This window comes from Syngnathus floridae, chromosome 21 (genome assembly GCF_059516105.1).
Source record: "Syngnathus floridae isolate MCC-2025c chromosome 21, RoL_Sflo_1.0, whole genome shotgun sequence".
Classification (NCBI taxonomy): domain Eukaryota; kingdom Metazoa; phylum Chordata; class Actinopteri; order Syngnathiformes; family Syngnathidae; genus Syngnathus; species Syngnathus floridae.
The window spans coordinates 9,983,501-10,123,567 of record NC_142433.1 but is presented as its reverse complement, the minus strand read 5'-3'; the positions used below and the strand labels follow the sequence as shown (position 1 = coordinate 10,123,567).

The 140,067-nt window shown below is 45.5% G+C and overlaps 11 protein-coding genes and 1 long non-coding RNA gene across 42 annotated transcripts; all 12 read left to right on the top strand.

Annotated features, from left to right (window-relative positions):
* The first annotated feature begins 873 nt into the window (after positions 1-873).
* Positions 874-17,099, top strand: LOC148380552 (janus kinase and microtubule-interacting protein 3-like). 6 transcript variants are annotated; one of them, XR_015855218.1, is made up of 9 exons: positions 874-888; positions 6,617-6,705; positions 10,339-10,368; positions 10,560-10,727; positions 10,840-10,916; positions 11,380-11,556; positions 16,629-16,699; positions 16,836-16,940; positions 17,085-17,099. XR_015855218.1 is itself a non-coding variant. In XM_088366111.1 (7 exons), the coding sequence occupies exons 4-7, from the start codon at positions 11,431-11,433 to the stop codon at positions 14,770-14,772; spliced, it is 594 nt and encodes a 197-aa protein (XP_088222237.1). In that variant the 5' UTR covers positions 6,637-6,705; positions 10,560-10,727; positions 10,840-10,916; positions 11,380-11,430; the 3' UTR covers positions 14,773-14,787. The 6 variants fall into 6 exon arrangements, 3 of the variants coding, with proteins under 3 accessions (XP_088222237.1, XP_088222235.1, XP_088222236.1); XR_015855217.1 differs by lacking the exons at positions 16,629-16,699; positions 16,836-16,940; positions 17,085-17,099 and adding an exon at positions 11,684-11,981; XM_088366111.1 differs by lacking the exons at positions 874-888; positions 10,339-10,368; positions 16,629-16,699; positions 16,836-16,940; positions 17,085-17,099 and adding exons at positions 13,901-14,143; positions 14,290-14,506; positions 14,765-14,787 and having other exon boundaries at positions 6,637-6,705.
* A 546-nt stretch (positions 17,100-17,645) lies between these two features.
* On the top strand, positions 17,646-19,815 carry LOC148380551 (janus kinase and microtubule-interacting protein 3-like). 2 transcript variants are annotated; one of them, XM_088365519.1, is made up of 8 exons: positions 17,646-17,867; positions 17,953-18,186; positions 18,307-18,372; positions 18,434-18,502; positions 18,579-18,656; positions 18,713-18,946; positions 19,026-19,151; positions 19,521-19,815. In XM_088365519.1, exons 1-7 carry the CDS (start codon positions 17,778-17,780, stop codon positions 19,140-19,142), a joined length of 888 nt encoding a protein of 295 aa, XP_088221645.1. In that variant the 5' UTR covers positions 17,646-17,777; the 3' UTR covers positions 19,143-19,151; positions 19,521-19,815. The 2 variants fall into 2 exon arrangements, with proteins under 2 accessions (XP_088221645.1, XP_088221644.1); XM_088365518.1 differs by lacking the exon at positions 19,521-19,815 and having other exon boundaries at positions 19,026-19,466.
* Positions 19,816-31,769: 11,954 nt separating this feature from the next.
* Positions 31,770-38,349, top strand: LOC148380550 (janus kinase and microtubule-interacting protein 3-like). Of its 3 annotated transcripts, none has more exons than XM_088366104.1 (6): positions 31,770-31,975; positions 32,088-32,164; positions 32,632-32,808; positions 35,151-35,393; positions 35,540-35,756; positions 36,015-36,037. In XM_088366104.1, the coding sequence occupies exons 3-6, from the start codon at positions 32,683-32,685 to the stop codon at positions 36,020-36,022; spliced, it is 594 nt and encodes a 197-aa protein (XP_088222230.1). In that variant the 5' UTR covers positions 31,770-31,975; positions 32,088-32,164; positions 32,632-32,682; the 3' UTR covers positions 36,023-36,037. The 3 variants fall into 3 exon arrangements, 1 of the variants encoding a protein (XP_088222230.1); XR_015855209.1 differs by lacking the exons at positions 35,151-35,393; positions 35,540-35,756; positions 36,015-36,037 and adding exons at positions 37,879-37,949; positions 38,086-38,190; positions 38,335-38,349 and having other exon boundaries at positions 31,775-31,975; XR_015855208.1 differs by lacking the exons at positions 35,151-35,393; positions 35,540-35,756; positions 36,015-36,037 and adding an exon at positions 32,936-34,001 and having other exon boundaries at positions 31,782-31,975.
* Positions 38,350-38,894: 545 nt separating this feature from the next.
* Positions 38,895-41,102, top strand: LOC148380549 (janus kinase and microtubule-interacting protein 3-like). 2 transcript variants are annotated; one of them, XM_088366046.1, is made up of 8 exons: positions 38,895-39,116; positions 39,202-39,435; positions 39,556-39,621; positions 39,683-39,751; positions 39,828-39,905; positions 39,962-40,195; positions 40,275-40,400; positions 40,770-41,102. In XM_088366046.1, the coding sequence occupies exons 1-7, from the start codon at positions 39,027-39,029 to the stop codon at positions 40,389-40,391; spliced, it is 888 nt and encodes a 295-aa protein (XP_088222172.1). In that variant the 5' UTR covers positions 38,895-39,026; the 3' UTR covers positions 40,392-40,400; positions 40,770-41,102. The 2 variants fall into 2 exon arrangements, with proteins under 2 accessions (XP_088222172.1, XP_088222171.1); XM_088366045.1 differs by lacking the exon at positions 40,770-41,102 and having other exon boundaries at positions 40,275-40,715.
* A 13,814-nt stretch (positions 41,103-54,916) lies between these two features.
* Positions 54,917-61,496, top strand: LOC148380548 (janus kinase and microtubule-interacting protein 3-like). Of its 3 annotated transcripts, none has more exons than XM_088366047.1 (6): positions 54,917-55,122; positions 55,235-55,311; positions 55,779-55,955; positions 58,298-58,540; positions 58,687-58,903; positions 59,162-59,184. In XM_088366047.1, exons 3-6 carry the CDS (start codon positions 55,830-55,832, stop codon positions 59,167-59,169), a joined length of 594 nt encoding a protein of 197 aa, XP_088222173.1. In that variant the 5' UTR covers positions 54,917-55,122; positions 55,235-55,311; positions 55,779-55,829; the 3' UTR covers positions 59,170-59,184. The 3 variants fall into 3 exon arrangements, 1 of the variants encoding a protein (XP_088222173.1); XR_015855191.1 differs by lacking the exons at positions 58,298-58,540; positions 58,687-58,903; positions 59,162-59,184 and adding exons at positions 61,026-61,096; positions 61,233-61,337; positions 61,482-61,496 and having other exon boundaries at positions 54,922-55,122; XR_015855190.1 differs by lacking the exons at positions 58,298-58,540; positions 58,687-58,903; positions 59,162-59,184 and adding an exon at positions 56,083-57,148 and having other exon boundaries at positions 54,929-55,122.
* Positions 61,497-62,041: 545 nt separating this feature from the next.
* On the top strand, positions 62,042-64,249 carry LOC148380547 (janus kinase and microtubule-interacting protein 3-like). 2 transcript variants are annotated; one of them, XM_088365517.1, is made up of 8 exons: positions 62,042-62,263; positions 62,349-62,582; positions 62,703-62,768; positions 62,830-62,898; positions 62,975-63,052; positions 63,109-63,342; positions 63,422-63,547; positions 63,917-64,249. In XM_088365517.1, the coding sequence occupies exons 1-7, from the start codon at positions 62,174-62,176 to the stop codon at positions 63,536-63,538; spliced, it is 888 nt and encodes a 295-aa protein (XP_088221643.1). In that variant the 5' UTR covers positions 62,042-62,173; the 3' UTR covers positions 63,539-63,547; positions 63,917-64,249. The 2 variants fall into 2 exon arrangements, with proteins under 2 accessions (XP_088221643.1, XP_088221642.1); XM_088365516.1 differs by lacking the exon at positions 63,917-64,249 and having other exon boundaries at positions 63,422-63,862.
* A 13,780-nt stretch (positions 64,250-78,029) lies between these two features.
* LOC148380546 (janus kinase and microtubule-interacting protein 3-like) lies at positions 78,030-84,609 on the top strand. Of its 3 annotated transcripts, none has more exons than XM_088366101.1 (6): positions 78,030-78,235; positions 78,348-78,424; positions 78,892-79,068; positions 81,411-81,653; positions 81,800-82,016; positions 82,275-82,297. In XM_088366101.1, exons 3-6 carry the CDS (start codon positions 78,943-78,945, stop codon positions 82,280-82,282), a joined length of 594 nt encoding a protein of 197 aa, XP_088222227.1. In that variant the 5' UTR covers positions 78,030-78,235; positions 78,348-78,424; positions 78,892-78,942; the 3' UTR covers positions 82,283-82,297. The 3 variants fall into 3 exon arrangements, 1 of the variants encoding a protein (XP_088222227.1); XR_015855206.1 differs by lacking the exons at positions 81,411-81,653; positions 81,800-82,016; positions 82,275-82,297 and adding exons at positions 84,139-84,209; positions 84,346-84,450; positions 84,595-84,609 and having other exon boundaries at positions 78,035-78,235; XR_015855205.1 differs by lacking the exons at positions 81,411-81,653; positions 81,800-82,016; positions 82,275-82,297 and adding an exon at positions 79,196-80,261 and having other exon boundaries at positions 78,042-78,235.
* A 545-nt stretch (positions 84,610-85,154) lies between these two features.
* On the top strand, positions 85,155-87,362 carry LOC148380545 (janus kinase and microtubule-interacting protein 3-like). 2 transcript variants are annotated; one of them, XM_088365983.1, is made up of 8 exons: positions 85,155-85,376; positions 85,462-85,695; positions 85,816-85,881; positions 85,943-86,011; positions 86,088-86,165; positions 86,222-86,455; positions 86,535-86,660; positions 87,030-87,362. In XM_088365983.1, exons 1-7 carry the CDS (start codon positions 85,287-85,289, stop codon positions 86,649-86,651), a joined length of 888 nt encoding a protein of 295 aa, XP_088222109.1. In that variant the 5' UTR covers positions 85,155-85,286; the 3' UTR covers positions 86,652-86,660; positions 87,030-87,362. The 2 variants fall into 2 exon arrangements, with proteins under 2 accessions (XP_088222109.1, XP_088222108.1); XM_088365982.1 differs by lacking the exon at positions 87,030-87,362 and having other exon boundaries at positions 86,535-86,975.
* A 13,701-nt stretch (positions 87,363-101,063) lies between these two features.
* Positions 101,064-107,650, top strand: LOC148380544 (janus kinase and microtubule-interacting protein 3-like). 6 transcript variants are annotated; one of them, XR_015855164.1, is made up of 11 exons: positions 101,064-101,288; positions 101,401-101,477; positions 101,945-102,121; positions 104,463-104,700; positions 104,847-105,063; positions 105,322-105,515; positions 105,640-105,753; positions 105,985-107,095; positions 107,180-107,250; positions 107,387-107,491; positions 107,636-107,650. XR_015855164.1 is itself a non-coding variant. In XM_088365986.1 (6 exons), exons 3-6 carry the CDS (start codon positions 101,996-101,998, stop codon positions 105,327-105,329), a joined length of 594 nt encoding a protein of 197 aa, XP_088222112.1. In that variant the 5' UTR covers positions 101,083-101,288; positions 101,401-101,477; positions 101,945-101,995; the 3' UTR covers positions 105,330-105,344. The 6 variants fall into 6 exon arrangements, 2 of the variants coding, with proteins under 2 accessions (XP_088222112.1, XP_088222110.1); XM_088365986.1 differs by lacking the exons at positions 105,640-105,753; positions 105,985-107,095; positions 107,180-107,250; positions 107,387-107,491; positions 107,636-107,650 and having other exon boundaries at positions 101,083-101,288; positions 104,458-104,700; positions 105,322-105,344; XR_015855165.1 differs by lacking the exons at positions 104,463-104,700; positions 104,847-105,063; positions 105,322-105,515; positions 105,640-105,753; positions 105,985-107,095 and having other exon boundaries at positions 101,088-101,288.
* Positions 107,651-107,792: 142 nt separating this feature from the next.
* On the top strand, positions 107,793-110,292 carry LOC148380543 (janus kinase and microtubule-interacting protein 3-like). The gene is made up of 10 exons (XM_088365981.1): positions 107,793-107,946; positions 108,162-108,224; positions 108,311-108,409; positions 108,495-108,728; positions 108,849-108,914; positions 108,976-109,044; positions 109,121-109,198; positions 109,255-109,488; positions 109,568-109,693; positions 110,063-110,292. The coding sequence occupies exons 1-9, from the start codon at positions 107,878-107,880 to the stop codon at positions 109,682-109,684; spliced, it is 1,029 nt and encodes a 342-aa protein (XP_088222107.1). The 5' UTR covers positions 107,793-107,877; the 3' UTR covers positions 109,685-109,693; positions 110,063-110,292.
* Positions 110,293-113,517: 3,225 nt separating this feature from the next.
* LOC148380542 (uncharacterized) lies at positions 113,518-120,201 on the top strand. Of its 2 annotated transcripts, XR_015855006.1 has the most exons (6): positions 113,518-113,688; positions 113,812-113,889; positions 115,762-115,850; positions 119,621-119,650; positions 119,842-120,009; positions 120,122-120,201. It is a non-coding gene; the product is annotated as an uncharacterized LOC148380542 (long non-coding RNA). The 2 variants fall into 2 exon arrangements; XR_015855007.1 differs by lacking the exons at positions 115,762-115,850; positions 119,621-119,650 and having other exon boundaries at positions 113,526-113,688.
* A 462-nt stretch (positions 120,202-120,663) lies between these two features.
* LOC148380541 (janus kinase and microtubule-interacting protein 3-like) lies at positions 120,664-135,284 on the top strand. 10 transcript variants are annotated; one of them, XM_088365045.1, is made up of 17 exons: positions 120,664-120,838; positions 129,330-129,930; positions 130,189-130,382; positions 130,507-130,620; positions 130,852-131,962; positions 132,047-132,117; positions 132,254-132,358; positions 132,503-132,813; positions 133,029-133,091; positions 133,178-133,276; positions 133,362-133,595; positions 133,716-133,781; positions 133,843-133,911; positions 133,988-134,065; positions 134,122-134,355; positions 134,435-134,560; positions 134,930-135,284. In XM_088365045.1, exons 8-16 carry the CDS (start codon positions 132,745-132,747, stop codon positions 134,549-134,551), a joined length of 1,029 nt encoding a protein of 342 aa, XP_088221171.1. In that variant the 5' UTR covers positions 120,664-120,838; positions 129,330-129,930; positions 130,189-130,382; positions 130,507-130,620; positions 130,852-131,962; positions 132,047-132,117; positions 132,254-132,358; positions 132,503-132,744; the 3' UTR covers positions 134,552-134,560; positions 134,930-135,284. The 10 variants fall into 10 exon arrangements, 7 of the variants coding, with proteins under 7 accessions (XP_088221171.1, XP_088221169.1, XP_088221170.1 ...); XM_088365043.1 differs by having other exon boundaries at positions 129,325-129,930; XM_088365047.1 differs by lacking the exon at positions 120,664-120,838 and having other exon boundaries at positions 129,474-129,567; positions 129,714-129,930.
* The last annotated feature ends 4,783 nt before the right edge of the window (positions 135,285-140,067 follow it).

Sequence of the window (140,067 nt, the reverse complement as noted above, 5' to 3'; positions counted from 1 at the left end):
AACTTTCGCCGGAATTCAAATCCGCGGGGAGAGTTAACTTGTTTAAAAGAGAGTGGGCAGAAGAATTATTTAATTTATTTAAATCTATTTGGTGTGTGCGCCATTATGTCAATGCATAACAACTGTAAGTCTACTAAACAAAACAGCGGTTGCTATATGACGTCTGCCACGTCGTGGTCACGTGACGCGGACGTGACGTCGACGCCTACTTTACATCCCACCGATCACAGGACCCCTCGGCTGCATAACCGTGCACCCTTCCCAACCAATCGGATTTGCTATACGCGAAAACGACGCCAATGGAAAGAGCTTCCGCCCAAATTTAAATCCGTGGGCGTGGCTCGCAGCAGGAAGTAGGAAAATGGCGGCGATGTTGACAAAGACACGGCGGATGGTAACATACGACTAACAAGAGAAATATTTTTATTTTCTGCTTGCAACTGGACCGTCCAGAGCGTACACGGTAAGTACAACTCATCGTTTTTAAAAAGAAGTACTTTTGTTGCCCTGAAAAGCGAGTGAGCGTGGCGTTTGTGGGGGACGTCGAATTTCGACGATTCTTTCTGGTCAACGGTTGTAAATGATTGTGTTGATTAAAAAAGAAAACTTGATGTAACTCTACTTTTAACTGCCGTTTCAGATAGATTTGGAATTGCATCACATCCAATTTTGCCTAGAGCGTACACGGTAAGTAACACTCGTTGTGTTTAAGGAGATTTACGTTTGTAATAGCAGAAGTGTAGCCGCGTTGCGTTGTACGTGTGAATGTTGGTCCGGGCGAAATGTTAATGTTTAATTTCATTCCTTTAGGTTCCACGGTGTTTGTTGGCTGCAAGTTTTCCACTGCAAGAAGAGGCTCATATCATTGACCAGGAGCGAGCTACAATGGTGAGTAGCCATAACATTTATGTTAAACACTTCCTATTTCATGTCTAACAGTACTTGATTTAACAAATAACCATAAATAAATACAGTGTGGGCACTGAAGTTAACATATGTGATTATACTGCCTAATCTGTCACCGAGTAGATTGTTGCAAAGTAATATAAGATCCAAAGTTGTAATTCAGAATAGTTTTCAAAAGAAGGCCATTAGAATTATATACAAGTCTGATTACCCTGAACAAGCTATTAATTAAATCACAAATTCTTCAATTCAAAGATTTGGTAGATTATCAGACAAATAATGTCTAACAGTAATTGATTTAACACATCACGATAAGTAGATTGAGTGTGGGCACTCTCAAGTTAACATATGTGATTATACTGCCTAATCTGTTACAGAGTATGTTGTTGCCAAGTAATGTAGAATAGATCCAAAGTAGTAATCCAGAATAGTTTTGAAGAGGCCATTAGAATGATAAACAAATCTGATTACCTTGAACATGATAACAAGCTAAGTGTTTAATATGTCCTATGAAGTCAAAATTGGGCACCATCATGTGGTGAAATTTGGAATTGCATCACATCCAATTTTGCCTGGGAACAAACAGATTAAATAAATCTTAGTTTTGAATAAGCCACTCCTTCTCAAACAAGTAAACTCTGCCCATTTCGCGCAGTAGATGTTCTGTTAATATCTAGTATTTATACAAAGTCATAATTTAAATTGCTTTCAACCTTCATTCATCGGTTCAACCAACATTACTCGCTCTTATTACCAACTTGTATTGATTTAACTAAGCGTTTAATACTTCCTATCAGGTCTCAAGGCAAGATTTGGCAAAATACAATTTCAGCAAATCCAATTTTGCCAGGGAACAAAAATAGATTAAATAAACTAAATAAGTCTTCTTCCCATTAAATAAATCAGAAAAGTCTGTCTTGTAACCAGTCCTCTTCAAACAAGTAAAGTCTGCCCATTTTGTGCCGTAGATTTTGTGTCTATGCCTAGTATTTAAACAAAATCATAATTTAAACGACTTCTTTCCTTCATTCACTTTGGAAATTTGGAATTGCAGCAAATCGAATTTTGGCAGGGAACAAAAATAGATCAATTAAACTAAATAAGTCTTCTTCCCATTAAATAAATTAAAAAAGTCTGTCTTGTAACCAGTCCTTTTCAAACAAGTAAAGTCTGCCCATTTTGTGCCGTCGATTTTGTGTTAATGCCTAGTATTTATACAAAATCATAATTTAAAGGACTTCATTCCTTCATTCACTTTGGAAATTTGGAATTGCAGCACATCAAATTTTGCCTGGGAAGAAAAGTAGATTAAATAAATTTAATAAGTCTTACTACTTCCCATTAAATAAATTAAATACGTCTTACTTGTTCCCACTCCTTTTCAAAACAGTAGTTTAAAACGAGGGCCCTTCACTCAATCTTTAACCTCAACCCCGCACGTTGTGTTGTATCTGTGAATGTTGGTTGTGGCCAAATGATAGTTTTCTTTCATTCGTTTAGGTTCCAAGAAAACTTGATGTAACTCTACTTTTAACTGCCGTTTCAGATAAGCGGGTATTACGTCGCAGTCATGTGCCGCGGATATGACGTAATTGCCCGAACCTCCGATTCAAATCTGTTGGCGCGATGGCCGTGAGCCACTGAGCAGCGACGATTATCAACAGAAATATCTTTATTTTCTGCTTGCAACTGGACCGTCTAGAGCGTACACGGTAAGTAACACTCATTGTGTTTAAGGAGATTTACGTTTGTAATAGCAGAAGTGTAGCCGCGTTGCGTTGTACGTGTGAAAATTGGTCGAGGCGAAATGTTAATGTTTAATTTCATTCCTTTAGGTTCCACGGTGTTTGTTGGCTGCAAGTTTTCCACTGCAAGAAGAGGCTCGTATCATTGACCAGGAGCGAGCTACAATGGTGAGTAGCCATAACATTTATGTTAAACACTTCCTATTTCATGTCTAACAGTACTTGATTTAACAAATAACCATAAATAAATACAGTGTGGGCACTGAAGTTAACATATGTGATTATACTGCCTAATCTGTCACGGAGTAGATTGTTGCAAAGTAATATAAGATCCAAAGTTGTAATTCAGAATAGTTTTCAAAAGAAGGCCATTAGAATTATATACAAGTCTGATTACCCTTAACATAACAACAAGCTATTAATTAAATCACAAATTCTTCAATTCAAAGATTTGGTAGATTATCAGACAAATAATGTCTAACAGTAATTGATTTAACACATCACGATAAGTAGATTGAGTGTGGGCACTCTCAAGTTAACAGATATGATTATACTGCCTAATCTGTTACAGAGTATGTTGTTGCCAAGTAATGTAGAATAGATCCAAAGTAGTAATCCAGAATAGTTTTGAAGAGGCCATTAGAATAATAAACAAATCTGATTACCTTGAACATAATAACAAGCTAAGTGTTTAATATGTCCTATGAAGTCAAAATTGGGCACCATCATGTGGTGAAGTTTGGAATTGCATCACATCCAATTTTGCCTGGGAACAAACAGATTAAATAAATCTTAGTTTTGAATAAGCCACTCCTTCTCAAACAAGTAAACTCTGCCCATTTCGCGCAGTAGATGTTCTGTTAATATCTAGTATTTATACAAAGTCATAATTTAAATTGCTTTCAACCTTCATTCATCGGTTCAACCAACATTACTCGCTCTTATTACCAACTTGTATTGATTTAACTAAGCGTTTAATACTTCCTATCAGGTCTCAAGGCAAGATTTGGCAAAATACAATTTCAGCAAATCCAATTTTGCCAGGGAACAAAAATAGATTAAATAAACTAAATAAGTCTTCTTCCCATTAAATAAATCAGAAAAGTCTGTCTTGTAACCAGTCCTCTTCAAACAAGTAAAGTCTGCCCATTTTGTGCCGTAGATTTTGTGTCTATGCCTAGTATTTAAACAAAATCATAATTTAAACGACTTCTTTCCTTCATTCACTTTGGAAATTTGGAATTGCAGCAAATCGAATTTTGGCAGGGAACAAAAATAGATCAATTAAACTAAATAAGTCTTCTTCCCATTAAATAAATTAAAAAAGTCTGTCTTGTAACCAGTCCTTTTCAAACAAGTAAAGTCTGCCCATTTTGTGCCGTCGATTTTGTGTTAATGCCTAGTATTTATACAAAATCATAATTTAAAGGACTTCATTCCTTCATTCACTTTGGAAATTTGGAATTGCAGCACATCAAATTTTGCCTGGGAAGAAAAGTAGATTAAATAAATTTAATAAGTCTTACTACTTCCCATTAAATAAATTAAATACGTCTTACTTGTTCCCACTCCTTTTCAAAACAGTAGTTTAAAACGAGGGCCCTTCACTCAATCTTTAACCTCAACCCCGCACGTTGTGTTGTATCTGTGAATGTTGGTTGTGGCCAAATGATAGTTTTCTTTCATTCGTTTAGGTTCCAAGAAAACTTGATGTAACTCTACTTTTAACTGCCGTTTCAGATAAGCGGGTATTACGTCGCAGTCATGTGCCGCGGATATGACGTAATTGCCCGAACCTCCGATTCAAATCTGTTGGCGCGATGGCCGTGAGCCACTGAGCAGCGACGATTATCAACAGAAATATCTTTATTTTCTGCTTGCAACTGGACCGTCTAGAGCGTACACGGTAAGTAACACTCATTGTGTTTAAGGAGATTTACGTTTGTAATAGCAGAAGTGTAGCCGCGTTGCGTTGTACGTGTGAAAATTGGTCGAGGCGAAATGTTAATGTTTAATTTCATTCCTTTAGGTTCCACGGTGTTTGTTGGCTGCAAGTTTTCCACTGCAAGAAGAGGCTCGTATCATTGACCAGGAGCGAGCTACAATGGTGAGTAGCCATAACATTTATGTTAAACACTTCCTATTTCATGTCTAACAGTACTTGATTTAACAAATAACCATAAATAAATACAGTGTGGGCACTGAAGTTAACATATGTGATTATACTGCCTAATCTGTCACGGAGTAGATTGTTGCAAAGTAATATAAGATCCAAAGTTGTAATTCAGAATAGTTTTCAAAAGAAGGCCATTAGAATTATATACAAGTCTGATTACCCTTAACATAACAACAAGCTATTAATTAAATCACAAATTCTTCAATTCAAAGATTTGGTAGATTATCAGACAAATAATGTCTAACAGTAATTGATTTAACACATCACGATAAGTAGATTGAGTGTGGGCACTCTCAAGTTAACAGATATGATTATACTGCCTAATCTGTTACAGAGTATGTTGTTGCCAAGTAATGTAGAATAGATCCAAAGTAGTAATCCAGAATAGTTTTGAAGAGGCCATTAGAATAATAAACAAATCTGATTACCTTGAACATAATAACAAGCTAAGTGTTTAATATGTCCTATGAAGTCAAAATTGGGCACCATCATGTGGTGAAATTTGGAATTGCATCACATCCAATTTTGCCTGGGAACAAACAGATTAAATAAATCTTAGTTTTGAATAAGCCACTCCTTCTCAAACAAGTAAACTCTGCCCATTTTGCGCAGTAGATGTTCTGTTAATATCTAGTATTTATACAAAGTCATAATTTAAATTGCTTTCAACCTTCATTCATCGGTTCAACCAACATTACTCGCTCTTATTACCAACTTGTATTGATTTAACTAAGCGTTTAATACTTCCTATCAGGTCTCAAGGCAAGATTTGGCAAAATACAATTTCAGCAAATCCAATTTTGCCAGGGAACAAAAATAGATTAAATAAACTAAATAAGTCTTCTTCCCATTAAATAAATCAGAAAAGTCTGTCTTGTAACCAGTCCTCTTCAAACAAGTAAAGTCTGCCCATTTTGTGCCGTAGATTTTGTGTCTATGCCTAGTATTTAAACAAAATCATAATTTAAACGACTTCTTTCCTTCATTCACTTTGGAAATTTGGAATTGCAGCAAATCGAATTTTGCCAGGGAACAAAAATAGATCAATTAAACTAAATAAGTCTTCTTCCCATTAAATAAATTAAAAAAGTCTGTCTTGTAACCAGTCCTTTTCAAACAAGTAAAGTCTGCCCATTTTGTGCCGTCGATTTTGTGTTAATGCCTAGTGTTTATACAAAATCATAATTTAAAGGACTTCATTCCTTCATTCACTTTGGAAATTTGGAATTGCAGCACATCAAATTTTGCCTGGGAAGAAAAGTAGATTAAATAAATTTAATAAGTCTTACTACTTCCCATTAAATAAATTAAATACGTCTTACTTGTTCCCACTCCTTTTCAAAAAAGTAGTTTAAAACGAGGTCCCTTCACTCAACCTTTAACCCTATTTATTCACCTTCTAGGCTAAGTGTTAAAGGCTAAGTGTTAAAGGCTAAGTGTTAAAGGCTAAGTGTTAAAGGCTAAGTGTTAGAGGCTAAGTGCCAGAGGCTAGGCGCCAGAGGCGAGTTTTTGTGGGCTGAAGTTTTAGTGGGGTTAGTGTGAATACAATCCAAAAGAATACAACAGAATACAATACAATAGAATATAATACATAGATTAAATTATATAGCTCTTACTACTTCCCATTAAATAAATTAAATACGTCTTACTTGTTCCCAATCCTTTTCAAAAAAGTAGTTTAAAACGAGGGCCCTTCACTCAACCTTTAACCTCAACCCCGCACGTCACATTGTGTTGTATCTGTGAATGTTGGTTGTGGCCAAATGATAGTTTTCTTTCATTCGTTTAGGTTCCACGGTGTTTGTTGGCTATGTTTTCCACTGTCAGAAGGATGAAAATACAAAGTACAACGCTTGGACGTGGGCGAAGGCGTCACCGGTGAGTCCTTCCTTCCTATTTATTTACCTTCTAGATGCTAGAGGCTAAGTGTTAGAGGCTAAGTGTTAGAGGCTAAGTGTTAAACACAATAAGAACAACACAACGATACTGCACTGAACAACACGATACCGCACTGAGAAACACGATACCGCACTGAACAACACGATACCGCACTGAACAACACCATGCCGCACTGAACACCATGCCACACTGAACAACACCATCCCGCACTGAACAACACCATCCCGCACTGAACAACACCATGCCGCACTAAACAACACCATGCCGCACTGAACAACACCATGCCTCACTGAACGACACCATGCCGCACTGAAAGACACCATGCCGCACTGAACGACACCATGCCGCACTGAAAGACACCATGCCGCACTGAAAGACACCATCCCGCACTGAACAACACCATCCTGCACTGAACAACACCATCCCGCACTGAACAACACCATGCCGCACTGAACAACATTATGCCGCACTGAACATTATGCCGCACTGAACAACACCATGCCGCACTGAACAACACCATGCCGCACTGAACAACATTATGCCGCACTGAACAACACCATGCCGCACTGAACAACACCATGCCGCACTGAACAACACCATGCCGCACTGAACAACACCATGCCGCACTGAACAACATTATGCCGCACTGAACAACACCATGCCGCACTGAACAACACCATCCTGCACTGAACAACACCATTCCGCATTGAACACCATGCCGCACTGAACAACACCATCCCGCACTGAACAACACCATCCCGCACTGAACAACACCATGCCGCACTGAACAACATTATGCCGCACTGAACAACATTATGCCGCACTGAACAACACCATGCCGCACTGAACAACACCATGCCGCACTGAACAACACCATGCCGCACTGAACAACATTATAACGCACTGAACAACACCATCCCGCACTGAACAACACCATGCCGCACTAAACAACATTATGCCGCACTGAACAACATTATGCCGAAATGAACAACACCATGCCGCACTGAACAACACCATGCCGCACTGAACAACACCATGCCGCACTGAACAACACCATGCCGCATTGAACAACACCATGCCGCACTGAACAACACCATGCCGCACTGAACAACACCATGCCGCACTGAACAACACCATGCCGCACTGAACAACACCATGCCGCACTGAACAACACCATTCCGCACTGAACAACACCATGCCGCACTGAACAACATTATGCTGCACTGAACAACACCATCCTGCACTGAACAACACCATCCCGCACTGAACAACACCATGCCGCATTGAACAACACCATCCTGCACTGAACAACACCATCCTGCACTGAACAACACCATGCCGCACTGAACAACACCATGCCGCACTGAACAACACCATGCCGCACTGAACAACACCATGCCGCACTGAACAACATTATGCCGCACTGAACAACATTATGTCGCACTGAACAACACCATGCCGCACTGAACAACACCATGCCGCACTGAACAACATTATGCCGCACTGAAAAACACCATGCCGCACTGAACAACACCATCCCGCACTGAACAACACCATCCCGCATTGAACAACACCATCCTGCACTGAACAACACCATGCTGCACTGAACAACATTATGCTGCACTGAACAACACGATCCTGCATTGAACAACACCATGCCGCACTGAACAACACCATCCTGCACTGAACAACACCATCCCGCACTGAACAACACCATCCCGCATTGAACAACACCATCCTGCACTGAACAACACCATGCCGCACTGAACAACACCATCCTGCACTGAACAACACCATCCCGCACTGAACAACACCATGCCGCACTGAACAACACCATGCCGCATTGAACAACACCATCCTGCACTGAACAACACCATGCCGCACTGAACAACACCATGCCGCACTGAACAACACCATGCCGCACTGAACAACACCATGCCGCACTGAACAACATTATGCCGCACTGAACAACATTATGTCGCACTGAACAACACCATGCCGCACTGAACAACACCATGCCGCACTGAACAACATTATGCCGCACTGAAAAACACCATGCCGCACTGAACAACACCATCCCGCACTGAACAACACCATGCCGCATTGAACAACACCATGCCGCACTGAACAACACCATGCTGCACTGAACAACATTATGCTGCACTGAACAACACGATCCTGCATTGAACAACACCATGCCGGACTGAACAACACCATCCTGCACTGAACAACACCATCCCGCACTGAACAACACCACCCCGCACTGAACAACACGATCCCGCATTGAACAACACCATCCCGCACTGAACAACACCATGCCGCACTGAACAACACCATTCCGCACTGAACAACACCATGCCGCACTGAACAACACCATGCCGCACTGAACAACACCATGCCGCACTGAACAACACCATGCCGCACTGAACAACATTATGCCGCACTGAACAACACCATGCCGCACTGAACAACACCATCCCGCACTGAACAACACCATGCCGCATTGAACAACACCATGCCGCACTGAACAACACCATCCTGCACTGAACAACACCATGCCGCACTGAACAACACCATGCCGCACTGAACAACACCATGCCGCACTGAACAACACCATGCCGCACTGAACAACATTATGCCGCACTGAACAACACCATGCCGCACTGAACAACATTATGTCGCACTGAACAACACCATGCCGCAATGAACAACACCATCCCGCACTGAACAACACCATGCCGCATTGAACAACACCATGCCGCACTGAACAACACCATCCCGCACTGAACAACACCACCCCGCACTGAACAACACGATCCCGCATTGAACAACACCATCCCGGACTGAACAACACCATGCCGCACTGAACAACACCATTCCGCACTGGACAACACCATGCCGCACTGAACAACACCATGCCGCACTGAACAACACCATGCCGCACTGAACAACACCATGCCGCACTGAACAACATTATGCCGCACTGAACAACACCATGCCGCACTGAACAACACCATCCCGCACTGAACAACACCATGCCGCATTGAACAACACCATGCCGCACTGAACAACACCATCCTGCACTGAACAACACCATCCCGCACTGAACAACACCATGCCGCATTGAACAACACCATGCCGCACTGAACAACACCATCCTGCACTGAACAACACCATCCCGCACTGAACAACACCATGCCGCACTGAACAACATTATGGCGCACTGAACAACATTATGCCGCACTGAACAACACCATGCCGCACTGAACAACACCATGCCGCACTGAACAACACCATGCCGCACTGAACAACACCATGCCGCACTGAACAACACGACGTCGCACTGAACAACACGACGCCGCACAGAACAACACGACGCCGCACAGAATAACACAATACCGCACAGAACAACACAATACCGCACAAACAGTTTTAGATAATATTACGTCGCAGTCATGTGACGCGGACATGACGTCAATAGGCGGAACTCACGGCAAAATTATAATCCGTGGGCGTGGCTTGCAACAGGAAGTAGGAAAGCGGCAATTATGGCAAACAAGACACAGCGGTTAGTAACACGATGACTAACAAGGCAAATATTTTTGTTTTCAGCTTGCAACTTGACCGTCTAGAGCGTACAAGGTAATTACAACTGTTTTTTTTTTAGCCCTGAAAAGCGAGGGAGTGTGGCGTTTGGGAGGAATGTCGAACTCGGCGTCTGCTTCCAGCCACAGACGCCAAATTTCGACGATTATTTCGACTGGTCAACGGTTGTAAATTATTGCGTTGACTAAAAACTTTATTTAACGCTACTCTTAACTTTGCCGTTTCAGATATGCGGGTATTACACCGCGGAAATGACGTCAATAGGCTGAACTCTCGCCAAAATTCAAATCTGTGGGCGCAATGGCCTTGAGCGAGACACCGGATACAAACACGACGATTATCAACAGAAATATCTTTATTTTCTGCTTGCAAGTGGACCGTCTAGAGCGTACACGGTAAGTACAACTCATTGTGTTTAAAAAGATTTACGTTTGTGTAGTTTGCGTTGCGTTGTATCTGTGAATGTTGGTTGAGGCTAAATGTTAATGTTTAATTTCATTCCTTTAGGTTCCACGGTGTTTGTTGGCTGTATGTTTTCCACTGCAAGAAGAGGCTCGTATCATTGACCAGCAGGAGCTACAATGGTGAGTACCCCTTTCGTCTTCCATTTATGTTAAACACTTCCTATTTCATGTCTAACAGTACTCGATTTAACAAATAACCATAAATAAATACAGTGTGGACAGTCACGTTAACATATGTGATTATCCTGCCTAATATGTTTATCACAAATATGTCACTAATCACTAATATGTTTATTTGTTTATCACAACACCTTTGGACCTTCAGCAATCGATTATTTCCCTTCATCTACATAGAGACAGAACGATGGTGTCTTAAACATCTCATTTCACCAAATAACTTCACGCAGGTGGATAACGGCCGTCTCGGTCACGCTATGTTGCGTGATGCAGTTTTGAAGAACCAAATGCATTTATTCAATGAATAAGTCAAGCTAGTTCTATGTTTATGATGTTGTAAGTTACGGTACCGATTGAAGTTGAGTTCGAAGCCAGTGGAAAACAGCGCTGCGTTTGTGCTCTCCAGGTACAAATGTTGTGATCTCTGACTGACGACCGGGCGAGACTCGAGTAAGAGATGTCCAAACGAGCTCCGGCAGGGCGGGCCAAGGCGGAGCGAACGGACGCCCTTCAGGCCGCCAATGACGAGCTGAGAACCAAACTGATGGACGTCCAGTTAGAACTTCAGCAGGAGAAGAACAAGGTGAAAACCTCAACAGACAGACACTGCCTGCCTCCCTGCCTGCCTCCCTGCCTGCCTCCCTGCCTGCCTCCCTCCCTCCCAGTTTTCCCGATGTAGATTAGACATGCGTGTGCCATGACTGTGTCAGCCTACATCAACAAATGCACCGAGGACGTCAGCACCACTAAGAATATCATCACCCGGGGCAACCAACGACCCTGGATGACTGAGGAGGTACGTCAAACGCTACGAGCGCGGAACTCTGCCTTCAAGTCTGGCGACAAGGAGACACTGAGGACAGCGAGAGCCAACTTGAACCGTGCCATCAGGATAGCGAAGCGAGACCGCAGTCGAAAATTTCAGGATCGTTTCCACGACGTCAAAAACATCAGGAGTATGTGGCAAGGCATACGGGCGATTACAGACTACAACTCACCCTCCCCCCCCCCCCGGTGGGTGTAGTTGATGTTGACTTTCTAAATGGTCTAAATAACTTCTTTGGGAGGTTCGAGGCACTAAACGGCACTCCAGCAGTTAAAACTGTCCCCCATCAGGAAGAGGAGGTACTCTGCCTTGACTCCGCCGATGTGTTGAAGACCCTGAGGAGAGTCAACCCCTGTAAGGCCCCTGGCCCCGACAACATTCCTGGGCGTGTGTTCAGGGAATGTGCAAGTCATCTGGCTGGGGTCATCACAGACATTTTTAACACCTCGCTGGGCCAAGCCACAGTGCCGGCGTGCTTTAAGACTGCCTCCATCATTCCGGTGCCGAAGAAACCTCAAATCACCTCATTTAATGATTACCGGCCTGTTGCACTGACTCCGGTTATGATGAAGTGCTTCGAAAGGCTGCTTAAAGGTCACATCGTTTCCAGACTCCCCCTATTATTTGACCCGTTCCAGTTTGCCGACCGGCAAAACCGCTCCACTCAGGACGCCATCTCCTCCGTTCTTCACCTGAGCCTGGCTCACCTGGAGGAGAAGAACACCCATGTGCGGAGGCTGTTCCTGGACTTCAGCTCAGCGTTTAACACCATCATCCCACAGCATCTGGTAGGAAAATTGGAACACCTGGGCTTCAACACCCCCCTTCGCAACTGGCTGCTAGACTTCCTCACCAACAGACCTCAGTCAGTCCGGGTCGGACAGAACACCTCTGATGTCATCACCCTCAGCACAGGCTCCCTTCAGGGCTGCGTCCTGAGCCCCCTGCTGTGCACCCTGATGACACACGACTGCGTCCTCAGGTTCACCACCAATCACATCGTGAAGTCAGCAGACGACACAACGGTGGTGGGGCTCATCAGAGACAACAACGACCTGGACTACAGAGAGGAGGTGGAGCAGCTGGTGGCCTGGTGCAGAGAAAACAGCCTGATCCTGAATGAGGAGAAGATGAAGGAGATCATCGTCGACTTCAGGAAAAAACAGCCTCACCACGCTCCACTGATCATCAACAGCTCAGCTGTGGAGGTGGTCAGCACCACCAAATTCCTGGGGGTCCACATCACAGAAGACCTCACCTGGACTATGAACACTACGGCACTGGTCAAGAGGGCACAGAAGCGCTTGTACTTCCTGCGGAGGATGAGGAGAGCCCACCTGCCCCCACCCATCATGAGGACGTTCTACAGGAGCACCATAGAGAGCATTCTGACAAGCTGTCTCTCTGTGTGGTGTGGAGGCTGCACCGCCTCCGATTGGAAGAACGTGAGGAGAGTGGTGAGGACAGCAGAGAGGATCATAGGGGCTCCTCTTCCCTCCATTCAGGACATTTCATCTCAGCGCTGCATGTCCCGTGCCCGTAACATCATCAATGACCCATCACACCCCCACCATGGACTGTTCTCCCTGCTGCCCTCTGGGAAGAGGTTTGCAGCATCCGCTGCAGGTCCACCAGGTTCTGCAACAGCTTTTTCCCTGCTGTCATCAGACTGTTGAACACTAGAACTGTTGAGCTCTAAACTGAACTCTGCATCACACATTCACAGAACTGTACTTTATGACACTACGGACCTCTATCTTGCACTATCTCGCACTACCAACTTTACTGAACTTGTATAAACCCTTTAAATAGAAGTTTAATACATGGTTTAGCATTCCTCTGCACACTCTTGAATACTGTTTTGCCTACTTGCACTATTGCATAATTATCACTGCTGCACTTATTTTTAATATATATATATATATATATATATATAGTATATATGTATATATATATATATTCATAGGATATGTTACTTCTATTCAACTGCAATATCACTACTTTGTTGTAAGACGTATGCAACGGAATTTCGTTTTGTATGCACCATGTGCAGACAAGATGACAATAAAGTTTGTCTAAGTCTAAGTCTAAGTCATGTCAGGTCAGCTGTCTGGAGAGAGAGAGAAGTCAGGACCTGCGGGCGGAGCACCACCGTGCCACCGCCGCCATGACGGAACTCAAAAGCAAACTCCATGAGGAGAAGCAGAAAGAGTTAGCCATTACCAGGGAGACATTACTGCGGCAGCATGAAATGGAGCTGATGAGAGTGATCAAAATCAAAGATGGAGAGATCCAGCGACTGAATGCCTTGGTCCTCAGCCTGAGGGACGGCTCCATGGACAAGGTGATCCGCTCTATCCGTGTCTGACTATCCGCACGCCACGTCGGGCTTCGATGCGGCCGCTACCGTATTGTGTAGCTTGTCCCCAGTAAGCGTCGCGGCGCTCCGTTGCGGTCTCAACGGCCCGGTGTGGCGCAATGTCTGCTCAGGTGAGGAGGGGGGGCGCTTTGCTGGCGGAGGTGGAGGAGACGCGGCGGTGTCGGGAGACCGAGCGGTGTCGCCTCCACCAGGAGCGCGGAAGAAGCCCTGGCAGCGGCCCAGCAGGCCTGGCAGTCCCGAGCGGCCGAGCTCCGATCGGCTCATCACCAGCATCGGGAGGAGCTGAGCCGAACCAAGAGAGACTGCGAGAGGGAGATCCGCCGACTGGTAGGACTGATCAGATGCGCGGTGCGTGGCTATGTTCCCAATTTCGTTGTATACCTGCAGTGCAATGACACCTAAGGCATTCTATTCTATTCTATTTCACAAGAAGAAAATGTCCGGTTGCTCGCTTCGCTTTTGTCACAGCAAAGGTGTTCTAGTCGATTCAAGAAAAAAATTGGCCGGTTGCTCTCTTTGTTTTTGTCACAATTCTGGCAAATGAGTTTGCCCGCCTGCCTGAGCGCTCCCCGTTTGTACATCCAGACGGATGAGATCAAGCTGAAAGACAGAGCGGTTAGTGTTTTGGATGAAGCCCTGGGGCCGGCCACGTCCACCGCCTTCAGCTGCAGACTCAGGCTGCCGAGCAGCAGATCGCTGCCCTGAGGGATTCCCAAAGGGCGGGCCTAAACTACCCTGGAAGTGGGGTCAACGCCGCTACTAGCAATCCTCTTTATTGCGTAAGCCACCTCATCACACACTTGCAGTACGCATGACTTAGTTCGTTGCTGGAGGAAGGTAGCACAAAAACAGTTTTGAACTTTGAACGAGTGCTTGTGTGTGTGTGTTGCGGGGCGTTTTCAGTCTCAGGAGGATCGGGACACGCGACGGTTTCATCTGAAAATCGCTGAGCTCAGCGCAGTCATCAGGAAACTGGAGGATCGAAACGCCCTGCTTTCTGAAGAGCGCAATGAACTGGTAATTTATTGACGGCACGCTTGAAGGTTTGCGCTACGTTTGATGCGCGCCATCCAGCGAGGCACCCATTGCGCTTGCTTATTAGTTGAGCGGCGCGGCGAGTCGGTTGCCTGGTAGATGTCTTTTATTGGGAGCCAAAGCCACGATTCCGTTCAAACCGATGCAAAAGGAATGGATACGTTCTGGCCCGCGTGTTGTGCGTCTTTCACATCCCGCACTTCATGCTTGCAGCTAAAGCGACTGAGAGAAACAGAAAGCCAGTTTCTGCCACTCCTGTACAAAAACAAACGCCTGAGCAGGAAGAATGAAGAACTCTCGCTGGTGCTGTGTCGCCTTGAAAACAAAGTGCGCTTTGTCACCCAGGAGAACGAGGAGATGGCAAGCTTGGTAAGTCGACGCGGACAACGGCGGCGTGCCAACAGAGTCCACTGCATTTGTGTTCCACAGAGAAGGCCTAGTTCGCTCAATGACCTGGACCGCGGTTGCGGCCAGCAGGACGGTGAAATGGAGTTCCTTCAAGTTGTGGAGCAGCGGCACATCATCGACGACTTGTCCAAGGTCTTCAGGCAGGCGACTCGGTGCACGTACGGCAGCGCCGCGCTCGCTCGCTGTCGCCAGGAAACCTTTTCCGTCCAAAGCTTGGCCGGCGGCCGCCATCCAAAAAATTGGCCCCTTAAATTCCGACCTTTCAAGCAGGAGCATTGTGCGCACGCGTTTGAACACGCTTTAGACTTGTTTTGCCGTTTTCAGCAGCTCAAAGCTCCCGTTTTGTCAGCGCCTTTGCCACTCGCTGTGCGCTGAAAACGACGGACTTGCCCGGCTGCTCAGCCCGTCAACCATGAGCCGCGAGCGCGACGTCATTGTCCGTAGGCAGCTAGTGGCAAAATGCACCCTGTTAGAGTTGCGCTCGCTCCAACTTATTTTGCAAGAACCACACGGGAGACAAGTAAGTTCTTTTGGACACCTGCAGGTGGAGAGTCCATCCGTTGTACGAATGAAGTCTGACTCTCGGCTCCTGCACGAGCATTTTAATTAAGAGAAACAGGGTGGGTGTAAGAGTGGATTGAATAGAGGAAGCCCTTGACCTCTAGTCAAAACATAGCAAGGGGTGTTTTACAACTTTGTGTAGGAAGGGATAAGCGATAGGGATAAATAGGGGATAAATAATATTATTTATTACAGGTCGCAGTCAAAGTCAAAGCAACACAATGATACGATAAAGATAATCTGGAAAACCCTGACACACCCTGTAGTTGTCACTTTTGGAAAAGACGAGCGTCCCTCCAATCATCGCCGGTGATGTGTTTTTCAGGCTCTGGAGACAGGAGCTCATGTCAGAAATGTCATTGTGAGTCGCGTTTGTTTCTGCGCCGGAGCCGTTCGTTCCCTTTGCATCCAAAGAATCTCAAAGGCGGATTATTTGTGTCGACAGGAGAGAGATTTGCTGCTACGATACCGACGTCGAGAATCTCTGAGGAGGAACAAAGCGTGAGGTCCTGCAAGGTGAGTCTGTTTGTTTGCGGCTGCTTGGTGTTGCGCAAGATGAAATGGCCTTTTTCTCGCTATCGTTCCTCTCGTCGATTCATCGTGAGGTGTCGCTTCAGTTTGTTCAGAGAGATGTTTGCTTCCGCGCCCGCAGGTCATCGAAACATTTTACGGCTACGACGAAGACGTGTTGGTGGACTCGGACGGATCGTCCTTGTCTTTTCACACCGACAGAACCCCCGACACGGAACCCGAAGAGGTAGCCCGCCATTTCTGCCAGCGTATTGGCACCAAACATTCCTCTTCAGCCTGGAATCGGACTCGTCTTTGCGTCGCGGGTGCTTTGTCGCCGGTCTGACTGATTCTGGTACTAGTGCTGTGTTGCATTGGTGTGTGCATGAAGAGGCGGAGCTTCGCTACCGCCAGCTGACGCAAGAATATCAAGCGCTGCAACGAGCCTACGCTCTGCTAGCCCAGACCAGCGAAGGGGACTACGACGCCGAGAAGGAGATCAAGGTGGCGCCCCTTCCCGCAACCCCCGGCCGGGTCGCAGCCTCCCCGTTCTCACCCAGCCTCGGGTGTTCTCTGGTCTGAAAGGAGGAGGAGGAGCCTCCCTCCTCCTCCTTTCAGACCAGAGAAAAGCTGATGGTAGAAATGGGTCACTATCAAAGCAGAGTAGCAGATCTGGAGTCAGCGCTGAAGCAACAAGGACAGGTAAGCTCATCAATGAGCACACCTTTTTCTCAGACAAAATAGCTACATTCTTCAGTCACTCATCCGTCTGGCATTACTGGACCAACCCCCCCCCCCCCCACCCCCCCCCGAACGTGGCTGGGAAAATGCGGAGAAAAGCAAATGTCATTTTCCAGTCAACCAAAGAATTTGTGGATGAAAATGACACAACATTCCAAAGCTGTCCACGCGTTTGTCTCTTCTAGAATGTCAAGTGGGTGGAGGAGAAGCAGCTGCTGCGTCAGAGCAATCAGCAGTTGGCGGAAAAGGTGACGGAAAGAAAGGCGCTGGGCGGAGTCGCTTGGCGTCACACCTGTCGGGAAGCCCCGCAGATGAGGTCTGACTGTCTTTTCAGGTCAGGCGGATGGAGGCGGAAGAAGCGCGTCTGAAAGAGCACATCCAGGATATCCGAGACCAAAACGAACTGCTTGAGTTCCGCATCCTGGAGCTGGAGGTGGGAAGACTCGCACAAGCGTGTTGAGGCCAGAGATGTGACGGACGGACGGACGGACGGACGGATGCATGCCTCTGCCTTTCAGGAGAGGGAGTGGCGCTCCCCCGTCTTGAAGTGTCTGCAAGTCCGTTTCCCAGACGGCCTCAGCCCTTTGCAGATCTACTGCGAGGCCGAGGGCGTGAGCGTACGTAAGCCGTCCCTCGCAACCCTAACCTTAACCCGAGGTCCCAGAACACCTTACATTGCTCCTTGCGCCTTTCCCCCGGACATCGTCATCAGTGATCTGATGAAGAAGCTGGACATCCTGGGCTATAACGCCGTAAGTGTATGTCGAACTCCTTATGTTCGCACTCCACGAGACTCGGCGGCTCAAATGTGACTTTTGGAAGGCTTTGCGCTGAAAGAAGCTTGTTGACGCTGTGCCTTTGGGCTCTTGCAGAATCTCACCAACGAGGAGCAGGTGGTCGTGATTCACGCCAGGACCCTTCTCACCCTAGCCGAGAAGGTAACGCGCACGTCCACGCACGCTCTCGCATTCTGCTTATGTGACAGCAGCCTTTCCTCAGTGGTTAGAATACATCAAAGTGACCAAGTCAGCACTTCAACAGAAGATGTTGGACATTGAAAGTGAGAAGGTAGACAGACACGCGACATCAGCCAAGGGGAACTCCGGCAATGTGCCCCAACAATTCTGACCTTGAGCTGTGCTAGGATATGTTCTGCAAGCAGAAGGGCTACCTGGATGAAGAGTTGGACTTCAGGAAGTGTTCCATGGACCAGGCTCATAAGGTAAGCCGCCCTCAAATCTCCCGCCGGACCACTGATGGACGAGGATTGCGGCCCAGAGGATCCTGGAGCTGGAGGCCATGTTGTACGAGGCGCTACCGCAGCGGGACTGCCCCGCCACGGACGGCGAAAAAGCCAGCCACGCTGGCGTGAATGACGTGCTGACGGCGGATCAGAGAGAAGAGCTTAGGAGCGCCGTGGACCAATGGAAGCGAGCCCTGATGTGCGAGTTGAGGGAGCGCGACGCTTGCATCCTCCAAGAGAGAATGGATCTGCTGCACAGCGCGCAACAGGTAAGGGCCCAAAGCCAGCCCGGCACTTACTTGCACGCTTACTGGCTTTTGAATGCCACTTTCCATTTGTCCGTCCTAGAGGAACAAAGAGCTGAAAGAATTCATCGAAGCTCAGAAGAGACAAATCAAACAATTGGAGGAGAAGTTTCTGTTTCTCTTTATATTCTTCTCCTTGGCCTTCATTCTGTGGCCCTAACACCAGCTGGTGAGTGAGCTCCAGCGGCACCGCACTCGACACCTCCGATACACTGCCAGCCGGTCTCAGACGTTGGCAGACGCTCCGATGCCAACGTATACCCCCCGCCACGGTGACAGAGGCACCGCGTCACACCGGCGCTCATCCAATCAGAAGGCAGGAAAAGCAAATTCACATGCAGGGCACTTTTGAACCAGAAGAGAGCGCCACAAAAAACGGTTGTTGCCCCAAACGCGCACTAAAAAGGGTCAGAATAACAAGAGTCCCACTGGCCAGCCGGGGCCACCCGTCCAGCTGTTTCTTCAGGGGGGAAAAAATTTGGAGTCACCGGTGAGTACATTTTGCATTTAGCTCTGATTTTCTGCTTCTGTCTTCAAGTGTGTGGCATCCTGCGATCAAAGATTCAGCCAACCCCAAAGCGGTTGACCTCAACGTCCCACCACCATGCCTACCAGAGCAGGTGACGTGATGCTTTGGACATCCTTCCGTCTCAGATGCCCAAAAGTACTCTTTGCCACATCTGCGGCAATACGGTGTCTTTTCAAAGGTGCAAATAAATCCAGCGTGGGCGGAACACGCACGTCTTCGGTTTTTCCCGCTTTGTTTGTGTGACAGCTGTTGTGAAAATTTTATACAAATAAAGTTGTATAGTACAGGTTTGGCCAAGCCGCAACTCCCGAACCGCATGCGGCTCTTTTATGTTCATATCAACATTTGTGTGTGTGTGTGGGGGGGGGGGGGGGGGGTTGTGCGTGTTGGCTTCACTTGAGTTCAATTTGGTATTTTGGTCAAAAGCGCATGTGGTGAAATTCCACAAAGTAGGATGGGCAAACACATTTCTTTAAACTATGAGTGTCAATTGGGCTCTCGAAATGGCAGGGAAAAGATGCACAGCAAAACGAAAATACGTAGATGAACACAGGACGTTTTAATCAGAGTGGGAAAGTTTCTATTTTTTGTTGAACGTGATGGCAAACCATTCTGCCTGATATGTCAGACCTCAGCGCATTTCAAAGATTCAAATCTTCAGCGCCATGCACTTCAGCTCACTCCATGCTAACATTGATCAGGCGTCGAACCCGCATCATCATGCTTAAGAGGTGGCCATGCTAACCAGTGCGCCATTATGTCAACGCATAATAACTAAGTCTACTGGTCAAAACAGCGGTTACTATATGACGTCGCTACGTCGTGGTCACGTGACGCAGACAAGACGTCAATGGACGTGGGCAGAGTTAACTTGTTTAAAAGGGAGTAGGCAGAAGAAATATTTAATTTATTTAAATCTATTTTGAGTGCACACCATTATGCCAATGCATAACAACTGTAAATCTACTAAACAAAACAGCGGTTGCTATATGACATCTGCCACGTCGTGGTCACGTGACATACGTGACGTCGATGGGCGTAACTTTCGCCGGAATTCAAATCCGCGGGGAGAGTTAACTTGTTTAAAAGAGAGTGGGCAGAAGAATTATTTAATTTATTTAAATCTATTTGGTGTGTGCGCCATTATGTCAATGCATAACAACTGTAAGTCTACTAAACAAAACAGCGGTTGCTATATGACGTCTGCCACGTCGTGGTCACGTGACGCGGACGTGACGTCGACGCCTACTTTACATCCCACCGATCACAGGACCCCTCGGCTGCATAACCGTGCACCCTTCCCAACCAATCGGATTTGCTATACGCGAAAACGACGCCAATGGAAAGAGCTTCCGCCCAAATTTAAATCCGTGGGCGTGGCTCGCAGCAGGAAGTAGGAAAATGGCGGCGATGTTGACAAAGACACGGCGGATGGTAACATACGACTAACAAGAGAAATATTTTTATTTTCTGCTTGCAACTGGACCGTCCAGAGCGTACACGGTAAGTACAACTCATCGTTTTTAAAAAGAAGTACTTTTGTTGCCCTGAAAAGCGAGTGAGCGTGGCGTTTGTGGGGGACGTCGAATTTCGACGATTCTTTCTGGTCAACGGTTGTAAATGATTGTGTTGATTAAAAAAGAAAACTTGATGTAACTCTACTTTTAACTGCCGTTTCAGATAGATTTGGAATTGCATCACATCCAATTTTGCCTAGAGCGTACACGGTAAGTAACACTCGTTGTGTTTAAGGAGATTTACGTTTGTAATAGCAGAAGTGTAGCCGCGTTGCGTTGTACGTGTGAATGTTGGTCCGGGCGAAATGTTAATGTTTAATTTCATTCCTTTAGGTTCCACGGTGTTTGTTGGCTGCAAGTTTTCCACTGCAAGAAGAGGCTCATATCATTGACCAGGAGCGAGCTACAATGGTGAGTAGCCATAACATTTATGTTAAACACTTCCTATTTCATGTCTAACAGTACTTGATTTAACAAATAACCATAAATAAATACAGTGTGGGCACTGAAGTTAACATATGTGATTATACTGCCTAATCTGTCACCGAGTAGATTGTTGCAAAGTAATATAAGATCCAAAGTTGTAATTCAGAATAGTTTTCAAAAGAAGGCCATTAGAATTATATACAAGTCTGATTACCCTGAACAAGCTATTAATTAAATCACAAATTCTTCAATTCAAAGATTTGGTAGATTATCAGACAAATAATGTCTAACAGTAATTGATTTAACACATCACGATAAGTAGATTGAGTGTGGGCACTCTCAAGTTAACATATGTGATTATACTGCCTAATCTGTTACAGAGTATGTTGTTGCCAAGTAATGTAGAATAGATCCAAAGTAGTAATCCAGAATAGTTTTGAAGAGGCCATTAGAATGATAAACAAATCTGATTACCTTGAACATGATAACAAGCTAAGTGTTTAATATGTCCTATGAAGTCAAAATTGGGCACCATCATGTGGTGAAATTTGGAATTGCATCACATCCAATTTTGCCTGGGAACAAACAGATTAAATAAATCTTAGTTTTGAATAAGCCACTCCTTCTCAAACAAGTAAACTCTGCCCATTTCGCGCAGTAGATGTTCTGTTAATATCTAGTATTTATACAAAGTCATAATTTAAATTGCTTTCAACCTTCATTCATCGGTTCAACCAACATTACTCGCTCTTATTACCAACTTGTATTGATTTAACTAAGCGTTTAATACTTCCTATCAGGTCTCAAGGCAAGATTTGGCAAAATACAATTTCAGCAAATCCAATTTTGCCAGGGAACAAAAATAGATTAAATAAACTAAATAAGTCTTCTTCCCATTAAATAAATCAGAAAAGTCTGTCTTGTAACCAGTCCTCTTCAAACAAGTAAAGTCTGCCCATTTTGTGCCGTAGATTTTGTGTCTATGCCTAGTATTTAAACAAAATCATAATTTAAACGACTTCTTTCCTTCATTCACTTTGGAAATTTGGAATTGCAGCAAATCGAATTTTGGCAGGGAACAAAAATAGATCAATTAAACTAAATAAGTCTTCTTCCCATTAAATAAATTAAAAAAGTCTGTCTTGTAACCAGTCCTTTTCAAACAAGTAAAGTCTGCCCATTTTGTGCCGTCGATTTTGTGTTAATGCCTAGTATTTATACAAAATCATAATTTAAAGGACTTCATTCCTTCATTCACTTTGGAAATTTGGAATTGCAGCACATCAAATTTTGCCTGGGAAGAAAAGTAGATTAAATAAATTTAATAAGTCTTACTACTTCCCATTAAATAAATTAAATACGTCTTACTTGTTCCCACTCCTTTTCAAAACAGTAGTTTAAAACGAGGGCCCTTCACTCAATCTTTAACCTCAACCCCGCACGTTGTGTTGTATCTGTGAATGTTGGTTGTGGCCAAATGATAGTTTTCTTTCATTCGTTTAGGTTCCAAGAAAACTTGATGTAACTCTACTTTTAACTGCCGTTTCAGATAAGCGGGTATTACGTCGCAGTCATGTGCCGCGGATATGACGTAATTGCCCGAACCTCCGATTCAAATCTGTTGGCGCGATGGCCGTGAGCCACTGAGCAGCGACGATTATCAACAGAAATATCTTTATTTTCTGCTTGCAACTGGACCGTCTAGAGCGTACACGGTAAGTAACACTCATTGTGTTTAAGGAGATTTACGTTTGTAATAGCAGAAGTGTAGCCGCGTTGCGTTGTACGTGTGAAAATTGGTCGAGGCGAAATGTTAATGTTTAATTTCATTCCTTTAGGTTCCACGGTGTTTGTTGGCTGCAAGTTTTCCACTGCAAGAAGAGGCTCGTATCATTGACCAGGAGCGAGCTACAATGGTGAGTAGCCATAACATTTATGTTAAACACTTCCTATTTCATGTCTAACAGTACTTGATTTAACAAATAACCATAAATAAATACAGTGTGGGCACTGAAGTTAACATATGTGATTATACTGCCTAATCTGTCACGGAGTAGATTGTTGCAAAGTAATATAAGATCCAAAGTTGTAATTCAGAATAGTTTTCAAAAGAAGGCCATTAGAATTATATACAAGTCTGATTACCCTTAACATAACAACAAGCTATTAATTAAATCACAAATTCTTCAATTCAAAGATTTGGTAGATTATCAGACAAATAATGTCTAACAGTAATTGATTTAACACATCACGATAAGTAGATTGAGTGTGGGCACTCTCAAGTTAACAGATATGATTATACTGCCTAATCTGTTACAGAGTATGTTGTTGCCAAGTAATGTAGAATAGATCCAAAGTAGTAATCCAGAATAGTTTTGAAGAGGCCATTAGAATAATAAACAAATCTGATTACCTTGAACATAATAACAAGCTAAGTGTTTAATATGTCCTATGAAGTCAAAATTGGGCACCATCATGTGGTGAAGTTTGGAATTGCATCACATCCAATTTTGCCTGGGAACAAACAGATTAAATAAATCTTAGTTTTGAATAAGCCACTCCTTCTCAAACAAGTAAACTCTGCCCATTTCGCGCAGTAGATGTTCTGTTAATATCTAGTATTTATACAAAGTCATAATTTAAATTGCTTTCAACCTTCATTCATCGGTTCAACCAACATTACTCGCTCTTATTACCAACTTGTATTGATTTAACTAAGCGTTTAATACTTCCTATCAGGTCTCAAGGCAAGATTTGGCAAAATACAATTTCAGCAAATCCAATTTTGCCAGGGAACAAAAATAGATTAAATAAACTAAATAAGTCTTCTTCCCATTAAATAAATCAGAAAAGTCTGTCTTGTAACCAGTCCTCTTCAAACAAGTAAAGTCTGCCCATTTTGTGCCGTAGATTTTGTGTCTATGCCTAGTATTTAAACAAAATCATAATTTAAACGACTTCTTTCCTTCATTCACTTTGGAAATTTGGAATTGCAGCAAATCGAATTTTGGCAGGGAACAAAAATAGATCAATTAAACTAAATAAGTCTTCTTCCCATTAAATAAATTAAAAAAGTCTGTCTTGTAACCAGTCCTTTTCAAACAAGTAAAGTCTGCCCATTTTGTGCCGTCGATTTTGTGTTAATGCCTAGTATTTATACAAAATCATAATTTAAAGGACTTCATTCCTTCATTCACTTTGGAAATTTGGAATTGCAGCACATCAAATTTTGCCTGGGAAGAAAAGTAGATTAAATAAATTTAATAAGTCTTACTACTTCCCATTAAATAAATTAAATACGTCTTACTTGTTCCCACTCCTTTTCAAAACAGTAGTTTAAAACGAGGGCCCTTCACTCAATCTTTAACCTCAACCCCGCACGTTGTGTTGTATCTGTGAATGTTGGTTGTGGCCAAATGATAGTTTTCTTTCATTCGTTTAGGTTCCAAGAAAACTTGATGTAACTCTACTTTTAACTGCCGTTTCAGATAAGCGGGTATTACGTCGCAGTCATGTGCCGCGGATATGACGTAATTGCCCGAACCTCCGATTCAAATCTGTTGGCGCGATGGCCGTGAGCCACTGAGCAGCGACGATTATCAACAGAAATATCTTTATTTTCTGCTTGCAACTGGACCGTCTAGAGCGTACACGGTAAGTAACACTCATTGTGTTTAAGGAGATTTACGTTTGTAATAGCAGAAGTGTAGCCGCGTTGCGTTGTACGTGTGAAAATTGGTCGAGGCGAAATGTTAATGTTTAATTTCATTCCTTTAGGTTCCACGGTGTTTGTTGGCTGCAAGTTTTCCACTGCAAGAAGAGGCTCGTATCATTGACCAGGAGCGAGCTACAATGGTGAGTAGCCATAACATTTATGTTAAACACTTCCTATTTCATGTCTAACAGTACTTGATTTAACAAATAACCATAAATAAATACAGTGTGGGCACTGAAGTTAACATATGTGATTATACTGCCTAATCTGTCACGGAGTAGATTGTTGCAAAGTAATATAAGATCCAAAGTTGTAATTCAGAATAGTTTTCAAAAGAAGGCCATTAGAATTATATACAAGTCTGATTACCCTTAACATAACAACAAGCTATTAATTAAATCACAAATTCTTCAATTCAAAGATTTGGTAGATTATCAGACAAATAATGTCTAACAGTAATTGATTTAACACATCACGATAAGTAGATTGAGTGTGGGCACTCTCAAGTTAACAGATATGATTATACTGCCTAATCTGTTACAGAGTATGTTGTTGCCAAGTAATGTAGAATAGATCCAAAGTAGTAATCCAGAATAGTTTTGAAGAGGCCATTAGAATAATAAACAAATCTGATTACCTTGAACATAATAACAAGCTAAGTGTTTAATATGTCCTATGAAGTCAAAATTGGGCACCATCATGTGGTGAAATTTGGAATTGCATCACATCCAATTTTGCCTGGGAACAAACAGATTAAATAAATCTTAGTTTTGAATAAGCCACTCCTTCTCAAACAAGTAAACTCTGCCCATTTTGCGCAGTAGATGTTCTGTTAATATCTAGTATTTATACAAAGTCATAATTTAAATTGCTTTCAACCTTCATTCATCGGTTCAACCAACATTACTCGCTCTTATTACCAACTTGTATTGATTTAACTAAGCGTTTAATACTTCCTATCAGGTCTCAAGGCAAGATTTGGCAAAATACAATTTCAGCAAATCCAATTTTGCCAGGGAACAAAAATAGATTAAATAAACTAAATAAGTCTTCTTCCCATTAAATAAATCAGAAAAGTCTGTCTTGTAACCAGTCCTCTTCAAACAAGTAAAGTCTGCCCATTTTGTGCCGTAGATTTTGTGTCTATGCCTAGTATTTAAACAAAATCATAATTTAAACGACTTCTTTCCTTCATTCACTTTGGAAATTTGGAATTGCAGCAAATCGAATTTTGCCAGGGAACAAAAATAGATCAATTAAACTAAATAAGTCTTCTTCCCATTAAATAAATTAAAAAAGTCTGTCTTGTAACCAGTCCTTTTCAAACAAGTAAAGTCTGCCCATTTTGTGCCGTCGATTTTGTGTTAATGCCTAGTGTTTATACAAAATCATAATTTAAAGGACTTCATTCCTTCATTCACTTTGGAAATTTGGAATTGCAGCACATCAAATTTTGCCTGGGAAGAAAAGTAGATTAAATAAATTTAATAAGTCTTACTACTTCCCATTAAATAAATTAAATACGTCTTACTTGTTCCCACTCCTTTTCAAAAAAGTAGTTTAAAACGAGGTCCCTTCACTCAACCTTTAACCCTATTTATTCACCTTCTAGGCTAAGTGTTAAAGGCTAAGTGTTAAAGGCTAAGTGTTAAAGGCTAAGTGTTAAAGGCTAAGTGTTAGAGGCTAAGTGCCAGAGGCTAGGCGCCAGAGGCGAGTTTTTGTGGGCTGAAGTTTTAGTGGGGTTAGTGTGAATACAATCCAAAAGAATACAACAGAATACAATACAATAGAATATAATACATAGATTAAATTATATAGCTCTTACTACTTCCCATTAAATAAATTAAATACGTCTTACTTGTTCCCAATCCTTTTCAAAAAAGTAGTTTAAAACGAGGGCCCTTCACTCAACCTTTAACCTCAACCCCGCACGTCACATTGTGTTGTATCTGTGAATGTTGGTTGTGGCCAAATGATAGTTTTCTTTCATTCGTTTAGGTTCCACGGTGTTTGTTGGCTATGTTTTCCACTGTCAGAAGGATGAAAATACAAAGTACAACGCTTGGACGTGGGCGAAGGCGTCACCGGTGAGTCCTTCCTTCCTATTTATTTACCTTCTAGATGCTAGAGGCTAAGTGTTAGAGGCTAAGTGTTAGAGGCTAAGTGTTAAACACAATAAGAACAACACAACGATACTGCACTGAACAACACGATACCGCACTGAGAAACACGATACCGCACTGAACAACACGATACCGCACTGAACAACACCATGCCGCACTGAACACCATGCCACACTGAACAACACCATCCCGCACTGAACAACACCATCCCGCACTGAACAACACCATGCCGCACTAAACAACACCATGCCGCACTGAACAACACCATGCCTCACTGAACGACACCATGCCGCACTGAAAGACACCATGCCGCACTGAACGACACCATGCCGCACTGAAAGACACCATGCCGCACTGAAAGACACCATCCCGCACTGAACAACACCATCCTGCACTGAACAACACCATCCCGCACTGAACAACACCATGCCGCACTGAACAACATTATGCCGCACTGAACATTATGCCGCACTGAACAACACCATGCCGCACTGAACAACACCATGCCGCACTGAACAACATTATGCCGCACTGAACAACACCATGCCGCACTGAACAACACCATGCCGCACTGAACAACACCATGCCGCACTGAACAACACCATGCCGCACTGAACAACATTATGCCGCACTGAACAACACCATGCCGCACTGAACAACACCATGCCGCACTGAACAACACCATCCTGCACTGAACAACACCATTCCGCATTGAACACCATGCCGCACTGAACAACACCATCCCGCACTGAACAACACCATCCCGCACTGAACAACACCATGCCGCACTGAACAACATTATGCCGCACTGAACAACATTATGCCGCACTGAACAACACCATGCCGCACTGAACAACACCATGCCGCACTGAACAACACCATGCCGCACTGAACAACATTATAACGCACTGAACAACACCATCCCGCACTGAACAACACCATGCCGCACTAAACAACATTATGCCGCACTGAACAACATTATGCCGAAATGAACAACACCATGCCGCACTGAACAACACCATGCCGCACTGAACAACACCATGCCGCACTGAACAACACGATCCCGCATTGAACACCATCCCGCACTGAACAACACCATGCCGCACTGAACAACACCATGCCGCACTGAACAACACCATGCCGCACTGAACAACACCATGCCGCACTGAACAACACCATTCCGCACTGAACAACACCATGCCGCACTGAACAACATTATGCTGCACTGAACAACACCATGCCGCACTGAACAACATTATGCCGCACTGAACAACATTATGTCGCACTGAACAACACCATGCCGCACTGAACAACACCATGCCGCACTGAACAACATTATGCCGCACTGAAAAACACCATGCCGCACTGAACAACACCATCCCGCACTGAACAACACCATGCCGCATTGAACAACACCATGCCGCACTGAACAACACCATGCTGCACTGAACAACATTATGCTGCACTGAACAACACGATCCTGCATTGAACAACACCATGCCGCACTGAACAACACCATCCTGCACTGAACAACACCATCCCGCACTGAACAACACCATCCCGCACTGAACAACACCATCCCGCATTGAACAACACCATCCTGCACTGAACAACACCATGCTGCACTGAACAACATTATGCTGCACTGAACAACACGATCCTGCATTGAACAACACCATGCCGCACTGAACAACACCATCCTGCACTGAACAACACCATCCCGCACTGAACAACACCATCCCGCATTGAACAACACCATCCTGCACTGAACAACACCATGCCGCACTGAACAACACCATGCCGCACTGAACAACACCATTCCGCACTGAACAACACTATGCCGCACTGAACAACACCATCCTGCACTGAACAACACCATCCCGCACTGAACAACACCATGCCGCATTGAACAACACCATCCTGCACTGAACAACACCATCCTTCACTGAACAACACCATGCCGCACTGAACAACACCATGCCGCACTGAACAACACCATGCCGCACTGAACAACACCATGCCGCACTGAACAACATTATGCCGCACTGAACAACATTATGTCGCACTGAACAACACCATGCCGCACTGAACAACACCATGCCGCACTGAACAACATTATGCCGCACTGAAAAACACCATGCCGCACTGAACAACACCATCCCGCACTGAACAACACCATGCCGCATTGAACAACACCATGCCGCACTGAACAACACCATGCTGCACTGAACAACATTATGCTGCACTGAACAACACGATCCTGCATTGAACAACACCATGCCGCACTGAACAACACCATCCTGCACTGAACAACACCATCCTGCACTGAACAACACCACCCCGCACTGAACAACACGATCCCGCATTGAACAACACCATCCCGCACTGAACAACACCATGCCGCACTGAACAACACCATTCCGCACTGAACAACACCATGCCGCACTGAACAACACCATGCCGCACTGAACAACACCATGCCGCACTGAACAACACCATGCCGCACTGAACAACATTATGCCGCACTGAACAACACCATGCCGCACTGAACAACACCATCCCGCACTGAACAACACCATGCCGCATTGAACAACACCATGCCGCACTGAACAACACCATCCTGCACTGAACAACACCATGCCGCACTGAACAACACGATGCCGCACTGAACAACACGATCCCGCATTGAACAACACCATCCTGCACTGAACAACACCATGCCGCACTGAACAACACCATGCCGCACTGAACAACACCATTCCGCACTGAACAACACCATGCCGCACTGAACAACACCATCCTGCACTGAACAACACCATCCCGCACTGAACAACACCATGCCGCATTGAACAACACCATGCCGCACTGAACAACACCATCCTGCACTGAACAACACCATGCCGCACTGAACAACACCATGCCGCACTGAACAACACCATGCCGCACTGAACAACATTATGCCGCACTGAACAACATTATGCCGCACTAAACAACATTATGTCGCACTGAACAACACCATGCCGCACTGAACAACACCATGCTGCACTGAACAACATTATGCCGCACTGAAAAACACGATCCCGCATTGAACAACACCATCCCGCAGTGAACAACACCATGCCGCATTGAACAACACCATGCCGCACTGAACAACACCATGCTGCACTGAACAACATTATGCTGCACTGAACAACACGATCCTGCATTGAACAACACCATGCCGCACTGAACAACACCATCCTGCACTGAACAACACCTTTCCACACTGAACAACACCATGCCGCACTGAACAACATTATGCCGCACTGAACAACACCATGCCGCATTGAACAACACCATGCCGCACTGAACAACACCATGCCGCACTGAACAACACCATGCCGCAATGAACAACACCATCCCGCACTGAACAACACCATGCCGCATTGAACAACACCATGCCGCACTGAACAACACCATCCCGCACTGAACAACACCACCCCGCACTGAACAACACGATCCCGCATTGAACAACACCATCCCGGACTGAACAACACCATGCCGCACTGAACAACACCATGCCGCACTGAACAACACCATGCCGCACTGAACAACACCATGCCGCACTGAACAACACCATGCCGCACTGAACAACACCATGCCGCACTGAACAACATTATGCCGCACTGAACAACACCATGCCGCACTGAACAACACCATCCCGCACTGAACAACACCATGCCGCATTGAACAACACCATGCCGCACTGAACAACACCATCCTGCACTGAACAACACCATCCCGCACTGAACAACACCATGCCGCACTGAACAACATTATGGCGCACTGAACAACATTATGCCGCACTGAACAACACCATGCCGCACTGAACAACACCATGCCGCACTGAACAACACCATGCCGCACTGAACAACATTATGCCGCACTGAACAACATTATGCCGCACTGAACAACACCATGCCGCACTGAACAACACCATGCCGCACTGAACAACACCATGCCGCACTGAACAACACGACGTCGCACTGAACAACACGACGCCGCACAGAACAACACGACGCCGCACAGAATAACACAATACCGCACAGAACAACACAATACCGCACAAACAGTTTTAGATAATATTACGTCGCAGTCATGTGACGCGGACATGACGTCAATAGGCGGAACTCACGGCAAAATTATAATCCGTGGGCGTGGCTTGCAACAGGAAGTAGGAAAGCGGCAATTCTGGCAAACAAGACACAGCGGTTAGTAACACGATGACTAACAAGGCAAATATTTTTGTTTTCAGCTTGCAACTTGACCGTCTAGAGCGTACAAGGTAATTACAACTGTTTTTTTTTTAGCCCTGAAAAGCGAGGGAGTGTGGCGTTTGGGAGGAATGTCGAACTCGGCGTCTGCTTCCAGCCACAGACGCCAAATTTCGACGATTATTTCGACTGGTCAACGGTTGTAAATTATTGCGTTGACTAAAAACTTTATTTAACTCTACTCTTAACTTTGCCGTTTCAGATATGCGGGTATTACACCGCGGAAATGACGTCAATAGGCTGAACTCTCGCCAAAATTCAAATCTGTGGGCGCAATGGCCTTGAGCGAGACACCGGATACAAACACGACGATTATCAACAGAAATATCTTTATTTTCTGCTTGCAAGTGGACCGTCTAGAGCGTACACGGTAAGTACAACTCATTGTGTTTAAAAAGATTTACGTTTGTGTAGTTTGCGTTGCGTTGTATCTGTGAATGTTGGTTGAGGCTAAATGTTAATGTTTAATTTCATTCCTTTAGGTTCCACGGTGTTTGTTGGCTGTATGTTTTCCACTGCAAGAAGAGGCTCGTATCATTGACCAGCAGGAGCTACAATGGTGAGTACCCCTTTCGTCTTCCATTTATGTTAAACACTTCCTATTTCATGTCTAACAGTACTCGATTTAACAAATAACCATAAATAAATACAGTGTGGGCAGTCACGTTAATATATGTTATTATCCTGCCTAATATGTTTATCACAAATATGTCACTAATCACTAATATGTTTATTTGTTTATCACAACACCTTTGGACCTTCAGCAATCGATTATTTCCCTTCATCTACATAGAGACAGAACGATGGTGTCTTAAACATCTCATTCATTTCACCAAATAACTTCACGCAGGTGGATAACGGCCGTCTCGGTCACGCTATGTTGCGTGATGCAGTTTTGAAGAACCAAATGCATTTATTCAATGAATAAGTCAAGCTAGTTCTATGTTTATGATGTTGTAAGTTACGGTACCGATTGAAGTTGAGTTCGAAGCCAGTGGAAAACAGCGCTGCGTTTGTGCTCTCCAGGTACAAATGTTGTGATCTCTGACTGACGACCGGGCGAGACTCGAGTAAGAGATGTCCAAACGAGCTCCGGCAGGGCGGGCCAAGGCGGAGCGAACGGACGCCCTTCAGGCCGCCAATGACGAGCTGAGAACCAAACTGATGGACGTCCAGTTAGAACTTCAGCAGGAGAAGAACAAGGTGAAAACCTCAACAGACAGACACTGCCTGCCTCCCTGCCTGCCTCCCTGCCTGCCTCCCTGCCTGCCTCCCTCCCTCCCAGTTTTCCCGATGTAGATTAGACATGCGTGTGCCATGACTGTGTCAGCCTACATCAACAAATGCACCGAGGACGTCAGCACCACTAAGAATATCATCACCCGGGGCAACCAACGACCCTGGATGACTGAGGAGGTACGTCAAACGCTACGAGCGCGGAACTCTGCCTTCAAGTCTGGCGACAAGGAGACACTGAGGACAGCGAGAGCCAACTTGAACCGTGCCATCAGGATAGCGAAGCGAGACCGCAGTCGAAAATTTCAGGATCGTTTCCACGACGTCAAAAACATCAGGAGTATGTGGCAAGGCATACGGGCGATTACAGACTACAACTCACCCTCCCCCCCCCCGGTGGGTGTAGTTGATGTTGACTTTCTAAATGGTCTAAATAACTTCTTTGGGAGGTTCGAGGCACTAAACGGCACTCCAGCAGTTAAAACTGTCCCCCATCAGGAAGAGGAGGTACTCTGCCTTGACTCCGCCGATGTGTTGAAGACCCTGAGGAGAGTCAACCCCTGTAAGGCCCCTGGCCCCGACAACATTCCTGGGCGTGTGTTCAGGGAATGTGCAAGTCATCTGGCTGGGGTCATCACAGACATTTTTAACACCTCGCTGGGCCAAGCCACAGTGCCGGCGTGCTTTAAGACTGCCTCCATCATTCCGGTGCCGAAGAAACCTCAAATCACCTCATTTAATGATTACCGGCCTGTTGCACTGACTCCGGTTATGATGAAGTGCTTCGAAAGGCTGCTTAAAGGTCACATCGTTTCCAGACTCCCCCTATTATTTGACCCGTTCCAGTTTGCCGACCGGCAAAACCGCTCCACTCAGGACGCCATCTCCTCCGTTCTTCACCTGAGCCTGGCTCACCTGGAGGAGAAGAACACCCATGTGCGGAGGCTGTTCCTGGACTTCAGCTCAGCGTTTAACACCATCATCCCACAGCATCTGGTAGGAAAATTGGAACACCTGGGCTTCAACACCCCCCTTCGCAACTGGCTGCTAGACTTCCTCACCAACAGACCTCAGTCAGTCCGGGTCGGACAGAACACCTCTGATGTCATCACCCTCAGCACAGGCTCCCTTCAGGGCTGCGTCCTGAGCCCCCTGCTGTGCACCCTGATGACACACGACTGCGTCCTCAGGTTCACCACCAATCACATCGTGAAGTCAGCAGACGACACAACGGTGGTGGGGCTCATCAGAGACAACAACGACCTGGACTACAGAGAGGAGGTGGAGCAGCTGGTGGCCTGGTGCAGAGAAAACAGCCTGATCCTGAATGAGGAGAAGATGAAGGAGATCATCGTCGACTTCAGGAAAAAACAGCCTCACCACGCTCCACTGATCATCAACAGCTCAGCTGTGGAGGTGGTCAGCACCACCAAATTCCTGGGGGTCCACATCACAGAAGACCTCACCTGGACTATGAACACTACGGCACTGGTCAAGAGGGCACAGAAGCGCTTGTACTTCCTGCGGAGGATGAGGAGAGCCCACCTGCCCCCACCCATCATGAGGACGTTCTACAGGAGCACCATAGAGAGCATTCTGACAAGCTGTCTCTCTGTGTGGTGTGGAGGCTGCACCGCCTCCGATTGGAAGAACGTGAGGAGAGTGGTGAGGACAGCAGAGAGGATCATAGGGGCTCCTCTTCCCTCCATTCAGGACATTTCATCTCAGCGCTGCATGTCCCGTGCCCGTAACATCATCAATGACCCATCACACCCCCACCATGGACTGTTCTCCCTGCTGCCCTCTGGGAAGAGGTTTGCAGCATCCGCTGCAGGTCCACCAGGTTCTGCAACAGCTTTTTCCCTGCTGTCATCAGACTGTTGAACACTAGAACTGTTGAGCTCTAAACTGAACTCTGCATCACACATTCACAGAACTGTACTTTATGACACTACGGACCTCTATCTTGCACTATCTCGCACTACCAACTTTACTGAACTTGTATAAACCCTTTAAATAGAAGTTTAATACATGGTTTAGCATTCCTCTGCACACTCTTGAATACTGTTTTGCCTACTTGCACTATTGCATAATTATCACTGCTGCACTTATTTTTAATATATATATATATATATATATATATAGTATATATGTATATATATATATATTCATAGGATATGTTACTTCTATTCAACTGCAATATCACTACTTTGTTGTAAGACGTATGCAACGGAATTTCGTTTTGTATGCACCATGTGCAGACAAGATGACAATAAAGTTTGTCTAAGTCTAAGTCTAAGTCATGTCAGGTCAGCTGTCTGGAGAGAGAGAGAAGTCAGGACCTGCGGGCGGAGCACCACCGTGCCACCGCCGCCATGACGGAACTCAAAAGCAAACTCCATGAGGAGAAGCAGAAAGAGTTAGCCATTACCAGGGAGACATTACTGCGGCAGCATGAAATGGAGCTGATGAGAGTGATCAAAATCAAAGATGGAGAGATCCAGCGACTGAATGCCTTGGTCCTCAGCCTGAGGGACGGCTCCATGGACAAGGTGATCCGCTCTATCCGTGTCTGACTATCCGCACGCCACGTCGGGCTTCGATGCGGCCGCTACCGTATTGTGTAGCTTGTCCCCAGTAAGCGTCGCGGCGCTCCGTTGCGGTCTCAACGGCCCGGTGTGGCGCAATGTCTGCTCAGGTGAGGAGGGGGGGCGCTTTGCTGGCGGAGGTGGAGGAGACGCGGCGGTGTCGGGAGACCGAGCGGTGTCGCCTCCACCAGGAGCGCGGAAGAAGCCCTGGCAGCGGCCCAGCAGGCCTGGCAGTCCCGAGCGGCCGAGCTCCGATCGGCTCATCACCAGCATCGGGAGGAGCTGAGCCGAACCAAGAGAGACTGCGAGAGGGAGATCCGCCGACTGGTAGGACTGATCAGATGCGCGGTGCGTGGCTATGTTCCCAATTTCGTTGTATACCTGCAGTGCAATGACACCTAAGGCATTCTATTCTATTCTATTTCACAAGAAGAAAATGTCCGGTTGCTCGCTTCGCTTTTGTCACAGCAAAGGTGTTCTAGTCGATTCAAGAAAAAAATTGGCCGGTTGCTCTCTTTGTTTTTGTCACAATTCTGGCAAATGAGTTTGCCCGCCTGCCTGAGCGCTCCCCGTTTGTACATCCAGACGGATGAGATCAAGCTGAAAGACAGAGCGGTTAGTGTTTTGGATGAAGCCCTGGGGCCGGCCACGTCCACCGCCTTCAGCTGCAGACTCAGGCTGCCGAGCAGCAGATCGCTGCCCTGAGGGATTCCCAAAGGGCGGGCCTAAACTACCCTGGAAGTGGGGTCAACGCCGCTACTAGCAATCCTCTTTATTGCGTAAGCCACCTCATCACACACTTGCAGTACGCATGACTTAGTTCGTTGCTGGAGGAAGGTAGCACAAAAACAGTTTTGAACTTTGAACGAGTGCTTGTGTGTGTGTGTTGCGGGGCGTTTTCAGTCTCAGGAGGATCGGGACACGCGACGGTTTCATCTGAAAATCGCTGAGCTCAGCGCAGTCATCAGGAAACTGGAGGATCGAAACGCCCTGCTTTCTGAAGAGCGCAATGAACTGGTAATTTATTGACGGCACGCTTGAAGGTTTGCGCTACGTTTGATGCGCGCCATCCAGCGAGGCACCCATTGCGCTTGCTTATTAGTTGAGCGGCGCGGCGAGTCGGTTGCCTGGTAGATGTCTTTTATTGGGAGCCAAAGCCACGATTCCGTTCAAACCGATGCAAAAGGAATGGATACGTTCTGGCCCGCGTGTTGTGCGTCTTTCACATCCCGCACTTCATGCTTGCAGCTAAAGCGACTGAGAGAAACAGAAAGCCAGTTTCTGCCACTCCTGTACAAAAACAAACGCCTGAGCAGGAAGAATGAAGAACTCTCGCTGGTGCTGTGTCGCCTTGAAAACAAAGTGCGCTTTGTCACCCAGGAGAACGAGGAGATGGCAAGCTTGGTAAGTCGACGCGGACAACGGCGGCGTGCCAACAGAGTCCACTGCATTTGTGTTCCACAGAGAAGGCCTAGTTCGCTCAATGACCTGGACCGCGGTTGCGGCCAGCAGGACGGTGAAATGGAGTTCCTTCAAGTTGTGGAGCAGCGGCACATCATCGACGACTTGTCCAAGGTCTTCAGGCAGGCGACTCGGTGCACGTACGGCAGCGCCGCGCTCGCTCGCTGTCGCCAGGAAACCTTTTCCGTCCAAAGCTTGGCCGGCGGCCGCCATCCAAAAAATTGGCCCCTTAAATTCCGACCTTTCAAGCAGGAGCATTGTGCGCACGCGTTTGAACACGCTTTAGACTTGTTTTGCCGTTTTCAGCAGCTCAAAGCTCCCGTTTTGTCAGCGCCTTTGCCACTCGCTGTGCGCTGAAAACGACGGACTTGCCCGGCTGCTCAGCCCGTCAACCATGAGCCGCGAGCGCGACGTCATTGTCCGTAGGCAGCTAGTGGCAAAATGCACCCTGTTAGAGTTGCGCTCGCTCCAACTTATTTTGCAAGAACCACACGGGAGACAAGTAAGTTCTTTTGGACACCTGCAGGTGGAGAGTCCATCCGTTGTACGAATGAAGTCTGACTCTCGGCTCCTGCACGAGCATTTTAATTAAGAGAAACAGGGTGGGTGTAAGAGTGGATTGAATAGAGGAAGCCCTTGACCTCTAGTCAAAACATAGCAAGGGGTGTTTTACAACTTTGTGTAGGAAGGGATAAGCGATAGGGATAAATAGGGGATAAATAATATTATTTATTACAGGTCGCAGTCAAAGTCAAAGCAACACAATGATACGATAAAGATAATCTGGAAAACCCTGACACACCCTGTAGTTGTCACTTTTGGAAAAGACGAGCGTCCCTCCAATCATCGCCGGTGATGTGTTTTTCAGGCTCTGGAGACAGGAGCTCATGTCAGAAATGTCATTGTGAGTCGCGTTTGTTTCTGCGCCGGAGCCGTTCGTTCCCTTTGCATCCAAAGAATCTCAAAGGCGGATTATTTGTGTCGACAGGAGAGAGATTTGCTGCTACGATACCGACGTCGAGAATCTCTGAGGAGGAACAAAGCGTGAGGTCCTGCAAGGTGAGTCTGTTTGTTTGCGGCTGCTTGGTGTTGCGCAAGATGAAATGGCCTTTTTCTCGCTATCGTTCCTCTCGTCGATTCATCGTGAGGTGTCGCTTCAGTTTGTTCAGAGAGATGTTTGCTTCCGCGCCCGCAGGTCATCGAAACATTTTACGGCTACGACGAAGACGTGTTGGTGGACTCGGACGGATCGTCCTTGTCTTTTCACACCGACAGAACCCCCGACACGGAACCCGAAGAGGTAGCCCGCCATTTCTGCCAGCGTATTGGCACCAAACATTCCTCTTCAGCCTGGAATCGGACTCGTCTTTGCGTCGCGGGTGCTTTGTCGCCGGTCTGACTGATTCTGGTACTAGTGCTGTGTTGCATTGGTGTGTGCATGAAGAGGCGGAGCTTCGCTACCGCCAGCTGACGCAAGAATATCAAGCGCTGCAACGAGCCTACGCTCTGCTAGCCCAGACCAGCGAAGGGGACTACGACGCCGAGAAGGAGATCAAGGTGGCGCCCCTTCCCGCAACCCCCGGCCGGGTCGCAGCCTCCCCGTTCTCACCCAGCCTCGGGTGTTCTCTGGTCTGAAAGGAGGAGGAGGAGCCTCCCTCCTCCTCCTTTCAGACCAGAGAAAAGCTGATGGTAGAAATGGGTCACTATCAAAGCAGAGTAGCAGATCTGGAGTCAGCGCTGAAGCAACAAGGACAGGTAAGCTCATCAATGAGCACACCTTTTTCTCAGACAAAATAGCTACATTCTTCAGTCACTCATCCGTCTGGCATTACTGGACCAACCCCCCCCCCCCACCCCCCCCCCGAACGTGGCTGGGAAAATGCGGAGAAAAGCAAATGTCATTTTCCAGTCAACCAAAGAATTTGTGGATGAAAATGACACAACATTCCAAAGCTGTCCACGCGTTTGTCTCTTCTAGAATGTCAAGTGGGTGGAGGAGAAGCAGCTGCTGCGTCAGAGCAATCAGCAGTTGGCGGAAAAGGTGACGGAAAGAAAGGCGCTGGGCGGAGTCGCTTGGCGTCACACCTGTCGGGAAGCCCCGCAGATGAGGTCTGACTGTCTTTTCAGGTCAGGCGGATGGAGGCGGAAGAAGCGCGTCTGAAAGAGCACATCCAGGATATCCGAGACCAAAACGAACTGCTTGAGTTCCGCATCCTGGAGCTGGAGGTGGGAAGACTCGCACAAGCGTGTTGAGGCCAGAGATGTGACGGACGGACGGACGGACGGACGGATGCATGCCTCTGCCTTTCAGGAGAGGGAGTGGCGCTCCCCCGTCTTGAAGTGTCTGCAAGTCCGTTTCCCAGACGGCCTCAGCCCTTTGCAGATCTACTGCGAGGCCGAGGGCGTGAGCGTACGTAAGCCGTCCCTCGCAACCCTAACCTTAACCCGAGGTCCCAGAACACCTTACATTGCTCCTTGCGCCTTTCCCCCGGACATCGTCATCAGTGATCTGATGAAGAAGCTGGACATCCTGGGCTATAACGCCGTAAGTGTATGTCGAACTCCTTATGTTCGCACTCCACGAGACTCGGCGGCTCAAATGTGACTTTTGGAAGGCTTTGCGCTGAAAGAAGCTTGTTGACGCTGTGCCTTTGGGCTCTTGCAGAATCTCACCAACGAGGAGCAGGTGGTCGTGATTCACGCCAGGACCCTTCTCACCCTAGCCGAGAAGGTAACGCGCACGTCCACGCACGCTCTCGCATTCTGCTTATGTGACAGCAGCCTTTCCTCAGTGGTTAGAATACATCAAAGTGACCAAGTCAGCACTTCAACAGAAGATGTTGGACATTGAAAGTGAGAAGGTAGACAGACACGCGACATCAGCCAAGGGGAACTCCGGCAATGTGCCCCAACAATTCTGACCTTGAGCTGTGCTAGGATATGTTCTGCAAGCAGAAGGGCTACCTGGATGAAGAGTTGGACTTCAGGAAGTGTTCCATGGACCAGGCTCATAAGGTAAGCCGCCCTCAAATCTCCCGCCGGACCACTGATGGACGAGGATTGCGGCCCAGAGGATCCTGGAGCTGGAGGCCATGTTGTACGAGGCGCTACCGCAGCGGGACTGCCCCGCCACGGACGGCGAAAAAGCCAGCCACGCTGGCGTGAATGACGTGCTGACGGCGGATCAGAGAGAAGAGCTTAGGAGCGCCGTGGACCAATGGAAGCGAGCCCTGATGTGCGAGTTGAGGGAGCGCGACGCTTGCATCCTCCAAGAGAGAATGGATCTGCTGCACAGCGCGCAACAGGTAAGGGCCCAAAGCCAGCCCGGCACTTACTTGCACGCTTACTGGCTTTTGAATGCCACTTTCCATTTGTCCGTCCTAGAGGAACAAAGAGCTGAAAGAATTCATCGAAGCTCAGAAGAGACAAATCAAACAATTGGAGGAGAAGTTTCTGTTTCTCTTTATATTCTTCTCCTTGGCCTTCATTCTGTGGCCCTAACACCAGCTGGTGAGTGAGCTCCAGCGGCACCGCACTCGACACCTCCGATACACTGCCAGCCGGTCTCAGACGTTGGCAGACGCTCCGATGCCAACATATACCCCCCGCCACGGTGACAGAGGCACCGCGTCACACCGGCGCTCATCCAATCAGAAGGCAGGAAAAGCAAATTCACATGCAGGGCACTTTTGAACCAGAAGAGAGCGCCACAAAAAACGGTTGTTGCCCCAAACGCGCACTAAAAAGGGTCAGAATAACAAGAGTCCCACTGGCCAGCCGGGGCCACCCGTCCAGCTGTTTCTTCAGGGGGGAAAAAATTTGGAGTCACCGGTGAGTACATTTTGCATTTAGCTCTGATTTTCTGCTTTTGTCTTCAAGTGTGTGGCATCCTGCGATCAAAGATTCAGCCAACCCCAAAGCGGTTGACCTCAACGTCCCACCACCATGCCTACCAGAGCAGGTGACGTGATGCTTTGGACATCCTTCCGTCTCAGATGCCCAAAAGTACTCTTTGCCACATCTGCGGCAATACGGTGTCTTTTCAAAGGTGCAAATAAATCCAGCGTGGGCGGAACACGCACGTCTTCGGTTTTTCCCGCTTTGTTTGTGTGACAGCTGTTGTGAAAATTTTATACAAATAAAGTTGTATAGTACAGGTTTGGCCAAGCCGCAACTCCCGAACCGCATGCGGCTCTTTTATGTTCATATCAACATTTGTGTGTGTGTGTGTGTGTGGGGGGGGGGTTGTGCGTGTTGGCTTCACTTGAGTTCAATTTGGTATTTTGGTCAAAAGCGCATGTGGTGAAATTCCACAAAGTAGGATGGGCAAACACATTTCTTTAAACTATGAGTGTCAATTGGGCTCTCGAAATGGCAGGGAAAAGATGCACAGCAAAACGAAAATACGTAGATGAACACAGGACGTTTTAATCAGAGTGGGAAAGTTTCTATTTTTTGTTGAACGTGATGGCAAACCATTCTGCCTGATATGTCAGACCTCAGCGCATTTCAAAGATTCAAATCTTCAGCGCCATGCACTTCAGCTCACTCCATGCTAACATTGATCAGGCGTCGAACCCGCATCATCATGCTTAAGAGGTGGCCATGCTAACCAGTGCGCCATTATGTCAACGCATAATAACTAAGTCTACTGGTCAAAACAGCGGTTACTATATGACGTCGCTACGTCGTGGTCACGTGACGCAGACAAGACGTCAATGGACGTGGGCAGAGTTAACTTGTTTAAAAGGGAGTAGGCAGAAGAAATATTTAATTTATTTAAATCTATTTTGAGTGCACACCATTATGCCAATGCATAACAACTGTAAATCTACTAAACAAAACAGCGGTTGCTATATGACATCTGCCACGTCGTGGTCACGTGACATACGTGACGTCGATGGGCGTAACTTTCGCCGGAATTCAAATCCGCGGGGAGAGTTAACTTGTTTAAAAGAGAGTGGGCAGAAGAATTATTTAATTTATTTAAATCTATTTGGTGTGTGCGCCATTATGTCAATGCATAACAACTGTAAGTCTACTAAACAAAACAGCGGTTGCTATATGACGTCTGCCACGTCGTGGTCACGTGACGCGGACGTGACGTCGACGCCTACTTTACATCCCACCGATCACAGGACCCCTCGGCTGCATAACCGTGCACCCTTCCCAACCAATCGGATTTGCTATACGCGAAAACGACGCCAATGGAAAGAGCTTCCGCCCAAATTTAAATCCGTGGGCGTGGCTCGCAGCAGGAAGTAGGAAAATGGCGGCGATGTTGACAAAGACACGGCGGATGGTAACATACGACTAACAAGAGAAATATTTTTATTTTCTGCTTGCAACTGGACCGTCCAGAGCGTACACGGTAAGTACAACTCATCGTTTTTAAAAAGAAGTACTTTTGTTGCCCTGAAAAGCGAGTGAGCGTGGCGTTTGTGGGGGACGTCGAATTTCGACGATTCTTTCTGGTCAACGGTTGTAAATGATTGTGTTGATTAAAAAAGAAAACTTGATGTAACTCTACTTTTAACTGCCGTTTCAGATAGATTTGGAATTGCATCACATCCAATTTTGCCTAGAGCGTACACGGTAAGTAACACTCGTTGTGTTTAAGGAGATTTACGTTTGTAATAGCAGAAGTGTAGCCGCGTTGCGTTGTACGTGTGAATGTTGGTCCGGGCGAAATGTTAATGTTTAATTTCATTCCTTTAGGTTCCACGGTGTTTGTTGGCTGCAAGTTTTCCACTGCAAGAAGAGGCTCATATCATTGACCAGGAGCGAGCTACAATGGTGAGTAGCCATAACATTTATGTTAAACACTTCCTATTTCATGTCTAACAGTACTTGATTTAACAAATAACCATAAATAAATACAGTGTGGGCACTGAAGTTAACATATGTGATTATACTGCCTAATCTGTCACCGAGTAGATTGTTGCAAAGTAATATAAGATCCAAAGTTGTAATTCAGAATAGTTTTCAAAAGAAGGCCATTAGAATTATATACAAGTCTGATTACCCTGAACAAGCTATTAATTAAATCACAAATTCTTCAATTCAAAGATTTGGTAGATTATCAGACAAATAATGTCTAACAGTAATTGATTTAACACATCACGATAAGTAGATTGAGTGTGGGCACTCTCAAGTTAACATATGTGATTATACTGCCTAATCTGTTACAGAGTATGTTGTTGCCAAGTAATGTAGAATAGATCCAAAGTAGTAATCCAGAATAGTTTTGAAGAGGCCATTAGAATGATAAACAAATCTGATTACCTTGAACATGATAACAAGCTAAGTGTTTAATATGTCCTATGAAGTCAAAATTGGGCACCATCATGTGGTGAAATTTGGAATTGCATCACATCCAATTTTGCCTGGGAACAAACAGATTAAATAAATCTTAGTTTTGAATAAGCCACTCCTTCTCAAACAAGTAAACTCTGCCCATTTCGCGCAGTAGATGTTCTGTTAATATCTAGTATTTATACAAAGTCATAATTTAAATTGCTTTCAACCTTCATTCATCGGTTCAACCAACATTACTCGCTCTTATTACCAACTTGTATTGATTTAACTAAGCGTTTAATACTTCCTATCAGGTCTCAAGGCAAGATTTGGCAAAATACAATTTCAGCAAATCCAATTTTGCCAGGGAACAAAAATAGATTAAATAAACTAAATAAGTCTTCTTCCCATTAAATAAATCAGAAAAGTCTGTCTTGTAACCAGTCCTCTTCAAACAAGTAAAGTCTGCCCATTTTGTGCCGTAGATTTTGTGTCTATGCCTAGTATTTAAACAAAATCATAATTTAAACGACTTCTTTCCTTCATTCACTTTGGAAATTTGGAATTGCAGCAAATCGAATTTTGGCAGGGAACAAAAATAGATCAATTAAACTAAATAAGTCTTCTTCCCATTAAATAAATTAAAAAAGTCTGTCTTGTAACCAGTCCTTTTCAAACAAGTAAAGTCTGCCCATTTTGTGCCGTCGATTTTGTGTTAATGCCTAGTATTTATACAAAATCATAATTTAAAGGACTTCATTCCTTCATTCACTTTGGAAATTTGGAATTGCAGCACATCAAATTTTGCCTGGGAAGAAAAGTAGATTAAATAAATTTAATAAGTCTTACTACTTCCCATTAAATAAATTAAATACGTCTTACTTGTTCCCACTCCTTTTCAAAACAGTAGTTTAAAACGAGGGCCCTTCACTCAATCTTTAACCTCAACCCCGCACGTTGTGTTGTATCTGTGAATGTTGGTTGTGGCCAAATGATAGTTTTCTTTCATTCGTTTAGGTTCCAAGAAAACTTGATGTAACTCTACTTTTAACTGCCGTTTCAGATAAGCGGGTATTACGTCGCAGTCATGTGCCGCGGATATGACGTAATTGCCCGAACCTCCGATTCAAATCTGTTGGCGCGATGGCCGTGAGCCACTGAGCAGCGACGATTATCAACAGAAATATCTTTATTTTCTGCTTGCAACTGGACCGTCTAGAGCGTACACGGTAAGTAACACTCATTGTGTTTAAGGAGATTTACGTTTGTAATAGCAGAAGTGTAGCCGCGTTGCGTTGTACGTGTGAAAATTGGTCGAGGCGAAATGTTAATGTTTAATTTCATTCCTTTAGGTTCCACGGTGTTTGTTGGCTGCAAGTTTTCCACTGCAAGAAGAGGCTCGTATCATTGACCAGGAGCGAGCTACAATGGTGAGTAGCCATAACATTTATGTTAAACACTTCCTATTTCATGTCTAACAGTACTTGATTTAACAAATAACCATAAATAAATACAGTGTGGGCACTGAAGTTAACATATGTGATTATACTGCCTAATCTGTCACGGAGTAGATTGTTGCAAAGTAATATAAGATCCAAAGTTGTAATTCAGAATAGTTTTCAAAAGAAGGCCATTAGAATTATATACAAGTCTGATTACCCTGAACAAGCTATTAATTAAATCACAAATTCTTCAATTCAAAGATTTGGTAGATTATCAGACAAATAATGTCTAACAGTAATTGATTTAACACATCACGATAAGTAGATTGAGTGTGGGCACTCTCAAGTTAACATATGTGATTATACTGCCTAATCTGTTACAGAGTATGTTGTTGCCAAGTAATGTAGAATAGATCCAAAGTAGTAATCCAGAATAGTTTTGAAGAGGCCATTAGAATGATAAACAAATCTGATTACCTTGAACATGATAACAAGCTAAGTGTTTAATATGTCCTATGAAGTCAAAATTGGGCACCATCATGTGGTGAAATTTGGAATTGCATCACATCCAATTTTGCCTGGGAACAAACAGATTAAATAAATCTTAGTTTTGAATAAGCCACTCCTTCTCAAACAAGTAAACTCTGCCCATTTCGCGCAGTAGATGTTCTGTTAATATCTAGTATTTATACAAAGTCATAATTTAAATTGCTTTCAACCTTCATTCATCGGTTCAACCAACATTACTCGCTCTTATTACCAACTTGTATTGATTTAACTAAGCGTTTAATACTTCCTATCAGGTCTCAAGGCAAGATTTGGCAAAATACAATTTCAGCAAATCCAATTTTGCCAGGGAACAAAAATAGATTAAATAAACTAAATAAGTCTTCTTCCCATTAAATAAATCAGAAAAGTCTGTCTTGTAACCAGTCCTCTTCAAACAAGTAAAGTCTGCCCATTTTGTGCCGTAGATTTTGTGTCTATGCCTAGTATTTAAACAAAATCATAATTTAAACGACTTCTTTCCTTCATTCACTTTGGAAATTTGGAATTGCAGCAAATCGAATTTTGGCAGGGAACAAAAATAGATCAATTAAACTAAATAAGTCTTCTTCCCATTAAATAAATTAAAAAAGTCTGTCTTGTAACCAGTCCTTTTCAAACAAGTAAAGTCTGCCCATTTTGTGCCGTCGATTTTGTGTTAATGCCTAGTATTTATACAAAATCATAATTTAAAGGACTTCATTCCTTCATTCACTTTGGAAATTTGGAATTGCAGCACATCAAATTTTGCCTGGGAAGAAAAGTAGATTAAATAAATTTAATAAGTCTTACTACTTCCCATTAAATAAATTAAATACGTCTTACTTGTTCCCACTCCTTTTCAAAACAGTAGTTTAAAACGAGGGCCCTTCACTCAATCTTTAACCTCAACCCCGCACGTTGTGTTGTATCTGTGAATGTTGGTTGTGGCCAAATGATAGTTTTCTTTCATTCGTTTAGGTTCCAAGAAAACTTGATGTAACTCTACTTTTAACTGCCGTTTCAGATAAGCGGGTATTACGTCGCAGTCATGTGCCGCGGATATGACGTAATTGCCCGAACCTCCGATTCAAATCTGTTGGCGCGATGGCCGTGAGCCACTGAGCAGCGACGATTATCAACAGAAATATCTTTATTTTCTGCTTGCAACTGGACCGTCTAGAGCGTACACGGTAAGTAACACTCATTGTGTTTAAGGAGATTTACGTTTGTAATAGCAGAAGTGTAGCCGCGTTGCGTTGTACGTGTGAAAATTGGTCGAGGCGAAATGTTAATGTTTAATTTCATTCCTTTAGGTTCCACGGTGTTTGTTGGCTGCAAGTTTTCCACTGCAAGAAGAGGCTCGTATCATTGACCAGGAGCGAGCTACAATGGTGAGTAGCCATAACATTTATGTTAAACACTTCCTATTTCATGTCTAACAGTACTTGATTTAACAAATAACCATAAATAAATACAGTGTGGGCACTGAAGTTAACATATGTGATTATACTGCCTAATCTGTCACGGAGTAGATTGTTGCAAAGTAATATAAGATCCAAAGTTGTAATTCAGAATAGTTTTCAAAAGAAGGCCATTAGAATTATATACAAGTCTGATTACCCTTAACATAACAACAAGCTATTAATTAAATCACAAATTCTTCAATTCAAAGATTTGGTAGATTATCAGACAAATAATGTCTAACAGTAATTGATTTAACACATCACGATAAGTAGATTGAGTGTGGGCACTCTCAAGTTAACAGATATGATTATACTGCCTAATCTGTTACAGAGTATGTTGTTGCCAAGTAATGTAGAATAGATCCAAAGTAGTAATCCAGAATAGTTTTGAAGAGGCCATTAGAATAATAAACAAATCTGATTACCTTGAACATAATAACAAGCTAAGTGTTTAATATGTCCTATGAAGTCAAAATTGGGCACCATCATGTGGTGAAGTTTGGAATTGCATCACATCCAATTTTGCCTGGGAACAAACAGATTAAATAAATCTTAGTTTTGAATAAGCCACTCCTTCTCAAACAAGTAAACTCTGCCCATTTCGCGCAGTAGATGTTCTGTTAATATCTAGTATTTATACAAAGTCATAATTTAAATTGCTTTCAACCTTCATTCATCGGTTCAACCAACATTACTCGCTCTTATTACCAACTTGTATTGATTTAACTAAGCGTTTAATACTTCCTATCAGGTCTCAAGGCAAGATTTGGCAAAATACAATTTCAGCAAATCCAATTTTGCCAGGGAACAAAAATAGATTAAATAAACTAAATAAGTCTTCTTCCCATTAAATAAATCAGAAAAGTCTGTCTTGTAACCAGTCCTCTTCAAACAAGTAAAGTCTGCCCATTTTGTGCCGTAGATTTTGTGTCTATGCCTAGTATTTAAACAAAATCATAATTTAAACGACTTCTTTCCTTCATTCACTTTGGAAATTTGGAATTGCAGCAAATCGAATTTTGGCAGGGAACAAAAATAGATCAATTAAACTAAATAAGTCTTCTTCCCATTAAATAAATTAAAAAAGTCTGTCTTGTAACCAGTCCTTTTCAAACAAGTAAAGTCTGCCCATTTTGTGCCGTCGATTTTGTGTTAATGCCTAGTATTTATACAAAATCATAATTTAAAGGACTTCATTCCTTCATTCACTTTGGAAATTTGGAATTGCAGCACATCAAATTTTGCCTGGGAAGAAAAGTAGATTAAATAAATTTAATAAGTCTTACTACTTCCCATTAAATAAATTAAATACGTCTTACTTGTTCCCACTCCTTTTCAAAACAGTAGTTTAAAACGAGGGCCCTTCACTCAATCTTTAACCTCAACCCCGCACGTTGTGTTGTATCTGTGAATGTTGGTTGTGGCCAAATGATAGTTTTCTTTCATTCGTTTAGGTTCCAAGAAAACTTGATGTAACTCTACTTTTAACTGCCGTTTCAGATAAGCGGGTATTACGTCGCAGTCATGTGCCGCGGATATGACGTAATTGCCCGAACCTCCGATTCAAATCTGTTGGCGCGATGGCCGTGAGCCACTGAGCAGCGACGATTATCAACAGAAATATCTTTATTTTCTGCTTGCAACTGGACCGTCTAGAGCGTACACGGTAAGTAACACTCATTGTGTTTAAGGAGATTTACGTTTGTAATAGCAGAAGTGTAGCCGCGTTGCGTTGTACGTGTGAAAATTGGTCGAGGCGAAATGTTAATGTTTAATTTCATTCCTTTAGGTTCCACGGTGTTTGTTGGCTGCAAGTTTTCCACTGCAAGAAGAGGCTCGTATCATTGACCAGGAGCGAGCTACAATGGTGAGTAGCCATAACATTTATGTTAAACACTTCCTATTTCATGTCTAACAGTACTTGATTTAACAAATAACCATAAATAAATACAGTGTGGGCACTGAAGTTAACATATGTGATTATACTGCCTAATCTGTCACGGAGTAGATTGTTGCAAAGTAATATAAGATCCAAAGTTGTAATTCAGAATAGTTTTCAAAAGAAGGCCATTAGAATTATATACAAGTCTGATTACCCTTAACATAACAACAAGCTATTAATTAAATTACAAATTCTTCAATTCAAAGATTTGGTAGATTATCAGACAAATAATGTCTAACAGTAATTGATTTAACACATCACGATAAGTAGATTGAGTGTGGGCACTCTCAAGTTAACAGATATGATTATACTGCCTAATCTGTTACAGAGTATGTTGTTGCCAAGTAATGTAGAATAGATCCAAAGTAGTAATCCAGAATAGTTTTGAAGAGGCCATTAGAATAATAAACAAATCTGATTACCTTGAACATAATAACAAGCTAAGTGTTTAATATGTCCTATGAAGTCAAAATTGGGCACCATCATGTGGTGAAATTTGGAATTGCATCACATCCAATTTTGCCTGGGAACAAACAGATTAAATAAATCTTAGTTTTGAATAAGCCACTCCTTCTCAAACAAGTAAACTCTGCCCATTTTGCGCAGTAGATGTTCTGTTAATATCTAGTATTTATACAAAGTCATAATTTAAATTGCTTTCAACCTTCATTCATCGGTTCAACCAACATTACTCGCTCTTATTACCAACTTGTATTGATTTAACTAAGCGTTTAATACTTCCTATCAGGTCTCAAGGCAAGATTTGGCAAAATACAATTTCAGCAAATCCAATTTTGCCAGGGAACAAAAATAGATTAAATAAACTAAATAAGTCTTCTTCCCATTAAATAAATCAGAAAAGTCTGTCTTGTAACCAGTCCTCTTCAAACAAGTAAAGTCTGCCCATTTTGTGCCGTAGATTTTGTGTCTATGCCTAGTATTTAAACAAAATCATAATTTAAACGACTTCTTTCCTTCATTCACTTTGGAAATTTGGAATTGCAGCAAATCGAATTTTGCCAGGGAACAAAAATAGATCAATTAAACTAAATAAGTCTTCTTCCCATTAAATAAATTAAAAAAGTCTGTCTTGTAACCAGTCCTTTTCAAACAAGTAAAGTCTGCCCATTTTGTGCCGTCGATTTTGTGTTAATGCCTAGTGTTTATACAAAATCATAATTTAAAGGACTTCATTCACTTTGGAAATTTGGAATTGCAGCACATCAAATTTTGCCTGGGAAGAAAAGTAGATTAAATAAATTTAATAAGTCTTACTACTTCCCATTAAATAAATTAAATACGTCTTACTTGTTCCCACTCCTTTTCAAAAAAGTAGTTTAAAACGAGGTCCCTTCACTCAACCTTTAACCCTATTTATTCACCTTCTAGGCTAAGTGTTAAAGGCTAAGTGTTAAAGGCTAAGTGTTAAAGGCTAAGTGTTAAAGGCTAAGTGTTAGAGGCTAAGTGCCAGAGGCTAGGCGCCAGAGGCGAGTTTTTGTGGGCTGAAGTTTTAGTGGGGTTAGTGTGAATACAATCCAAAAGAATACAACAGAATACAATACAATAGAATATAATACATAGATTAAATTATATAGCTCTTACTACTTCCCATTAAATAAATTAAATACGTCTTACTTGTTCCCAATCCTTTTCAAAAAAGTAGTTTAAAACGAGGGCCCTTCACTCAACCTTTAACCTCAACCCCGCACGTCACATTGTGTTGTATCTGTGAATGTTGGTTGTGGCCAAATGATAGTTTTCTTTCATTCGTTTAGGTTCCACGGTGTTTGTTGGCTATGTTTTCCACTGTCAGAAGGATGAAAATACAAAGTACAACGCTTGGACGTGGGCGAAGGCGTCACCGGTGAGTCCTTCCTTCCTATTTATTTACCTTCTAGATGCTAGAGGCTAAGTGTTAGAGGCTAAGTGTTAGAGGCTAAGTGTTAAACACAATAAGAACAACACAACGATACTGCACTGAACAACACGATACCGCACTGAGAAACACGATACCGCACTGAACAACACGATACCGCACTGAACAACACCATGCCGCACTGAACACCATGCCACACTGAACAACACCATCCCGCACTGAACAACACCATCCCGCACTGAACAACACCATGCCGCACTAAACAACACCATGCCGCACTGAACAACACCATGCCTCACTGAACGACACCATGCCGCACTGAAAGACACCATGCCGCACTGAACGACACCATGCCGCACTGAAAGACACCATCCCGCACTGAACACCATGCCGCACTGAACAACACCATCCTGCACTGAACAACACCATCCCGCACTGAACAACACCATGCCGCACTGAACAACATTATGCCGCACTGAACATTATGCCGCACTGAACAACACCATGCCGCACTGAACAACACCATGCCGCACTGAACAACATTATGCCGCACTGAACAACACCATGCCGCACTGAACAACACCATGCCGCACTGAACAACACCATGCCGCACTGAACAACACCATGCCGCACTGAACAACATTATGCCGCACTGAACAACACCATGCCGCACTGAACAACACCATCCTGCACTGAACAACACCATTCCGCATTGAACACCATGCCGCACTGAACAACACCATCCCGCACTGAACAACACCATCCCGCACTGAACAACACCATGCCGCACTGAACAACATTATGCCGCACTGAACAACATTATGCCGCACTGAACAACACCATGCCGCACTGAACAACACCATGCCGCACTGAACAACACCATGCCGCACTGAACAACATTATAACGCACTGAACAACACCATCCCGCACTGAACAACACCATGCCGCACTAAACAACATTATGCCGCACTGAACAACATTATGCCGAAATGAACAACACCATGCCGCACTGAACAACACCATGCCGCACTGAACAACACCATGCCGCACTGAACAACACGATCCCGCATTGAACACCATCCCGCACTGAACAACACCATGCCGCACTGAACAACACCATGCCGCACTGAACAACACCATGCCGCACTGAACAACACCATGCCGCACTGAACAACACCATTCCGCACTGAACAACACCATGCCGCACTGAACAACATTATGCTGCACTGAACAACACCATGCCGCACTGAACAACATTATGCCGCACTGAACAACATTATGTCGCACTGAACAACACCATGCCGCACTGAACAACACCATGCCGCACTGAACAACATTATGCCGCACTGAAAAACACCATGCCGCACTGAACAACACCATCCCGCACTGAACAACACCATGCCGCATTGAACAACACCATGCCGCACTGAACAACACCATGCTGCACTGAACAACATTATGCTGCACTGAACAACACGATCCTGCATTGAACAACACCATGCCGCACTGAACAACACCATCCTGCACTGAACAACACCATCCCGCACTGAACAACACCATCCCGCACTGAACAACACCATCCCGCATTGAACAACACCATCCTGCACTGAACAACACCATGCTGCACTGAACAACATTATGCTGCACTGAACAACACGATCCTGCATTGAACAACACCATGCCGCACTGAACAACACCATCCTGCACTGAACAACACCATCCCGCACTGAACAACACCATCCCGCATTGAACAACACCATCCTGCACTGAACAACACCATGCCGCACTGAACAACACCATGCCGCACTGAACAACACCATTCCGCACTGAACAACACTATGCCGCACTGAACAACACCATCCTGCACTGAACAACACCATCCCGCACTGAACAACACCATGCCGCATTGAACAACACCATCCTGCACTGAACAACACCATCCTTCACTGAACAACACCATGCCGCACTGAACAACACCATGCCGCACTGAACAACACCATGCCGCACTGAACAACACCATGCCGCACTGAACAACATTATGCCGCACTGAACAACATTATGTCGCACTGAACAACACCATGCCGCACTGAACAACACCATGCCGCACTGAACAACATTATGCCGCACTGAAAAACACCATGCCGCACTGAACAACACCATCCCGCACTGAACAACACCATGCCGCATTGAACAACACCATGCCGCACTGAACAACACCATGCTGCACTGAACAACATTATGCTGCACTGAACAACACGATCCTGCATTGAACAACACCATGCCGCACTGAACAACACCATCCTGCACTGAACAACACCATCCTGCACTGAACAACACCACCCCGCACTGAACAACACGATCCCGCATTGAACAACACCATCCCGCACTGAACAACACCATGCCGCACTGAACAACACCATTCCGCACTGAACAACACCATGCCGCACTGAACAACACCATGCCGCACTGAACAACACCATGCCGCACTGAACAACACCATGCCGCACTGAACAACATTATGCCGCACTGAACAACACCATGCCGCACTGAACAACACCATCCCGCACTGAACAACACCATGCCGCATTGAACAACACCATGCCGCACTGAACAACACCATCCTGCACTGAACAACACCATGCCGCACTGAACAACACGATGCCGCACTGAACAACACGATCCCGCATTGAACAACACCATCCTGCACTGAACAACACCATGCCGCACTGAACAACACCATGCCGCACTGAACAACACCATTCCGCACTGAACAACACCATGCCGCACTGAACAACACCATCCTGCACTGAACAACACCATCCCGCACTGAACAACACCATGCCGCATTGAACAACACCATGCCGCACTGAACAACACCATCCTGCACTGAACAACACCATGCCGCACTGAACAACACCATGCCGCACTGAACAACACCATGCCGCACTGAACAACATTATGCCGCACTGAACAACATTATGCCGCACTAAACAACATTATGTCGCACTGAACAACACCATGCCGCACTGAACAACACCATGCTGCACTGAACAACATTATGCCGCACTGAAAAACACGATCCCGCATTGAACAACACCATCCCGCAGTGAACAACACCATGCCGCATTGAACAACACCATGCCGCACTGAACAACACCATGCTGCACTGAACAACATTATGCTGCACTGAACAACACGATCCTGCATTGAACAACACCATGCCGCACTGAACAACACCATCCTGCACTGAACAACACCTTTCCACACTGAACAACACCATGCCGCACTGAACAACATTATGCCGCACTGAACAACACCATGCCGCATTGAACAACACCATGCCGCACTGAACAACACCATGCCGCACTGAACAACACCATGCCGCAATGAACAACACCATCCCGCACTGAACAACACCATGCCGCATTGAACAACACCATGCCGCACTGAACAACACCATCCCGCACTGAACAACACCACCCCGCACTGAACAACACGATCCCGCATTGAACAACACCATCCCGGACTGAACAACACCATGCCGCACTGAACAACACCATGCCGCACTGAACAACACCATGCCGCACTGAACAACACCATGCCGCACTGAACAACACCATGCCGCACTGAACAACACCATGCCGCACTGAACAACATTATGCCGCACTGAACAACACCATGCCGCACTGAACAACACCATCCCGCACTGAACAACACCATGCCGCATTGAACAACACCATGCCGCACTGAACAACACCATCCTGCACTGAACAACACCATCCCGCACTGAACAACACCATGCCGCACTGAACAACATTATGGCGCACTGAACAACATTATGCCGCACTGAACAACACCATGCCGCACTGAACAACACCATGCCGCACTGAACAACACCATGCCGCACTGAACAACATTATGCCGCACTGAACAACATTATGCCGCACTGAACAACACCATGCCGCACTGAACAACACCATGCCGCACTGAACAACACCATGCCGCACTGAACAACACGACGTCGCACTGAACAACACGACGCCGCACAGAACAACACGACGCCGCACAGAATAACACAATACCGCACAGAACAACACAATACCGCACAAACAGTTTTAGATAATATTACGTCGCAGTCATGTGACGCGGACATGACGTCAATAGGCGGAACTCACGGCAAAATTATAATCCGTGGGCGTGGCTTGCAACAGGAAGTAGGAAAGCGGCAATTCTGGCAAACAAGACACAGCGGTTAGTAACACGATGACTAACAAGGCAAATATTTTTGTTTTCAGCTTGCAACTTGACCGTCTAGAGCGTACAAGGTAATTACAACTGTTTTTTTTTTAGCCCTGAAAAGCGAGGGAGTGTGGCGTTTGGGAGGAATGTCGAACTCGGCGTCTGCTTCCAGCCACAGACGCCAAATTTCGACGATTATTTCGACTGGTCAACGGTTGTAAATTATTGCGTTGACTAAAAACTTTATTTAACTCTACTCTTAACTTTGCCGTTTCAGATATGCGGGTATTACACCGCGGAAATGACGTCAATAGGCTGAACTCTCGCCAAAATTCAAATCTGTGGGCGCAATGGCCTTGAGCGAGACACCGGATACAAACACGACGATTATCAACAGAAATATCTTTATTTTCTGCTTGCAAGTGGACCGTCTAGAGCGTACACGGTAAGTACAACTCATTGTGTTTAAAAAGATTTACGTTTGTGTAGTTTGCGTTGCGTTGTATCTGTGAATGTTGGTTGAGGCTAAATGTTAATGTTTAATTTCATTCCTTTAGGTTCCACGGTGTTTGTTGGCTGTATGTTTTCCACTGCAAGAAGAGGCTCGTATCATTGACCAGCAGGAGCTACAATGGTGAGTACCCCTTTCGTCTTCCATTTATGTTAAACACTTCCTATTTCATGTCTAACAGTACTCGATTTAACAAATAACCATAAATAAATACAGTGTGGGCAGTCACGTTAATATATGTTATTATCCTGCCTAATATGTTTATCACAAATATGTCACTAATCACTAATATGTTTATTTGTTTATCACAACACCTTTGGACCTTCAGCAATCGATTATTTCCCTTCATCTACATAGAGACAGAACGATGGTGTCTTAAACATCTCATTCATTTCACCAAATAACTTCACGCAGGTGGATAACGGCCGTCTCGGTCACGCTATGTTGCGTGATGCAGTTTTGAAGAACCAAATGCATTTATTCAATGAATAAGTCAAGCTAGTTCTATGTTTATGATGTTGTAAGTTACGGTACCGATTGAAGTTGAGTTCGAAGCCAGTGGAAAACAGCGCTGCGTTTGTGCTCTCCAGGTACAAATGTTGTGATCTCTGACTGACGACCGGGCGAGACTCGAGTAAGAGATGTCCAAACGAGCTCCGGCAGGGCGGGCCAAGGCGGAGCGAACGGACGCCCTTCAGGCCGCCAATGACGAGCTGAGAACCAAACTGATGGACGTCCAGTTAGAACTTCAGCAGGAGAAGAACAAGGTGAAAACCTCAACAGACAGACACTGCCTGCCTCCCTGCCTGCCTCCCTGCCTGCCTCCCTGCCTGCCTCCCTCCCTCCCAGTTTTCCCGATGTAGATTAGACATGCGTGTGCCATGACTGTGTCAGCCTACATCAACAAATGCACCGAGGACGTCAGCACCACTAAGAATATCATCACCCGGGGCAACCAACGACCCTGGATGACTGAGGAGGTACGTCAAACGCTACGAGCGCGGAACTCTGCCTTCAAGTCTGGCGACAAGGAGACACTGAGGACAGCGAGAGCCAACTTGAACCGTGCCATCAGGATAGCGAAGCGAGACCGCAGTCGAAAATTTCAGGATCGTTTCCACGACGTCAAAAACATCAGGAGTATGTGGCAAGGCATACGGGCGATTACAGACTACAACTCACCCTCCCCCCCCCCGGTGGGTGTAGTTGATGTTGACTTTCTAAATGGTCTAAATAACTTCTTTGGGAGGTTCGAGGCACTAAACGGCACTCCAGCAGTTAAAACTGTCCCCCATCAGGAAGAGGAGGTACTCTGCCTTGACTCCGCCGATGTGTTGAAGACCCTGAGGAGAGTCAACCCCTGTAAGGCCCCTGGCCCCGACAACATTCCTGGGCGTGTGTTCAGGGAATGTGCAAGTCATCTGGCTGGGGTCATCACAGACATTTTTAACACCTCGCTGGGCCAAGCCACAGTGCCGGCGTGCTTTAAGACTGCCTCCATCATTCCGGTGCCGAAGAAACCTCAAATCACCTCATTTAATGATTACCGGCCTGTTGCACTGACTCCGGTTATGATGAAGTGCTTCGAAAGGCTGCTTAAAGGTCACATCGTTTCCAGACTCCCCCTATTATTTGACCCGTTCCAGTTTGCCGACCGGCAAAACCGCTCCACTCAGGACGCCATCTCCTCCGTTCTTCACCTGAGCCTGGCTCACCTGGAGGAGAAGAACACCCATGTGCGGAGGCTGTTCCTGGACTTCAGCTCAGCGTTTAACACCATCATCCCACAGCATCTGGTAGGAAAATTGGAACACCTGGGCTTCAACACCCCCCTTCGCAACTGGCTGCTAGACTTCCTCACCAACAGACCTCAGTCAGTCCGGGTCGGACAGAACACCTCTGATGTCATCACCCTCAGCACAGGCTCCCTTCAGGGCTGCGTCCTGAGCCCCCTGCTGTGCACCCTGATGACACACGACTGCGTCCTCAGGTTCACCACCAATCACATCGTGAAGTCAGCAGACGACACAACGGTGGTGGGGCTCATCAGAGACAACAACGACCTGGACTACAGAGAGGAGGTGGAGCAGCTGGTGGCCTGGTGCAGAGAAAACAGCCTGATCCTGAATGAGGAGAAGATGAAGGAGATCATCGTCGACTTCAGGAAAAAACAGCCTCACCACGCTCCACTGATCATCAACAGCTCAGCTGTGGAGGTGGTCAGCACCACCAAATTCCTGGGGGTCCACATCACAGAAGACCTCACCTGGACTATGAACACTACGGCACTGGTCAAGAGGGCACAGAAGCGCTTGTACTTCCTGCGGAGGATGAGGAGAGCCCACCTGCCCCCACCCATCATGAGGACGTTCTACAGGAGCACCATAGAGAGCATTCTGACAAGCTGTCTCTCTGTGTGGTGTGGAGGCTGCACCGCCTCCGATTGGAAGAACGTGAGGAGAGTGGTGAGGACAGCAGAGAGGATCATAGGGGCTCCTCTTCCCTCCATTCAGGACATTTCATCTCAGCGCTGCATGTCCCGTGCCCGTAACATCATCAATGACCCATCACACCCCCACCATGGACTGTTCTCCCTGCTGCCCTCTGGGAAGAGGTTTGCAGCATCCGCTGCAGGTCCACCAGGTTCTGCAACAGCTTTTTCCCTGCTGTCATCAGACTGTTGAACACTAGAACTGTTGAGCTCTAAACTGAACTCTGCATCACACATTCACAGAACTGTACTTTATGACACTACGGACCTCTATCTTGCACTATCTCGCACTACCAACTTTACTGAACTTGTATAAACCCTTTAAATAGAAGTTTAATACATGGTTTAGCATTCCTCTGCACACTCTTGAATACTGTTTTGCCTACTTGCACTATTGCATAATTATCACTGCTGCACTTATTTTTAATATATATATATATATATATATATATAGTATATATGTATATATATATATATTCATAGGATATGTTACTTCTATTCAACTGCAATATCACTACTTTGTTGTAAGACGTATGCAACGGAATTTCGTTTTGTATGCACCATGTGCAGACAAGATGACAATAAAGTTTGTCTAAGTCTAAGTCTAAGTCATGTCAGGTCAGCTGTCTGGAGAGAGAGAGAAGTCAGGACCTGCGGGCGGAGCACCACCGTGCCACCGCCGCCATGACGGAACTCAAAAGCAAACTCCATGAGGAGAAGCAGAAAGAGTTAGCCATTACCAGGGAGACATTACTGCGGCAGCATGAAATGGAGCTGATGAGAGTGATCAAAATCAAAGATGGAGAGATCCAGCGACTGAATGCCTTGGTCCTCAGCCTGAGGGACGGCTCCATGGACAAGGTGATCCGCTCTATCCGTGTCTGACTATCCGCACGCCACGTCGGGCTTCGATGCGGCCGCTACCGTATTGTGTAGCTTGTCCCCAGTAAGCGTCGCGGCGCTCCGTTGCGGTCTCAACGGCCCGGTGTGGCGCAATGTCTGCTCAGGTGAGGAGGGGGGGCGCTTTGCTGGCGGAGGTGGAGGAGACGCGGCGGTGTCGGGAGACCGAGCGGTGTCGCCTCCACCAGGAGCGCGGAAGAAGCCCTGGCAGCGGCCCAGCAGGCCTGGCAGTCCCGAGCGGCCGAGCTCCGATCGGCTCATCACCAGCATCGGGAGGAGCTGAGCCGAACCAAGAGAGACTGCGAGAGGGAGATCCGCCGACTGGTAGGACTGATCAGATGCGCGGTGCGTGGCTATGTTCCCAATTTCGTTGTATACCTGCAGTGCAATGACACCTAAGGCATTCTATTCTATTCTATTTCACAAGAAGAAAATGTCCGGTTGCTCGCTTCGCTTTTGTCACAGCAAAGGTGTTCTAGTCGATTCAAGAAAAAAATTGGCCGGTTGCTCTCTTTGTTTTTGTCACAATTCTGGCAAATGAGTTTGCCCGCCTGCCTGAGCGCTCCCCGTTTGTACATCCAGACGGATGAGATCAAGCTGAAAGACAGAGCGGTTAGTGTTTTGGATGAAGCCCTGGGGCCGGCCACGTCCACCGCCTTCAGCTGCAGACTCAGGCTGCCGAGCAGCAGATCGCTGCCCTGAGGGATTCCCAAAGGGCGGGCCTAAACTACCCTGGAAGTGGGGTCAACGCCGCTACTAGCAATCCTCTTTATTGCGTAAGCCACCTCATCACACACTTGCAGTACGCATGACTTAGTTCGTTGCTGGAGGAAGGTAGCACAAAAACAGTTTTGAACTTTGAACGAGTGCTTGTGTGTGTGTGTTGCGGGGCGTTTTCAGTCTCAGGAGGATCGGGACACGCGACGGTTTCATCTGAAAATCGCTGAGCTCAGCGCAGTCATCAGGAAACTGGAGGATCGAAACGCCCTGCTTTCTGAAGAGCGCAATGAACTGGTAATTTATTGACGGCACGCTTGAAGGTTTGCGCTACGTTTGATGCGCGCCATCCAGCGAGGCACCCATTGCGCTTGCTTATTAGTTGAGCGGCGCGGCGAGTCGGTTGCCTGGTAGATGTCTTTTATTGGGAGCCAAAGCCACGATTCCGTTCAAACCGATGCAAAAGGAATGGATACGTTCTGGCCCGCGTGTTGTGCGTCTTTCACATCCCGCACTTCATGCTTGCAGCTAAAGCGACTGAGAGAAACAGAAAGCCAGTTTCTGCCACTCCTGTACAAAAACAAACGCCTGAGCAGGAAGAATGAAGAACTCTCGCTGGTGCTGTGTCGCCTTGAAAACAAAGTGCGCTTTGTCACCCAGGAGAACGAGGAGATGGCAAGCTTGGTAAGTCGACGCGGACAACGGCGGCGTGCCAACAGAGTCCACTGCATTTGTGTTCCACAGAGAAGGCCTAGTTCGCTCAATGACCTGGACCGCGGTTGCGGCCAGCAGGACGGTGAAATGGAGTTCCTTCAAGTTGTGGAGCAGCGGCACATCATCGACGACTTGTCCAAGGTCTTCAGGCAGGCGACTCGGTGCACGTACGGCAGCGCCGCGCTCGCTCGCTGTCGCCAGGAAACCTTTTCCGTCCAAAGCTTGGCCGGCGGCCGCCATCCAAAAAATTGGCCCCTTAAATTCCGACCTTTCAAGCAGGAGCATTGTGCGCACGCGTTTGAACACGCTTTAGACTTGTTTTGCCGTTTTCAGCAGCTCAAAGCTCCCGTTTTGTCAGCGCCTTTGCCACTCGCTGTGCGCTGAAAACGACGGACTTGCCCGGCTGCTCAGCCCGTCAACCATGAGCCGCGAGCGCGACGTCATTGTCCGTAGGCAGCTAGTGGCAAAATGCACCCTGTTAGAGTTGCGCTCGCTCCAACTTATTTTGCAAGAACCACACGGGAGACAAGTAAGTTCTTTTGGACACCTGCAGGTGGAGAGTCCATCCGTTGTACGAATGAAGTCTGACTCTCGGCTCCTGCACGAGCATTTTAATTAAGAGAAACAGGGTGGGTGTAAGAGTGGATTGAATAGAGGAAGCCCTTGACCTCTAGTCAAAACATAGCAAGGGGTGTTTTACAACTTTGTGTAGGAAGGGATAAGCGATAGGGATAAATAGGGGATAAATAATATTATTTATTACAGGTCGCAGTCAAAGTCAAAGCAACACAATGATACGATAAAGATAATCTGGAAAACCCTGACACACCCTGTAGTTGTCACTTTTGGAAAAGACGAGCGTCCCTCCAATCATCGCCGGTGATGTGTTTTTCAGGCTCTGGAGACAGGAGCTCATGTCAGAAATGTCATTGTGAGTCGCGTTTGTTTCTGCGCCGGAGCCGTTCGTTCCCTTTGCATCCAAAGAATCTCAAAGGCGGATTATTTGTGTCGACAGGAGAGAGATTTGCTGCTACGATACCGACGTCGAGAATCTCTGAGGAGGAACAAAGCGTGAGGTCCTGCAAGGTGAGTCTGTTTGTTTGCGGCTGCTTGGTGTTGCGCAAGATGAAATGGCCTTTTTCTCGCTATCGTTCCTCTCGTCGATTCATCGTGAGGTGTCGCTTCAGTTTGTTCAGAGAGATGTTTGCTTCCGCGCCCGCAGGTCATCGAAACATTTTACGGCTACGACGAAGACGTGTTGGTGGACTCGGACGGATCGTCCTTGTCTTTTCACACCGACAGAACCCCCGACACGGAACCCGAAGAGGTAGCCCGCCATTTCTGCCAGCGTATTGGCACCAAACATTCCTCTTCAGCCTGGAATCGGACTCGTCTTTGCGTCGCGGGTGCTTTGTCGCCGGTCTGACTGATTCTGGTACTAGTGCTGTGTTGCATTGGTGTGTGCATGAAGAGGCGGAGCTTCGCTACCGCCAGCTGACGCAAGAATATCAAGCGCTGCAACGAGCCTACGCTCTGCTAGCCCAGACCAGCGAAGGGGACTACGACGCCGAGAAGGAGATCAAGGTGGCGCCCCTTCCCGCAACCCCCGGCCGGGTCGCAGCCTCCCCGTTCTCACCCAGCCTCGGGTGTTCTCTGGTCTGAAAGGAGGAGGAGGAGCCTCCCTCCTCCTCCTTTCAGACCAGAGAAAAGCTGATGGTAGAAATGGGTCACTATCAAAGCAGAGTAGCAGATCTGGAGTCAGCGCTGAAGCAACAAGGACAGGTAAGCTCATCAATGAGCACACCTTTTTCTCAGACAAAATAGCTACATTCTTCAGTCACTCATCCGTCTGGCATTACTGGACCAACCCCCCCCCCCCACCCCCCCCCCGAACGTGGCTGGGAAAATGCGGAGAAAAGCAAATGTCATTTTCCAGTCAACCAAAGAATTTGTGGATGAAAATGACACAACATTCCAAAGCTGTCCACGCGTTTGTCTCTTCTAGAATGTCAAGTGGGTGGAGGAGAAGCAGCTGCTGCGTCAGAGCAATCAGCAGTTGGCGGAAAAGGTGACGGAAAGAAAGGCGCTGGGCGGAGTCGCTTGGCGTCACACCTGTCGGGAAGCCCCGCAGATGAGGTCTGACTGTCTTTTCAGGTCAGGCGGATGGAGGCGGAAGAAGCGCGTCTGAAAGAGCACATCCAGGATATCCGAGACCAAAACGAACTGCTTGAGTTCCGCATCCTGGAGCTGGAGGTGGGAAGACTCGCACAAGCGTGTTGAGGCCAGAGATGTGACGGACGGACGGACGGACGGACGGATGCATGCCTCTGCCTTTCAGGAGAGGGAGTGGCGCTCCCCCGTCTTGAAGTGTCTGCAAGTCCGTTTCCCAGACGGCCTCAGCCCTTTGCAGATCTACTGCGAGGCCGAGGGCGTGAGCGTACGTAAGCCGTCCCTCGCAACCCTAACCTTAACCCGAGGTCCCAGAACACCTTACATTGCTCCTTGCGCCTTTCCCCCGGACATCGTCATCAGTGATCTGATGAAGAAGCTGGACATCCTGGGCTATAACGCCGTAAGTGTATGTCGAACTCCTTATGTTCGCACTCCACGAGACTCGGCGGCTCAAATGTGACTTTTGGAAGGCTTTGCGCTGAAAGAAGCTTGTTGACGCTGTGCCTTTGGGCTCTTGCAGAATCTCACCAACGAGGAGCAGGTGGTCGTGATTCACGCCAGGACCCTTCTCACCCTAGCCGAGAAGGTAACGCGCACGTCCACGCACGCTCTCGCATTCTGCTTATGTGACAGCAGCCTTTCCTCAGTGGTTAGAATACATCAAAGTGACCAAGTCAGCACTTCAACAGAAGATGTTGGACATTGAAAGTGAGAAGGTAGACAGACACGCGACATCAGCCAAGGGGAACTCCGGCAATGTGCCCCAACAATTCTGACCTTGAGCTGTGCTAGGATATGTTCTGCAAGCAGAAGGGCTACCTGGATGAAGAGTTGGACTTCAGGAAGTGTTCCATGGACCAGGCTCATAAGGTAAGCCGCCCTCAAATCTCCCGCCGGACCACTGATGGACGAGGATTGCGGCCCAGAGGATCCTGGAGCTGGAGGCCATGTTGTACGAGGCGCTACCGCAGCGGGACTGCCCCGCCACGGACGGCGAAAAAGCCAGCCACGCTGGCGTGAATGACGTGCTGACGGCGGATCAGAGAGAAGAGCTTAGGAGCGCCGTGGACCAATGGAAGCGAGCCCTGATGTGCGAGTTGAGGGAGCGCGACGCTTGCATCCTCCAAGAGAGAATGGATCTGCTGCACAGCGCGCAACAGGTAAGGGCCCAAAGCCAGCCCGGCACTTACTTGCACGCTTACTGGCTTTTGAATGCCACTTTCCATTTGTCCGTCCTAGAGGAACAAAGAGCTGAAAGAATTCATCGAAGCTCAGAAGAGACAAATCAAACAATTGGAGGAGAAGTTTCTGTTTCTCTTTATATTCTTCTCCTTGGCCTTCATTCTGTGGCCCTAACACCAGCTGGTGAGTGAGCTCCAGCGGCACCGCACTCGACACCTCCGATACACTGCCAGCCGGTCTCAGACGTTGGCAGACGCTCCGATGCCAACGTATACCCCCCGCCACGGTGACAGAGGCACCGCGTCACACCGGCGCTCATCCAATCAGAAGGCAGGAAAAGCAAATTCACATGCAGGGCACTTTTGAACCAGAAGAGAGCGCCACAAAAAACGGTTGTTGCCCCAAACGCGCACTAAAAAGGGTCAGAATAACAAGAGTCCCACTGGCCAGCCGGGGCCACCCGTCCAGCTGTTTCTTCAGGGGGGAAAAAATTTGGAGTCACCGGTGAGTACATTTTGCATTTAGCTCTGATTTTCTGCTTCTGTCTTCAAGTGTGTGGCATCCTGCGATCAAAGATTCAGCCAACCCCAAAGCGGTTGACCTCAACGTCCCACCACCATGCCTACCAGAGCAGGTGACGTGATGCTTTGGACATCCTTCCGTCTCAGATGCCCAAAAGTACTCTTTGCCACATCTGCGGCAATACGGTGTCTTTTCAAAGGTGCAAATAAATCCAGCGTGGGCGGAACACGCACGTCTTCGGTTTTTCCCGCTTTGTTTGTGTGACAGCTGTTGTGAAAATTTTATACAAATAAAGTTGTATAGTACAGGTTTGGCCAAGCCGCAACTCCCGAACCGCATGCGGCTCTTTTATGTTCATATCAACATTTGTGTGTGTGTGTGTGTGGGGGGGGGGGGTTGTGCGTGTTGGCTTCACTTGAGTTCAATTTGGTATTTTGGTCAAAAGCGCATGTGGTGAAATTCCACAAAGTAGGATGGGCAAACACATTTCTTTAAACTATGAGTGTCAATTGGGCTCTCGAAATGGCAGGGAAAAGATGCACAGCAAAACGAAAATACGTAGATGAACACAGGACGTTTTAATCAGAGTGGGAAAGTTTCTATTTTTTGTTGAACGTGATGGCAAACCATTCTGCCTGATATGTCAGACCTCAGCGCATTTCAAAGATTCAAATCTTCAGCGCCATGCACTTCAGCTCACTCCATGCTAACATTGATCAGGCGTCGAACCCGCATCATCATGCTTAAGAGGTGGCCATGCTAACCAGTGCGCCATTATGTCAACGCATAATAACTAAGTCTACTGGTCAAAACAGCGGTTACTATATGACGTCGCTACGTCGTGGTCACGTGACGCAGACAAGACGTCAATGGACGTGGGCAGAGTTAACTTGTTTAAAAGGGAGTAGGCAGAAGAAATATTTAATTTATTTAAATCTATTTTGAGTGCACACCATTATGCCAATGCATAACAACTGTAAATCTACTAAACAAAACAGCGGTTGCTATATGACATCTGCCACGTCGTGGTCACGTGACATACGTGACGTCGATGGGCGTAACTTTCGCCGGAATTCAAATCCGCGGGGAGAGTTAACTTGTTTAAAAGAGAGTGGGCAGAAGAATTATTTAATTTATTTAAATCTATTTGGTGTGTGCGCCATTATGTCAATGCATAACAACTGTAAGTCTACTAAACAAAACAGCGGTTGCTATATGACGTCTGCCACGTCGTGGTCACGTGACGCGGACGTGACGTCGACGCCTACTTTACATCCCACCGATCACAGGACCCCTCGGCTGCATAACCGTGCACCCTTCCCAACCAATCGGATTTGCTATACGCGAAAACGACGCCAATGGAAAGAGCTTCCGCCCAAATTTAAATCCGTGGGCGTGGCTCGCAGCAGGAAGTAGGAAAATGGCGGCGATGTTGACAAAGACACGGCGGATGGTAACATACGACTAACAAGAGAAATATTTTTATTTTCTGCTTGCAACTGGACCGTCCAGAGCGTACACGGTAAGTACAACTCATCGTTTTTAAAAAGAAGTACTTTTGTTGCCCTGAAAAGCGAGTGAGCGTGGCGTTTGTGGGGGACGTCGAATTTCGACGATTCTTTCTGGTCAACGGTTGTAAATGATTGTGTTGATTAAAAAAGAAAACTTGATGTAACTCTACTTTTAACTGCCGTTTCAGATAGATTTGGAATTGCATCACATCCAATTTTGCCTAGAGCGTACACGGTAAGTAACACTCGTTGTGTTTAAGGAGATTTACGTTTGTAATAGCAGAAGTGTAGCCGCGTTGCGTTGTACGTGTGAATGTTGGTCCGGGCGAAATGTTAATGTTTAATTTCATTCCTTTAGGTTCCACGGTGTTTGTTGGCTGCAAGTTTTCCACTGCAAGAAGAGGCTCATATCATTGACCAGGAGCGAGCTACAATGGTGAGTAGCCATAACATTTATGTTAAACACTTCCTATTTCATGTCTAACAGTACTTGATTTAACAAATAACCATAAATAAATACAGTGTGGGCACTGAAGTTAACATATGTGATTATACTGCCTAATCTGTCACCGAGTAGATTGTTGCAAAGTAATATAAGATCCAAAGTTGTAATTCAGAATAGTTTTCAAAAGAAGGCCATTAGAATTATATACAAGTCTGATTACCCTGAACAAGCTATTAATTAAATCACAAATTCTTCAATTCAAAGATTTGGTAGATTATCAGACAAATAATGTCTAACAGTAATTGATTTAACACATCACGATAAGTAGATTGAGTGTGGGCACTCTCAAGTTAACATATGTGATTATACTGCCTAATCTGTTACAGAGTATGTTGTTGCCAAGTAATGTAGAATAGATCCAAAGTAGTAATCCAGAATAGTTTTGAAGAGGCCATTAGAATGATAAACAAATCTGATTACCTTGAACATGATAACAAGCTAAGTGTTTAATATGTCCTATGAAGTCAAAATTGGGCACCATCATGTGGTGAAATTTGGAATTGCATCACATCCAATTTTGCCTGGGAACAAACAGATTAAATAAATCTTAGTTTTGAATAAGCCACTCCTTCTCAAACAAGTAAACTCTGCCCATTTCGCGCAGTAGATGTTCTGTTAATATCTAGTATTTATACAAAGTCATAATTTAAATTGCTTTCAACCTTCATTCATCGGTTCAACCAACATTACTCGCTCTTATTACCAACTTGTATTGATTTAACTAAGCGTTTAATACTTCCTATCAGGTCTCAAGGCAAGATTTGGCAAAATACAATTTCAGCAAATCCAATTTTGCCAGGGAACAAAAATAGATTAAATAAACTAAATAAGTCTTCTTCCCATTAAATAAATCAGAAAAGTCTGTCTTGTAACCAGTCCTCTTCAAACAAGTAAAGTCTGCCCATTTTGTGCCGTAGATTTTGTGTCTATGCCTAGTATTTAAACAAAATCATAATTTAAACGACTTCTTTCCTTCATTCACTTTGGAAATTTGGAATTGCAGCAAATCGAATTTTGGCAGGGAACAAAAATAGATCAATTAAACTAAATAAGTCTTCTTCCCATTAAATAAATTAAAAAAGTCTGTCTTGTAACCAGTCCTTTTCAAACAAGTAAAGTCTGCCCATTTTGTGCCGTCGATTTTGTGTTAATGCCTAGTATTTATACAAAATCATAATTTAAAGGACTTCATTCCTTCATTCACTTTGGAAATTTGGAATTGCAGCACATCAAATTTTGCCTGGGAAGAAAAGTAGATTAAATAAATTTAATAAGTCTTACTACTTCCCATTAAATAAATTAAATACGTCTTACTTGTTCCCACTCCTTTTCAAAACAGTAGTTTAAAACGAGGGCCCTTCACTCAATCTTTAACCTCAACCCCGCACGTTGTGTTGTATCTGTGAATGTTGGTTGTGGCCAAATGATAGTTTTCTTTCATTCGTTTAGGTTCCAAGAAAACTTGATGTAACTCTACTTTTAACTGCCGTTTCAGATAAGCGGGTATTACGTCGCAGTCATGTGCCGCGGATATGACGTAATTGCCCGAACCTCCGATTCAAATCTGTTGGCGCGATGGCCGTGAGCCACTGAGCAGCGACGATTATCAACAGAAATATCTTTATTTTCTGCTTGCAACTGGACCGTCTAGAGCGTACACGGTAAGTAACACTCATTGTGTTTAAGGAGATTTACGTTTGTAATAGCAGAAGTGTAGCCGCGTTGCGTTGTACGTGTGAAAATTGGTCGAGGCGAAATGTTAATGTTTAATTTCATTCCTTTAGGTTCCACGGTGTTTGTTGGCTGCAAGTTTTCCACTGCAAGAAGAGGCTCGTATCATTGACCAGGAGCGAGCTACAATGGTGAGTAGCCATAACATTTATGTTAAACACTTCCTATTTCATGTCTAACAGTACTTGATTTAACAAATAACCATAAATAAATACAGTGTGGGCACTGAAGTTAACATATGTGATTATACTGCCTAATCTGTCACGGAGTAGATTGTTGCAAAGTAATATAAGATCCAAAGTTGTAATTCAGAATAGTTTTCAAAAGAAGGCCATTAGAATTATATACAAGTCTGATTACCCTTAACATAACAACAAGCTATTAATTAAATCACAAATTCTTCAATTCAAAGATTTGGTAGATTATCAGACAAATAATGTCTAACAGTAATTGATTTAACACATCACGATAAGTAGATTGAGTGTGGGCACTCTCAAGTTAACAGATATGATTATACTGCCTAATCTGTTACAGAGTATGTTGTTGCCAAGTAATGTAGAATAGATCCAAAGTAGTAATCCAGAATAGTTTTGAAGAGGCCATTAGAATAATAAACAAATCTGATTACCTTGAACATAATAACAAGCTAAGTGTTTAATATGTCCTATGAAGTCAAAATTGGGCACCATCATGTGGTGAAGTTTGGAATTGCATCACATCCAATTTTGCCTGGGAACAAACAGATTAAATAAATCTTAGTTTTGAATAAGCCACTCCTTCTCAAACAAGTAAACTCTGCCCATTTCGCGCAGTAGATGTTCTGTTAATATCTAGTATTTATACAAAGTCATAATTTAAATTGCTTTCAACCTTCATTCATCGGTTCAACCAACATTACTCGCTCTTATTACCAACTTGTATTGATTTAACTAAGCGTTTAATACTTCCTATCAGGTCTCAAGGCAAGATTTGGCAAAATACAATTTCAGCAAATCCAATTTTGCCAGGGAACAAAAATAGATTAAATAAACTAAATAAGTCTTCTTCCCATTAAATAAATCAGAAAAGTCTGTCTTGTAACCAGTCCTCTTCAAACAAGTAAAGTCTGCCCATTTTGTGCCGTAGATTTTGTGTCTATGCCTAGTATTTAAACAAAATCATAATTTAAACGACTTCTTTCCTTCATTCACTTTGGAAATTTGGAATTGCAGCAAATCGAATTTTGGCAGGGAACAAAAATAGATCAATTAAACTAAATAAGTCTTCTTCCCATTAAATAAATTAAAAAAGTCTGTCTTGTAACCAGTCCTTTTCAAACAAGTAAAGTCTGCCCATTTTGTGCCGTCGATTTTGTGTTAATGCCTAGTATTTATACAAAATCATAATTTAAAGGACTTCATTCCTTCATTCACTTTGGAAATTTGGAATTGCAGCACATCAAATTTTGCCTGGGAAGAAAAGTAGATTAAATAAATTTAATAAGTCTTACTACTTCCCATTAAATAAATTAAATACGTCTTACTTGTTCCCACTCCTTTTCAAAACAGTAGTTTAAAACGAGGGCCCTTCACTCAATCTTTAACCTCAACCCCGCACGTTGTGTTGTATCTGTGAATGTTGGTTGTGGCCAAATGATAGTTTTCTTTCATTCGTTTAGGTTCCAAGAAAACTTGATGTAACTCTACTTTTAACTGCCGTTTCAGATAAGCGGGTATTACGTCGCAGTCATGTGCCGCGGATATGACGTAATTGCCCGAACCTCCGATTCAAATCTGTTGGCGCGATGGCCGTGAGCCACTGAGCAGCGACGATTATCAACAGAAATATCTTTATTTTCTGCTTGCAACTGGACCGTCTAGAGCGTACACGGTAAGTAACACTCATTGTGTTTAAGGAGATTTACGTTTGTAATAGCAGAAGTGTAGCCGCGTTGCGTTGTACGTGTGAAAATTGGTCGAGGCGAAATGTTAATGTTTAATTTCATTCCTTTAGGTTCCACGGTGTTTGTTGGCTGCAAGTTTTCCACTGCAAGAAGAGGCTCGTATCATTGACCAGGAGCGAGCTACAATGGTGAGTAGCCATAACATTTATGTTAAACACTTCCTATTTCATGTCTAACAGTACTTGATTTAACAAATAACCATAAATAAATACAGTGTGGGCACTGAAGTTAACATATGTGATTATACTGCCTAATCTGTCACGGAGTAGATTGTTGCAAAGTAATATAAGATCCAAAGTTGTAATTCAGAATAGCTTTCAAAAGAAGGCCATTAGAATCACAAATTCTTCAATTCAAAGATTTGGTAGATTATCAGACAAATAATGTCTAACAGTAATTGATTTAACACATCACGATAAGTAGATTGAGTGTGGGCACTCTCAAGTTAACATATGTGATTATACTGCCTAATCTGTTACAGAGTATGTTGTTGCCAAGTAATGTAGAATAGATCCAAAGTAGTAATCCAGAATAGTTTTGAAGAGGCCATTAGAATGATAAACAAATCTGATTACCTTGAACATAATAACAAGCTAAGTGTTTAATATGTCCTATGAAGTCAAAATTGGGCACCATCATGTGGTGAAATTTGGAATTGCATCACATCCAATTTTGCCTGGGAACAAACAGATTAAATAAATCTTAGTTTTGAATAAGCCACTCCTTCTCAAACAAGTAAACTCTGCCCATTTCGCGCAGTAGATGTTCTGTTAATATCTAGTATTTATACAAAGTCATAATTTAAATTGCTTTCAACCTTCATTCATCGGTTCAACCAACATTACTCGCTCTTATTACCAACTTGTATTGATTTAACTAAGCGTTTAATACTTCCTATCAGGTCTCAAGGCAAGATTTGGCAAAATACAATTTCAGCAAATCCAATTTTGCCAGGGAACAAAAATAGATTAAATAAACTAAATAAGTCTTCTTCCCATTAAATAAATCAGAAAAGTCTGTCTTGTAACCAGTCCTCTTCAAACAAGTAAAGTCTGCCCATTTTGTGCCGTAGATTTTGTGTCTATGCCTAGTATTTAAACAAAATCATAATTTAAACGACTTCTTTCCTTCATTCACTTTGGAAATTTGGAATTGCAGCAAATCGAATTTTGGCAGGGAACAAAAATAGATCAATTAAACTAAATAAGTCTTCTTCCCATTAAATAAATTAAAAAAGTCTGTCTTGTAACCAGTCCTTTTCAAACAAGTAAAGTCTGCCCATTTTGTGCCGTCGATTTTGTGTTAATGCCTAGTATTTATACAAAATCATAATTTAAAGGACTTCATTCCTTCATTCACTTTGGAAATTTGGAATTGCAGCACATCAAATTTTGCCTGGGAAGAAAAGTAGATTAAATAAATTTAATAAGTCTTACTACTTCCCATTAAATAAATTAAATACGTCTTACTTGTTCCCACTCCTTTTCAAAACAGTAGTTTAAAACGAGGGCCCTTCACTCAATCTTTAACCTCAACCCCGCACGTTGTGTTGTATCTGTGAATGTTGGTTGTGGCCAAATGATAGTTTTCTTTCATTCGTTTAGGTTCCAAGAAAACTTGATGTAACTCTACTTTTAACTGCCGTTTCAGATAAGCGGGTATTACGTCGCAGTCATGTGCCGCGGATATGACGTAATTGCCCGAACCTCCGATTCAAATCTGTTGGCGCGATGGCCGTGAGCCACTGAGCAGCGACGATTATCAACAGAAATATCTTTATTTTCTGCTTGCAACTGGACCGTCTAGAGCGTACACGGTAAGTAACACTCATTGTGTTTAAGGAGATTTACGTTTGTAATAGCAGAAGTGTAGCCGCGTTGCGTTGTACGTGTGAAAATTGGTCGAGGCGAAATGTTAATGTTTAATTTCATTCCTTTAGGTTCCACGGTGTTTGTTGGCTGCAAGTTTTCCACTGCAAGAAGAGGCTCGTATCATTGACCAGGAGCGAGCTACAATGGTGAGTAGCCATAACATTTATGTTAAACACTTCCTATTTCATGTCTAACAGTACTTGATTTAACAAATAACCATAAATAAATACAGTGTGGGCACTGAAGTTAACATATGTGATTATACTGCCTAATCTGTCACGGAGTAGATTGTTGCAAAGTAATATAAGATCCAAAGTTGTAATTCAGAATAGTTTTCAAAAGAAGGCCATTAGAATTATATACAAGTCTGATTACCCTTAACATAACAACAAGCTATTAATTAAATTACAAATTCTTCAATTCAAAGATTTGGTAGATTATCAGACAAATAATGTCTAACAGTAATTGATTTAACACATCACGATAAGTAGATTGAGTGTGGGCACTCTCAAGTTAACAGATATGATTATACTGCCTAATCTGTTACAGAGTATGTTGTTGCCAAGTAATGTAGAATAGATCCAAAGTAGTAATCCAGAATAGTTTTGAAGAGGCCATTAGAATAATAAACAAATCTGATTACCTTGAACATAATAACAAGCTAAGTGTTTAATATGTCCTATGAAGTCAAAATTGGGCACCATCATGTGGTGAAATTTGGAATTGCATCACATCCAATTTTGCCTGGGAACAAACAGATTAAATAAATCTTAGTTTTGAATAAGCCACTCCTTCTCAAACAAGTAAACTCTGCCCATTTTGCGCAGTAGATGTTCTGTTAATATCTAGTATTTATACAAAGTCATAATTTAAATTGCTTTCAACCTTCATTCATCGGTTCAACCAACATTACTCGCTCTTATTACCAACTTGTATTGATTTAACTAAGCGTTTAATACTTCCTATCAGGTCTCAAGGCAAGATTTGGCAAAATACAATTTCAGCAAATCCAATTTTGCCAGGGAACAAAAATAGATTAAATAAACTAAATAAGTCTTCTTCCCATTAAATAAATCAGAAAAGTCTGTCTTGTAACCAGTCCTCTTCAAACAAGTAAAGTCTGCCCATTTTGTGCCGTAGATTTTGTGTCTATGCCTAGTATTTAAACAAAATCATAATTTAAACGACTTCTTTCCTTCATTCACTTTGGAAATTTGGAATTGCAGCAAATCGAATTTTGCCAGGGAACAAAAATAGATCAATTAAACTAAATAAGTCTTCTTCCCATTAAATAAATTAAAAAAGTCTGTCTTGTAACCAGTCCTTTTCAAACAAGTAAAGTCTGCCCATTTTGTGCCGTCGATTTTGTGTTAATGCCTAGTGTTTATACAAAATCATAATTTAAAGGACTTCATTCCTTCATTCACTTTGGAAATTTGGAATTGCAGCACATCAAATTTTGCCTGGGAAGAAAAGTAGATTAAATAAATTTAATAAGTCTTACTACTTCCCATTAAATAAATTAAATACGTCTTACTTGTTCCCACTCCTTTTCAAAAAAGTAGTTTAAAACGAGGTCCCTTCACTCAACCTTTAACCCTATTTATTCACCTTCTAGGCTAAGTGTTAAAGGCTAAGTGTTAAAGGCTAAGTGTTAAAGGCTAAGTGTTAAAGGCTAAGTGTTAGAGGCTAAGTGCCAGAGGCTAGGCGCCAGAGGCGAGTTTTTGTGGGCTGAAGTTTTAGTGGGGTTAGTGTGAATACAATCCAAAAGAATACAACAGAATACAATACAATAGAATATAATACATAGATTAAATTATATAGCTCTTACTACTTCCCATTAAATAAATTAAATACGTCTTACTTGTTCCCAATCCTTTTCAAAAAAGTAGTTTAAAACGAGGGCCCTTCACTCAACCTTTAACCTCAACCCCGCACGTCACATTGTGTTGTATCTGTGAATGTTGGTTGTGGCCAAATGATAGTTTTCTTTCATTCGTTTAGGTTCCACGGTGTTTGTTGGCTATGTTTTCCACTGTCAGAAGGATGAAAATACAAAGTACAACGCTTGGACGTGGGCGAAGGCGTCACCGGTGAGTCCTTCCTTCCTATTTATTTACCTTCTAGATGCTAGAGGCTAAGTGTTAGAGGCTAAGTGTTAGAGGCTAAGTGTTAAACACAATAAGAACAACACAACGATACTGCACTGAACAACACGATACCGCACTGAGAAACACGATACCGCACTGAACAACACGATACCGCACTGAACAACACCATGCCGCACTGAACACCATGCCACACTGAACAACACCATCCCGCACTGAACAACACCATCCCGCACTGAACAACACCATGCCGCACTAAACAACACCATGCCGCACTGAACAACACCATGCCTCACTGAACGACACCATGCCGCACTGAAAGACACCATGCCGCACTGAACGACACCATGCCGCACTGAAAGACACCATCCCGCACTGAACACCATGCCGCACTGAACAACACCATCCTGCACTGAACAACACCATCCCGCACTGAACAACACCATGCCGCACTGAACAACATTATGCCGCACTGAACATTATGCCGCACTGAACAACACCATGCCGCACTGAACAACACCATGCCGCACTGAACAACATTATGCCGCACTGAACAACACCATGCCGCACTGAACAACACCATGCCGCACTGAACAACACCATGCCGCACTGAACAACACCATGCCGCACTGAACAACATTATGCCGCACTGAACAACACCATGCCGCACTGAACAACACCATCCTGCACTGAACAACACCATTCCGCATTGAACACCATGCCGCACTGAACAACACCATCCCGCACTGAACAACACCATCCCGCACTGAACAACACCATGCCGCACTGAACAACATTATGCCGCACTGAACAACATTATGCCGCACTGAACAACACCATGCCGCACTGAACAACACCATGCCGCACTGAACAACACCATGCCGCACTGAACAACATTATAACGCACTGAACAACACCATCCCGCACTGAACAACACCATGCCGCACTAAACAACATTATGCCGCACTGAACAACATTATGCCGAAATGAACAACACCATGCCGCACTGAACAACACCATGCCGCACTGAACAACACCATGCCGCACTGAACAACACGATCCCGCATTGAACACCATCCCGCACTGAACAACACCATGCCGCACTGAACAACACCATGCCGCACTGAACAACACCATGCCGCACTGAACAACACCATGCCGCACTGAACAACACCATTCCGCACTGAACAACACCATGCCGCACTGAACAACATTATGCTGCACTGAACAACACCATGCCGCACTGAACAACATTATGCCGCACTGAACAACATTATGTCGCACTGAACAACACCATGCCGCACTGAACAACACCATGCCGCACTGAACAACATTATGCCGCACTGAAAAACACCATGCCGCACTGAACAACACCATCCCGCACTGAACAACACCATGCCGCATTGAACAACACCATGCCGCACTGAACAACACCATGCTGCACTGAACAACATTATGCTGCACTGAACAACACGATCCTGCATTGAACAACACCATGCCGCACTGAACAACACCATCCTGCACTGAACAACACCATCCCGCACTGAACAACACCATCCCGCACTGAACAACACCATCCCGCATTGAACAACACCATCCTGCACTGAACAACACCATGCTGCACTGAACAACATTATGCTGCACTGAACAACACGATCCTGCATTGAACAACACCATGCCGCACTGAACAACACCATCCTGCACTGAACAACACCATCCCGCACTGAACAACACCATCCCGCATTGAACAACACCATCCTGCACTGAACAACACCATGCCGCACTGAACAACACCATGCCGCACTGAACAACACCATTCCGCACTGAACAACACTATGCCGCACTGAACAACACCATCCTGCACTGAACAACACCATCCCGCACTGAACAACACCATGCCGCATTGAACAACACCATCCTGCACTGAACAACACCATCCTTCACTGAACAACACCATGCCGCACTGAACAACACCATGCCGCACTGAACAACACCATGCCGCACTGAACAACACCATGCCGCACTGAACAACATTATGCCGCACTGAACAACATTATGTCGCACTGAACAACACCATGCCGCACTGAACAACACCATGCCGCACTGAACAACATTATGCCGCACTGAAAAACACCATGCCGCACTGAACAACACCATCCCGCACTGAACAACACCATGCCGCATTGAACAACACCATGCCGCACTGAACAACACCATGCTGCACTGAACAACATTATGCTGCACTGAACAACACGATCCTGCATTGAACAACACCATGCCGCACTGAACAACACCATCCTGCACTGAACAACACCATCCTGCACTGAACAACACCACCCCGCACTGAACAACACGATCCCGCATTGAACAACACCATCCCGCACTGAACAACACCATGCCGCACTGAACAACACCATTCCGCACTGAACAACACCATGCCGCACTGAACAACACCATGCCGCACTGAACAACACCATGCCGCACTGAACAACACCATGCCGCACTGAACAACATTATGCCGCACTGAACAACACCATGCCGCACTGAACAACACCATCCCGCACTGAACAACACCATGCCGCATTGAACAACACCATGCCGCACTGAACAACACCATCCTGCACTGAACAACACCATGCCGCACTGAACAACACGATGCCGCACTGAACAACACGATCCCGCATTGAACAACACCATCCTGCACTGAACAACACCATGCCGCACTGAACAACACCATGCCGCACTGAACAACACCATTCCGCACTGAACAACACCATGCCGCACTGAACAACACCATCCTGCACTGAACAACACCATCCCGCACTGAACAACACCATGCCGCATTGAACAACACCATGCCGCACTGAACAACACCATCCTGCACTGAACAACACCATGCCGCACTGAACAACACCATGCCGCACTGAACAACACCATGCCGCACTGAACAACATTATGCCGCACTGAACAACATTATGCCGCACTAAACAACATTATGTCGCACTGAACAACACCATGCCGCACTGAACAACACCATGCTGCACTGAACAACATTATGCCGCACTGAAAAACACGATCCCGCATTGAACAACACCATCCCGCAGTGAACAACACCATGCCGCATTGAACAACACCATGCCGCACTGAACAACACCATGCTGCACTGAACAACATTATGCTGCACTGAACAACACGATCCTGCATTGAACAACACCATGCCGCACTGAACAACACCATCCTGCACTGAACAACACCTTTCCACACTGAACAACACCATGCCGCACTGAACAACATTATGCCGCACTGAACAACACCATGCCGCATTGAACAACACCATGCCGCACTGAACAACACCATGCCGCACTGAACAACACCATGCCGCAATGAACAACACCATCCCGCACTGAACAACACCATGCCGCATTGAACAACACCATGCCGCACTGAACAACACCATCCCGCACTGAACAACACCACCCCGCACTGAACAACACGATCCCGCATTGAACAACACCATCCCGGACTGAACAACACCATGCCGCACTGAACAACACCATGCCGCACTGAACAACACCATGCCGCACTGAACAACACCATGCCGCACTGAACAACACCATGCCGCACTGAACAACACCATGCCGCACTGAACAACATTATGCCGCACTGAACAACACCATGCCGCACTGAACAACACCATCCCGCACTGAACAACACCATGCCGCATTGAACAACACCATGCCGCACTGAACAACACCATCCTGCACTGAACAACACCATCCCGCACTGAACAACACCATGCCGCACTGAACAACATTATGGCGCACTGAACAACATTATGCCGCACTGAACAACACCATGCCGCACTGAACAACACCATGCCGCACTGAACAACACCATGCCGCACTGAACAACATTATGCCGCACTGAACAACATTATGCCGCACTGAACAACACCATGCCGCACTGAACAACACCATGCCGCACTGAACAACACCATGCCGCACTGAACAACACGACGTCGCACTGAACAACACGACGCCGCACAGAACAACACGACGCCGCACAGAATAACACAATACCGCACAGAACAACACAATACCGCACAAACAGTTTTAGATAATATTACGTCGCAGTCATGTGACGCGGACATGACGTCAATAGGCGGAACTCACGGCAAAATTATAATCCGTGGGCGTGGCTTGCAACAGGAAGTAGGAAAGCGGCAATTCTGGCAAACAAGACACAGCGGTTAGTAACACGATGACTAACAAGGCAAATATTTTTGTTTTCAGCTTGCAACTTGACCGTCTAGAGCGTACAAGGTAATTACAACTGTTTTTTTTTTAGCCCTGAAAAGCGAGGGAGTGTGGCGTTTGGGAGGAATGTCGAACTCGGCGTCTGCTTCCAGCCACAGACGCCAAATTTCGACGATTATTTCGACTGGTCAACGGTTGTAAATTATTGCGTTGACTAAAAACTTTATTTAACTCTACTCTTAACTTTGCCGTTTCAGATATGCGGGTATTACACCGCGGAAATGACGTCAATAGGCTGAACTCTCGCCAAAATTCAAATCTGTGGGCGCAATGGCCTTGAGCGAGACACCGGATACAAACACGACGATTATCAACAGAAATATCTTTATTTTCTGCTTGCAAGTGGACCGTCTAGAGCGTACACGGTAAGTACAACTCATTGTGTTTAAAAAGATTTACGTTTGTGTAGTTTGCGTTGCGTTGTATCTGTGAATGTTGGTTGAGGCTAAATGTTAATGTTTAATTTCATTCCTTTAGGTTCCACGGTGTTTGTTGGCTGTATGTTTTCCACTGCAAGAAGAGGCTCGTATCATTGACCAGCAGGAGCTACAATGGTGAGTACCCCTTTCGTCTTCCATTTATGTTAAACACTTCCTATTTCATGTCTAACAGTACTCGATTTAACAAATAACCATAAATAAATACAGTGTGGGCAGTCACGTTAATATATGTTATTATCCTGCCTAATATGTTTATCACAAATATGTCACTAATCACTAATATGTTTATTTGTTTATCACAACACCTTTGGACCTTCAGCAATCGATTATTTCCCTTCATCTACATAGAGACAGAACGATGGTGTCTTAAACATCTCATTCATTTCACCAAATAACTTCACGCAGGTGGATAACGGCCGTCTCGGTCACGCTATGTTGCGTGATGCAGTTTTGAAGAACCAAATGCATTTATTCAATGAATAAGTCAAGCTAGTTCTATGTTTATGATGTTGTAAGTTACGGTACCGATTGAAGTTGAGTTCGAAGCCAGTGGAAAACAGCGCTGCGTTTGTGCTCTCCAGGTACAAATGTTGTGATCTCTGACTGACGACCGGGCGAGACTCGAGTAAGAGATGTCCAAACGAGCTCCGGCAGGGCGGGCCAAGGCGGAGCGAACGGACGCCCTTCAGGCCGCCAATGACGAGCTGAGAACCAAACTGATGGACGTCCAGTTAGAACTTCAGCAGGAGAAGAACAAGGTGAAAACCTCAACAGACAGACACTGCCTGCCTCCCTGCCTGCCTCCCTGCCTGCCTCCCTGCCTGCCTCCCTCCCTCCCAGTTTTCCCGATGTAGATTAGACATGCGTGTGCCATGACTGTGTCAGCCTACATCAACAAATGCACCGAGGACGTCAGCACCACTAAGAATATCATCACCCGGGGCAACCAACGACCCTGGATGACTGAGGAGGTACGTCAAACGCTACGAGCGCGGAACTCTGCCTTCAAGTCTGGCGACAAGGAGACACTGAGGACAGCGAGAGCCAACTTGAACCGTGCCATCAGGATAGCGAAGCGAGACCGCAGTCGAAAATTTCAGGATCGTTTCCACGACGTCAAAAACATCAGGAGTATGTGGCAAGGCATACGGGCGATTACAGACTACAACTCACCCTCCCCCCCCCCGGTGGGTGTAGTTGATGTTGACTTTCTAAATGGTCTAAATAACTTCTTTGGGAGGTTCGAGGCACTAAACGGCACTCCAGCAGTTAAAACTGTCCCCCATCAGGAAGAGGAGGTACTCTGCCTTGACTCCGCCGATGTGTTGAAGACCCTGAGGAGAGTCAACCCCTGTAAGGCCCCTGGCCCCGACAACATTCCTGGGCGTGTGTTCAGGGAATGTGCAAGTCATCTGGCTGGGGTCATCACAGACATTTTTAACACCTCGCTGGGCCAAGCCACAGTGCCGGCGTGCTTTAAGACTGCCTCCATCATTCCGGTGCCGAAGAAACCTCAAATCACCTCATTTAATGATTACCGGCCTGTTGCACTGACTCCGGTTATGATGAAGTGCTTCGAAAGGCTGCTTAAAGGTCACATCGTTTCCAGACTCCCCCTATTATTTGACCCGTTCCAGTTTGCCGACCGGCAAAACCGCTCCACTCAGGACGCCATCTCCTCCGTTCTTCACCTGAGCCTGGCTCACCTGGAGGAGAAGAACACCCATGTGCGGAGGCTGTTCCTGGACTTCAGCTCAGCGTTTAACACCATCATCCCACAGCATCTGGTAGGAAAATTGGAACACCTGGGCTTCAACACCCCCCTTCGCAACTGGCTGCTAGACTTCCTCACCAACAGACCTCAGTCAGTCCGGGTCGGACAGAACACCTCTGATGTCATCACCCTCAGCACAGGCTCCCTTCAGGGCTGCGTCCTGAGCCCCCTGCTGTGCACCCTGATGACACACGACTGCGTCCTCAGGTTCACCACCAATCACATCGTGAAGTCAGCAGACGACACAACGGTGGTGGGGCTCATCAGAGACAACAACGACCTGGACTACAGAGAGGAGGTGGAGCAGCTGGTGGCCTGGTGCAGAGAAAACAGCCTGATCCTGAATGAGGAGAAGATGAAGGAGATCATCGTCGACTTCAGGAAAAAACAGCCTCACCACGCTCCACTGATCATCAACAGCTCAGCTGTGGAGGTGGTCAGCACCACCAAATTCCTGGGGGTCCACATCACAGAAGACCTCACCTGGACTATGAACACTACGGCACTGGTCAAGAGGGCACAGAAGCGCTTGTACTTCCTGCGGAGGATGAGGAGAGCCCACCTGCCCCCACCCATCATGAGGACGTTCTACAGGAGCACCATAGAGAGCATTCTGACAAGCTGTCTCTCTGTGTGGTGTGGAGGCTGCACCGCCTCCGATTGGAAGAACGTGAGGAGAGTGGTGAGGACAGCAGAGAGGATCATAGGGGCTCCTCTTCCCTCCATTCAGGACATTTCATCTCAGCGCTGCATGTCCCGTGCCCGTAACATCATCAATGACCCATCACACCCCCACCATGGACTGTTCTCCCTGCTGCCCTCTGGGAAGAGGTTTGCAGCATCCGCTGCAGGTCCACCAGGTTCTGCAACAGCTTTTTCCCTGCTGTCATCAGACTGTTGAACACTAGAACTGTTGAGCTCTAAACTGAACTCTGCATCACACATTCACAGAACTGTACTTTATGACACTACGGACCTCTATCTTGCACTATCTCGCACTACCAACTTTACTGAACTTGTATAAACCCTTTAAATAGAAGTTTAATACATGGTTTAGCATTCCTCTGCACACTCTTGAATACTGTTTTGCCTACTTGCACTATTGCATAATTATCACTGCTGCACTTATTTTTAATATATATATATATATATATATATATAGTATATATGTATATATATATATATTCATAGGATATGTTACTTCTATTCAACTGCAATATCACTACTTTGTTGTAAGACGTATGCAACGGAATTTCGTTTTGTATGCACCATGTGCAGACAAGATGACAATAAAGTTTGTCTAAGTCTAAGTCTAAGTCATGTCAGGTCAGCTGTCTGGAGAGAGAGAGAAGTCAGGACCTGCGGGCGGAGCACCACCGTGCCACCGCCGCCATGACGGAACTCAAAAGCAAACTCCATGAGGAGAAGCAGAAAGAGTTAGCCATTACCAGGGAGACATTACTGCGGCAGCATGAAATGGAGCTGATGAGAGTGATCAAAATCAAAGATGGAGAGATCCAGCGACTGAATGCCTTGGTCCTCAGCCTGAGGGACGGCTCCATGGACAAGGTGATCCGCTCTATCCGTGTCTGACTATCCGCACGCCACGTCGGGCTTCGATGCGGCCGCTACCGTATTGTGTAGCTTGTCCCCAGTAAGCGTCGCGGCGCTCCGTTGCGGTCTCAACGGCCCGGTGTGGCGCAATGTCTGCTCAGGTGAGGAGGGGGGGCGCTTTGCTGGCGGAGGTGGAGGAGACGCGGCGGTGTCGGGAGACCGAGCGGTGTCGCCTCCACCAGGAGCGCGGAAGAAGCCCTGGCAGCGGCCCAGCAGGCCTGGCAGTCCCGAGCGGCCGAGCTCCGATCGGCTCATCACCAGCATCGGGAGGAGCTGAGCCGAACCAAGAGAGACTGCGAGAGGGAGATCCGCCGACTGGTAGGACTGATCAGATGCGCGGTGCGTGGCTATGTTCCCAATTTCGTTGTATACCTGCAGTGCAATGACACCTAAGGCATTCTATTCTATTCTATTTCACAAGAAGAAAATGTCCGGTTGCTCGCTTCGCTTTTGTCACAGCAAAGGTGTTCTAGTCGATTCAAGAAAAAAATTGGCCGGTTGCTCTCTTTGTTTTTGTCACAATTCTGGCAAATGAGTTTGCCCGCCTGCCTGAGCGCTCCCCGTTTGTACATCCAGACGGATGAGATCAAGCTGAAAGACAGAGCGGTTAGTGTTTTGGATGAAGCCCTGGGGCCGGCCACGTCCACCGCCTTCAGCTGCAGACTCAGGCTGCCGAGCAGCAGATCGCTGCCCTGAGGGATTCCCAAAGGGCGGGCCTAAACTACCCTGGAAGTGGGGTCAACGCCGCTACTAGCAATCCTCTTTATTGCGTAAGCCACCTCATCACACACTTGCAGTACGCATGACTTAGTTCGTTGCTGGAGGAAGGTAGCACAAAAACAGTTTTGAACTTTGAACGAGTGCTTGTGTGTGTGTGTTGCGGGGCGTTTTCAGTCTCAGGAGGATCGGGACACGCGACGGTTTCATCTGAAAATCGCTGAGCTCAGCGCAGTCATCAGGAAACTGGAGGATCGAAACGCCCTGCTTTCTGAAGAGCGCAATGAACTGGTAATTTATTGACGGCACGCTTGAAGGTTTGCGCTACGTTTGATGCGCGCCATCCAGCGAGGCACCCATTGCGCTTGCTTATTAGTTGAGCGGCGCGGCGAGTCGGTTGCCTGGTAGATGTCTTTTATTGGGAGCCAAAGCCACGATTCCGTTCAAACCGATGCAAAAGGAATGGATACGTTCTGGCCCGCGTGTTGTGCGTCTTTCACATCCCGCACTTCATGCTTGCAGCTAAAGCGACTGAGAGAAACAGAAAGCCAGTTTCTGCCACTCCTGTACAAAAACAAACGCCTGAGCAGGAAGAATGAAGAACTCTCGCTGGTGCTGTGTCGCCTTGAAAACAAAGTGCGCTTTGTCACCCAGGAGAACGAGGAGATGGCAAGCTTGGTAAGTCGACGCGGACAACGGCGGCGTGCCAACAGAGTCCACTGCATTTGTGTTCCACAGAGAAGGCCTAGTTCGCTCAATGACCTGGACCGCGGTTGCGGCCAGCAGGACGGTGAAATGGAGTTCCTTCAAGTTGTGGAGCAGCGGCACATCATCGACGACTTGTCCAAGGTCTTCAGGCAGGCGACTCGGTGCACGTACGGCAGCGCCGCGCTCGCTCGCTGTCGCCAGGAAACCTTTTCCGTCCAAAGCTTGGCCGGCGGCCGCCATCCAAAAAATTGGCCCCTTAAATTCCGACCTTTCAAGCAGGAGCATTGTGCGCACGCGTTTGAACACGCTTTAGACTTGTTTTGCCGTTTTCAGCAGCTCAAAGCTCCCGTTTTGTCAGCGCCTTTGCCACTCGCTGTGCGCTGAAAACGACGGACTTGCCCGGCTGCTCAGCCCGTCAACCATGAGCCGCGAGCGCGACGTCATTGTCCGTAGGCAGCTAGTGGCAAAATGCACCCTGTTAGAGTTGCGCTCGCTCCAACTTATTTTGCAAGAACCACACGGGAGACAAGTAAGTTCTTTTGGACACCTGCAGGTGGAGAGTCCATCCGTTGTACGAATGAAGTCTGACTCTCGGCTCCTGCACGAGCATTTTAATTAAGAGAAACAGGGTGGGTGTAAGAGTGGATTGAATAGAGGAAGCCCTTGACCTCTAGTCAAAACATAGCAAGGGGTGTTTTACAACTTTGTGTAGGAAGGGATAAGCGATAGGGATAAATAGGGGATAAATAATATTATTTATTACAGGTCGCAGTCAAAGTCAAAGCAACACAATGATACGATAAAGATAATCTGGAAAACCCTGACACACCCTGTAGTTGTCACTTTTGGAAAAGACGAGCGTCCCTCCAATCATCGCCGGTGATGTGTTTTTCAGGCTCTGGAGACAGGAGCTCATGTCAGAAATGTCATTGTGAGTCGCGTTTGTTTCTGCGCCGGAGCCGTTCGTTCCCTTTGCATCCAAAGAATCTCAAAGGCGGATTATTTGTGTCGACAGGAGAGAGATTTGCTGCTACGATACCGACGTCGAGAATCTCTGAGGAGGAACAAAGCGTGAGGTCCTGCAAGGTGAGTCTGTTTGTTTGCGGCTGCTTGGTGTTGCGCAAGATGAAATGGCCTTTTTCTCGCTATCGTTCCTCTCGTCGATTCATCGTGAGGTGTCGCTTCAGTTTGTTCAGAGAGATGTTTGCTTCCGCGCCCGCAGGTCATCGAAACATTTTACGGCTACGACGAAGACGTGTTGGTGGACTCGGACGGATCGTCCTTGTCTTTTCACACCGACAGAACCCCCGACACGGAACCCGAAGAGGTAGCCCGCCATTTCTGCCAGCGTATTGGCACCAAACATTCCTCTTCAGCCTGGAATCGGACTCGTCTTTGCGTCGCGGGTGCTTTGTCGCCGGTCTGACTGATTCTGGTACTAGTGCTGTGTTGCATTGGTGTGTGCATGAAGAGGCGGAGCTTCGCTACCGCCAGCTGACGCAAGAATATCAAGCGCTGCAACGAGCCTACGCTCTGCTAGCCCAGACCAGCGAAGGGGACTACGACGCCGAGAAGGAGATCAAGGTGGCGCCCCTTCCCGCAACCCCCGGCCGGGTCGCAGCCTCCCCGTTCTCACCCAGCCTCGGGTGTTCTCTGGTCTGAAAGGAGGAGGAGGAGCCTCCCTCCTCCTCCTTTCAGACCAGAGAAAAGCTGATGGTAGAAATGGGTCACTATCAAAGCAGAGTAGCAGATCTGGAGTCAGCGCTGAAGCAACAAGGACAGGTAAGCTCATCAATGAGCACACCTTTTTCTCAGACAAAATAGCTACATTCTTCAGTCACTCATCCGTCTGGCATTACTGGACCAACCCCCCCCCCCCACCCCCCCCCCGAACGTGGCTGGGAAAATGCGGAGAAAAGCAAATGTCATTTTCCAGTCAACCAAAGAATTTGTGGATGAAAATGACACAACATTCCAAAGCTGTCCACGCGTTTGTCTCTTCTAGAATGTCAAGTGGGTGGAGGAGAAGCAGCTGCTGCGTCAGAGCAATCAGCAGTTGGCGGAAAAGGTGACGGAAAGAAAGGCGCTGGGCGGAGTCGCTTGGCGTCACACCTGTCGGGAAGCCCCGCAGATGAGGTCTGACTGTCTTTTCAGGTCAGGCGGATGGAGGCGGAAGAAGCGCGTCTGAAAGAGCACATCCAGGATATCCGAGACCAAAACGAACTGCTTGAGTTCCGCATCCTGGAGCTGGAGGTGGGAAGACTCGCACAAGCGTGTTGAGGCCAGAGATGTGACGGACGGACGGACGGACGGACGGATGCATGCCTCTGCCTTTCAGGAGAGGGAGTGGCGCTCCCCCGTCTTGAAGTGTCTGCAAGTCCGTTTCCCAGACGGCCTCAGCCCTTTGCAGATCTACTGCGAGGCCGAGGGCGTGAGCGTACGTAAGCCGTCCCTCGCAACCCTAACCTTAACCCGAGGTCCCAGAACACCTTACATTGCTCCTTGCGCCTTTCCCCCGGACATCGTCATCAGTGATCTGATGAAGAAGCTGGACATCCTGGGCTATAACGCCGTAAGTGTATGTCGAACTCCTTATGTTCGCACTCCACGAGACTCGGCGGCTCAAATGTGACTTTTGGAAGGCTTTGCGCTGAAAGAAGCTTGTTGACGCTGTGCCTTTGGGCTCTTGCAGAATCTCACCAACGAGGAGCAGGTGGTCGTGATTCACGCCAGGACCCTTCTCACCCTAGCCGAGAAGGTAACGCGCACGTCCACGCACGCTCTCGCATTCTGCTTATGTGACAGCAGCCTTTCCTCAGTGGTTAGAATACATCAAAGTGACCAAGTCAGCACTTCAACAGAAGATGTTGGACATTGAAAGTGAGAAGGTAGACAGACACGCGACATCAGCCAAGGGGAACTCCGGCAATGTGCCCCAACAATTCTGACCTTGAGCTGTGCTAGGATATGTTCTGCAAGCAGAAGGGCTACCTGGATGAAGAGTTGGACTTCAGGAAGTGTTCCATGGACCAGGCTCATAAGGTAAGCCGCCCTCAAATCTCCCGCCGGACCACTGATGGACGAGGATTGCGGCCCAGAGGATCCTGGAGCTGGAGGCCATGTTGTACGAGGCGCTACCGCAGCGGGACTGCCCCGCCACGGACGGCGAAAAAGCCAGCCACGCTGGCGTGAATGACGTGCTGACGGCGGATCAGAGAGAAGAGCTTAGGAGCGCCGTGGACCAATGGAAGCGAGCCCTGATGTGCGAGTTGAGGGAGCGCGACGCTTGCATCCTCCAAGAGAGAATGGATCTGCTGCACAGCGCGCAACAGGTAAGGGCCCAAAGCCAGCCCGGCACTTACTTGCACGCTTACTGGCTTTTGAATGCCACTTTCCATTTGTCCGTCCTAGAGGAACAAAGAGCTGAAAGAATTCATCGAAGCTCAGAAGAGACAAATCAAACAATTGGAGGAGAAGTTTCTGTTTCTCTTTATATTCTTCTCCTTGGCCTTCATTCTGTGGCCCTAACACCAGCTGGTGAGTGAGCTCCAGCGGCACCGCACTCGACACCTCCGATACACTGCCAGCCGGTCTCAGACGTTGGCAGACGCTCCGATGCCAACATATACCCCCCGCCACGGTGACAGAGGCACCGCGTCACACCGGCGCTCATCCAATCAGAAGGCAGGAAAAGCAAATTCACATGCAGGGCACTTTTGAACCAGAAGAGAGCGCCACAAAAAACGGTTGTTGCCCCAAACGCGCACTAAAAAGGGTCAGAATAACAAGAGTCCCACTGGCCAGCCGGGGCCACCCGTCCAGCTGTTTCTTCAGGGGGGAAAAAATTTGGAGTCACCGGTGAGTACATTTTGCATTTAGCTCTGATTTTCTGCTTCTGTCTTCAAGTGTGTGGCATCCTGCGATCAAAGATTCAGCCAACCCCAAAGCGGTTGACCTCAACGTCCCACCACCATGCCTACCAGAGCAGGTGACGTGATGCTTTGGACATCCTTCCGTCTCAGATGCCCAAAAGTACTCTTTGCCACATCTGCGGCAATACGGTGTCTTTTCAAAGGTGCAAATAAATCCAGCGTGGGCGGAACACGCACGTCTTCGGTTTTTCCCGCTTTGTTTGTGTGACAGCTGTTGTGAAAATTTTATACAAATAAAGTTGTATAGTACAGGTTTGGCCAAGCCGCAACTCCCGAACCGCATGCGGCTCTTTTATGTTCATATCAACATTTGTGTGTGTGTGTGTGTGTGGGGGGGGGGTTGTGCGTGTTGGCTTCACTTGAGTTCAATTTGGTATTTTGGTCAAAAGCGCATGTGGTGAAATTCCACAAAGTAGGATGGGCAAACACATTTCTTTAAACTATGAGTGTCAATTGGGCTCTCGAAATGGCAGGGAAAAGATGCACAGCAAAACGAAAATACGTAGATGAACACAGGACGTTTTAATCAGAGTGGGAAAGTTTCTATTTTTTGTTGAACGTGATGGCAAACCATTCTGCCTGATATGTCAGACCTCAGCGCATTTCAAAGATTCAAATCTTCAGCGCCATGCACTTCAGCTCACTCCATGCTAACATTGATCAGGCGTCGAACCCGCATCATCATGCTTAAGAGGTGGCCATGCTAACCAGTGCGCCATTATGTCAACGCATAATAACTAAGTCTACTGGTCAAAACAGCGGTTACTATATGACGTCGCTACGTCGTGGTCACGTGACGCAGACAAGACGTCAATGGACGTGGGCAGAGTTAACTTGTTTAAAAGGGAGTAGGCAGAAGAAATATTTAATTTATTTAAATCTATTTTGAGTGCACACCATTATGCCAATGCATAACAACTGTAAATCTACTAAACAAAACAGCGGTTGCTATATGACATCTGCCACGTCGTGGTCACGTGACATACGTGACGTCGATGGGCGTAACTTTCGCCGGAATTCAAATCCGCGGGGAGAGTTAACTTGTTTAAAAGAGAGTGGGCAGAAGAATTATTTAATTTATTTAAATCTATTTGGTGTGTGCGCCATTATGTCAATGCATAACAACTGTAAGTCTACTAAACAAAACAGCGGTTGCTATATGACGTCTGCCACGTCGTGGTCACGTGACGCGGACGTGACGTCGACGCCTACTTTACATCCCACCGATCACAGGACCCCTCGGCTGCATAACCGTGCACCCTTCCCAACCAATCGGATTTGCTATACGCGAAAACGACGCCAATGGAAAGAGCTTCCGCCCAAATTTAAATCCGTGGGCGTGGCTCGCAGCAGGAAGTAGGAAAATGGCGGCGATGTTGACAAAGACACGGCGGATGGTAACATACGACTAACAAGAGAAATATTTTTATTTTCTGCTTGCAACTGGACCGTCCAGAGCGTACACGGTAAGTACAACTCATCGTTTTTAAAAAGAAGTACTTTTGTTGCCCTGAAAAGCGAGTGAGCGTGGCGTTTGTGGGGGACGTCGAATTTCGACGATTCTTTCTGGTCAACGGTTGTAAATGATTGTGTTGATTAAAAAAGAAAACTTGATGTAACTCTACTTTTAACTGCCGTTTCAGATAGATTTGGAATTGCATCACATCCAATTTTGCCTAGAGCGTACACGGTAAGTAACACTCGTTGTGTTTAAGGAGATTTACGTTTGTAATAGCAGAAGTGTAGCCGCGTTGCGTTGTACGTGTGAATGTTGGTCCGGGCGAAATGTTAATGTTTAATTTCATTCCTTTAGGTTCCACGGTGTTTGTTGGCTGCAAGTTTTCCACTGCAAGAAGAGGCTCATATCATTGACCAGGAGCGAGCTACAATGGTGAGTAGCCATAACATTTATGTTAAACACTTCCTATTTCATGTCTAACAGTACTTGATTTAACAAATAACCATAAATAAATACAGTGTGGGCACTGAAGTTAACATATGTGATTATACTGCCTAATCTGTCACCGAGTAGATTGTTGCAAAGTAATATAAGATCCAAAGTTGTAATTCAGAATAGTTTTCAAAAGAAGGCCATTAGAATTATATACAAGTCTGATTACCCTGAACAAGCTATTAATTAAATCACAAATTCTTCAATTCAAAGATTTGGTAGATTATCAGACAAATAATGTCTAACAGTAATTGATTTAACACATCACGATAAGTAGATTGAGTGTGGGCACTCTCAAGTTAACATATGTGATTATACTGCCTAATCTGTTACAGAGTATGTTGTTGCCAAGTAATGTAGAATAGATCCAAAGTAGTAATCCAGAATAGTTTTGAAGAGGCCATTAGAATGATAAACAAATCTGATTACCTTGAACATGATAACAAGCTAAGTGTTTAATATGTCCTATGAAGTCAAAATTGGGCACCATCATGTGGTGAAATTTGGAATTGCATCACATCCAATTTTGCCTGGGAACAAACAGATTAAATAAATCTTAGTTTTGAATAAGCCACTCCTTCTCAAACAAGTAAACTCTGCCCATTTCGCGCAGTAGATGTTCTGTTAATATCTAGTATTTATACAAAGTCATAATTTAAATTGCTTTCAACCTTCATTCATCGGTTCAACCAACATTACTCGCTCTTATTACCAACTTGTATTGATTTAACTAAGCGTTTAATACTTCCTATCAGGTCTCAAGGCAAGATTTGGCAAAATACAATTTCAGCAAATCCAATTTTGCCAGGGAACAAAAATAGATTAAATAAACTAAATAAGTCTTCTTCCCATTAAATAAATCAGAAAAGTCTGTCTTGTAACCAGTCCTCTTCAAACAAGTAAAGTCTGCCCATTTTGTGCCGTAGATTTTGTGTCTATGCCTAGTATTTAAACAAAATCATAATTTAAACGACTTCTTTCCTTCATTCACTTTGGAAATTTGGAATTGCAGCAAATCGAATTTTGGCAGGGAACAAAAATAGATCAATTAAACTAAATAAGTCTTCTTCCCATTAAATAAATTAAAAAAGTCTGTCTTGTAACCAGTCCTTTTCAAACAAGTAAAGTCTGCCCATTTTGTGCCGTCGATTTTGTGTTAATGCCTAGTATTTATACAAAATCATAATTTAAAGGACTTCATTCCTTCATTCACTTTGGAAATTTGGAATTGCAGCACATCAAATTTTGCCTGGGAAGAAAAGTAGATTAAATAAATTTAATAAGTCTTACTACTTCCCATTAAATAAATTAAATACGTCTTACTTGTTCCCACTCCTTTTCAAAACAGTAGTTTAAAACGAGGGCCCTTCACTCAATCTTTAACCTCAACCCCGCACGTTGTGTTGTATCTGTGAATGTTGGTTGTGGCCAAATGATAGTTTTCTTTCATTCGTTTAGGTTCCAAGAAAACTTGATGTAACTCTACTTTTAACTGCCGTTTCAGATAAGCGGGTATTACGTCGCAGTCATGTGCCGCGGATATGACGTAATTGCCCGAACCTCCGATTCAAATCTGTTGGCGCGATGGCCGTGAGCCACTGAGCAGCGACGATTATCAACAGAAATATCTTTATTTTCTGCTTGCAACTGGACCGTCTAGAGCGTACACGGTAAGTAACACTCATTGTGTTTAAGGAGATTTACGTTTGTAATAGCAGAAGTGTAGCCGCGTTGCGTTGTACGTGTGAAAATTGGTCGAGGCGAAATGTTAATGTTTAATTTCATTCCTTTAGGTTCCACGGTGTTTGTTGGCTGCAAGTTTTCCACTGCAAGAAGAGGCTCGTATCATTGACCAGGAGCGAGCTACAATGGTGAGTAGCCATAACATTTATGTTAAACACTTCCTATTTCATGTCTAACAGTACTTGATTTAACAAATAACCATAAATAAATACAGTGTGGGCACTGAAGTTAACATATGTGATTATACTGCCTAATCTGTCACGGAGTAGATTGTTGCAAAGTAATATAAGATCCAAAGTTGTAATTCAGAATAGTTTTCAAAAGAAGGCCATTAGAATTATATACAAGTCTGATTACCCTTAACATAACAACAAGCTATTAATTAAATCACAAATTCTTCAATTCAAAGATTTGGTAGATTATCAGACAAATAATGTCTAACAGTAATTGATTTAACACATCACGATAAGTAGATTGAGTGTGGGCACTCTCAAGTTAACAGATATGATTATACTGCCTAATCTGTTACAGAGTATGTTGTTGCCAAGTAATGTAGAATAGATCCAAAGTAGTAATCCAGAATAGTTTTGAAGAGGCCATTAGAATAATAAACAAATCTGATTACCTTGAACATAATAACAAGCTAAGTGTTTAATATGTCCTATGAAGTCAAAATTGGGCACCATCATGTGGTGAAGTTTGGAATTGCATCACATCCAATTTTGCCTGGGAACAAACAGATTAAATAAATCTTAGTTTTGAATAAGCCACTCCTTCTCAAACAAGTAAACTCTGCCCATTTCGCGCAGTAGATGTTCTGTTAATATCTAGTATTTATACAAAGTCATAATTTAAATTGCTTTCAACCTTCATTCATCGGTTCAACCAACATTACTCGCTCTTATTACCAACTTGTATTGATTTAACTAAGCGTTTAATACTTCCTATCAGGTCTCAAGGCAAGATTTGGCAAAATACAATTTCAGCAAATCCAATTTTGCCAGGGAACAAAAATAGATTAAATAAACTAAATAAGTCTTCTTCCCATTAAATAAATCAGAAAAGTCTGTCTTGTAACCAGTCCTCTTCAAACAAGTAAAGTCTGCCCATTTTGTGCCGTAGATTTTGTGTCTATGCCTAGTATTTAAACAAAATCATAATTTAAACGACTTCTTTCCTTCATTCACTTTGGAAATTTGGAATTGCAGCAAATCGAATTTTGGCAGGGAACAAAAATAGATCAATTAAACTAAATAAGTCTTCTTCCCATTAAATAAATTAAAAAAGTCTGTCTTGTAACCAGTCCTTTTCAAACAAGTAAAGTCTGCCCATTTTGTGCCGTCGATTTTGTGTTAATGCCTAGTATTTATACAAAATCATAATTTAAAGGACTTCATTCCTTCATTCACTTTGGAAATTTGGAATTGCAGCACATCAAATTTTGCCTGGGAAGAAAAGTAGATTAAATAAATTTAATAAGTCTTACTACTTCCCATTAAATAAATTAAATACGTCTTACTTGTTCCCACTCCTTTTCAAAACAGTAGTTTAAAACGAGGGCCCTTCACTCAATCTTTAACCTCAACCCCGCACGTTGTGTTGTATCTGTGAATGTTGGTTGTGGCCAAATGATAGTTTTCTTTCATTCGTTTAGGTTCCAAGAAAACTTGATGTAACTCTACTTTTAACTGCCGTTTCAGATAAGCGGGTATTACGTCGCAGTCATGTGCCGCGGATATGACGTAATTGCCCGAACCTCCGATTCAAATCTGTTGGCGCGATGGCCGTGAGCCACTGAGCAGCGACGATTATCAACAGAAATATCTTTATTTTCTGCTTGCAACTGGACCGTCTAGAGCGTACACGGTAAGTAACACTCATTGTGTTTAAGGAGATTTACGTTTGTAATAGCAGAAGTGTAGCCGCGTTGCGTTGTACGTGTGAAAATTGGTCGAGGCGAAATGTTAATGTTTAATTTCATTCCTTTAGGTTCCACGGTGTTTGTTGGCTGCAAGTTTTCCACTGCAAGAAGAGGCTCGTATCATTGACCAGGAGCGAGCTACAATGGTGAGTAGCCATAACATTTATGTTAAACACTTCCTATTTCATGTCTAACAGTACTTGATTTAACAAATAACCATAAATAAATACAGTGTGGGCACTGAAGTTAACATATGTGATTATACTGCCTAATCTGTCACGGAGTAGATTGTTGCAAAGTAATATAAGATCCAAAGTTGTAATTCAGAATAGCTTTCAAAAGAAGGCCATTAGAATCACAAATTCTTCAATTCAAAGATTTGGTAGATTATCAGACAAATAATGTCTAACAGTAATTGATTTAACACATCACGATAAGTAGATTGAGTGTGGGCACTCTCAAGTTAACATATGTGATTATACTGCCTAATCTGTTACAGAGTATGTTGTTGCCAAGTAATGTAGAATAGATCCAAAGTAGTAATCCAGAATAGTTTTGAAGAGGCCATTAGAATGATAAACAAATCTGATTACCTTGAACATAATAACAAGCTAAGTGTTTAATATGTCCTATGAAGTCAAAATTGGGCACCATCATGTGGTGAAATTTGGAATTGCATCACATCCAATTTTGCCTGGGAACAAACAGATTAAATAAATCTTAGTTTTGAATAAGCCACTCCTTCTCAAACAAGTAAACTCTGCCCATTTCGCGCAGTAGATGTTCTGTTAATATCTAGTATTTATACAAAGTCATAATTTAAATTGCTTTCAACCTTCATTCATCGGTTCAACCAACATTACTCGCTCTTATTACCAACTTGTATTGATTTAACTAAGCGTTTAATACTTCCTATCAGGTCTCAAGGCAAGATTTGGCAAAATACAATTTCAGCAAATCCAATTTTGCCAGGGAACAAAAATAGATTAAATAAACTAAATAAGTCTTCTTCCCATTAAATAAATCAGAAAAGTCTGTCTTGTAACCAGTCCTCTTCAAACAAGTAAAGTCTGCCCATTTTGTGCCGTAGATTTTGTGTCTATGCCTAGTATTTAAACAAAATCATAATTTAAACGACTTCTTTCCTTCATTCACTTTGGAAATTTGGAATTGCAGCAAATCGAATTTTGGCAGGGAACAAAAATAGATCAATTAAACTAAATAAGTCTTCTTCCCATTAAATAAATTAAAAAAGTCTGTCTTGTAACCAGTCCTTTTCAAACAAGTAAAGTCTGCCCATTTTGTGCCGTCGATTTTGTGTTAATGCCTAGTATTTATACAAAATCATAATTTAAAGGACTTCATTCCTTCATTCACTTTGGAAATTTGGAATTGCAGCACATCAAATTTTGCCTGGGAAGAAAAGTAGATTAAATAAATTTAATAAGTCTTACTACTTCCCATTAAATAAATTAAATACGTCTTACTTGTTCCCACTCCTTTTCAAAACAGTAGTTTAAAACGAGGGCCCTTCACTCAATCTTTAACCTCAACCCCGCACGTTGTGTTGTATCTGTGAATGTTGGTTGTGGCCAAATGATAGTTTTCTTTCATTCGTTTAGGTTCCAAGAAAACTTGATGTAACTCTACTTTTAACTGCCGTTTCAGATAAGCGGGTATTACGTCGCAGTCATGTGCCGCGGATATGACGTAATTGCCCGAACCTCCGATTCAAATCTGTTGGCGCGATGGCCGTGAGCCACTGAGCAGCGACGATTATCAACAGAAATATCTTTATTTTCTGCTTGCAACTGGACCGTCTAGAGCGTACACGGTAAGTAACACTCATTGTGTTTAAGGAGATTTACGTTTGTAATAGCAGAAGTGTAGCCGCGTTGCGTTGTACGTGTGAAAATTGGTCGAGGCGAAATGTTAATGTTTAATTTCATTCCTTTAGGTTCCACGGTGTTTGTTGGCTGCAAGTTTTCCACTGCAAGAAGAGGCTCGTATCATTGACCAGGAGCGAGCTACAATGGTGAGTAGCCATAACATTTATGTTAAACACTTCCTATTTCATGTCTAACAGTACTTGATTTAACAAATAACCATAAATAAATACAGTGTGGGCACTGAAGTTAACATATGTGATTATACTGCCTAATCTGTCACGGAGTAGATTGTTGCAAAGTAATATAAGATCCAAAGTTGTAATTCAGAATAGTTTTCAAAAGAAGGCCATTAGAATTATATACAAGTCTGATTACCCTTAACATAACAACAAGCTATTAATTAAATTACAAATTCTTCAATTCAAAGATTTGGTAGATTATCAGACAAATAATGTCTAACAGTAATTGATTTAACACATCACGATAAGTAGATTGAGTGTGGGCACTCTCAAGTTAACAGATATGATTATACTGCCTAATCTGTTACAGAGTATGTTGTTGCCAAGTAATGTAGAATAGATCCAAAGTAGTAATCCAGAATAGTTTTGAAGAGGCCATTAGAATAATAAACAAATCTGATTACCTTGAACATAATAACAAGCTAAGTGTTTAATATGTCCTATGAAGTCAAAATTGGGCACCATCATGTGGTGAAATTTGGAATTGCATCACATCCAATTTTGCCTGGGAACAAACAGATTAAATAAATCTTAGTTTTGAATAAGCCACTCCTTCTCAAACAAGTAAACTCTGCCCATTTTGCGCAGTAGATGTTCTGTTAATATCTAGTATTTATACAAAGTCATAATTTAAATTGCTTTCAACCTTCATTCATCGGTTCAACCAACATTACTCGCTCTTATTACCAACTTGTATTGATTTAACTAAGCGTTTAATACTTCCTATCAGGTCTCAAGGCAAGATTTGGCAAAATACAATTTCAGCAAATCCAATTTTGCCAGGGAACAAAAATAGATTAAATAAACTAAATAAGTCTTCTTCCCATTAAATAAATCAGAAAAGTCTGTCTTGTAACCAGTCCTCTTCAAACAAGTAAAGTCTGCCCATTTTGTGCCGTAGATTTTGTGTCTATGCCTAGTATTTAAACAAAATCATAATTTAAACGACTTCTTTCCTTCATTCACTTTGGAAATTTGGAATTGCAGCAAATCGAATTTTGCCAGGGAACAAAAATAGATCAATTAAACTAAATAAGTCTTCTTCCCATTAAATAAATTAAAAAAGTCTGTCTTGTAACCAGTCCTTTTCAAACAAGTAAAGTCTGCCCATTTTGTGCCGTCGATTTTGTGTTAATGCCTAGTGTTTATACAAAATCATAATTTAAAGGACTTCATTCCTTCATTCACTTTGGAAATTTGGAATTGCAGCACATCAAATTTTGCCTGGGAAGAAAAGTAGATTAAATAAATTTAATAAGTCTTACTACTTCCCATTAAATAAATTAAATACGTCTTACTTGTTCCCACTCCTTTTCAAAAAAGTAGTTTAAAACGAGGTCCCTTCACTCAACCTTTAACCCTATTTATTCACCTTCTAGGCTAAGTGTTAAAGGCTAAGTGTTAAAGGCTAAGTGTTAAAGGCTAAGTGTTAAAGGCTAAGTGTTAGAGGCTAAGTGCCAGAGGCTAGGCGCCAGAGGCGAGTTTTTGTGGGCTGAAGTTTTAGTGGGGTTAGTGTGAATACAATCCAAAAGAATACAACAGAATACAATACAATAGAATATAATACATAGATTAAATTATATAGCTCTTACTACTTCCCATTAAATAAATTAAATACGTCTTACTTGTTCCCAATCCTTTTCAAAAAAGTAGTTTAAAACGAGGGCCCTTCACTCAACCTTTAACCTCAACCCCGCACGTCACATTGTGTTGTATCTGTGAATGTTGGTTGTGGCCAAATGATAGTTTTCTTTCATTCGTTTAGGTTCCACGGTGTTTGTTGGCTATGTTTTCCACTGTCAGAAGGATGAAAATACAAAGTACAACGCTTGGACGTGGGCGAAGGCGTCACCGGTGAGTCCTTCCTTCCTATTTATTTACCTTCTAGATGCTAGAGGCTAAGTGTTAGAGGCTAAGTGTTAGAGGCTAAGTGTTAAACACAATAAGAACAACACAACGATACTGCACTGAACAACACGATACCGCACTGAGAAACACGATACCGCACTGAACAACACGATACCGCACTGAACAACACCATGCCGCACTGAACACCATGCCACACTGAACAACACCATCCCGCACTGAACAACACCATCCCGCACTGAACAACACCATGCCGCACTAAACAACACCATGCCGCACTGAACAACACCATGCCTCACTGAACGACACCATGCCGCACTGAAAGACACCATGCCGCACTGAACGACACCATGCCGCACTGAAAGACACCATCCCGCACTGAACACCATGCCGCACTGAACAACACCATCCTGCACTGAACAACACCATCCCGCACTGAACAACACCATGCCGCACTGAACAACATTATGCCGCACTGAACATTATGCCGCACTGAACAACACCATGCCGCACTGAACAACACCATGCCGCACTGAACAACATTATGCCGCACTGAACAACACCATGCCGCACTGAACAACACCATGCCGCACTGAACAACACCATGCCGCACTGAACAACACCATGCCGCACTGAACAACATTATGCCGCACTGAACAACACCATGCCGCACTGAACAACACCATCCTGCACTGAACAACACCATTCCGCATTGAACACCATGCCGCACTGAACAACACCATCCCGCACTGAACAACACCATCCCGCACTGAACAACACCATGCCGCACTGAACAACATTATGCCGCACTGAACAACATTATGCCGCACTGAACAACACCATGCCGCACTGAACAACACCATGCCGCACTGAACAACACCATGCCGCACTGAACAACATTATAACGCACTGAACAACACCATCCCGCACTGAACAACACCATGCCGCACTAAACAACATTATGCCGCACTGAACAACATTATGCCGAAATGAACAACACCATGCCGCACTGAACAACACCATGCCGCACTGAACAACACCATGCCGCACTGAACAACACGATCCCGCATTGAACACCATCCCGCACTGAACAACACCATGCCGCACTGAACAACACCATGCCGCACTGAACAACACCATGCCGCACTGAACAACACCATGCCGCACTGAACAACACCATTCCGCACTGAACAACACCATGCCGCACTGAACAACATTATGCTGCACTGAACAACACCATGCCGCACTGAACAACATTATGCCGCACTGAACAACATTATGTCGCACTGAACAACACCATGCCGCACTGAACAACACCATGCCGCACTGAACAACATTATGCCGCACTGAAAAACACCATGCCGCACTGAACAACACCATCCCGCACTGAACAACACCATGCCGCATTGAACAACACCATGCCGCACTGAACAACACCATGCTGCACTGAACAACATTATGCTGCACTGAACAACACGATCCTGCATTGAACAACACCATGCCGCACTGAACAACACCATCCTGCACTGAACAACACCATCCCGCACTGAACAACACCATCCCGCACTGAACAACACCATCCCGCATTGAACAACACCATCCTGCACTGAACAACACCATGCTGCACTGAACAACATTATGCTGCACTGAACAACACGATCCTGCATTGAACAACACCATGCCGCACTGAACAACACCATCCTGCACTGAACAACACCATCCCGCACTGAACAACACCATCCCGCATTGAACAACACCATCCTGCACTGAACAACACCATGCCGCACTGAACAACACCATGCCGCACTGAACAACACCATTCCGCACTGAACAACACTATGCCGCACTGAACAACACCATCCTGCACTGAACAACACCATCCCGCACTGAACAACACCATGCCGCATTGAACAACACCATCCTGCACTGAACAACACCATCCTTCACTGAACAACACCATGCCGCACTGAACAACACCATGCCGCACTGAACAACACCATGCCGCACTGAACAACACCATGCCGCACTGAACAACATTATGCCGCACTGAACAACATTATGTCGCACTGAACAACACCATGCCGCACTGAACAACACCATGCCGCACTGAACAACATTATGCCGCACTGAAAAACACCATGCCGCACTGAACAACACCATCCCGCACTGAACAACACCATGCCGCATTGAACAACACCATGCCGCACTGAACAACACCATGCTGCACTGAACAACATTATGCTGCACTGAACAACACGATCCTGCATTGAACAACACCATGCCGCACTGAACAACACCATCCTGCACTGAACAACACCATCCTGCACTGAACAACACCACCCCGCACTGAACAACACGATCCCGCATTGAACAACACCATCCCGCACTGAACAACACCATGCCGCACTGAACAACACCATTCCGCACTGAACAACACCATGCCGCACTGAACAACACCATGCCGCACTGAACAACACCATGCCGCACTGAACAACACCATGCCGCACTGAACAACATTATGCCGCACTGAACAACACCATGCCGCACTGAACAACACCATCCCGCACTGAACAACACCATGCCGCATTGAACAACACCATGCCGCACTGAACAACACCATCCTGCACTGAACAACACCATGCCGCACTGAACAACACGATGCCGCACTGAACAACACGATCCCGCATTGAACAACACCATCCTGCACTGAACAACACCATGCCGCACTGAACAACACCATGCCGCACTGAACAACACCATTCCGCACTGAACAACACCATGCCGCACTGAACAACACCATCCTGCACTGAACAACACCATCCCGCACTGAACAACACCATGCCGCATTGAACAACACCATGCCGCACTGAACAACACCATCCTGCACTGAACAACACCATGCCGCACTGAACAACACCATGCCGCACTGAACAACACCATGCCGCACTGAACAACATTATGCCGCACTGAACAACATTATGCCGCACTAAACAACATTATGTCGCACTGAACAACACCATGCCGCACTGAACAACACCATGCTGCACTGAACAACATTATGCCGCACTGAAAAACACGATCCCGCATTGAACAACACCATCCCGCAGTGAACAACACCATGCCGCATTGAACAACACCATGCCGCACTGAACAACACCATGCTGCACTGAACAACATTATGCTGCACTGAACAACACGATCCTGCATTGAACAACACCATGCCGCACTGAACAACACCATCCTGCACTGAACAACACCTTTCCACACTGAACAACACCATGCCGCACTGAACAACATTATGCCGCACTGAACAACACCATGCCGCACTGAACAACACCATGCCGCACTGAACAACACCATGCCGCACTGAACAACACCATGCCGCAATGAACAACACCATCCCGCACTGAACAACACCATGCCGCATTGAACAACACCATGCCGCACTGAACAACACCATCCCGCACTGAACAACACCACCCCGCACTGAACAACACGATCCCGCATTGAACAACACCATCCCGGACTGAACAACACCATGCCGCACTGAACAACACCATTCCGCACTGAACAACACCATGCCGCACTGAACAACACCATGCCGCACTGAACAACACCATGCCGCACTGAACAACACCATGCCGCACTGAACAACACCATGCCGCACTGAACAACACCATGCCGCACTGAACAACATTATGCCGCACTGAACAACACCATGCCGCACTGAACAACACCATCCCGCACTGAACAACACCATGCCGCATTGAACAACACCATGCCGCACTGAACAACACCATCCTGCACTGAACAACACCATCCCGCACTGAACAACACCATGCCGCACTGAACAACATTATGGCGCACTGAACAACATTATGCCGCACTGAACAACACCATGCCGCACTGAACAACACCATGCCGCACTGAACAACACCATGCCGCACTGAACAACACGACGTCGCACTGAACAACACGACGCCGCACAGAACAACACGACGCCGCACAGAATAACACAATACCGCACAGAACAACACAATACCGCACAAACAGTTTTAGATAATATTACGTCGCAGTCATGTGACGCGGACATGACGTCAATAGGCGGAACTCACGGCAAAATTATAATCCGTGGGCGTGGCTTGCAACAGGAAGTAGGAAAGCGGCAATTCTGGCAAACAAGACACAGCGGTTAGTAACACGATGACTAACAAGGCAAATATTTTTGTTTTCAGCTTGCAACTTGACCGTCTAGAGCGTACAAGGTAATTACAACTGTTTTTTTTTTAGCCCTGAAAAGCGAGGGAGTGTGGCGTTTGGGAGGAATGTCGAACTCGGCGTCTGCTTCCAGCCACAGACGCCAAATTTCGACGATTATTTCGACTGGTCAACGGTTGTAAATTATTGCGTTGACTAAAAACTTTATTTAACTCTACTCTTAACTTTGCCGTTTCAGATATGCGGGTATTACACCGCGGAAATGACGTCAATAGGCTGAACTCTCGCCAAAATTCAAATCTGTGGGCGCAATGGCCTTGAGCGAGACACCGGATACAAACACGACGATTATCAACAGAAATATCTTTATTTTCTGCTTGCAAGTGGACCGTCTAGAGCGTACACGGTAAGTACAACTCATTGTGTTTAAAAAGATTTACGTTTGTGTAGTTTGCGTTGCGTTGTATCTGTGAATGTTGGTTGAGGCTAAATGTTAATGTTTAATTTCATTCCTTTAGGTTCCACGGTGTTTGTTGGCTGTATGTTTTCCACTGCAAGAAGAGGCTCGTATCATTGACCAGCAGGAGCTACAATGGTGAGTACCCCTTTCGTCTTCCATTTATGTTAAACACTTCCTATTTCATGTCTAACAGTACTCGATTTAACAAATAACCATAAATAAATACAGTGTGGGCAGTCACGTTAACATATGTGATTATCCTGCCTAATATGTTTATCACAAATATGTCACTAATCACTAATATGTTTATTTGTTTATCACAACACCTTTGGACCTTCAGCAATCGATTATTTCCCTTCATCTACATAGAGACAGAACGATGGTGTCTTAAACATCTCATTCATTTCACCAAATAACTTCACGCAGGTGGATAACGGCCGTCTCGGTCACGCTATGTTGCGTGATGCAGTTTTGAAGAACCAAATGCATTTATTCAATGAATAAGTCAAGCTAGTTCTATGTTTATGATGTTGTAAGTTACGGTACCGATTGAAGTTGAGTTCGAAGCCAGTGGAAAACAGCGCTGCGTTTGTGCTCTCCAGGTACAAATGTTGTGATCTCTGACTGACGACCGGGCGAGACTCGAGTAAGAGATGTCCAAACGAGCTCCGGCAGGGCGGGCCAAGGCGGAGCGAACGGACGCCCTTCAGGCCGCCAATGACGAGCTGAGAACCAAACTGATGGACGTCCAGTTAGAACTTCAGCAGGAGAAGAACAAGGTGAAAACCTCAACAGACAGACACTGCCTGCCTCCCTGCCTGCCTCCCTGCCTGCCTCCCTGCCTGCCTCCCTCCCTCCCAGTTTTCCCGATGTAGATTAGACATGCGTGTGCCATGACTGTGTCAGCCTACATCAACAAATGCACCGAGGACGTCAGCACCACTAAGAATATCATCACCCGGGGCAACCAACGACCCTGGATGACTGAGGAGGTACGTCAAACGCTACGAGCGCGGAACTCTGCCTTCAAGTCTGGCGACAAGGAGACACTGAGGACAGCGAGAGCCAACTTGAACCGTGCCATCAGGATAGCGAAGCGAGACCGCAGTCGAAAATTTCAGGATCGTTTCCACGACGTCAAAAACATCAGGAGTATGTGGCAAGGCATACGGGCGATTACAGACTACAACTCACCCTCCCCCCCCCCGGTGGGTGTAGTTGATGTTGACTTTCTAAATGGTCTAAATAACTTCTTTGGGAGGTTCGAGGCACTAAACGGCACTCCAGCAGTTAAAACTGTCCCCCATCAGGAAGAGGAGGTACTCTGCCTTGACTCCGCCGATGTGTTGAAGACCCTGAGGAGAGTCAACCCCTGTAAGGCCCCTGGCCCCGACAACATTCCTGGGCGTGTGTTCAGGGAATGTGCAAGTCATCTGGCTGGGGTCATCACAGACATTTTTAACACCTCGCTGGGCCAAGCCACAGTGCCGGCGTGCTTTAAGACTGCCTCCATCATTCCGGTGCCGAAGAAACCTCAAATCACCTCATTTAATGATTACCGGCCTGTTGCACTGACTCCGGTTATGATGAAGTGCTTCGAAAGGCTGCTTAAAGGTCACATCGTTTCCAGACTCCCCCTATTATTTGACCCGTTCCAGTTTGCCGACCGGCAAAACCGCTCCACTCAGGACGCCATCTCCTCCGTTCTTCACCTGAGCCTGGCTCACCTGGAGGAGAAGAACACCCATGTGCGGAGGCTGTTCCTGGACTTCAGCTCAGCGTTTAACACCATCATCCCACAGCATCTGGTAGGAAAATTGGAACACCTGGGCTTCAACACCCCCCTTCGCAACTGGCTGCTAGACTTCCTCACCAACAGACCTCAGTCAGTCCGGGTCGGACAGAACACCTCTGATGTCATCACCCTCAGCACAGGCTCCCTTCAGGGCTGCGTCCTGAGCCCCCTGCTGTGCACCCTGATGACACACGACTGCGTCCTCAGGTTCACCACCAATCACATCGTGAAGTCAGCAGACGACACAACGGTGGTGGGGCTCATCAGAGACAACAACGACCTGGACTACAGAGAGGAGGTGGAGCAGCTGGTGGGCTGGTGCAGAGAAAACAGCCTGATCCTGAATGAGGAGAAGATGAAGGAGATCAGCGTCGACTTCAGGAAAAAACAGCCTCACCACGCTCCACTGATCATCAACAGCTCAGCTGTGGAGGTGGTCAGCACCACCAAATTCCTGGGGGTCCACATCACAGAAGACCTCACCTGGACTATGAACACTACGGCACTGGTCAAGAGGGCACAGAAGCGCTTGTACTTCCTGCGGAGGATGAGGAGAGCCCACCTGCCCCCACCCATCATGAGGACGTTCTACAGGAGCACCATAGAGAGCATTCTGACAAGCTGTCTCTCTGTGTGGTGTGGAGGCTGCACCGCCTCCGATTGGAAGAACGTGAGGAGAGTGGTGAGGACAGCAGAGAGGATCATAGGGGCTCCTCTTCCCTCCATTCAGGACATTTCATCTCAGCGCTGCATGTCCCGTGCCCGTAACATCATCAATGACCCATCACACCCCCACCATGGACTGTTCTCCCTGCTGCCCTCTGGGAAGAGGTTTGCAGCATCCGCTGCAGGTCCACCAGGTTCTGCAACAGCTTTTTCCCTGCTGTCATCAGACTGTTGAACACTAGAACTGTTGAGCTCTAAACTGAACTCTGCATCACACATTCACAGAACTGTACTTTATGACACTACGGACCGCTATCTTGCACTATCTCGCACTACCAACTTTACTGAACTTGTATAAACCCTTTAAATAGAAGTTTAATACATGGTTTAGCATTCCTCTGCACACTCTTGAATACTGTTTTGCCTACTTGCACTATTGCATAATTATCACTGCTGCACTTATTTTTAATATATATATATATATATATAGTATATATGTATATATATATATATTCATAGGATATGTTACTTCTATTCAACTGCAATATCACTACTTTGTTGTAAGACGTATGCAACGGAATTTCGTTTTGTATGCACCATGTGCAGACAAGATGACAATAAAGTTTGTCTAAGTCTAAGTCTAAGTCATGTCAGGTCAGCTGTCTGGAGAGAGAGAGAAGTCAGGACCTGCGGGCGGAGCACCACCGTGCCACCGCCGCCATGACGGAACTCAAAAGCAAACTCCATGAGGAGAAGCAGAAAGAGTTAGCCATTACCAGGGAGACATTACTGCGGCAGCATGAAATGGAGCTGATGAGAGTGATCAAAATCAAAGATGGAGAGATCCAGCGACTGAATGCCTTGGTCCTCAGCCTGAGGGACGGCTCCATGGACAAGGTGATCCGCTCTATCCGTGTCTGACTATCCGCACGCCACGTCGGGCTTCGATGCGGCCGCTACCGTATTGTGTAGCTTGTCCCCAGTAAGCGTCGCGGCGCTCCGTTGCGGTCTCAACGGCCCGGTGTGGCGCAATGTCTGCTCAGGTGAGGAGGGGGGGCGCTTTGCTGGCGGAGGTGGAGGAGACGCGGCGGTGTCGGGAGACCGAGCGGTGTCGCCTCCACCAGGAGCGCGGAAGAAGCCCTGGCAGCGGCCCAGCAGGCCTGGCAGTCCCGAGCGGCCGAGCTCCGATCGGCTCATCACCAGCATCGGGAGGAGCTGAGCCGAACCAAGAGAGACTGCGAGAGGGAGATCCGCCGACTGGTAGGACTGATCAGATGCGCGGTGCGTGGCTATGTTCCCAATTTCGTTGTATACCTGCAGTGCAATGACACCTAAGGCATTCTATTCTATTCTATTTCACAAGAAGAAAATGTCCGGTTGCTCGCTTCGCTTTTGTCACAGCAAAGGTGTTCTAGTCGATTCAAGAAAAAAATTGGCCGGTTGCTCTCTTTGTTTTTGTCACAATTCTGGCAAATGAGTTTGCCCGCCTGCCTGAGCGCTCCCCGTTTGTACATCCAGACGGATGAGATCAAGCTGAAAGACAGAGCGGTTAGTGTTTTGGATGAAGCCCTGGGGCCGGCCACGTCCACCGCCTTCAGCTGCAGACTCAGGCTGCCGAGCAGCAGATCGCTGCCCTGAGGGATTCCCAAAGGGCGGGCCTAAACTACCCTGGAAGTGGGGTCAACGCCGCTACTAGCAATCCTCTTTATTGCGTAAGCCACCTCATCACACACTTGCAGTACGCATGACTTAGTTCGTTGCTGGAGGAAGGTAGCACAAAAACAGTTTTGAACTTTGAACGAGTGCTTGTGTGTGTGTGTTGCGGGGCGTTTTCAGTCTCAGGAGGATCGGGACACGCGACGGTTTCATCTGAAAATCGCTGAGCTCAGCGCAGTCATCAGGAAACTGGAGGATCGAAACGCCCTGCTTTCTGAAGAGCGCAATGAACTGGTAATTTATTGACGGCACGCTTGAAGGTTTGCGCTACGTTTGATGCGCGCCATCCAGCGAGGCACCCATTGCGCTTGCTTATTAGTTGAGCGGCGCGGCGAGTCGGTTGCCTGGTAGATGTCTTTTATTGGGAGCCAAAGCCACGATTCCGTTCAAACCGATGCAAAAGGAATGGATACGTTCTGGCCCGCGTGTTGTGCGTCTTTCACATCCCGCACTTCATGCTTGCAGCTAAAGCGACTGAGAGAAACAGAAAGCCAGTTTCTGCCACTCCTGTACAAAAACAAACGCCTGAGCAGGAAGAATGAAGAACTCTCGCTGGTGCTGTGTCGCCTTGAAAACAAAGTGCGCTTTGTCACCCAGGAGAACGAGGAGATGGCAAGCTTGGTAAGTCGACGCGGACAACGGCGGCGTGCCAACAGAGTCCACTGCATTTGTGTTCCACAGAGAAGGCCTAGTTCGCTCAATGACCTGGACCGCGGTTGCGGCCAGCAGGACGGTGAAATGGAGTTCCTTCAAGTTGTGGAGCAGCGGCACATCATCGACGACTTGTCCAAGGTCTTCAGGCAGGCGACTCGGTGCACGTACGGCAGCGCCGCGCTCGCTCGCTGTCGCCAGGAAACCTTTTCCGTCCAAAGCTTGGCCGGCGGCCGCCATCCAAAAAATTGGCCCCTTAAATTCCGACCTTTCAAGCAGGAGCATTGTGCGCACGCGTTTGAACACGCTTTAGACTTGTTTTGCCGTTTTCAGCAGCTCAAAGCTCCCGTTTTGTCAGCGCCTTTGCCACTCGCTGTGCGCTGAAAACGACGGACTTGCCCGGCTGCTCAGCCCGTCAACCATGAGCCGCGAGCGCGACGTCATTGTCCGTAGGCAGCTAGTGGCAAAATGCACCCTGTTAGAGTTGCGCTCGCTCCAACTTATTTTGCAAGAACCACACGGGAGACAAGTAAGTTCTTTTGGACACCTGCAGGTGGAGAGTCCATCCGTTGTACGAATGAAGTCTGACTCTCGGCTCCTGCACGAGCATTTTAATTAAGAGAAACAGGGTGGGTGTAAGAGTGGATTGAATAGAGGAAGCCCTTGACCTCTAGTCAAAACATAGCAAGGGGTGTTTTACAACTTTGTGTAGGAAGGGATAAGCGATAGGGATAAATAGGGGATAAATAATATTATTTATTACAGGTCGCAGTCAAAGTCAAAGCAACACAATGATACGATAATCTGGAAAACCCTGACACACCCTGTAGTTGTCACTTTTGGAAAAGACGAGCGTCCCTCCAATCATCGCCGGTGACGTGTTTTTCAGGCTCTGGAGACAGGAGCTCATGTCAGAAATGTCATTGTGAGTCGCGTTTGTTTCTGCGCCGGAGCCGTTCGTTCCCTTTGCATCCAAAGAATCTCAAAGGCGGATTATTTGTGTCGACAGGAGAGAGATTTGCTGCTACGATACCGACGTCGAGAATCTCTGAGGAGGAACAAAGCGTGAGGTCCTGCAAGGTGAGTCTGTTTGTTTGCGGCTGCTTGGTGTTGCGCAAGATGAAATGGCCTTTTTCTCGCTATCGTTCCTCTCGTCGATTCATCGTGAGGTGTCGCTTCAGTTTGTTCAGAGAGATGTTTGCTTCCGCGCCCGCAGGTCATCGAAACATTTTACGGCTACGACGAAGACGTGTTGGTGGACTCGGACGGATCGTCCTTGTCTTTTCACACCGACAGAACCCCCGACACGGAACCCGAAGAGGTAGCCCGCCATTTCTGCCAGCGTATTGGCACCAAACATTCCTCTTCAGCCTGGAATCGGACTCGTCTTTGCGTCGCGGGTGCTTTGTCGCCGGTCTGACTGATTCTGGTACTAGTGCTGTGTTGCATTGGTGTGTGCATGAAGAGGCGGAGCTTCGCTACCGCCAGCTGACGCAAGAATATCAAGCGCTGCAACGAGCCTACGCTCTGCTAGCCCAGACCAGCGAAGGGGACTACGACGCCGAGAAGGAGATCAAGGTGGCGCCCCTTCCCGCAACCCCCAGCCGGGTCGCAGCCTCCCCGTTCTCACCCAGCCTCGGGTGTTCTCTGGTCTGAAAGGAGGAGGAGGAGCCTCCCTCCTCCTCCTTTCAGACCAGAGAAAAGCTGATGGTAGAAATGGGTCACTATCAAAGCAGAGTAGCAGATCTGGAGTCAGCGCTGAAGCAACAAGGACAGGTAAGCTCATCAATGAGCACACCTTTTTCTCAGACAAAATAGCTACATTCTTCAGTCACTCATCCGTCTGGCATTACTGGACCAACCCCCACCCCCCCCCGAACGTGGCTGGGAAAATGCGGAGAAAAGCAAATGTCATTTTCCAGTCAACCAAAGAATTTGTGGATGAAAATGACACAACATTCCAAAGCTGTCCACGCGTTTGTCTCTTCTAGAATGTCAAGTGGGTGGAGGAGAAGCAGCTGCTGCGTCAGAGCAATCAGCAGTTGGCCGAAAAGGTGACGGAAAGAAAGGCGCTGGGCGGAGTCGCTTGGCGTCACACCTGTCGGGAAGCCCCGCAGATGAGGTCTGACTGTCTTTTCAGGTCAGGCGGATGGAGGCGGAAGAAGCGCGTCTGAAAGAGCACATCCAGGATATCCGAGACCAAAACGAACTGCTTGAGTTCCGCATCCTGGAGCTGGAGGTGGGAAGACTCGCACAAGCGTGTTGAGGCCAGAGATGTGACGGACGGACGGACGGACGGACGGATGCATGCCTCTGCCTTTCAGGAGAGGGAGTGGCGCTCCCCCGTCTTGAAGTGTCTGCAAGTCCGTTTCCCAGACGGCCTCAGCCCTTTGCAGATCTACTGCGAGGCCGAGGGCGTGAGCGTACGTAAGCCGTCCCTCGCAACCCTAACCTTAACCCGAGGTCCCAGAACACCTTACATTGCTCCTTGCGCCTTTCCCCCGGACATCGTCATCAGTGATCTGATGAAGAAGCTGGACATCCTGGGCTATAACGCCGTAAGTGTATGTCGAACTCCTTATGTTCGCACTCCACGAGACTCGGCGGCTCAAATGTGACTTTTGGAAGGCTTTGCGCTGAAAGAAGCTTGTTGACGCTGTGCCTTTGGGCTCTTGCAGAATCTCACCAACGAGGAGCAGGTGGTCGTGATTCACGCCAGGACCCTTCTCACCCTAGCCGAGAAGGTAACGCGCACGTCCACGCACGCTCTCGCATTCTGCTTATGTGACAGCAGCCTTTCCTCAGTGGTTAGAATACATCAAAGTGACCAAGTCAGCACTTCAACAGAAGATGTTGGACATTGAAAGTGAGAAGGTAGACAGACACGCGACATCAGCCAAGGGGAACTCCGGCAATGTGCCCCAACAATTCTGACCTTGAGCTGTGCTAGGATATGTTCTGCAAGCAGAAGGGCTACCTGGATGAAGAGTTGGACTTCAGGAAGTGTTCCATGGACCAGGCTCATAAGGTAAGCCGCCCTCAAATCTCCCGCCGGACCACTGATGGACGAGGATTGCGGCCCAGAGGATCCTGGAGCTGGAGGCCATGTTGTACGAGGCGCTACCGCAGCGGGACTGCCCCGCCACGGACGGCGAAAAAGCCAGCCACGCTGGCGTGAATGACGTGCTGACGGCGGATCAGAGAGAAGAGCTTAGGAGCGCCGTGGACCAATGGAAGCGAGCCCTGATGTGCGAGTTGAGGGAGCGCGACGCTTGCATCCTCCAAGAGAGAATGGATCTGCTGCACAGCGCGCAACAGGTAAGGGCCCAAAGCCAGCCCGGCACTTACTTGCACGCTTACTGGCTTTTGAATGCCACTTTCCATTTGTCCGTCCTAGAGGAACAAAGAGCTGAAAGAATTCATCGAAGCTCAGAAGAGACAAATCAAACAATTGGAGGAGAAGTTTCTGTTTCTCTTTCTATTCTTCTCCTTGGCCTTCATTCTGTGGCCCTAACACCAGCTGGTGAGTGAGCTCCAGCGGCACCGCACTCGACACCTCCGATACACTGCCAGCCGGTCTCAGACGTTGGCAGACGCTCCGATGCCAACGTATACCCCCCGCCACGGTGACAGAGGCACCGCGTCACACCGGCGCTCATCCAATCAGAAGGCAGGAAAAGCAAATTCACATGCAGGGCACTTTTGAACCAGAAGAGAGCGCCACAAAAAACGGTTGTTGCCCCAAACGCGCACTAAAAAGGGTCAGAATAACAAGAGTCCCACTGGCCAGCCGGGGCCACCCGTCCAGCTGTTTCTTCAGGGGGGAAAAAAATTGGAGTCACCGGTGAGTACATTTTGCATTTAGCTCTGATTTTCTGCTTCTGTCTTCAAGTGTGTGGCATCCTGCGATCAAAGATTCAGCCAACCCCAAAGCGGTTGACCTCAACGTCCCACCACCATGCCTACCAGAGCAGGTGACGTGATGCTTTGGACATCCTTCCGTCTCAGATGCCCAAAAGTACTCTTTGCCACATCTGCGGCAATACGGTGTCTTTTCAAAGGTGCAAATAAATCCAGCGTGGGCGGAACACGCACGTCTTCGGTTTTTCCCGCTTTGTTTGTGTGACAGCTGTTGTGAAAATTTTATACAAATAAAGTTGTATAGTACAGGTTGCGGCATGCGGCTCTTTTATGTTCATATCAACATTTGTGTGTGTGTGTGTGTGGGGGGGGGGGGTTGTGCGTGTTGGCTTCACTTGAGTTCAATTTGGTATTTTGGTCAAAAGCGCATGTGGTGAAATTCCACAAAGTAGGATGGGCAAACACATTTCTTTAAACTATGAGTGTCAATTGGGCTCTCGAAATGGCAGGGAAAAGATGCACAGCAAAACGAAAATACGTAGATGAACACAGGACGTTTTAATCAGAGTGGGAAAGTTTCTATTTTTTGTTGAACGTGATGGCAAACCATTCTGCCTGATATGTCAGACCTCAGCGCATTTCAAAGATTCAAATCTTCAGCGCCATGCACTTCAGCTCACTCCATGCTAACATTGATCAGGCGTCGAACCCGCATCATCATGCTTAAGAGGTGGCCATGCTAACCAGTGCGCCATTATGTCAACGCATAATAACTAAGTCTACTGGTCAAAACAGCGGTTACTATATGACGTCGCTACGTCGTGGTCACGTGACGCAGACAAGACGTCAATGGACGTGGGCAGAGTTAACTTGTTTAAAAGGGAGTAGGCAGAAGAAATATTTAATTTATTTAAATCTATTTTGAGTGCACACCATTATGCCAATGCATAACAACTGTAAATCTACTAAACAAAACAGCGGTTGCTATATGACATCTGCCACGTCGTGGTCACGTGACATACGTGACGTCGATGGGCGTAACTTTCGCCGGAATTCAAATCCGCGGGGAGAGTTAACTTGTTTAAAAGAGAGTGGGCAGAAGAATTATTTAATTTATTTAAATCTATTTGGTGTGTGCGCCATTATGTCAATGCATAACAACTGTAAGTCTACTAAACAAAACAGCGGTTGCTATATGACGTCTGCCACGTCGTGGTCACGTGACGCGGACGTGACGTCGACGCCTACTTTACATCCCACCGATCACAGGACCCCTCGGCTGCATAACCGTGCACCCTTCCCAACCAATCGGATTTGCTATACGCGAAAACGACGCCAATGGAAAGAGCTTCCGCCCAAATTTAAATCCGTGGGCGTGGCTCGCAGCAGGAAGTAGGAAAATGGCGGCGATGTTGACAAAGACACAGCGGATGGTAACATACGACTAACAAGAGAAATATTTTTATTTTCTGCTTGCAACTGGACCGTCCAGAGCGTACACGGTAAGTACAACTCATCGTTTTTAAAAAGAAGTACTTTTGTTGCCCTGAAAAGCGAGTGAGCGTGGCGTTTGTGGGGGACGTCGAATTTCGACGATTCTTTCTGGTCAACGGTTGTAAATGATTGTGTTGATTAAAAAAGAAAACTTGATGTAACTCTACTTTTAACTGCCGTTTCAGATAGATTTGGAATTGCATCACATCCAATTTTGCCTAGAGCGTACACGGTAAGTAACACTCGTTGTGTTTAAGGAGATTTACGTTTGTAATAGCAGAAGTGTAGCCGCGTTGCGTTGTACGTGTGAATGTTGGTCCGGGCGAAATGTTAATGTTTAATTTCATTCCTTTAGGTTCCACGGTGTTTGTTGGCTGCAAGTTTTCCACTGCAAGAAGAGGCTCATATCATTGACCAGGAGCGAGCTACAATGGTGAGTAGCCATAACATTTATGTTAAACACTTCCTATTTCATGTCTAACAGTACTTGATTTAACAAATAACCATAAATAAATACAGTGTGGGCACTGAAGTTAACATATGTGATTATACTGCCTAATCTGTCACCGAGTAGATTGTTGCAAAGTAATATAAGATCCAAAGTTGTAATTCAGAATAGTTTTCAAAAGAAGGCCATTAGAATTATATACAAGTCTGATTACCCTGAACAAGCTATTAATTAAATCACAAATTCTTCAATTCAAAGATTTGGTAGATTATCAGACAAATAATGTCTAACAGTAATTGATTTAACACATCACGATAAGTAGATTGAGTGTGGGCACTCTCAAGTTAACATATGTGATTATACTGCCTAATCTGTTACAGAGTATGTTGTTGCCAAGTAATGTAGAATAGATCCAAAGTAGTAATCCAGAATAGTTTTGAAGAGGCCATTAGAATGATAAACAAATCTGATTACCTTGAACATAATAACAAGCTAAGTGTTTAATATGTCCTATGAAGTCAAAATTGGGCACCATCATGTGGTGAAATTTGGAATTGCATCACATCCAATTTTGCCTGGGAACAAACAGATTAAATAAATCTTAGTTTTGAATAAGCCACTCCTTCTCAAACAAGTAAACTCTGCCCATTTCGCGCAGTAGATGTTCTGTTAATATCTAGTATTTATACAAAGTCATAATTTAAATTGCTTTCAACCTTCATTCATCGGTTCAACCAACATTACTCGCTCTTATTACCAACTTGTATTGATTTAACTAAGCGTTTAATACTTCCTATCAGGTCTCAAGGCAAGATTTGGCAAAATACAATTTCAGCAAATCCAATTTTGCCAGGGAACAAAAATAGATTAAATAAACTAAATAAGTCTTCTTCCCATTAAATAAATCAGAAAAGTCTGTCTTGTAACCAGTCCTCTTCAAACAAGTAAAGTCTGCCCATTTTGTGCCGTAGATTTTGTGTCTATGCCTAGTATTTAAACAAAATCATAATTTAAACGACTTATTTCCTTCATTCACTTTGGAAATTTGGAATTGCAGCAAATCGAATTTTGGCAGGGAACAAAAATAGATCAATTAAACTAAATAAGTCTTCTTCCCATTAAATAAATTAAAAAAGTCTGTCTTGTAACCAGTCCTTTTCAAACAAGTAAAGTCTGCCCATTTTGTGCCGTCGATTTTGTGTTAATGCCTAGTATTTATACAAAATCATAATTTAAAGGACTTCATTCCTTCATTCACTTTGGAAATTTGGAATTGCAGCACATCAAATTTTGCCTGGGAAGAAAAGTAGATTAAATAAATTTAATAAGTCTTACTACTTCCCATTAAATAAATTAAATACGTCTTACTTGTTCCCACTCCTTTTCAAAACAGTAGTTTAAAACGAGGGCCCTTCACTCAATCTTTAAACTCAACCCCGCACGTTGTGTTGTATCTGTGAATGTTGGTTGTGGCCAAATGATAGTTTTCTTTCATTCGTTTAGGTTCCAAGAAAACTTGATGTAACTCTACTTTTAACTGCCGTTTCAGATAAGCGGGTATTACGTCGCAGTCATGTGCCGCGGATATGACGTAATTGCCCGAACCTCCGATTCAAATCTGTTGGCGCGATGGCCGTGAGCCACTGAGCAGCGACGATTATCAACAGAAATATCTTTATTTTCTGCTTGCAACTGGACCGTCTAGAGCGTACACGGTAAGTAACACTCATTGTGTTTAAGGAGATTTACGTTTGTAATAGCAGAAGTGTAGCCGCGTTGCGTTGTACGTGTGAAAATTGGTCGAGGCGAAATGTTAATGTTTAATTTCATTCCTTTAGGTTCCACGGTGTTTGTTGGCTGCAAGTTTTCCACTGCAAGAAGAGGCTCGTATCATTGACCAGGAGCGAGCTACAATGGTGAGTAGCCATAACATTTATGTTAAACACTTCCTATTTCATGTCTAACAGTACTTGATTTAACAAATAACCATAAATAAATACAGTGTGGGCACTGAAGTTAACATATGTGATTATACTGCCTAATCTGTCACGGAGTAGATTGTTGCAAAGTAATATAAGATCCAAAGTTGTAATTCAGAATAGTTTTCAAAAGAAGGCCATTAGAATTATATACAAGTCTGATTACCCTTAACATAACAACAAGCTATTAATTAAATCACAAATTCTTCAATTCAAAGATTTGGTAGATTATCAGACAAATAATGTCTAACAGTAATTGATTTAACACATCACGATAAGTAGATTGAGTGTGGGCACTCTCAAGTTAACAGATATGATTATACTGCCTAATCTGTTACAGAGTATGTTGTTGCCAAGTAATGTAGAATAGATCCAAAGTAGTAATCCAGAATAGTTTTGAAGAGGCCATTAGAATAATAAACAAATCTGATTACCTTGAACATAATAACAAGCTAAGTGTTTAATATGTCCTATGAAGTCAAAATTGGGCACCATCATGTGGTGAAGTTTGGAATTGCATCACATCCAATTTTGCCTGGGAACAAACAGATTAAATAAATCTTAGTTTTGAATAAGCCACTCCTTCTCAAACAAGTAAACTCTGCCCATTTCGCGCAGTAGATGTTCTGTTAATATCTAGTATTTATACAAAGTCATAATTTAAATTGCTTTCAACCTTCATTCATCGGTTCAACCAACATTACTCGCTCTTATTACCAACTTGTATTGATTTAACTAAGCGTTTAATACTTCCTATCAGGTCTCAAGGCAAGATTTGGCAAAATACAATTTCAGCAAATCCAATTTTGCCAGGGAACAAAAATAGATTAAATAAACTAAATAAGTCTTCTTCCCATTAAATAAATCAGAAAAGTCTGTCTTGTAACCAGTCCTCTTCAAACAAGTAAAGTCTGCCCATTTTGTGCCGTAGATTTTGTGTCTATGCCTAGTATTTAAACAAAATCATAATTTAAACGACTTCTTTCCTTCATTCACTTTGGAAATTTGGAATTGCAGCAAATCGAATTTTGCCAGGGAACAAAAATAGATCAATTAAACTAAATAAGTCTTCTTCCCATTAAATAAATTAAAAAAGTCTGTCTTGTAACCAGTCCTTTTCAAACAAGTAAAGTCTGCCCATTTTGTGCCGTCGATTTTGTGTTAATGCCTAGTATTTATACAAAATCATAATTTAAAGGACTTCATTCCTTCATTCACTTTGGAAATTTGGAATTGCAGCACATCAAATTTTGCCTGGGAAGAAAAGTAGATTAAATAAATTTAATAAGTCTTACTACTTCCCATTAAATAAATTAAATACGTCTTACTTGTTCCCACTCCTTTTCAAAAAAGTAGTTTAAAACGAGGTCCCTTCACTCAACCTTTAACCCTATTTATTCACCTTCTAGGCTAAGTGTTAAAGGCTAAGTGTTAAAGGCTAAGTGTTAAAGGCTAAGTGTTAAAGGCTAAGTGTTAAAGGCTAAGTGTTAGAGGCTAAGTGCCAGAGGCTAGGCGCCAGAGGCGAGTTTTTGTGGGCTGAAGTTTTAGTGGGGTTAGTGTGAATACAATCCAAAAGAATACAACAGAATACAATACAATAGAATAAAATACATAGATTAAATTATATAGCTCTTACTACTTCCCATTAAATAAATTAAATACGTCTTACTTGTTCCCAATCCTTTTCAAAAAAGTAGTTTAAAACGAGGGCCCTTCACTCAACCTTTAACCTCAACCCCGCACGTCACATTGTGTTGTATCTGTGAATGTTGGTTGTGGCCAAATGATAGTTTTCTTTCATTCGTTTAGGTTCCACGGTGTTTGTTGGCTATGTTTTCCACTGTCAGAAGGATGAAAATACAAAGTACAACGCTTGGACGTGGGCGAAAGCGTCACCGGTGAGTCCTTCCTTCCTATTTATTTACCTTCTAGATGCTAGAGGCTAAGTGTTAGAGGCTAAGTGTTAGAGGCTAAGTGTTAAACACAATACGAACAACACAACGATACTGCACTGAACAACACGATACCGCACTGAGAAACACGATACCGCACTGAACAACACGATACCGCACTGAACAACACCATGCCGCACTGAACACCATGCCACACTGAACAACACCATCCCGCACTGAACAACACCATGCCGCACTAAACAACACCATGCCGCACTGAACAACACCATGCCTCACTGAATGACACCATGCCGCACTGAAAGACACCATGCCGCACTGAACGACACCATGCCGCACTGAAAGACACCATCCCGCACTGAACACCATGCCGCACTGAACAACACCATCCTGCACTGAACAACACCATCCCGCACTGAACAACACCATGCCGCACTGAACAACATTATGCCGCACTGAACATTATGCCGCACTGAACAACACCATGCCGCACTGAACAACACCATGCCGCACTGAACAACATTATGCCGCACTGAACAACACCATGCCGCACTGAACAACACCATGCCGCACCGAACAACACCATGCCGCACTGAACAACACCATGCCGCACTGAACAACATTATGCCGCACTGAACAACACCATGCCGCACTGAACAACACCATCCTGCACTGAACAACACCATTCCGCATTGAACACCATGCCGCACTGAACAACACCATCCCGCACTGAACAACACCATCCCGCACTGAACAACACCATGCCGCACTGAACAACATTATGCCGCACTGAACAACATTATGCCGCACTGAACAACACCATGCCGCACTGAACAACACCATGCCGCACTGAACAACACCATGCCGCACTGAACAACATTATAACGCACTGAACAACACCATCCCGCACTGAACAACACCATGCCGCACTAAACAACATTATGCCGCACTGAACAACATTATGCCGAAATGAACAACACCATGCCGCACTGAACAACACCATGCCGCACTGAACAACACCATGCCGCACTGAACAACACCATGCCGCATTGAACAACACCATGCCGCACTGAACAACACCATGCCGCACTGAACAACACCATGCCGCACTGAACAACACCATGCCGCACTGAACAACACCATGCCGCACTGAACAACACCATTCCGCACTGAACAACACCATGCCGCACTGAACAACACCATGCCGCACTGAACAACACCATCCTGCACTGAACAACACCATCCCGCACTGAACAACACCATGCCGCATTGAACAACACCATCCTGCACTGAACAACACCATCCTGCACTGAACAACACCATGCCGCACTGAACAACACCATGCCGCACTGAACAACACCATGCCGCACTGAACAACACCATGCCGCACTGAACAACATTATGCCGCACTGAACAACATTATGCCGCACTGAACAACACCATGCCGCACTGAACAACACCATGCCGCACTGAACAACATTATGCCGCACTGAAAAACACCATGCCGCACTGAACAACACCATCCCGCACTGAACAACACCATGCCGCATTGAACAACACCATGCCGCACTGAACAACACCATGCTGCACTGAACAACATTATGCTGCACTGAACAACACGATCCTGCATTGAACAACACCATGCCGCACTGAACAACACCATCCTGCACTGAACAACACCATTCCGCACTGAACAACACCATCCCGCATTGAACAACACCATCCTGCACTGAACAACACCATGCTGCACTGAACAACATTATGCTGCACTGAACAACACGATCCTGCATTGAACAACACCATGCCGCACTGAACAACACCATCCTGCACTGAACAACACCATCCCGCACTGAACAACACCATCCCGCATTGAACAACACCATCCTGCACTGAACAACACCATGCCGCACTGAACAACACCATCCTGCACTGAACAACACCATCCCGCACTGAACAACACCATGCCGCATTGAACAACACCATCCTGCACTGAACAACACCATCCTGCACTGAACAACACCATGCCGCACTGAACAACACCATGCCGCACTGAACAACACCATGCCGCACTGAACAACACCATGCCGCACTGAACAACATTATGCCGCACTGAACAACATTATGTCGCACTGAACAACACCATGCCGCACTGAACAACACCATGCCGCACTGAACAACATTATGCCGCACTGAAAAACACCATGCCGCACTGAACAACACCATCCCGCACTGAACAACACCATGCCGCATTGAACAACACCATGCCGCACTGAACAACACCATGCTGCACTGAACAACATTATGCTGCACTGAACAACACGATCCTGCATTGAACAACACCATGCCGGACTGAACAACACCATCCTGCACTGAACAACACCATCCCGCACTGAACAACACCACCCCGCACTGAACAACACGATCCCGCATTGAACAACACCATCCCGCACTGAACAACACCATGCCGCACTGAACAACACCATTCCGCACTGAACAACACCATGCCGCACTGAACAACACCATGCCGCACTGAACAACACCATGCCGCACTGAACAACACCATGCCGCACTGAACAACATTATGCCGCACTGAACAACACCATGCCGCACTGAACAACACCATCCCGCACTGAACAACACCATGCCGCATTGAACAACACCATGCCGCACTGAACAACACCATCCTGCACTGAACAACACCATGCCGCACTGAACAACACCATGCCGCACTGAACAACACCATGCCGCACTGAACAACACCATGCCGCACTGAACAACATTATGCCGCACTGAACAACACCATGCCGCACTGAACAACATTATGTCGCACTGAACAACACCATGCCGCAATGAACAACACCATCCCGCACTGAACAACACCATGCCGCATTGAACAACACCATGCCGCACTGAACAACACCATCCCGCACTGAACAACACCACCCCGCACTGAACAACACGATCCCGCATTGAACAACACCATCCCGGACTGAACAACACCATCCCGGACTGAACAACACCATTCCGCACTGGACAACACCATGCCGCACTGAACAACACCATGCCGCACTGAACAACACCATGCCGCACTGAACAACACCATGCCGCACTGAACAACATTATGCCGCACTGAACAACACCATGCCGCACTGAACAACACCATCCCGCACTGAACAACACCATGCCGCATTGAACAACACCATGCCGCACTGAACAACACCATCCTGCACTGAACAACACCATCCCGCACTGAACAACACCATGCCGCATTGAACAACACCATGCCGCACTGAACAACACCATCCTGCACTGAACAACACCATCCCGCACTGAACAACACCATGCCGCACTGAACAACATTATGGCGCACTGAACAACATTATGCCGCACTGAACAACACCATGCCGCACTGAACAACACCATGCCGCACTGAACAACACCATGCCGCACTGAACAACACCATGCCGCACTGAACAACACGACGTCGCACTGAACAACACGACGCCGCACAGAACAACACGACGCCGCACAGAATAACACAATACCGCACAGAACAACACAATACCGCACAAACAGTTTTAGATAATATTACGTCGCAGTCATGTGACGCGGACATGACGTCAATAGGCGGAACTCACGGCAAAATTATAATCCGTGGGCGTGGCTTGCAACAGGAAGTAGGAAAGCGGCAATTATGGCAAACAAGACACAGCGGTTAGTAACACGATGACTAACAAGGCAAATATTTTTGTTTTCAGCTTGCAACTTGACCGTCTAGAGCGTACAAGGTAATTACAACTGTTTTTTTTTTAGCCCTGAAAAGCGAGGGAGTGTGGCGTTTGGGAGGAATGTCGAACTCGGCGTCTGCTTCCAGCCACAGACGCCAAATTTCGACGATTATTTCGACTGGTCAACGATTGTAAATTATTGCGTTGACTAAAAACTTTATTTAACTCTACTCTTAACTTTGCCGTTTCAGATATGCGGGTATTACACCGCGGAAATGACGTCAATAGGCTGAACTCTCGCCAAAATTCAAATCTGTGGGCGCAATGGCCTTGAGCGAGACACCGGATACAAACACGACGATTATCAACAGAAATATCTTTATTTTCTGCTTGCAAGTGGACCGTCTAGAGCGTACACGGTAAGTACAACTCATTGTGTTTAAAAAGATTTACGTTTGTGTAGTTTGCGTTGCGTTGTATCTGTGAATGTTGGTTGAGGCTAAATGTTAATGTTTAATTTCATTCCTTTAGGTTCCACGGTGTTTGTTGGCTGTATGTTTTCCACTGCAAGAAGAGGCTCGTATCATTGACCAGCAGGAGCTACAATGGTGAGTACCCCTTTCGTCTTCCATTTATGTTAAACACTTCCTATTTCATGTCTAACAGTACTCGATTTAACAAATAACCATAAATAAATACAGTGTGGACAGTCACGTTAACATATGTGATTATCCTGCCTAATATGTTTATCACAAATATGTCACTAATCACTAATATGTTTATTTGTTTATCACAACACCTTTGGACCTTCAGCAATCGATTATTTCCCTTCATCTACATAGAGACAGAACGATGGTGTCTTAAACATCTCATTTCACCAAATAACTTCACGCAGGTGGATAACGGCCGTCTCGGTCACGCTATGTTGCGTGATGCAGTTTTGAAGAACCAAATGCATTTATTCAATGAATAACTCAAGCTAGTTCTATGTTTATGATGTTGTAAGTTACGGTACCGATTGAAGTTGAGTTCGAAGCCAGTGGAAAACAGCGCTGCGTTTGTGCTCTCCTGGTACAAATGTTGTGATCTCTGACTGACGACCGGGCGAGACTCGAGTAAGAGATGTCCAAACGAGCTCCGGCAGGGCGGGCCAAGGCGGAGCGAACGGACGCCCTTCAGGCCGCCAATGACGAGCTGAGAACCAAACTGATGGACGTCCAGTTAGAACTTCAGCAGGAGAAGAACAAGGTGAAAACCTCAACAGACAGACACTGCCTGCCTCCCTGCCTGCCTCCCTGCCTGCCTCCCTGCCTGCCTCCCTCCCTCCCAGTTTTCCCGATGTAGATTAGACATGCGTGTGCCATGACTGTGTCAGCCTACATCAACAAATGCACCGAGGACGTCAGCACCACTAAGAATATCATCACCCGGGGCAACCAACGACCCTGGATGACTGAGGAGGTACGTCAAACGCTACGAGCGCGGAACTCTGCCTTCAAGTCTGGCGACAAGGAGACACTGAGGACAGCGAGAGCCAACTTGAACCGTGCCATCAGGATAGCGAAGCGAGACCGCAGTCGAAAATTTCAGGATCGTTTCCACGACGTCAAAAACATCAGGAGTATGTGGCAAGGCATACGGGCGATTACAGACTACAACTCACCCTCCCCCCCCCCCCGGTGGGTGTAGTTGATGCTGACTTTCTAAATGGTCTAAATAACTTCTTTGGGAGGTTCGAGGCACTAAACGGCACTCCAGCAGTTAAAACTGTCCCCCATCAGGAAGAGGAGGTACTCTGCCTTGACTCCGCCGATGTGTTGAAGACCCTGAGGAGAGTCAACCCCTGTAAGGCCCCTGGCCCCGACAACATTCCTGGGCGTGTGTTCAGGGAATGTGCAAGTCATCTGGCTGGGGTCATCACAGACATTTTTAACACCTCGCTGGGCCAAGCCACAGTGCCGGCGTGCTTTAAGACTGCCTCCATCATTCCGGTGCCGAAGAAACCTCAAATCACCTCATTTAATGATTACCGGCCTGTTGCACTGACTCCGGTTATGATGAAGTGCTTCGAAAGGCTGCTTAAAGGTCACATCGTTTCCAGACTCCCCCTATTATTTGACCCGTTCCAGTTTGCCGACCGGCAAAACCGCTCCACTCAGGACGCCATCTCCTCCGTTCTTCACCTGAGCCTGGCTCACCTGGAGGAGAAGAACACCCATGTGCGGAGGCTGTTCCTGGACTTCAGCTCAGCGTTTAACACCATCATCCCACAGCATCTGGTAGGAAAATTGGAACACCTGGGCTTCAACACCCCCCTTCGCAACTGGCTGCTAGACTTCCTCACCAACAGACCTCAGTCAGTCCGGGTCGGACAGAACACCTCTGATGTCATCACCCTCAGCACAGGCTCCCTTCAGGGCTGCGTCCTGAGCCCCCCTGCTGTGCACCCTGATGACACACGACTGCGTCCTCAGGTTCACCACCAATCACATCGTGAAGTCAGCAGACGACACAACGGTGGTGGGGCTCATCAGAGACAACAACGACCTGGACTACAGAGAGGAGGTGGAGCAGCTGGTGGGCTGGTGTTAGGGTTTTCAGGTTAGTTTGATCCTATGATTATGTTGGAATGTAACCTGTAATAATTAAACTCGCTTGTCCTGTCTTAACAAAAGTAGTAGAACAAAGTGCTAAGATCTTTTGAACTGATTGACTAGCTGCAGAGGAAGCAACCAAAGTGTTTTGTTCACACAACATCGTGAAGGACCCCCTGCTGTGCTTTGATCAGTCAGGGGCTTCGGCCATTTGCCCACTCTCAACCCCCACTCTGTTTCTCTTAATAAATATCCCCTCGCAGGAACAAGGGTTCAGACTTCATTCTGGAGTGAGTGAACTCTCCACCTGCAGGTGTCAAAAAGGACTTACTTGTCTCCGTGTGGTTCTTGCAAGATATTGTTTGAGTGAACAAATCTCTAACATTTTGGTGCCGAAACCCGGGACCCTCATACCCGCTATCTGGCTGACGAAGGAGGACGTGCTGCATTGTCGACAAGCCAGTGTCCATTAGGAGGACCTGGAGAAGAAAGTCCTGGGAAGAGAATTCTTCGCTGGGCCAGCATCTTAGGTCTGCCTTCGTCTGACAGAGGTGGATTGACGGGACCCGGCAGTGCAACGAACCAAGGGAACAAGTAAGTTAAAGGCCTTAAGTTGTGTGCACGAGAGATACGGCTTTGGTTTGTCCGAGCCATGAGATACGGCTTTGGCTTGTCCGAGCTATGAGATACAGCTTTGGTTTATCCGAGCTATGAGATACGGCTTTGGTTTGTCCGAGCTATGAGATACGGCTTTGGTTTGTCCGAGCCATGAGGCCTAAAAAAGCGCTGGCGTTTGTGTGATTGAGTGTGTGACTGGTAGGATAAATTGACTAAATAGCAGTTCTAGCATTGATCCACGGCAATAATACAGGCTAGTAATTTGTTGAAAGGTCAATTTAAACCTGCATTGAGGATCCTCAAAGACATAAAAGAAATAAATAAGTAATAATAATAATAATATTTTTGAGAAAAAGAAATTGTATAACCTAAAACTACTAGAATTAAGATGGGAAATAAGAACGGTAAATCTCTTGCTCTGCTCTTCTTTGAGATGAGAAGTTCATGGCAAGGAGATTTCTTAATTGTATGCAATACATGCTGAAGTGAAAGAATATGTATGGAATACAAGGAAATTAGAAAAGAGAGAGAATTGGATTGTGCTAAAATGTGGTTGAAAGCTTCACAAGAAAGAAGAGAACAAATCCAAAAGACAAAAGATGGAAAGTTGAAAAGTGATGAAGCCGCCATTCAATTGAGATTTGAAAAAGAATTCTGGGTACATAGTGGCATCCCATTCAATGATGCAGATGAGAGTGCTTATCAGCAACATCTTAAAATTCCGCTCCTCACTGGTTTCCTCCCTGACTTGGGCAGTTGGGTGAGAAAACACTTGGTGGAAGCGGACACTGCTTGGTTTACAAAAAACATGCAGTGGCCCAGAGACGCTGACAAAGGGATTGAGAAAGGCAGAAGTTTTGATGTATTTCATCTAGATGATGATAATGATCTAAATGAAGATACAACAATCTTCTACCAAAGTTCCCAAAGGGGCAGAGGAAGAGTTAGATACCAACAACGTCGCAAGCCACCATTCAAATCAAAACCCCCATCAGATTCAGACAACTGTTGGAACTGTGGGAGACGAGGACACTTTGCACGAGAGTGTCGTTCTGCAAAGCAATATCAATCAAAGGGTGCAGGAAGGGGCAGAGGAAAAGCCAAATTTTTAGCATGACAAGCTTCCTCCTCTTTGACCGCTTATGCTCATACAGAGAAAGAAAGAATAGATGCCCATATGACAGCAAAACATGTCATTGTCAGATTATTAGAATTTTTTTAGATTATTAGAAGTCTTGTCCATCCAAGAAGTATGACAATGCTGTTTGTATGCCCAAATTACAAATGACTAGAGCTCAATTTGTGTTACACTAAAGTTAAAATATGCAAATCAAGTGGTAAAGAAATGCAACTTGCTTCTAGAAGATAAATAAATAAAATTAGAATGTGCTGTCCTCGTGTGCATGGGAGGGACCAGCTCATGATCGACCACAGGAAATGGCCAGCCTGTGACGAATCATTGTTGTTGAGACCTACCTTCTGCACGCGAGAGCTGTGCATGTGTGTGCGTATGTGTTAAAGTTAGAGTCCCAAATTGATGAAGATTGGCTAAACTTTTAATATAAAGAAATTTGCTAGACTGTTGTCTATTCAATTTACACCGCAGAACAGAAACAATTTTGACAGATAAAAATGAGAGGAAAAGAGAGAAATCTGTTTGCGAGCAGAAACTAATCCACACTAGTGTATGTTAAGTGTCGAGCTCACATGAGAAATTTGATGAAGAAAAAAAAAAAAAAAAAAACGACAGAACATGCTTTCAGGAATTGGAAGAAGCTAAATTGTGAATTTAAGATTTTGCAATGCTACATTTAATAGGAATAATTGATTGGTTGATTATACAAAATTCTAAATGCAAGCTAAATCTGAGAGATTGAGTTCTTCAAATTTAAACACAAAGAAAAAATTCAGATTAATTTGCCAGTTGTTTGTTTTAGTTAAGTTTTTTTGGACTGGTGGATTGTTCCACCAGGAAACCTGAGTTGAAAATGATATATGAATGTTGTGTGGTGAGCTTGGATGAATTGGGACCAATGTGATAGTATGACTCCTTTTTGGAGACTGTGTGAGATGCATATGATGAGCATTGATGAATGATTGCTTGAATGAAAGGTTGAATGGTTGAAGTCGTTGGCGACTACTATAGAAAATTAGTAGAGCGACTTTGATGAAAGAGTGATTTTGAGCAGGTTGAATGTTAGAAAGAAACACGTAGCTTTTGGATTGATAATTAACTAGAGAAAAAACTGGAGAACCAGTAACACATGTAGAAGATGTGTGAACTGAGAAATTGAGAAGCGTTTTGGAAAGAAAGTCAAATTAAATGATGATGGTATGATCAGATGTAGTACAGAACGCGTTCTCCCAAAAAGTTTGTCAAGGTGTGAGACATGGGTGTTGCCAAGCCTCAAAAGGGGGGAGTGAGTAGGACAGATAGTGGAAGATAGTAAGAATACAACACTTTATGACAATGAATTTTCGAATACATTTGGTGTTATACTGTGGTAAATTTTTTGTTCTGGTGTAGATAGGTTAGCAACACGAGAGATTTAGAGGTTCAAAAGAAAGACAGTCAAAAGAAAACATTTTTGATATGGAAAATTGCAGGCTAACAGGAACATGAGAACGATAAGAACTACGAGGTGGGATCCAATTTCATTGGGGAGATTGAGAATTCACAGCACCATACTCGAAGTCACATTTTTGAGCAAGCATGACAATAACATGTGAAAGGTCAAGACATACAGATCAGGGCTTGATGTGGAAAGCAGACCTCGATGAGTTGATTTTCAATAATGATACTGAAGACAACATACTGTCCGATTAAATTGGAACAATAGATAAAATGTAGCTCAAAAATAGGATGAGTTGCAGGATTTACGATATAAAAACGAGACCGCTGTTATTAGAAGAATTTGAAGTTTGGTAAACAAACGTTACCAGCAAATTGATGGAAGCAGCTACATTTGGAGATAGTCTTACAAGTTTGATGTCCCAGCCTGTCATTCTCAGTGTCAGGGTCCCTGAAACCCAATCCGAGACTTCACCTGCAGCCGTGAACAACTACAAAATGGTGCCTGGCTCTGAAGCACCTTTGACCTTTGGCGAAGGACAAGAAAACACTACTGTTGTGCTTGGAGAAGGACAAGTACACTCCGGAGGACAGACAACATCCTCGGGGACGGAAAAGACAGTGAAAAGCGGAGGAACTCACAATGATGAAAATTGACTCATTTGAACAATGGACTCATTCAAGAGTGATGGATGGGGTCGCTCTGAAGCAACAACAAAAGAACACCAACTTGAGAGGGTGAAGTGCAGCAAAAAGATATGGACTTGGAGCGTCCGACAACCAAATCGCACTCCTTGCTACGGCGTTACCAAATTTGGTGAAGCTTGGTTCAAAGTGGAAGGGAGATTCATTGTGCACTGAGTTTGACAGAACTGAGGAGATTTGATAAATAAATAAATAAAAATTTGAAAAATACGTAGGGCTACAGAGAAAAGCATTATAACCAGAGATTGAACGGATTTGGATACAACAAATAGGCTAAAAACGGTAGGAAACAAGAGCAAGATCTGATATTTTGGCTCATCAAGCTTAAGACGTAGAGGTCGAGTTATATAAATTTTAGAACAGGACATTTGGCAGTCAGGAAGAAGCTAGGTTGCTCAATGTACCTACTCAATACAATAGTAAGGTTTTTTGTACCACAGTGGAGGTTGGATGGTCAGAAAGTTAGGTACGTTCAATTTTTGACATTCACACAATCATGCATAGGAGTCACACGGCGACAGTTAACAAGACAATGACTGCAATAGGGGCCACATACGACTGCACCGACAGGAAAAAAGTAGAAGCGAGAGAGCAGAGTATGGGATTATATGCTCAAACGTCTGCTATACAGTTACCAATAGGAGATTCTATCAAAAGAAGCTACATGAGCGATGGATTAGAATCTATTTGTCTGTGTGTTCTGTGTGTGTGTGTGTGTGTGTGTGTGTGTGTGTGTTCACACCCTGTGTGGGTGCGAGCGTGTGAGGAGAAAGAAGGCATGGGTAAGACAATCTCTTTTAAACCAGGAGGCAATAAATGGGAACGCCCCTGTCATAAATAGTTTTTGGTTAAAGGGAATCATTAGGAGGTGTTCAAACTCTTCCCACAAACACTCCTATTTACCAGTTAAATGGGCACTACAATTGACTACGAGAGTTGCAAGCAACAGATAAAGAGCAGTCCTTGGCAGATTATATGATCAGGACGCTCAAACTGTGTCAAAGACAAATTTACTGCCGCTTGATCTTTCCTCCTCACAGGTCGACAACCCCATCAATCCAGGAGACTGGGTCTACATCAAAGTCATCAAAAGGAGGAACTGGGCCAGCCACGACAGGAGGGACCATTCCAAGTCTTGCTGACTACACATGTTACATCCAAGGTTGCAGGACCCACAAATGCATTGACGACGACTGCTCTCCAGGAGGGAACTGGATGGGAGCTTTGGACATCACCGCTGTGTGCCAGGATGAGAGAGCCGTTTTCAAGGTGTAAGGGCTCTCCAACCAACATGGCTACACCATCGAACGGAACATACTTCATACAGAATGGCTGGTGGCTTTGTGGTCACAAGGTTTATCCGATGCTGCCCGCCAACTGGACACGAGCGTGTGCGCCAGTGTGTGTGACGGAACACACCTACAGACTAGTCCATCATCAGCTGACGAAAACGCGAGCACATATACAACTTCTTAGACGTGACAGATGTGATAATGATAATGAGACGTGGATTGCGTAGATGCTGTTCTGTTGAGCATGTATTACGGAAACTTGTTGATTTGACCATCAAATATGCTTCGCAAGTAATGGATGCACTGATGTACTGTTTCTTTGTTTTTCTTTTCATTTTTTATTGATAGCATTCTGGTCGCCTAGGCCAAAGGGACCGTGTAAGAATTTTCCTGCTAATAACATCTGGCCAGCAGGTTTTTCGCTTACACAATAAGTTTGATCTGGGGTATTAAGGTAATGCCTCATCTTCACTGGAAGGTGTTGCTATCATTGTTTGTTGTTTGGGGTGGCATAATCATATGATAAATCAGGAGGGAGATGTTAGGGTTTTCAGGTTAGTTTGATCCTATGATTATGTTGGAATGTAACCTGTAATAATTAAACTCGCTTGTCCTGTCTTAACAAAAGTAGTAGAACAAAGTGCTAAGATCTTTTGAACTGATTGACTAGCTGCAGAGGAAGCAACCAAAGTGTTTTGTTCACACAACATCGTGAAGGACCCCCTGCTGTGCTTTGATCAGTCAGGGGCTTCGGCCATTTGCCCACTCTCAACCCCCACTCTGTTTCTCTTAATAAATATCCCCTCGCAGGAACAAGGGTTCAGACTTCATTCTGGAGTGAGTGAACTCTCCACCTGCAGGTGTCAAAAAGGACTTACTTGTCTCCGTGTGGTTCTTGCAAGATATTGTTTGAGTGAACAAATCTCTAACAGCTGGTGCAGAGAAAACAGCCTGATCCTGAATGAGGAGAAGATGAAGGAGATCCTCGTCGACTTCAGGAAAAAACAGCCTCACCACGCTCCACTGATCATCAACAGCTCAGCTGTGGAGGTGGTCAGCACCACCAAATTCCTGGGGGTCCACATCACAGAAGACCTCACCTGGACTATGAACACTACGGCACTGGTCAAGAGGGCACAGAAGCGCTTGTACTTCCTGCGGAGGATGAGGAGAGCCCACCTGCCCCCACCCATCATGAGGACGTTCTACAGGAGCACCATAGAGAGCATTCTGACAAGCTGTCTCTCTGTGTGGTGTGGAGGCTGCACCGCCTCCGATTGGAAGAACGTGAGGAGAGTGGTGAGGACAGCAGAGAGGATCATAGGGGCTCCTCTTCCCTCCATTCAGGACATTTCATCTCAGCGCTGCATGTCCCGTGCCCGTAACATCATCAATGACCCATCACACCCCCACCATGGACTGTTCTCCCTGCTGCCCTCTGGGAAGAGGTTTGCAGCATCCGCTGCAGGTCCACCAGGTTCTGCAACAGCTTTTTCCCTGCTGTCATCAGACTGTTGAACACTAGAACTGTTGAGCTCTAAACTGAACTCTGCATCACACATTCACAGAACTGTACTTTATGACACTACGGACCTCTATCTTGCACTATCTCGCACTACCAACTTTACTGAACTTGTATAAACCCTTTAAATAGAAGTTTAATACATGGTTTAGCATTCCTCTGCACACTCTTGAATACTGTTTTGCCTACTTGCACTATTGCATAATTATCACTGCTGCACTTATTTTTAATATATATATATATATATATATATATATATATATATAGTATATATGTATATATATATATTTTCATAGGATATGTTACTTCTATTCAACTGCAATATCACTACTTTGTTGTAAGACGTATGCAACGGAATTTCGTTTTGTATGCACCATGTGCAGACAAGATGACAATAAAGTTTGTCTAAGTCTAAGTCTAAGTCATGTCAGGTCAGCTGTCTGGAGAGAGAGAGAAGTCAGGACCTGCGGGCGGAGCACCACCGTGCCACCGCCGCCATGACGGAACTCAAAAGCAAACTCCATGAGGAGAAGCAGAAAGAGTTAGCCATTACCAGGGAGACATTATTGCGGCAGCATGAAATGGAGCTGATGAGAGTGATCAAAATCAAAGATGGAGAGATCCAGCGACTGAATGCCTTGGTCCTCAGCCTGAGGGACGGCTCCATGGACAAGGTGATGCGCTCTATCCGTGTCTGACTATCCGCACGCCACGTCGGGCTTCGATGCGGCCGCTACCGTATTGTGTAGCTTGTCCCCAGTAAGCGTCGCGGCGCTCCGTTGCGGTCTCAACGGCCCGGTGTGGCGCAATGTCTGCTCAGGTGAGGAGGGGGGGCGCTTTGCTGGCGGAGGTGGAGGAGACGCGGCGGTGTCGGGAGACCGAGCGGTGTCGCCTCCACCAGGAGCGCGGAAGAAGCCCTGGCAGCGGCCCAGCAGGCCTGGCAGTCCCGAGCGGCCGAGCTCCGATCGGCTCATCACCAGCATCGGGAGGAGCTGAGCCGAACCAAGAGAGACTGCGAGAGGGAGATCCGCCGACTGGTAGGACTGATCAGATGCGCGGTGCGTGGCTATGTTCCCAATTTCGTTGTATACCTGCAGTGCAATGACACCTAAGGCATTCTATTCTATTCTATTTCACAAGAAGAAAATGTCCGGTTGCTCGCTTCGCTTTTGTCACAGCAAAGGTGTTCTAGTCGATTCAAGAAAAAAATTGGCCGGTTGCTCTCTTTGTTTTTGTCACAATTCTGGCAAATGAGTTTGCCCGCCTGCCTGAGCGCTCCCCGTTTGTACATCCAGACGGATGAGATCAAGCTGAAAGACAGAGCGGTTAGTGTTTTGGATGAAGCCCTGGGGCCGGCCACGTCCACCGCCTTCAGCTGCAGACTCAGGCTGCCGAGCAGCAGATCGCTGCCCTGAGGGATTCCCAAAGGGCGGGCCTAAACTACCCTGGAAGTGGGGTCAACGCCGCTACTAGCAATCCTCTTCATTGCGTAAGCCACCTCATCACACACTTGCAGTACGCATGACTTAGTTCGTTGCTGGAGGAAGGTAGCACAAAAACAGTTTTGAACTTTGAACGAGTGCTTGTGTGTGTGTGTTGCGGGGCGTTTTCAGTCTCAGGAGGATCGGGACACGCGACGGTTTCATCTGAAAATCGCTGAGCTCAGCGCAGTCATCAGGAAACTGGAGGATCGAAACGCCCTGCTTTCTGAAGAGCGCAATGAACTGGTAATTTATTGACGGCACGCTTGAAGGTTTGCGCTACGTTTGATGCGCGCCATCCAGCGAGGCACCCATTGCGCTTGCTTATTAGTTGAGCGGCGCGGCGAGTCGGTTGCCTGGTAGATGTCTTTTATTGGGAGCCAAAGCCACGATTCCGTTCAAACCGATGCAAAAGGAATGGATACGTTCTGGCCCGCGTGTTGTGCGTCTTTCACATCCCGCACTTCATGCTTGCAGCTAAAGCGACTGAGAGAAACAGAAAGCCAGTTTCTGCCACTCCTGTACAAAAACAAACGCCTGAGCAGGAAGAATGAAGAACTCTCGCTGGTGCTGTGTCGCCTTGAAAACAAAGTGCGCTTTGTCACCCAGGAGAACGAGGAGATGGCAAGCTTGGTAAGTCGACGCGGACAACGGCGGCGTGCCAACAGAGTCCACTGCATTTGTGTTCCACAGAGAAGGCCTAGTTCGCTCAATGACCTGGACCGCGGTTGCGGCCAGCAGGACGGTGAAATGGAGTTCCTTCAAGTTGTGGAGCAGCGGCACATCATCGACGACTTGTCCAAGGTCTTCAGGCAGGCGACTCGGTGCACGTACGGCAGCGCCGCGCTCGCTCGCTGTCGCCAGGAAACCTTTTCCGTCCAAAGCTTGGCCGGCGGCCGCCATCCAAAAAATTGGCCCCTTAAATTCCGACCTTTCAAGCAGGAGCATTGTGCGCACGCGTTTGAACACGCTTTAGACTTGTTTTGCCGTTTTCAGCAGCTCAAAGCTCCCGTTTTGTCAGCGCCTTTGCCACTCGCTGTGCGCTGAAAACGACGGACTTGCCCGGCTGCTCAGCCCGTCAACCATGAGCCGCGAGCGCGACGTCATTGTCCGTAGGCAGCTAGTGGCAAAATGCACCCTGTTAGAGTTGCGCTCGCTCCAACTTATTTTGCAAGAACCACACGGGAGACAAGTAAGTTCTTTTGGACACCTGCAGGTGGAGAGTCCATCCGTTGTACGAATGAAGTCTGACTCTCGGCTCCTGCACGAGCATTTTAATTAAGAGAAACAGGGTGGGTGTAAGAGTGGATTGAATAGAGGAAGCCCTTGACCTCTAGTCAAAACATAGCAAGGGGTGTTTTACAACTTTGTGTAGGAAGGGATAAGCGATAGGGATAAATAGGGGATAAATAATATTATTTATTACAGGTCGCAGTCAAAGTCAAAGCAACACAATGATACGATAATCTGGAAAACCCTGACACACCCTGTAGTTGTCACTTTTGGAAAAGACGAGCGTCCCTCCAATCATCGCCGGTGACGTGTTTTTCAGGCTCTGGAGACAGGAGCTCATGTCAGAAATGTCATTGTGAGTCGCGTTTGTTTCTGCGCCGGAGCCGTTCGTTCCCTTTGCATCCAAAGAATCTCAAAGGCGGATTATTTGTGTCGACAGGAGAGAGATTTGCTGCTACGATACCGACGTCGAGAATCTCTGAGGAGGAACAAAGCGTGAGGTCCTGCAAGGTGAGTCTGTTTGTTTGCGGCTGCTTGGTGTTGCGCAAGATGAAATGGCCTTTTTCTCGCTATCGTTCCTCTCGTCGATTCATCGTGAGGTGTCGCTTCAGTTTGTTCAGAGAGATGTTTGCTTCCGCGCCCGCAGGTCATCGAAACATTTTACGGCTACGACGAAGACGTGTTGGTGGACTCGGACGGATCGTCCTTGTCTTTTCACACCGACAGAACCCCCGACACGGAACCCGAAGAGGTAGCCCGCCATTTCTGCCAGCGTATTGGCACCAAACATTCCTCTTCAGCCTGGAATCGGACTCGTCTTTGCGTCGCGGGTGCTTTGTCGCCGGTCTGACTGATTCTGGTACTAGTGCTGTGTTGCATTGGTGTGTGCATGAAGAGGCGGAGCTTCGCTACCGCCAGCTGACGCAAGAATATCAAGCGCTGCAACGAGCCTACGCTCTGCTAGCCCAGACCAGCGAAGGGGACTACGACGCCGAGAAGGAGATCAAGGTGGCGCCCCTTCCCGCAACCCCCGGCCGGGTCGCAGCCTCCCCGTTCTCACCCAGCCTCGGGTGTTCTCTGGTCTGAAAGGAGGAGGAGGAGCCTCCCTCCTCCTCCTTTCAGACCAGAGAAAAGCTGATGGTAGAAATGGGTCACTATCAAAGCAGAGTAGCAGATCTGGAGTCAGCGCTGAAGCAACAAGGACAGGTAAGCTCATCAATGAGCACACCTTTTTCTCAGACAAAATAGCTACATTCTTCAGTCACTCATCCGTCTGGCATTACTGGACCAACCCCCCCCCCACCCCGAACGTGGCTGGGAAAATGCGGAGAAAAGCAAATGTCATTTTCCAGTCAACCAAAGAATTTGTGGATGAAAATGACACAACATTCCAAAGCTGTCCACGCGTTTGTCTCTTCTAGAATGTCAAGTGGGTGGAGGAGAAGCAGCTGCTGCGTCAGAGCAATCAGCAGTTGGCCGAAAAGGTGACGGAAAGAAAGGCGCTGGGCGGAGTCGCTTGGCGTCACACCTGTCGGGAAGCCCCGCAGATGAGGTCTGACTGTCTTTTCAGGTCAGGCGGATGGAGGCGGAAGAAGCGCGTCTGAAAGAGCACATCCAGGATATCCGAGACCAAAACGAACTGCTTGAGTTCCGCATCCTGGAGCTGGAGGTGGGAAGACTCGCACAAGCGTGTTGAGGCCAGAGATGTGACGGACGGACGGACGGACGGACGGATGCATGCCTCTGCCTTTCAGGAGAGGGAGTGGCGCTCCCCCGTCTTGAAGTTTCTGCAAGTCCGTTTCCCAGACGGCCTCAGCCCTTTGCAGATCTACTGCGAGGCCGAGGGCGTGAGCGTACGTAAGGCGTCCCTCGCAACCCTAACCTTAACCCGAGGTCCCAGAACACCTTACATTGCTCCTTGCGCCTTTCCCCCGGACATCGTCATCAGTGATCTGATGAAGAAGCTGGACATCCTGGGCTATAACGCCGTAAGTGTATGTCGAACTCCTTATGTTCGCACTCCACGAGACTCGGCGGCTCAAATGTGAGTTTTGGAAGGCTTTGCGCTGAAAGAAGCTTGTTGACGCTGTGCCTTTGGGCTCTTGCAGAATCTCACCAACGAGGAGCAGGTGGTCGTGATTCACGCCAGGACCCTTCTCACCCTAGCCGAGAAGGTAACGCGCACGTCCACGCACGCTCTCGCATTCTGCTTATGTGACAGCAGCCTTTCCTCAGTGGTTAGAATACATCAAAGTGACCAAGTCAGCACTTCAACAGAAGATGTTGGACATTGAAAGTGAGAAGGTAGACAGACACGCGACATCAGCCAAGGGGAACTCCGGCAATGTGCCCCAACAATTCTGACCTTGAGCTGTGCTAGGATATGTTCTGCAAGCAGAAGGGCTACCTGGATGAAGAGTTGGACTTCAGGAAGTGTTCCATGGACCAGGCTCATAAGGTAAGCCGCCCTCAAATCTCCCGCCGGACCACTGATGGACGAGGATTGCGGCCCAGAGGATCCTGGAGCTGGAGGCCATGTTGTACGAGGCGCTACCGCAGCGGGACTGCCCCGCCACGGACGGCGAAAAAGCCAGCCACGCTGGCGTGAATGACGTGCTGACGGCGGATCAGAGAGAAGAGCTTAGGAGCGCCGTGGACCAATGGAAGCGAGCCCTGATGTGCGAGTTGAGGGAGCGCGACGCTTGCATCCTCCAAGAGAGAATGGATCTGCTGCACAGCGCGCAACAGGTAAGGGCCCAAAGCCAGCCCGGCACTTACTTGCACGCTTACTGGCTTTTGAATGCCACTTTCCATTTGTCCGTGCTAGAGGAACAAAGAGCTGAAAGAATTCATCGAAGCTCAGAAGAGACAAATCAAACAATTGGAGGAGAAGTTTCTGTTTCTCTTTCTATTCTTCTCCTTGGCCTTCATTCTGTGGCCCTAACACCAGCTGGTGAGTGAGCTCCAGCGGCACCGCACTCGACACCTCCGATACACTGCCAGCCGGTCTCAGACGTTGGCAGACGCTCCGATGCCAACGTATACCCCCCGCCACGGTGACAGAGGCACCGCGTCACACCGGCGCTCATCCAATCAGAAGGCAGGAAAAGCAAATTCACATGCAGGGCACTTTTGAACCAGAAGAGAGCGCCACAAAAAACGGTTGTTGCCCCAAACGCGCACTAAAAAGGGTCAGAATAACAAGAGTCCCACTGGCCAGCCGGGGCCACCCGTCCAGCTGTTTCTTCAGGGGGGAAAAAAATTGGAGTCACCGGTGAGTACATTTTGCATTTAGCTCTGATTTTCTGCTTCTGTCTTCAAGTGTGTGGCATCCTGCGATCAAAGATTCAGCCAACCCCAAAGCGGTTGACCTCAACGTCCCACCACCATGCCTACCAGAGCAGGTGACGTGATGCTTTGGACATCCTTCCGTCTCAGATGCCCAAAAGTACTCTTTGCCACATCTGCGGCAATACGGTGTCTTTTCAAAGGTGCAAATAAATCCAGCGTGGGCGGAACACGCACGTCTTCGGTTTTTCCCGCTTTGTTTGTGTGACAGCTGTTGTGAAAATTTTATACAAATAAAGTTGTATAGTACAGGTTTGGCCAAGCCGCAACTCCCGAACCGCATGCGGCTCTTTTATGTTCATATCAACATTTGTGTGTGTGTGTGTGTGTGTGTGTGTGTGGGGGGGGGGGTTGTGCGTGTTGGCTTCACTTGAGTTCAATTTGGTATTTTGGTCAAAAGCGCATGTGGTGAAATTCCACAAAGTAGGATGGGCAAACACATTTCTTTAAACTATGAGTGTCAATTGGGCTCTCGAAATGGCAGGGAAAAGATGCACAGCAAAACGAAAATACGTAGATGAACACAGGACGTTTTAATCAGAGTGGGAAAGTTTCTATTTTTTGTTGAACGTGATGGCAAACCATTCTGCCTGATATGTCAGACCTCAGCGCATTTCAAAGATTCAAATCTTCAGCGCCATGCACTTCAGCTCACTCCATGCTAACATTGATCAGGCGTCGAACCCGCATCATCATGCTTAAGAGGTGGCCATGCTAACCAGTGCGCCATTATGTCAACGCATAATAACTAAGTCTACTGGTCAAAACAGCGGTTACTATATGACGTCGCTACGTCGTGGTCACGTGACGCAGACAAGACGTCAATGGACGTGGGCAGAGTTAACTTGTTTAAAAGGGAGTAGGCAGAAGAAATATTTAATTTATTTAAATCTATTTTGAGTGCACACCATTATGCCAATGCATAACAACTGTAAATCTACTAAACAAAACAGCGGTTGCTATATGACATCTGCCACGTCGTGGTCACGTGACATACGTGACGTCGATGGGCGTAACTTTCGCCGGAATTCAAATCCGCGGGGAGAGTTAACTTGTTTAAAAGAGAGTGGGCAGAAGAATTATTTAATTTATTTAAATCTATTTGGTGTGTGCGCCATTATGTCAATGCATAACAACTGTAAGTCTACTAAACAAAACAGCGGTTGCTATATGACGTCTGCCACGTCGTGGTCACGTGACGCGGACGTGACGTCGACGCCTACTTTACGTCCCACCGATCACAGGACCCCTCGGCTGCATAACCGTGCACCCTTCCCAACCAATCGGATTTGCTATACGCGAAAACGACGCCAATGGAAAGAGCTTCCGCCCAAATTTAAATCCGTGGGCGCGGCTCGCAGCAGGAAGTAGGAAAATGGCGGCGATGTTGACAAAGACACAGCGGATGGTAACATACGACTAACAAGAGAAATATTTTTATTTTCTGCTTGCAACTGGACCGTCCAGAGCGTACACGGTAAGTACAACTCATCGTTTTTAAAAAGAAGTACTTTTGTTGCCCTGAAAAGCGAGTGAGCGTGGCGTTTGTGGGGGACGTCGAATTTCGACGATTCTTTCTGGTCAACGGTTGTAAATGATTGTGTTGATTAAAAAAGAAAACTTGATGTAACTCTACTTTTAACTGCCGTTTCAGATAGATTTGGAATTGCATCACATCCAATTTTGCCTAGAGCGTACACGGTAAGTAACACTCGTTGTGTTTAAGGAGATTTACGTTTGTAATAGCAGAAGTGTAGCCGCGTTGCGTTGTACGTGTGAATGTTGGTCCGGGCGAAATGTTAATGTTTAATTTCATTCCTTTAGGTTCCACGGTGTTTGTTGGCTGCAAGTTTTCCACTGCAAGAAGAGGCTCATATCATTGACCAGGAGCGAGCTACAATGGTGAGTAGCCATAACATTTATGTTAAACACTTCCTATTTCATGTCTAACAGTACTTGATTTAACAAATAACCATAAATAAATACAGTGTGGGCACTGAAGTTAACATATGTGATTATACTGCCTAATCTGTCACCGAGTAGATTGTTGCAAAGTAATATAAGATCCAAAGTTGTAATTCAGAATAGTTTTCAAAAGAAGGCCATTAGAATTATATACAAGTCTGATTACCCTGAACAAGCTATTAATTAAATCACAAATTCTTCAATTCAAAGATTTGGTAGATTATCAGACAAATAATGTCTAACAGTAATTGATTTAACACATCACGATAAGTAGATTGAGTGTGGGCACTCTCAAGTTAACATATGTGATTATACTGCCTAATCTGTTACAGAGTATGTTGTTGCCAAGTAATGTAGAATAGATCCAAAGTAGTAATCCAGAATAGTTTTGAAGAGGCCATTAGAATGATAAACAAATCTGATTACCTTGAACATGATAACAAGCTAAGTGTTTAATATGTCCTATGAAGTCAAAATTGGGCACCATCATGTGGTGAAATTTGGAATTGCATCACATCCAATTTTGCCTGGGAACAAACAGATTAAATAAATCTTAGTTTTGAATAAGCCACTCCTTCTCAAACAAGTAAACTCTGCCCATTTCGCGCAGTAGATGTTCTGTTAATATCTAGTATTTATACAAAGTCATAATTTAAATTGCTTTCAACCTTCATTCATCGGTTCAACCAACATTACTCGCTCTTATTACCAACTTGTATTGATTTAACTAAGCGTTTAATACTTCCTATCAGGTCTCAAGGCAAGATTTGGCAAAATACAATTTCAGCAAATCCAATTTTGCCAGGGAACAAAAATAGATTAAATAAACTAAATAAGTCTTCTTCCCATTAAATAAATCAGAAAAGTCTGTCTTGTAACCAGTCCTCTTCAAACAAGTAAAGTCTGCCCATTTTGTGCCGTAGATTTTGTGTCTATGCCTAGTATTTAAACAAAATCATAATTTAAACGACTTATTTCCTTCATTCACTTTGGAAATTTGGAATTGCAGCAAATCGAATTTTGGCAGGGAACAAAAATAGATCAATTAAACTAAATAAGTCTTCTTCCCATTAAATAAATTAAAAAAGTCTGTCTTGTAACCAGTCCTTTTCAAACAAGTAAAGTCTGCCCATTTTGTGCCGTCGATTTTGTGTTAATGCCTAGTATTTATACAAAATCATAATTTAAAGGACTTCATTCCTTCATTCACTTTGGAAATTTGGAATTGCAGCACATCAAATTTTGCCTGGGAAGAAAAGTAGATTAAATAAATTTAATAAGTCTTACTACTTCCCATTAAATAAATTAAATACGTCTTACTTGTTCCCACTCCTTTTCAAAACAGTAGTTTAAAACGAGGGCCCTTCACTCAATCTTTAACCTCAACCCCGCACGTTGTGTTGTATCTGTGAATGTTGGTTGTGGCCAAATGATAGTTTTCTTTCATTCGTTTAGGTTCCAAGAAAACTTGATGTAACTCTACTTTTAACTGCCGTTTCAGATAAGCGGGTATTACGTCGCAGTCATGTGCCGCGGATATGACGTAATTGCCCGAACCTCCGATTCAAATCTGTTGGCGCGATGGCCGTGAGCCACTGAGCAGCGACGATTATTAACAGAAATATCTTTATTTTCTGCTTGCAACTGGACCGTCTAGAGCGTACACGGTAAGTAACACTCATTGTGTTTAAGGAGATTTACGTTTGTAATAGCAGAAGTGTAGCCGCGTTGCGTTGTACGTGTGAAAATTGGTCGAGGCGAAATGTTAATGTTTAATTTCATTCCTTTAGGTTCCATGGTGTTTGTTGGCTGCAAGTTTTCCACTGCAAGAAGAGGCTCGTATCATTGACCAGGAGCGAGCTACAATGGTGAGTAGCCATAACATTTATGTTAAACACTTCCTATTTCATGTCTAACAGTACTTGATTTAACAAATAACCATAAATAAATACAGTGTGGGCACTGAAGTTAACATATGTGATTATACTGCCTAATCTGTCACGGAGTAGATTGTTGCAAAGTAATATAAGATCCAAAGTTGTAATTCAGAATAGCTTTCAAAAGAAGGCCATTAGAATCACAAATTCTTCAATTCAAAGATTTGGTAGATTATCAGACAAATAATGTCTAACAGTAATTGATTTAACACATCACGATAAGTAGATTGAGTGTGGGCACTCTCAAGTTAACATATGTGATTATACTGCCTAATCTGTTACAGAGTATGTTGTTGCCAAGTAATGTAGAATAGATCCAAAGTAGTAATCCAGAATAGTTTTGAAGAGGCCATTAGAATGATAAACAAATCTGATTACCTTGAACATAATAACAAGCTAAGTGTTTAATATGTCCTATGAAGTCAAAATTGGGCACCATCATGTGGTGAAATTTGGAATTGCATCACATCCAATTTTGCCTGGGAACAAACAGATTAAATAAATCTTAGTTTTGAATAAGCCACTCCTTCTCAAACAAGTAAACTCTGCCCATTTCGCGCAGTAGATGTTCTGTTAATATCTAGTATTTATACAAAGTCATAATTTAAATTGCTTTCAACCTTCATTCATCGGTTCAACCAACATTACTCGCTCTTATTACCAACTTGTATTGATTTAACTAAGCGTTTAATACTTCCTATCAGGTCTCAAGGCAAGATTTGGCAAAATACAATTTCAGCAAATCCAATTTTGCCAGGGAACAAAAATAGATTAAATAAACTAAATAAGTCTTCTTCCCATTAAATAAATCAGAAAAGTCTGTCTTGTAACCAGTCCTCTTCAAACAAGTAAAGTCTGCCCATTTTGTGCCGTAGATTTTGTGTCTATGCCTAGTATTTAAACAAAATCATAATTTAAACGACTTCTTTCCTTCATTCACTTTGGAAATTTGGAATTGCAGCAAATCGAATTTTGGCAGGGAACAAAAATAGATCAATTAAACTAAATAAGTCTTCTTCCCATTAAATAAATTAAAAAAGTCTGTCTTGTAACCAGTCCTTTTCAAACAAGTAAAGTCTGCCCATTTTGTGCCGTCGATTTTGTGTTAATGCCTAGTATTTATACAAAATCATAATTTAAAGGACTTCATTCCTTCATTCACTTTGGAAATTTGGAATTGCAGCACATCAAATTTTGCCTGGGAAGAAAA

Bases quoted from the DNA above. Each gene is read 5' to 3' on its own strand.
- LOC148380548 (XM_088366047.1), top strand. From the start codon at position 55,830: ATGTCCAAACGAGCTCCGGCAGGGCGGGCCAAGGCGGAGCGAACGGAC. The intron at 55,956-58,297 runs GTGAAAACCTCA...AAGTCATGTCAG, and splicing joins TTCAGCAGGAGAAGAACAAG to GTCAGCTGTCTGGAGAGAGA. The intron at 58,541-58,686 runs GTGATCCGCTCT...ATGTCTGCTCAG, and splicing joins GGGACGGCTCCATGGACAAG to GTGAGGAGGGGGGGCGCTTT.
- LOC148380550 (XM_088366104.1), top strand. From the start codon at position 32,683: ATGTCCAAACGAGCTCCGGCAGGGCGGGCCAAGGCGGAGCGAACGGAC. The intron at 32,809-35,150 runs GTGAAAACCTCA...AAGTCATGTCAG, and splicing joins TTCAGCAGGAGAAGAACAAG to GTCAGCTGTCTGGAGAGAGA. The intron at 35,394-35,539 runs GTGATCCGCTCT...ATGTCTGCTCAG, and splicing joins GGGACGGCTCCATGGACAAG to GTGAGGAGGGGGGGCGCTTT.
- LOC148380544 (XM_088365984.1), top strand. From the start codon at position 101,996: ATGTCCAAACGAGCTCCGGCAGGGCGGGCCAAGGCGGAGCGAACGGAC. The intron at 102,122-104,457 runs GTGAAAACCTCA...AAGTCATGTCAG, and splicing joins TTCAGCAGGAGAAGAACAAG to GTCAGCTGTCTGGAGAGAGA. The intron at 104,701-104,846 runs GTGATCCGCTCT...ATGTCTGCTCAG, and splicing joins GGGACGGCTCCATGGACAAG to GTGAGGAGGGGGGGCGCTTT.
- LOC148380551 (XM_088365519.1), top strand. From the start codon at position 17,778: ATGGAGGCGGAAGAAGCGCGTCTGAAAGAGCACATCCAGGATATCCGA. The intron at 17,868-17,952 runs GTGGGAAGACTC...TCTGCCTTTCAG, and splicing joins TCCGCATCCTGGAGCTGGAG to GAGAGGGAGTGGCGCTCCCC. The intron at 18,657-18,712 runs GTAAGCCGCCCT...ATTGCGGCCCAG, and splicing joins CCATGGACCAGGCTCATAAG to AGGATCCTGGAGCTGGAGGC.
- LOC148380552 (XM_088366111.1), top strand. From the start codon at position 11,431: ATGTCCAAACGAGCTCCGGCAGGGCGGGCCAAGGCGGAGCGAACGGAC. The intron at 11,557-13,900 runs GTGAAAACCTCA...AAGTCATGTCAG, and splicing joins TTCAGCAGGAGAAGAACAAG to GTCAGCTGTCTGGAGAGAGA. The intron at 14,144-14,289 runs GTGATCCGCTCT...ATGTCTGCTCAG, and splicing joins GGGACGGCTCCATGGACAAG to GTGAGGAGGGGGGGCGCTTT.
- LOC148380543 (XM_088365981.1), top strand. From the start codon at position 107,878: ATGGTAGAAATGGGTCACTATCAAAGCAGAGTAGCAGATCTGGAGTCA. The intron at 108,410-108,494 runs GTGGGAAGACTC...TCTGCCTTTCAG, and splicing joins TCCGCATCCTGGAGCTGGAG to GAGAGGGAGTGGCGCTCCCC. The intron at 109,199-109,254 runs GTAAGCCGCCCT...ATTGCGGCCCAG, and splicing joins CCATGGACCAGGCTCATAAG to AGGATCCTGGAGCTGGAGGC.
- LOC148380549 (XM_088366046.1), top strand. From the start codon at position 39,027: ATGGAGGCGGAAGAAGCGCGTCTGAAAGAGCACATCCAGGATATCCGA. The intron at 39,117-39,201 runs GTGGGAAGACTC...TCTGCCTTTCAG, and splicing joins TCCGCATCCTGGAGCTGGAG to GAGAGGGAGTGGCGCTCCCC. The intron at 40,196-40,274 runs GTAAGGGCCCAA...TGTCCGTCCTAG, and splicing joins TGCTGCACAGCGCGCAACAG to AGGAACAAAGAGCTGAAAGA.
- LOC148380547 (XM_088365517.1), top strand. From the start codon at position 62,174: ATGGAGGCGGAAGAAGCGCGTCTGAAAGAGCACATCCAGGATATCCGA. The intron at 62,769-62,829 runs GTAACGCGCACG...GCCTTTCCTCAG, and splicing joins TTCTCACCCTAGCCGAGAAG to TGGTTAGAATACATCAAAGT. The intron at 62,899-62,974 runs GTAGACAGACAC...GAGCTGTGCTAG, and splicing joins TGGACATTGAAAGTGAGAAG to GATATGTTCTGCAAGCAGAA.
- LOC148380546 (XM_088366101.1), top strand. From the start codon at position 78,943: ATGTCCAAACGAGCTCCGGCAGGGCGGGCCAAGGCGGAGCGAACGGAC. The intron at 79,069-81,410 runs GTGAAAACCTCA...AAGTCATGTCAG, and splicing joins TTCAGCAGGAGAAGAACAAG to GTCAGCTGTCTGGAGAGAGA. The intron at 81,654-81,799 runs GTGATCCGCTCT...ATGTCTGCTCAG, and splicing joins GGGACGGCTCCATGGACAAG to GTGAGGAGGGGGGGCGCTTT.
- LOC148380545 (XM_088365983.1), top strand. From the start codon at position 85,287: ATGGAGGCGGAAGAAGCGCGTCTGAAAGAGCACATCCAGGATATCCGA. The intron at 86,166-86,221 runs GTAAGCCGCCCT...ATTGCGGCCCAG, and splicing joins CCATGGACCAGGCTCATAAG to AGGATCCTGGAGCTGGAGGC. The intron at 86,456-86,534 runs GTAAGGGCCCAA...TGTCCGTCCTAG, and splicing joins TGCTGCACAGCGCGCAACAG to AGGAACAAAGAGCTGAAAGA.
- LOC148380541 (XM_088365046.1), top strand. From the start codon at position 132,745: ATGGTAGAAATGGGTCACTATCAAAGCAGAGTAGCAGATCTGGAGTCA. The intron at 133,596-133,715 runs GTAAGTGTATGT...GGGCTCTTGCAG, and splicing joins ACATCCTGGGCTATAACGCC to AATCTCACCAACGAGGAGCA. The intron at 133,912-133,987 runs GTAGACAGACAC...GAGCTGTGCTAG, and splicing joins TGGACATTGAAAGTGAGAAG to GATATGTTCTGCAAGCAGAA.